The sequence below is a fragment of the Cyprinus carpio genome, chromosome A17 (genome assembly GCF_018340385.1).
Source record: "Cyprinus carpio isolate SPL01 chromosome A17, ASM1834038v1, whole genome shotgun sequence".
Taxonomy (NCBI): domain Eukaryota; kingdom Metazoa; phylum Chordata; class Actinopteri; order Cypriniformes; family Cyprinidae; genus Cyprinus; species Cyprinus carpio.
Genome location: NC_056588.1, coordinates 10074851 through 10219029, shown reverse-complemented (window position 1 = coordinate 10219029; position 144179 = coordinate 10074851). Strand labels below are relative to the sequence as shown.

The window sequence follows — 144179 nt, the reverse complement described above, 5'->3', positions numbered from 1 at the left end:
TTAAGCCTCACTTGAAAATGTGTCAAAAGTATTATCATTGTGTCGGCCTTTCCAACATTTTAACTTAATTTTATATAGCCTACATATATATTTTTCCAATTCCACCTCTCTGTCTGTGACCCAGTGATTTCTGAGATTCACTTAATAATGTTAGGATGGAGAGAAACTGTTCCAAACTGTATCCTCTCCCTCCGCTGGTACAGTATCAATCTACAGCACCGCGTAAACAAGAGCGCGAGTCCCCCGCCCCTTCTCTCTCTGCGCGAGCTGCTGCCAGTTCCGCGTCGGCCGCGAGTTTACCAGCCACGCACTGCCTGCACGCGCTCAATCCGCCGCCGGGCTGCACCGATGTGACTCTCTCTGGCTTTCAGAAGCCCCTTTTTTCAGTCTTCATTAACAACCCAGCACTGAGCGAGGCGAGGGGATTGTAACGGTGAGTGTATTTCGGATGGCCACGGAACGTGGGAATCTGCGTTACGTTAGCTGTTTGGGGGGCACCGAACGTGTGTAAAGTTTGGGGAGGGGAGAAATTGTGTCATGTGGTACGACAGAGGCTGCTTGCCCGTCAGTCCACTCTAGTGGAGCGGATAGATACATAATTACAGAATGCAAAAACGGCGTCGCGAGACAAGCTCAACTTGCCATGTGTTATAATTTCCATGAGGATGACGTCACGCAGTCCTTGACGCCCGTGCGCTCGGCTCGCGCTGATGAGATAACAGGACTGATATACTGAGCGTTTCCCATGCACACTAAAAGCTACACAGGAACAGGTCAGCGGTTTATAATGCGTTTTAAAGGGAAAGTCACAGTCCATTCTCGTTAGCTAGTAATTACGTAGCAGCCTGTGAGTTACTGTTTTTCTCTTTATACATGTATTACATAAACGGCAGAGAGCATCACAAGGACTACGTTGTCATGAGAATTCTTTTGACCGATGACGTTGTTTTTCTGAAATACTGTAACAGTGCATGCTCATATGTAAATCTGTTTAAAAGTTTAACCCTAAGAGACCCATTTATATAGATGATGTATGTTATCTTTTTCTCGTTGAAAGTGCTTTTAGAAAGCTATTAGTTTTAATAATCGTTATTTTGTTTTCTGGTTAATTTTGATATTGCAGAACTGTTGGGCTTTCACAACTGTTTACTGTGCAATTGGGGCCTGTTGTCACAAAAAGGTCAGAGTGTTTAAAGACATACATTCATGTCAGAGCAGATCCTGGGATGTTCGTACGCCTTGCTTACCCTCCGTCAAGTACCTGAAACTGCATATTTAGAGGCCTGTACTGATGTCCCAGAAAATTTGGAGTCATTTGTCTTTGATTTTCTATTTTTTTTTTTCAGTGGTTAAACAGAGAATTAAGGAAAGAATGCTTACTCGAAAATTGCCTAAATTTGTTCCAAAACTGTTATCAATTGTATTAGTAGGCAGTGACCATATTGTGTGGCTTTCAGCTGTGTGATATATATTTTTTCCACCTAAAACAGTTGCTGTGATACAGTTCAGAGGGTTAAATAAGTAGTTTTTACTCGTATTTACTAAAATAAATGTTGTTTATTAAACAAGTGCTGCAATTTACCTACTGTACAACACTTAAAATCAGCACTTCTAATAATCTCTAAATTATTAATATAATGCTAACCTAGAACATTTACTACTGACCCACTAAAAATATTGTTTGATATTCTACTTTTTGGGAGACTTTGGTCAGTTTTGAAATCAGGCTCTTAAATATTAAATACTTTGTTGTTGTGTGCATTTGATGCAAAAGGAGGGCCTCAATATCCTTGCTGAATCTGGTGATTATATTGTGGCCACACAAGTTATGACCTTAACATCAAGCCAATGAAAACTCAAAAGAACTCTTGAAATGACACACCCTTAGCTTTTCCCGTCTCTCCTGACAGGGACTTTCCTATGAGTTTTCAGACTGAAAGGAGTTCTGAACTCTGATACACTTTTGACTAATAAGGATCAGCTCAAGTCTGGTTTGAGTTGGATTGGTTTCAAAATAGACTTTGTGGTGTAATCAGTTTTGATTCTTTGCTTGTCATGTGGAGGCGTAAAGTATAACTGAAAAGTTACTAAAAGCAGGTAACAAGTAATCCTAAAATTAACCTTTATGTGCTTTTTAAACTATGTATACTCTCTCAACAGTAATGTCTTCAGATCGGAGTTACAGCAGCCTCTATACTGAGGCAATGACAAAATCACCGTGGCAACCCTGTGTTGGTGCACAGGCAGCACTGTGACTCCAACTTGTGATCTCCTGACCTCTGTGACCTGTGAGTCGAGATGGCGACCCACCGAAAGCACCTGGTCCGAGATTTCAACCGATATATCACCTGCTCTATTTGCCGTGGGTACCTGATAAAGCCCACCGCTGTCACAGAATGCCTGCACACTTGTAAGTCATCCATGAATACCACATTCTCTTTATGTCCCCTGCGCCATTTCTTTTTCTCTTTCTGAGAATAAAAACAAACAGAATATTTTGGAAATCCTCGCTATTAGAAATGTGTCAGGATAAACTGGCCTCTTTCTGGAATTGTTTTGTTTTATGTAATGAGTTTAAGACTTGTGTATGGATCAGATGTCTGCTGGCAAAAATGGCAACTGTATGTCACATAGACCTGTCCATACCTGCTTATCTGACCTGCCATATATCTTTACTGTCTCTAAAATCTGTTTGTTTCACACTTAACATGCTTAACATTCAAATTCTTTGTCTGACCGACCAGAGAATCTCCTAATGTTTGGTAGATACAGCGGTGAGTGTAAGCAGTGGTTGTTTGTCTGAGAGCAGATGGTCACTGAAAGTGACTTGATAACCTTTAAAAAAATCCAGTAGTGTAAGGGAGGGACTAACTAAAACTACAAATCCAGCGTTGTTATTGTTAGCTAAAACGAAAAACATTTGGATAATTGAAATAAAGCTGAAATAAAATATAAATATGTCATAAAAAAAGAAAGAAATTAGAAATGTTGCCTAAGTTGAAAATTTGAAACAATTGAAAACTGAAAATATTAAAAAGATATATAAAATTATAAATATGTTAATTGTATAAAAAGAGTACTAAAATGACACTTTACAAAACAAACCAAATAATTTTAGTAAATCAGACAGTTGGAGTGTAAATTATGTATTGGTGGCATTTAGTTGTATATTTATCTATTAAATGCCGTCATTTTAATTGGTACACTCATTGTTTTTGTTGATTTAAAAAAAGTCATCTGATAGCAATATGGTGGCTTAAAAAATATTGATTTTAATTATTTTAACTTTAATGACTTTTTTTGTGAATGAAAAGTGAATGAAAACGGTTTGATAGATTAAGAGTAATTTGACCTGATCCTCTCTTGTTTCTCTTCTGTTTTTCCTTCTATACTTATTCCACTCTCGTCTAGTTTGTAAGAGTTGTATCGTTCAGCACTTTGAGGAGAGTAATGAGTGTCCGGAATGTGGGATACAAGTCCATGAAACTAACCCTTTAGAGATGCTGAGGTACCCAAACTCACCCACACTCATTTCTCACATGCACAGATTAAGTACACACACAAATCCATATGGTATCTTGGCCTTTCTTCTTTCAGGCTAGATAAGACCCTGGAGGAGATCATCTTCAAGCTGGTGCCTGGGCTAAGAGAGAGTGAGTGTGTGCATATATATATATATATATATATATATATATTATATACATATATATATATATACTTTGCACACTCTACATGTTTATGTTTATTCTCTACAATGTGGTTGTTTATATGGTTGTGTTTTGGTTAGTACTGGTTTCTAAATCTGTAAACTGCTTCTTAATGTACTTTCTTTAAATGATTATGTTTATTTACTAGAGGAGGAACAACAGGAAAGTGAGTTTTGGAGAAAAAACAAGATCAAATCAAATGGAGAAGGTAATACTTAACTATTCCTTACACGAAACCCATAACCTCTCACGCACACAGTCACATATACACATAGAGAATATACCAATATATTTTAAGGTTAAAAGTCAGAATTCCTTTGTCTATCTTCTAGATGGCCCTAGGGCTAAGAAAGCTCGCCTGAGTGATGAAGAGGACCATGATGGGAAAGGTGGAGACTACCACAGGAGTGATCCTCAGATCGCTATTTGTCTGGACTGTCTACGAAACAATGGCCAATCAGGAGAAAGCATAGTTAAGGTACATATAGACAGTATAGTTCAAAATATGGTATGTATATATTGGGATGTAGGTTTGTGTGTGTGCATGTTTATAATTTGCACTCCTTGTCTCTGCAACAGGGTTTAATGAAGAAATTCATCCGTTGCTCCACTCGTGTTACAGTGGGAACCATTAAGAAGTTCCTCTGTGTAAAATTAAAGCTGCCAAGCTCTTATGAGGTAAAATACTGTTTTATTACTGTCTCACAGGGCTTTTAACACAGACAAATGCTTCTGTGTGTGTATTGAGAGTTAATAGAGTCAATACAGATATTAATAAATGAGCCCTTACCCATCAGTTGTGAAACCTGATAACCAATGAAAATGGTTTCTGAGGTTGTTCTTTCTGAGATGTTTCACTAAATGTGTATGTAACACAAAACATGCCATATTCTTTATTTGCCTATTATTTGATTTCATGAAACATAATTTGCTTGCTTTTGACTCTGTACCTGTTTCTTACAGCTCGATGTTTTGTGTAACGGAGAGATCATGGGCAAAGACCACACCCTGGAATTCATCTACCGCACTCGCTGGAGACTTCAGGGTGACAGTGTAAGTGCATATGTGTAGGGGTCAGGTTTTGTCAATATTGTTGGGAATGAATGTCTCTACAAGGATAGTAAAACCTAAACCCACCTATATTGTATGGACCAGCCCACAATCCCCAGGAGGAAAATGGATTTTTAAACATCCTTTATAATGACTCAAAAAAAATGTCAGGGTTCATGGATTACAAATATAATTAGCTCAGTTTTACAACAACAGAAGTTATTAGAAAGTTGCCACCATTATTTTTTGTCAATAATCCGTTTTACTTGGATGTACATCACAATATGGAAGAAAAGATCTGCTACTTCTGTTACATTGACTCTTTAACAGTTTCCTTTAGTACAGGGGTGTCAAAGTCAGTTCCTGGTGGGCCGGAGCACCTGCAGAGTTTAGTTCCAGCCATGCACCAGTACTCGTACCATGTAGTTTTCAAATAAGCCAGGTGTGTTTAATTAGGGTTAAATCTAAACTATGCAGGGCCCCGACCCTTCAGAAACTGAGTTTGACACCCTGCTTTAGTACAATGACAATATAAAGCTAATGATTTAATTCTGAATTCATGTTGTCTTAATAATATCACTATAACTACACAGTATAAAAAGGTGTTTATAAATAAAAGTCTATAGCCACCTTTATATTTTAGGAAGGGGAGCATCATAATTTGGTATCTTTGGCATCAAAAAGTTTGAAAACCCCTGCACTAGAACTTTGACCCATAAATTGTTGAAAAGTTAGTTTGACCCTGAATATGTGGGTGTGTTTGAATCTGTGTGTGAGTGTGTGTGCTCACGAGAAGTGTGAACAGCTGTCGCTGAGTTGGTGGTGATTGTGGGGGGCAGGAGCAAAAAAAACCTGCTCACAGCTACTGACAGATCTATGAGTCATATTTCTCAAGTTACAGACACACTAGAGGTTGACACAAAATCAGAGGACACATCGATGCCCCTAGATTTGTGTCCTTGCCTTTTACACCACAAGAGAGTAAGATAGAGGACTATGACGATATAATGAAAATGATACCCTACTTAAATCTGAATATTCAAAGTCATTCTTTACTTTCGTTTGCACCCCAGGCTTACCCCATGGTTCTCGAGTACCGTCCAAGGATCGACTTTGGTTAAACAGCACTTATGGCTTTGCGGAAATCTCATGCAGACTGATGTCAAGAGATGAACGAAAAGCAGAAAAACTGAATGATTGTGCCTCCGTTGAAAGACAACAACACAAAGCCCCATGACTGACAGGACTGCTCACTTCTTCCTGTGCGCTGCTTCAGCCTCTACTCCTCCATTCCTCCCTCTTTTAATTTCCTGTTCGACAGTTGTGGCTCCACCCACTGGCACTGTATCAAGTTTGTTGATTATATTCCTCCAAAAGCCTTTCTCTGCATGTTGTCTCTATGACAACTCCTTAGCATAGAGTGGCCTGTTGGGATTATCTGATAGCAATCTAGCACAGACAGTAAGCTAAAACTCATTGCAAAGATGCGTCCCGACCAGGTGACAAGAGTGAGATATTTTTAAGATGAAGTCTCACTAGATTTGAGATTTTTTTATTAGGCGATTTTATCCAAGAGTTTGCACTAGAGGCAAATCCAAATGTCTCGCTGTATTGTTGGTGTTCTGTGTTACCTTTACACTTTACTCTCTATTTCCTTTTGGTTACTTTACTCTCTCACCGCCCACATTGTCCCTCATATATTCAGTGACTCTTTTTCATGTCATCATTCTCTCTCCCTTTCGTTCGATCACACAAACTCACTCTCTCTTTCTCAGCCTCTTTCCATCTTCCCTTACACTCTCTCATTTTTCTCCAATGGTGTTTTTGGCTCTGGTCTGAAGTATTGATGGATCTCATTCAGATGGAATTGAATGAGAGCGCTGTAGATCCCCCAAAATAACAGCATTGAAAGGAACTCTGGGTAAGCGGTTTTCCTTCACATCGAGTTGAAGCCAAATCTTACTTTCACCCAAACTAGATCATTATCTTAATAGAATTGATATTACAATAACCGATGCCAGATATGCTTAATGCAGTAATTCACTGAGAAATCTCTCTTTAAAACAGCTGAATGGGGAATGACTGAAGTGTGCCAGCTGCATCTCTCTAAGAGCAGCTTTGTCTCACAGGCTGTTAGTTGTAAACATTCTGTTGTTTCCTGTTTTAATCAGACATATGTTTAAATGAGATAAAACAATCAAATCCACCTCAACAGACATTTGAATTTTAAAAACACCACCCGGATTGTTAATAATGCACGTTGATCTGTGTATTTTGAGTGTTGTGTAGCAAATTAAGGCCATGCATTTTATGCAGTTTGATGTCTGCAAAAACAACTGTGCAAGGGACATGCCAAAATTACATTTGGTTACTTCCACAAAGTGTAAGAAAATTCAATATCTGATATTTCTCAGTTTGCTTCTCTTCTACACAACAAGGACATGTTTGCGAGGAGAGAGTTTAAGATTCAATCATCATGTTTTAAATATTATAGTTAAGAGTGTTATTCTGGAGCATTAGTTCAGATAAGGTCATAGGTTAACTTTCTAAGTTTGTTTACATGACAATGTTAATCATTAATATATGTATTTGTAGTAACCTGTTTTATGAATATTCCATTTGAACTCATAATTACAAAAAAAAAAAAAAAAGACCAAACTGAAAAAGTTGCCAAACTGATTTTATGCAAATTCCCAGAATGCATTTTGAGAATTAAGAGTTCAAAACATGGAGCTTTTCCAATCCAGATTATATGATGGTACTCAACATAGAACAGAATTACATGATTTATTACGTGAACCATTGTTTTGGATAATCTCAGGGGATGACACCTGGTGAAAAGAGGGTTTGTTCAATGTTTTCCATTTTTAGTTTTGGAATCAAGGAATCATAACAATGGGTTTTAGACATTAGAAAGTCACTGCAGTGCTGGAAGCTGGAAGTCAATACAGTTAATCAAAAGATACATATAGAATAAAAATGAGACTGAATTTCTTGGCAACACCATTTTCAGTGGACTGTATCAATATGTACCAATAGTGGAAGTATATTTGTCCAAATGTTTCTTATGACAAGCTAAAACTTCATGTTATACCAACATGATCTGTTGTACTGAATTTTAAAAATCATCTGCACTCTCTGTCAGTTCAGTGGAATTCTTGATGTTGTTGTTTAGGACAAAGGCCACTGGCTGCTCTCCAAAATCCAATTTCCTCCCCTTAAAGAAAACATGCAAATCAAATATGAAGTGTCTTTGAGCTCTAATTATAAATACAATGTATTTTTGTATGTTGAAGCACTTATGTATATTTGAACCTATAATCAAAAGATTTTGTCAATGCTTGTCTTTTTCCTAATAGATGATGCTGCTTGGGGTAATTTATTCTTTTTTTATACGTCCCACCGCCTGCTATGTGTTCCCCTTGTAAATGTTCACACTGTACATGAAAAGCTTCCTAATGCTGTTCATGACCAATTGTTATTTAATTAATGTTATTTAATTAATAACATTAAAATATGAAAAAATTGTGGATATTTTTCTGTAATTTCTTTGACTATAATCCAGAAACATATTTCATTTAGCTGATAAAATTCTGAAGTCTATTATACTTGCATGACAGTTTATCTTGCCAATGGATCTAGTACACGTCTTAGATTGAACGAAATCTGCATTATTCATATTAATGTGGCCTTAAAGACTAAAACTTTTGAAGTTGTCCAAAGGCATTCTCTAAAAACACCATTTCATGTATGAAATGATATTAGTATGCGACTTTAAATCTGACAATGAAAACAAAGACAGGAATGTAGCTTCTTTTAGACTGTTTCTATGCACAGCCTCTTTCTCACTCACTTTTTTCTCCCCCACTTATGCACAAGGAAGTGGAATGTGACATGCATTCCTCTGTTAGTCTGTGCATCACTTGTTCAGCTGTCTGTTGGACTTGCTGTTCATCTTACAAAAGAGAAGGTCAAAAATACTTAATGTAGGACAAAGGCAACACATACTTAACCACAAATATGTCCACATGCCCAGCAACATTTATTGAAGTTACAAACTTCAGTGTTTAAAGTGTATGATTTAGGATTTTGGAAGAACAATGACAGCAATGTTTTTGGATGTTTGCATGTGTTTGCAGAATTGTGAAAGGAATCAGTTACCCAAAATAAATGTGACATCTACATAATATGTTAACATCAACAATAAAACACTCACGTTCATCACACATAAGTAAATAAACAAAGAAAGCCTGCCACTGTCTCTCCTTTTAGTCTTCTCTTTCATCATGGCATGTCGCAACAACTCTATTTTCAGTCAGGAGAATTCACAGCTCATTTGTTAAACTGAGAAAGTGAGTCTGAATGCCACCGCCCCCTGCTAACACTCCAACATTAAACCATTACTGAATAAAAGTGAAGCACATTATGAGCAAATGCTGGGAGTTTTCCTCTTATTTACAATGCATATATCACCAAACGAATATATCTAGTAGAGTTTAAAGCTTTAGTAAGTGATTTTTTGTTCTTCTAACAGGTAAATGTAATTGCTACAAAATTGTTGTTTCCAAACAGGTTAACACAGCCACGGTCCTAAGCTCACACCATTGGCTGATGTGGGTATAGGGCCGGCTCCAATCTAGAGACAGAATCAACATTATAACAACTTTAATTTCATGTGCTTTTTTCCCCATACACATTTTCATTCTTTGATGGTCACCATTAGATTTATGAGTGCAAACAAAAAAGGCCATCTAAAATGAAACGTTTAGAAACTAGACAAGGAGAGGGCAGGTAGATGCAAACTGGTGTTTGATCTTTTATTCTCTCCACTTATTGCTGCTTTGTTGCATCATACGGTTGCTGTGTTTTAACCTGTTAATATGTATAGGCTAATTACATAATTTGTGAAAGTCACAGTCATATTCCCTCGTGAATGCTTTCCAATGATTCACTGACTCAATTGTTCTTTTATAGACCTGTCACTGGCCAGATACTGGAGCTGATCGCTGATCGCTGGGTGTATTCTGGTATCACTGTGTTCATTTGGATCTTGTTAACATGGATGGTCTACTGTAATTGGAACCTCTCTAATCCAAGAGGCTGCTATCAATCATCTTCTTTCTCTACTTATCTCACCTTTTCCTCATATAAAGTCATTAGGTTAATGTCAGAGATCTCATGACATTCCATATTTAGACCTAAAGAACAAGTCACATGGCACCAATAAGATTATATATAGGAGTGACATCACCACAGAGCTTCTTCTTTGGGAATGACATCACAGTGTTGTGCTGAGTTACATCTCACTGATGATATCACCACTGTGCCAAGACTAGATCATCAAGACTAGAACATATTTCTAACCTCTCTAATCCAAGAGGCTGCTGTCAATCATCTTCTTTCTCTACTTATCTCACATTTTCCTCATATCAAGTCATTAGGTTAATGTCAGAGATCTCATGACATTCCATATTTAGACCTAAAGAACAAGTCACATGGCACCAATAAGATTATATGTAGGAGTGACATCACCACAGAGCTTCTTCTTTGGGAATGACATCTCTGTGTGGTGAGCTGAGTTACATGTACATCTCACTGATGATATCACCACTGTGCCAAGAGTAGATCATCAAGACTAGAACGTATTTCTATGGCAAAGCAGTGCATGTGCGCATACATATATATTTATGCTTGTGGGTTTTATCAGTTAACTATCTAAATTAACCGGTTTATATATTGTTACAAAATATTACTTTTTGAAATAAACACTGTTCTTTCGAAACTTGCTGTTCATCAAAGAATACTGGGTCCCACTTAATATTAAGTGGCCTTATAACTACTATGTACTTACATCAAAAAATAAGTACAGTGTATTTATTGTGTTCATACTGTACTGAAAAAAAAAAAACACTTTTGCTGCTATTGAGGTGGGATACGGGTACGGGGACAAGTTTGTTGGTCTGGGTAGGTTTAAGGGTGGGTTAAGGTGTCAGGGATGGGTCAACAGTGTATTTTTAAAATAGAAGTACAATGTAAAAACATGTATGTACTCAATAAGTGCATTGTACCAAATGATTAATTTAAATGTAAGTACATAGTAGTTAAGGCCACTTAATATAAAGTGGGACCTAATACTGAAAACAAATCATCATAGTTTCCACAACATTAATATGGTACTATAGTCAAATTATTTTAGTCAAGGCTTAAAATGCAACACCCAGTTTGATACAATGTAACGGGGATACCTTATCCACGTCTATATCCAACAAGAGGTCCTTGGCCTGAAAAGTGTTAGTGTTAATTCACCTGTCAAAGAGATGATTTGTATTAAATGTATGACACTTGTCCAGGTCATCTTACTTTAAAGTTCTTATAACTGAGCAGTGTTTTCAGAAAGAAGCAGTCTAATTTTACTGTAGGATGTCTCACCTGCTCGTGATTTTTCACCAGAGCTCATTCCCTGCCAGAACCAGCATCTGAATCCTGTTCAACTTCACAAAACTGCTAATAGATCACATCCTTCTTACCAACATTATCCAGCTCCACACCCCAGCCAGGACATTGCACACAGGTGCATTTCAGACACACTTTTCCAATCAGATTGCCTCTTTTACCCACATCCTAAAATCTCTCTGTTCTGGCTTGTTTGATCACTGAAAAGCTGTCATTTTATTAATATGGATGCTTTAGCCACTGACTTAGCAAACAGACTGTACATCATTTTTACTTTTAAAACATTTTTAAAAGATTTTACTGGAGTTGTACTGCACAGGGAATGTGTACACATTTGTAATGAAATTTGCATTGAAATGTGATTAAATTAATCTTTAAATTAGGAGCGACAGAGAAAGTGGAGTCTGTGGTGATTTGTGGCGCCCTCTGCTGTTTGAAATAGGACTTGTTCAACATTTTTTTATTTAAATATTCTTCCTAAATATAGGGAAAATTGCTCAGTCCGGAATGATAAATTCATTAATCAAAGAAAAACGTACACATAATCTTAGATTAAATAAACACAGAAATGACAATAAAGGACATTTCACCTGTAATTTAACAATCAACAACTGTAATAAACTTAACAAATGTGTGCATTCGTGTTAATTTCATTTAACAGAGTTGTTTCGGAGTGATGTCTTGTGTGCTCCTTGACAAATGTTGAACTGTCAATGCACATAGACCTGGTCGGTAAAGCACAAAAACTGATAAACACAATAGGCTGTTCCTTTGTGCACACGAGTAACTGAAGTCCAAGTACAGTAGACAATACAGTACGTTGGTGATTATTTTTCCACATATATTCTGACTTAATTTAATAAGTAAATGTAGATTTCGCTTGTCCACTCACTGAGGCTCGTTACCTTACCTCAATTGGTAAGCAGGGGGTGCTCATTCTGTAGTCTGCCTATACAAGAATGGTAACACTTTACAATAAGGTTATTTAACATTAGTAAACTACTTTAGTGAACACTAACTAAGCATGAACAACACTTTTACAGCATTTATTAATCTTAGCTAATGTTTATTTCAACATTTACAAATGCATTATTAAAATCAGGTTGTGCTTGTTAACATTAGTTAATTCACTGTGAATTAATATGAACTAACATATCAGTTAATTAAGTGCTTGTTCACTACATTAACTAACATTAACTAATGGAACCTTACTGTAAAGTTTTACCGCTAAAAGACACTTTCAGTGGGTGCTATAAACCCAAGGGTCTGCCTCAGAAAGACGGTATAGGTGTAGTCCTGGTGCAAAATAGTTCACACATATGAACTGACCGCATCACTAAAAATAGCCCCCTTCACCTTCTGTTACATCCCATGAGGGGGAGACAAAATCCAGCTTTTACCAGAGTTATTTCAGAAACCATAACAGACTTCAGTTTCCCTGGCTCATTTTTTGTCAGCCTCGATCTACCCTATTTTGTTCTGTTGCTAAACTGTATGTATAATATATATAAGGAGATGCAAAAGGTGCATCTCAATAAATTAGAATGTCGTGGAAAAGTTTATTAGGTGCATCTCAATAAATTAGAATGTCGTGGAAAAGTTCATTTATTTCAGTAATTCAACTCAAATTGTGAAACTCATGTATAAAATAAATTCAGTGCACACAGACTGAAGTAGTTTAAGTCTTTGGTTCTTTTAATTGTGATGATTTGGGCTCACATTTAACAAAACCCTATCAATTCACTATCTCAAAAAAATAATAAAAAATAAATAATAAATAATATATAATATATATAGATATATATAATATATAATATATATATATATATATATATATATATATATATATATATATATATATATATATATATATATTATATATATTATCCAAAGTCACTTACAGTGCAGGCTATCATTTTTTTTACCAGTATTTATACTAACCATATATTATGGTATATTATTTTATTATATTAGTATTCTTTACCATATATATATATATATATATATATATATATATATATATATATATATATCTACTTTGTCATGTATTTATTGAGGAAAGTGACCCAGTGTTACACATCTGTGAGTGTCAAAAGTGTGCGAATCTTTGCTTTCAGTAGCTGTTCTGACCCCCTTTTGCTGAAATAACTGCAGTTAAATGTTTCTTGTAACTGCTGATCAGTCCTGCACCACAGCTTAGAGTTCTGCTATGCACACAATGGTTGTTCAGTGTTCTCCTGATGGTGGACTCATAAACATTAGCATTAGCCAATGTGAGAAAGGCCTTTAGTTGCTTAGTTACCCTGCAGTCTTTTGCAACCTTTTGGACTATTACACGTCTTGCTTTGCAGTGATCTTTGTTGGTCGACCACTGCTGGGGAGGGTAACAATGGTCTTGAATTTCCTCCATTCATACACTCCCTTTATATAATACATCTGTCTGTGGATTTGTGGAGTCCAAACTCTTTAGAGATGGTTTTGTAACCTGTTCCAGCCTGATGAGCAATAGCAACTCTTTTTCTGAGGTCCTCAGAGATCTCCTTTGTTCGTGCCATGATACACTTCCACAAACACAATCAGACTTTGATAGATACCTGTTCTTTAAATAAAACAGGGCACGCACTGATAGTCATCCCTTTGATTAAAAAAAACCCCTTCAAATTAACTGCTAATCCTAGAGATTCACATACTTTTGCCACTCACAGATATGTAATATTGGATCATTTTACAGAAAAAAATTAATGACAAAGTTTATATTTTTGTCTCAGTTGTTTGATTCAAATTGACTTTCATGATTTGTGTGAAAATATGATGATCTTTGGGGTCATATTTATGTAGACATGTAGAAAATTCTAAAGGGTTCACAAACTTTCAAGCACCACTGTATATATTTATCAGAATCAGAAGAGCTTTATTACCAAGTATGTTTACACACACAAGGAATTTGACTTGACGACAGGAGCTTCCAGTGTTGAACAGGAGCTTCCAGTGTAGAGGAATTAAGGTGGGGTATTAATGACAACAGAATGTCAGGAGGTCAGTTTAATGCCTCACCTGAATAATGCTTCTTGTTACAGGGGCCAGTTTTAGCTTCATCAAAAGGTTGCTTCTTTTTACAGTCTGAAGTCTGCATCATTATACTAAGACTTTTGGACCCATAAAAGTCAGGCAAGTCAGGCCCCCTAGTGGTTGGAATTAAAATAGCACCAGGAGCAAGCTAGTTCCCTTTCGAAAGGGAACTCCACGCTGCATCCTCTAGAGGGCGCTATGGGAATGCTGTCAGCGTGTCCGGTGTCTGAAACATGAATGAAAAAACGACAATGAACTTGACATTGGCAGGCGGAAGCCTATGATGTAAGCAAATGAGCAGCTGCGGATATAAAAGGGCACCTGTAGAACACATCATCCTCTTTTTTGTCTTCAGGGTCGTTTGTTTCTGAAGTGTGAGTGGTAAGTACGAGAAAATGTCTAATGTTAGGCATTTTAGGAAGTGTGCAGATCCGTGTCCGTGCTATATGACACCGGATGACGCATAGGACCTATGTGTTATGTGTTTGGGTGAGGAGCACGTGTGCTCTGCTCTCGAGGGAACAGAGTACATTTGTTGTGAGCGTTTCTCGTTGAGAAAGCTCTGCTCCCATTTGTCCCTTTTCTCGAGGGAATTGGGACAATCATCTGCCCCCCGCGGTATCGGGTCCTGCTGCCGAAGCAGTGAGGAGACTGAGGTCATGGGGATCGCAGACGGAGCTCGCTGACGAGTTTGAGGGAGGTGTTAATCTCCCTTGCTCGCCACGGGCTGACGAGGGTGAACTGCTGGAAGAAGATGTGCGGTCTCTTACTTCTTCTGATCCAGCAGGAAGTGCTCTGTTGTCTCCTAGCCAAGGTGAGCAGGATTTGGTTGAGGAAGGTAAAGAGGATATTTCTGAGCCTTTTCAGTAATCCTACCCCACGTATGAGGAACTGCTGGGAGTTATGGAGCATTCTACTGCTAGGTTAGACCTGCAGTGGAAGCACGAGACAGAGGAAGTCGCTCACAGCAGGCTTGATGAGTGGTTTCTTTCTTGACATAACCCTCCAGCCCCTGTGAGCCTCCCATTCTTTCCTGATCTTCATAACGAGATCGAGAACGCATGTGAAAAACCATATTCAGCCCGCATCCATCGGTATCAGCATACTAGTTATGCTAACATCGAAGGGATGCGTAAGCGTGGATATGCGTCGATGCCCCCTATCAAAGAGACGCTTGCGAGCTATCTCTCAGTTGGGGTAACATCTAGCGGACATCGGGGTGTCATCACGGTGAACCCCCCCACCCCCCCACCCCCACCAGGAGCATTTAGGAAATGGACCCTGAGGCCTGACCAATGATGATGATCCAGTCTGAAGGTCGGGAACCAGGTTTCATTATAAGTGTATTTTGTTGGGTGAGTTGTGTGGCTTCCTCTTGTTAAGAGAGTCATTTTGCTGAAGCCTCCGATCTCCAGAGCTTTGCTTAGACAGTGTTTGGTGTGTAGGCTCCTTTTTTTTTTGGGAGCCTCGCTAACTTTCTTTAGCGCTGAGTGTTGTCAGGCCTCCTCTTGCTCTAGAGAGTTGTCATGCTGAGGCCTCCAATCTTAAGAGCTCAAACTAGGATTGAGTGTTGTAGGTTTCCTCTTATCTAGGAGAGTTATTCTGTTGAAGCCTATGCTCTCCAGAGCTCCGCTTAGACGGTACTAAAGAAAGTAGGCTCCTTTTTATGAGCCTCACTAGCTGTCTTTAGTGTCGAGTGTTGTCAGGCCTCCTCTCGTTTTACAGAGTCATTTTGCTGAAGCCTCCACTCTTAAGAGCTTAAACTAGGATTGAGTGTTGTTAGGTTTCCTCTTGTTTAAGAGAGTCATCCGGCTGAAGCCTCCGCTTTTAGAGCTCCATCTTTGGCGGTAACAGGAGTTTGTAGGCTCTTTCTTTTTGAGCCTCACTAACTGCCTTTGACGCTGAGTGTGGCTAGGTCTCCTCTCGGTTTAGAGTCGTTATGCTGAGGCCTCCACTCTTAAGAGCTCCCCTACCAGGGTCAAGCATCGTTAGGTTTCCTCTCATTTCAGAGAGTCATCCTGCTGAAGCCTCTGCTCCACAGAGCTTATTTGAGTTCACCTCTCCCGTTCGGTTCATTACATCTGGGTATCTGTGAATTGATGCTGGGGAAGCTTTAAGTACACACGCTAAGCATCTGTGTACTTTCTGAAATCCACAGGGTGGTAAGTGTGCACTTTGAACACTTTTCAAACTTTCTAAAATCCACATGAGTGGTCAGTGCACACGCAAGACACTGCGCACTTTCTGGAATCCTGTAAAGTAAGGGTTACGCGTATTAGCTTTGTTCCCTTTCTCTGAGTTGGTTAGACTCTAGTACCTTGGGCTCCACTCAACCAGTCTCTACTAACACACTTTGAAGCATCGCTCCCCTCAGCATTGAGGGTTATTGTGAGCAGGGTGCTTCTTTTCGGGTGCTCGAGTTCTCTCCCCTTCTGATGAATTGAATTCCTCGCCCTGTGGCTTATAGGGTTGAGTGTTGTTAGGCTTCCTCTCGTTTAAGAGGGTCATCCTACTGAAGCCTCGGCTCTTTAGAGCTCCGCTTAGGCAGTATTTTGGTATGTAGGCTCCTTTTTGTGAGACTCACTAACTCTCGGTTTAGAGAGTCGTTACGCTGAGACCTCCACTCTTAGAGCTCCAGACTCTGGCGGGTGAGTTAGTCTATGATGATTGGAGCTTGAGCCTGCCGTAAAGCCTATCGGTTTCGCTAGCAGGGATGCTGTTCCTTAAGTCTTGACTTGGGGAAACAGTTACCTGGGCACCCATCCCTCAGCATAGCGGCATGGGTATACCGTTCCCATAGCGCCCTCTGGAGGATGCAGCGTGGAGTTCCCTTTCGAAAGGGAACGTCTCAGGTTACGCATGTAACCATGGTTCCCTGAGAATAGGGAATGAGACGCTGCATCCTTGTGCCATGTTTCGGTATCATGCCTGTTTCTCCTCAGACAAAAAAGAGGATGATGTGTTCTACAGGTGCCCCTTTATAGCCGCAGCTGCTCAATTGCTTATGTCATAGGCTTCCGCCTGCCAATGTCAAGTTCATTGTCGTTTTTTCATTCATGCTTCAGACACCGGACACGCTGACAGCGTTCCCATAGCGCCCTCTAGAGGACGTAGCGTCTCGTTCCCTATTCTCAGGAAACCATGGTAACCATGCCTAACCTGAGACACAAAGGGTCTCCCACCAGTGTACTGACCAGGCTCTGGCCTGCTTAGTTTTAGTGAGGAACCAGACTCTGCCTACTGCATGAAACAGCTGCATTTGTACTATGCGCATTAATAAAGCTGCTCTAATAAAGGGGTAGCACATCCTGACAAGATCAATGCGGCCATCAGGATGCGCTACCACCTTAGACAATTAAGTCAAATTCATGATTAAGGAGGGGAGTTAATGACATCAAAATGTCAGGAGGCCAGTTTAACATATATTGTGTCTTGGCTGTGGGCTTGATGTTGATATGCTTAAGTTTGTGCAAATCTGACTGATCCACTAGAAGCAGCCAAAACCAACAAACTACTCACGTATTAAAGTTTGAACATCTCCAGACACAGAACCTATTTGACCAGAATTGGGATCATTTTTTTTTTTTTTTTTTGCATGTTATGTAATCTCCTTTTTGTGTTTGTTTATGTGTGTTTTTTGGCATTTTGGCAGTGGAAACCTGTTCTGTGGAGTGATGAAATAGACTTCTCTGTTTGACAGTCTGATGGGCAAGTCTGGGTTTGGTGGATGCCAGGAGTGTGGAAAAACTTGACTGGCCCACACAGAGCCCTTATCTCAACTCCGTCAAACACCTTTGGAATTAACTAGAATGGAAATTACGAGCCAGGCATTCTTGTCCAACATCTCTTCCTAACCTCACAAATGCAAAAATTCCCACAGGAACACTCCAAAATCTTTTGCAAAGCCTTTCCAGAAGACTAGAAGCTGTCAAATCAAGTCACCTTTATTTATATAGCGCTTTATACAATACAGATTGTGTCAAAGCAGCTTTACAGTGTTAAACAAGAAAAACGTGGGCTGATAATGCAAGAGCACAATAGATAACAATCAGTTTATCAGTTAAAGTCAGTTCATTGTTGATTCAGTGATATCATCATCCAGCTCAGCTCAGTTCTCTTCAAATAGTGTCAAGTCAACAGTGTTGCCAGAAATTGTGTCGCCAACTAAGCAAGCCAAATGCGACAGTGGCAAGGAACCAAAACTCCATCTGTGACAGAAATGGAGAAAAAAACCTTGTGAGAAACCAGGCTTAGTTGGGGGGCCAGTTCTCCTCTGGCCAAACAAAACCATCATGGTGTGGTTTAATTCCAGGTTGCAAAGCACATCAGATTGAGCAGAGGACTCGTTTGGTTCTCATGGTCTTGTACCGATGGTCAACGAGGTCTTCACAGGGGATCTGTCTCTAGGGTTTGTCTAGTTGACATGGTCTCCACTGACATACAGGGCTGTAGAGGTTATCTCTAGGTGCTAATCCACCATCTGGACTGGAAACAGTCTGGATCCAGATAACTGGAGTGACCATCTGATCTGGATATGGACTGGATCTGGGTGGCTACAGTGACCTCGGAATAAGAAAAAAAACAGGCTTATATTAGCGTAGATGCCATTCTTCTTACGGTGTAACAAGTACATCGAGTGTTATGGGAAGTGTTATGGGACGTGAAGGACTATAATGCGATAAGAGCTCACTCAAGTACTGAAGAGCTAAACCATTCAGGGCTTTATAAGTAATTAGCAAGATTTTAAAATGTATACGATGTTTAATACAGAGCCAATGCAATGTTGACAGAACTGGGTTAATACGGTCATACTTTCCGGTTGTAGTAAAAGCTCTAGCTGCTGCATTTTGGACAACCCAACAGAGCATTACAATATTCTAACCTTGAGGTCATGAAAACATGAATCAACATTTCTGCATTTGACATAGGTCGTAATATAGATATTTTTTTTAAGATGGAATAATTAGTTTTTTCAAATGCTAGAAAAATGACCTTCAAAGTAAAGCACACCTAAGTTCCTAACTGATAACGAAGAATTGACAGAGCAGCCATCAAGTGTTAGATAGTGTTCTAGGTTATTACATGTAGAGGTTTTGGTCCGATAATTAACACCTCTGTTTTTTTCAGAATTAAGCAGTAGGAAATAAATAGTCATCCAGTTTTTTTATATCAGCTATGCATTCTGTTAGTTCTGCGAATTGGTATATTTCGTTGGGCTGCAAAGAAATATAGAGCTGAGAATCATAATTTTTTTTTTTTTTTCAAAAAACCTGACGAGTCCTTCACTGAATGAACTCAACAAATCCTTCAAAATGGCTACTGAAACAGTCCATTAGGCTGCTCTTACCTGCTTTGTTACAGAAAGCAAAAAAATATTCTCCATGATTATCTCACAGTTATGAAAATGCTTCTTTTTATACCATAAGCCTTATGGTAATTCAATAATACTGAAAAGTAGCCTAATAACTACTATGAAGGGAAGAGATGAAAGAATTCCATTTTCTACATTATATTTCAAGTTTTTAGTGGATTTCGAGAAAAATTATACCATGTGGGTGCTTAGATAGAAAAGTGTGGTAACTTTTGATGATCATTGACGTTTGAGTGTGTACCAACCTAATACTTTTACAGCTAAAGTCACATGCTCACATGATAATCAAAGCTTAGTTGTGTGTCAATTTATAGAGTAGTTGATAGGGTTTTTCATTCCCTTACTTAACAACTGCCCTGCCTCTTATTGTGTGAACATGCACATTTTCAGAAAGAGGTGTTTGTATGCGTGTGCAGTGGATGGGGGGGGGGGGGTGGTCCTTTAATCACCGATGCCCTTTCGGTGCCCCCAGACCACAATTTCAACCGAGGGGGACACCCCAAAACCCCCCACACTCCCACCCCCGGACTGTGCCCCCGTAACGCCACTTCTCCCCTGCCCATCTGGGGGTCTGTGGATTCCACTGCGTTTGTGTGATTTGTTGCTCTGTGTGAGACTATTCAAGCATAGAACCCTTGAGTCTGTTAATGGTGGATAATGAATTGTTCATGCCTCAGTGGGCATCCATGACCCCACACTAAATGACCTGCTCTATCTGTGTAGCTTTATAAATAATGACCCAATTTATTCTGTCAAGCAATTAATTGATTAAAATTGGCAAATTATACAATGTGTTTTTTATTTTCATAAATAATTGCATGGTACAAGACCTGTGATAATGATTGTTGAGAGTGTGTGTTAAAGCCTTTATTCAGTAGCACAGCAGTACAGGTTCCATCACTTTTTTGGGGGTAAAGCGAGGGGGTAAAGATCGAGGAGTTTGGAGCTGGTTTGTTATGAGAGCAAAGTCTGTGTTAACATAAGACCTTTGTAGGTAAATTTGTAGGGGTTGTCTATTGGCTAATGGAGTGTATGTAGGTCATTTAACTGAGGGTAAGCCAAATGTTGTGGAAGCAGATTCTTCTTAGTCTAACAACACACCATTGACCTTTCCCTCTATACTGCCTCTATCACATAAACACTCTCTCTCTTGCTTGCTCTGTAATATATTTAATGTTTTATCCTTCACTCATCCCCTCACAAACACAAACACACAACAGAACCTTGACACATATGACACTTTCTGTCAATCTTACATAAGAGATGAGTGCTATATGCTGGGTCTGTGTCAGGTTTTGACTCAGAAATTGAGAATGTGAAGGACTGAGATTACATTACAGACATGTTAGAAATCATGTGGGTGTTGTCAGAAGTGTGGTTTAGTGGACTGGGTACATGCTTGGAGCACATAGGACCTCAAGGGGACTGGGTCATGTCCTGATTCTTGTCCTACTGTCTTTTCTACAATCAATTGAATAAAACGATAAATGAACAATGTGTGTGTTTCCTTTTTTTAGATTTAATTTCTAAAAATTCATCGAGACTGGACATTAAAGAGACTTTATAGGAAGTAAAGTGAGAGAGAGAGGTCGATGGGATCTGCAAAGGACCACGAGCCACAAATTGAACCAGGGCTCAAACAAGCTATGTAAAATAACATCAAATATTGGATCTTTCTTTATTTCACCTATTTGCCTTGCATTTCATTTAGTTTAACTTGATACTAAACTGAAATAACTAAAACTGAAATAAAAAAATTATACAAGTCACAAAAATTCACGAAAAAAATCTACAACTAAAATTTAAATTAAAACAATATAATAATAAAAACTAATTCAAAATAATAATAAAAACTATTAGTATCTCAATGATAAAAAATGTCAGAGCACTACCCATAAAGCTATTGGCTTCAACATATATGTGCCTTTGTTTAGACATACATCTTCTGATGCTACTTGGATACATCTTCGGTGGTGAACCCAGGGTCATGGGGTGATTCAGGTCTTTAATCATCATTAAAATTTAGAAAAGTTGCTTATAAAGCCAACACAACTGAACAGAGGAACATTAATTCTCAGATTAATATTACATTTACCAAAAAAAAAACGAGCAGAGTAGGAGTCTGCAATCATTGAGCAAAAACCTGTAAACAAACATTATGTGTACGTGACTTTAGTCTGCTAGGGTCATGACTGGAAAGCCTGTGTGTTCTTCTCAAATAAACTCAACATGAACATAAGATCACAGGTTCTTCTTTGGCCTACATATCATTACGGTGTGTTGTGGACCAAAGTGTTCTTGTAAAATATGTTCTGCTGACATTTGATGGCATTGCTGCTCATTTGCTGTATAGCTTTGAAGTTCTGCACTAAAACTGATGTGGGGGGTGTTTTACACTGAATGTACTTCCGCAGGAGTGTAGTGTCCTGCCAAAGTATGGTTTTCTATGAAATCTATTTCATGCTGGCCAACAGGTCTTAATCAATAATCTGTATTCCATAGTGTATGTTTTGAAGGGGTGGAAATGTTTTGTGTGTACCTGCTTCTGTAGGACATGAGTAACTGTACAAGCTATACATGTCAATGCGTAATTGACAACAACTACAGTAATCAATATGTAATATTCACCTTTTCAAACAAGAGTCTGTGAGTCTTTAAAGGGATGGTTCACCCAAAAATGAAAATGTCATAATTTACTCATGTTGTTCCAAACCTGTATAAATTAATTTATCCTAATAAATAACACCTAAAAATTATATTTACAAATAACAGCTAAAAAATAAATAAGATAAAAAATGATATAAAGCTATCGGCTCAAACAACACTTCTAAATGAATAACAGCTTTTTAATAACTAAGGAAATATGGTTTCAATAACTGTTTCACACCATTATGAATTATGGCTTAGATGCTAAAGCCATCATGCAGAAATGCACTTCAGTGGCCTGACAACTGAAAACAAGCCTCTACAAATGGAAACTTGATATAGATAGATTTAAGTGCTTGAATGTTAGCAAATATGATATCTAGTTTTGTCAGCCACTTGACAAGTCAAAAAATATAGTTGGAATGACAAGTTTTTTTTCCAGGCATCAATTGCTATAAAGGTCCATTTATGAAAAGTAAAGTCACATTTTAATTGAAAATTTTCAAATTTGTTTACTTGCTGGCTTTGTTTACTAGTTCTGTCCTTGCACTCATGCACAACACAGGTTCTCCCTGCACCTCTAGCTGTACTTTATCACTGAAACTCATGATGACTCAAAGTCCTGTACTACTATGAATACCGGTCAAAAGAACAGCATCTGCTCTATCAGTATCCATGTGGATTCTGTCCAGTTTCATAGGTTAATCCATAGTCATTGTGGAACAGTCATTCTCTTTTCACTGACACCCTGTTCACGTGTGTCTGTTTCATTGCTATCATATGGATCAGCAAATATTTGTATACTCACATGTGTGAACATTAATGACTGGTGTCTGTTATTTGATCTCTCATGAGACACATACAACAAACTGCTATTCTTTTACATAATGCAACATAAAGACCACCACAAGGAAAAAACCAAACAACCCCCTCAACACAGCCACAACGCTAAAATTACTCAACATGCAAATTATAACTAACAAATCACACAACCAGCCAAATACTACTCTACCTCAACAACTCGCCATTATTGGACACTTGCAAAGGAATCATGACTAACTGAATAGTGCATTTTTAAAGTGTCATTAGTAATTGAAATCAATAATTTTTGTATTATGTTATTCATACTGCTATGCATGTACGTTCAGTATGACTTATGTATCTGCCAAAAGCAACATAAACAAAAAATACAATATAAAAGTGCAGCTTTGAATATACAATAAAACAGTGATCAGTTGGTTGTTTGATCCAATACATGTAACAATATCAAAATTCTCATCAAATATCTTATTTAGGCATTTCCCAGGGAGCGACACACAGCCAACACAAATCTGTCACAACATGGCTATTTCTGTCTCCATGTGCAAGCCACCCAGTAATGCAATATTTGGTCACATGACCATGGCAGCCAGTGAACTTCTAGTGGTCACGGTGTTTAGTTGTGAAGAAAGGGTGGACAGAGACATGTCCTGGTTATGCGAGTGACACTGAGAAGATAATCCTGATTGGGCAGCTTGTTTATTTACTTCACAACCAGCTTTACAAAAGAAAATTAAAAAGTGGGAATAGTGAGATTTATACATACGTACAATGCAAACTCGCAGCTTCATAGTAGAATCATTTCTTAATTTTAATAATTGAAATAAATATAATACAGGCCATTTAAACATATTAAAATTATACATAAATGATGTAGGTATATGATATTTAGTAGTGAGCAGAAATAAAAGAACTGGTGTTTGAGTTTAATCATATTATTTATAGAGCTTTAGTAAGTTTAAATAGCATGTGCAAGTCTAGGGCTGATTGCATCATGATAGTTTGCAGTCTCTGTTTAGCTTCTGCAAGAGTGGAAGTTTGTGAGGGCAGATTTCATTAAGTTTGCTGAGACAAAATTAACTGAAAATGCCCTCAGATGAATAGGACAGCCAGAAAGAACAGCTTGTGGGGGCTTCTCCTTAAAGAAAAAAAATAAATAAAAATCATGATAATTGTATAAATTTAAAATGATTTATAGAAGAACATAATTAATATCTATTTTTAGGGTATTTTACGGTTAACTGTTTCCCCGTCAGCATTTTTGAAAGAAGTTGCCAGCCACCGCCAGCGATTTTGATGATTTTCACTAAAATGTGATGGCCTACAGTATATTTTGCTGTATGAATATTTGAATATGCAATACACCAAAATAAAGATCAAAGCCTCTACTTTTAAAGTTTTATTCTATCTTAAAGCATTCTTTTTTTATCAACACTTGAATATAGGTAGGTTCCATAATTTTTTTTTTAATTTTGAGAAAATCAATTTTTTTTTCAAAAACTACATCTGAATAATATTCAGTACGAGTATCAAGCATAAATCCAGTAAATATCTTCCATCAACACCTTCAAAGCTTGCACAGCCATATACCACTTCCTGGATCATCATTTTACACCATAACATTATGCAGTTTTCATTTATATGCTGTCTATTGCTGATGATAGCATTATTTATCATATGCATCTGTTTACATAAGAGATTGGTAGTTTTTCCATCCTGTTAACATGTGTTATTTGTTCCAGAGGTTTTGAACTTGTTCAGAAGATGTGTAATAGCCCCCCGAGTTTATAACAGTGAAAACACGAAAAGCCGCAAAAACTCGTCAATGGCAGGGAAGCGTTGTCTTCTAAATGTCGAGATAACTCATCAATTGCAGGAAAAGAGTTAAGGTTTGAACTTAGCATGACTTGGCTTGACATATACAACACTGGGTCAAACGTGACTGTTCAAGTCGGTTAAATATATCATCGGTATGTTAAGTTCACTGGGTTCATGTATATGGCTGTATGTAATGCAGTGAAAGATTGCAGGACACTGAAGGACTTGTGGGAGTGGAGCTGTGTGTGTGTGTGTGTGTGGTTGTGACTCTGAGATTGCACAGCTCTGAGATGCTTGAGGATAAGATTTGCTTCCATTTCAGTTGAATTCACTTTAGTCCTCAAAACAAAACATCAAAACAGCTTCAGTTCATAAAGAAAAACTCTTTAGACTCATGTTATACCTTTTACATTATGTCCATCAATGGTTCATGTTTTTATATAGTCAGTTCTCATTAATACAGATTTAATCCATTCCAGAAAGTTTCCAAAAGTCCTCTTTAGAAATATATTTCAAATCTAAATTTAACAGACTTTCAAAACTTTACCTGACAAAAACAGGTTTAGAGCAATTCTTGTGATGTCATAAGGCCTGTTCATATTAAGAATAATTAATAATGGTAACTAACGATAACCCACACCAATGGCCAATAACTGTTTTATGTGTGGTCCATATTTTCTACTCAAAAGTGAAGTTCTGAGTTATATTCATGTACTAACTTTGATTGGGAATTTCATCAAAAACTACTTATTTCAGCTAAATGGAACAAAATAAATAATATTTTCCAGAACCAGCACCAGAGACCAAACTCACAGTCTTCAAGCCATTTATGCAGCTGGATGACTTCATACCAGTCTCAAACAACGGCTCATTGACCAAATACTGGCAAAAGCAAACTGTAAACAGGGTGGTGTCCACTACAGAGCTAGAATAAATGAACGCTTTTTCATACAGTTTGACCAAATGCAGATTCAGAATCTGTTTTTGAAGGAGAGTATAGTCATCGGTTTCTATGGACTGGTGGCACGGGTGTCCAGTGGTGTCAACAGCTGCAGTATATACCTATTTAAAAATAGCAGAAGAATGATGCTCTACAAAAGTACTGTATCAGATATCACATTACGTAAACTGCTACTGTATGTCAGAATAGCAGGATAGCAATGAAACAATGAAGGACAACTTAAAAGGACATATGTTTACACAGACAAAAAACAAATCAAGCAAAACCGAGTGCATGCATCCTCAACCGCATGTTTGCAATTCGTCCACAGGAAATAACAAACCAAATGAAATCTTTGAGTTGGTAAAGCCAACACCTGGGGAAAAAACACATTTTCTGTGCCCTTTATGGTTACAGAATGCTTTGCAGAGCAGGAAATCACAGCTGCATTGACAAATCCACTCCATACTCCGCTCCAGTTCCCTCCTCACTCAGTAAGAGAGCCCTTGTTCTTGACTGATTGTGAATGCTGCACTGTTCTCCTGCCATCTTTGAGGCCTGTTTATGGCTCCTGCCCCAGACCAACTCTCTCTCTCTCAGTCCTCTAATGTTTGCATAATTTCAGTTTTAGAAAAATGAAAAATGGAGGCAAATGGCTCTGGCTGAAGGTTTGGGGACTAAAAAAGATCGCTGAGACAGGGTGAGGTATCTAGCAGTGAGATTCTAGATGCTGCTTAACTCACAATTAAGTTTATACATATGAAACATTAAATGAGTTTTTACAAAACTGGTGCACATACTACATTTTTTTTTTTTTACTCATACAGATCCATAAATCAAGAACGTTTTTGCTATGACAAACATTTCTGCTACAAAAAAACATGATCAATGTAAGCAACGGCAAACCTGTTATAAGAAAGTTGTAGGAAAGTTAAAGTTTCTGTTATAGGAAAGTAAAAAAAATTAAATTTAAAAAAAAAAAAAAACTTGCCAATTTTAGACTTGCACTCTTTTTATTTACTAACTGCTTATTAAAACAAACAAACAAACAAACTAATACTTTCTTCTCTAATCTTTTTGCATTCTATCTTTGTTTTCTGTTTATTTATTATACAATTAACACAAGCAAAAATGGCCTCTAACACTAGCTTTCTCTATTCTTTTTCTATTCTATCTTCGTTTTCTTTTTATTTATTATATGATTTTAAAAAAAACTTGTACGTGTGTTGCTATGTGTACTGAATTAAGTTATAACTGCGACTTGTTATAGAACTTGCATATCATTGCTCTTTTGTTGATTTTGATTGCTTCCATTGTCCTCATTTGTAAGTCGCTTTGGATAAAAGTGTCTGCTAAATATCTAAATGTAAATGTAAAGAGCTGAGTCATTTTCCCAACAGTATTTCACATAATTGAAATATCATCAGTCTGAGCCACTAAAGCCTATTTCTAAGGTCATGTTGGCCAACTGACAGAGACAAACACATAAAAATGATTACTGTGGGCCTATCTTTGGGTTTTGGGCACACAAGAACGAGGGAAGTGGCGCAAAATGCTTGCCAGCCACTTGCTATACAATTTGAGTGGATGTGTTTGTGCAAAGAGATGTGCATAAGCCTTATCCCACACATTTAAATGCCTGTGTGACTTTTTACCATCTTTCATGATGCACTTTGTTATGATCTTTCAAGATATAAAGAGGCTTGCTTCCAGAATTTCCTTTAAAATCAGCTGAATAGTTAATGGACACATTCCAAAATAATGATTTTTCCAAAATAATTAACAAAATTAAAATGGACCCTTTTCACAGACTGTGATTATGTAAATCCTGCAGTTTTAATTAAAACAACAACAACAACAACAAAAAACCTTACAACACTATACTTGATATTATATTATCTTTGCATCAAATTTGTTAAAGTTGCTGCTATTTCTAATACAGCAACTGTGGGAGTGACTGTAAATTTGACATTGCTTGTTATTCTGCTATTATCAATCGCTCTATTTTTTTCTTCCTCTTTTTGAAAGTTGTAAAAAGTTGTGGAGCTTTTCTTTAGCCCAATTCAGTTGCCCTGCAGAGGCATATCAAGTTACTTCTAACTTTCTTATCTCATACAGTGCTACTATATATATATATATATATATATATATATATATAATTTTTATATATATATATAATTTTTTATATTTATAACTGGCTGTTTAAGATTATGTACACAGTGTGTACTGCAACTGATATTGGAATAACCTGAAAGAACCTCTACTATCAACATGATGTTCTTCTGATGTTCGTCCAGCCAGAATAGGCTTGGCATGAGGGAAGGTATTTTTGAACTGTGTGTTCAGTACATGATCAGGCAGAGGGTGTTCATATCCAGGGTTATCAGAGGTCTTGTGTCTAAATCTCATTTCCACTAATGTGTTAAAAGAGTTGTTTCATAGATGTGAAAGCTTTTAAACATTTCAGAAAAGTGAGAAAGTCGAAAATGTAGCTCTCTACAGTCCTCACTGAGTGGAGAAGACCCTGAGCTAACAGTGAAACTGCTTTACGATTTTAAGACAGCTTTTTATGCAGATAAAAGCAGATTATAATTTATATTGATTTACATGGATATATTCATAAAGCCCAGGTGTCAGACTGCATCAACTTGACCAGTCTCTCCTCAGAAATCTGCTTTATTATTCTAATTTTTCAGGTGCTTAAATGTTTAACTTGAATACTTTAGTTAACTTAGCAGTCAGTTTGCTTATAACTCTACAAGAGCAAATGAACTCAAACTGTCACTTGTGCTTTGTCCCAAAACTTTTTATGATAACAGCTTAATTGCCACCAATACAATAATGTTGTCACTTTGGCAAGTTTTTTATGAAGTGGATAGATCAGACACATTCTTACTTAGTCTAACTGAAGTTATTGAGAAACAGAATCTGAAAATGTGAAATTTTATTTTAGAAAAATCACACCAAATACATCCATCCATTCTTTCTTTAATAAAATACAGCCATTCTTATCTTCACATCTGATTCAAACATGACATCACAACCAATTCCACTCATATTCACTGAATTGCACTTAAATCATAAAATTACCCAACAAAAGACACTACTTACTTTACAATGACATTTGCTGAGATCCTAAGGCACAGAAACCATTATCATGACATTTGTTTAGCTTATTGCATTCAGTTGCATTAAATTTCTAGCACATCTAACACAAACATGAATAAAAAAGAGACAGCTAAATGTATGTGCATCTTGCAGATAAAAAAGCTTGATAAACAAAATGATCAAAACCTAATTTATTTCAATGCTGATTTAAAGTACATATTAAATATGATAAATATATATATATATATATATTTTTTTACTTTTTTCCTTCTGAAAGTTTGTAACCAGTAAAGGTTACCCCTTCAATATGAAGGACAATCTCACTGGTTGCATACCAACTGTTCATCTCTTCCATAATAGAATCTTCAACCGGAAATCGGCTAAAAAATTGGCTAGTGAGACCTATGCTTTAGATACAAATATCCTCAAATATTTAGACTTGATTTTCACTTGGTATAATGTTTTATCGTGCACAGTCTGCAAATGTGGCACACAATGGCAGCGGTTTAACAAAAGATTTCTCTTAGCACACATAAGACACATTTTATACAATGAACCGGCAAATATGTTATATAGTGTTTACTCCAGACCCCCTAGTGGTCTTGTTTACAGATGTGTCTAGCTCTTTAGGAAAGAGGTCATGACACATGTTTTACTTAACAAACGAATAAAATATGCTGTATTGCACTGCAGCAACATGTTCCATCTAAAAGAAGAAAGATTCACTCTATGTGACCATTTCAACCATGCAACCTCTCTTCCCTCTTTAGTCCACTAATAGACAGCTTATCTAGGTCTACTTGTAAAGCAATCAGCAGGTATATCATATTAAGAGCTTTAAAGAGGACATTAATCTTCTTCTGTTGTCATACTGAGAGATTTACTGTTGCTAAAATCTTTCAGCACATTTGGATAGTTTGGACAGTGAACTCAAGTCACCAGTAGGGCCCATTGGTTGCAATGTGCCCCCAACTCTGCCAGTTTGGGAAAATGCTATTGGATTGGAGCCGACTTTTACATTTATAAACTTCCTTGTCTTGTGTTTTCCTGCCTAACTTTCTGGATTCATTCGGTTTCTTTCCCTGGTTTGTGGAATTCCATGTATTGTTTAGTTGCCAAGATGTTGAAACCAGTCCATAGTTTCTGCCATCGTTGTTGTCCCAGTAGGTCTTCTTTCCAGTACTGTAGCTAATGCAAAATTCGATCTTATTCTGAGGGGGCACATACCCAGGCAGTTCAATGTCAAATGAAAATGTGTCTGTATCCTGACTACCATACACATTATTCATAAATGTGCATTCCACATCCTGGAAGCTCTTCCAGGTGTCGAAGGTGATCCGCACATGAACCAACTTCTCGTAGGCCAGGTTATGCACTTTGATGGTGCCAGTTAGGGCCCGCTCCTGAAGGGTACAGTTCTCCAAACAAACAAAGTTTTTCAGCAACCGGCTACGGAAATCTAGGTAGTCTGCCGCTGGCTGTGGAAAGTCTAGAATTCTGCTCTGGGCAGAGTTTATATGAAGAGTGGCTGTGACGTCCTTTAGGTCTTCCAGGTCAAACTGTAGTTCGGACGCAGAAGCTTCTCTGTTATCAAAAGTTGAGAAGACATGCACCGCTGTTAATGACATACCCTTTGAGTCAGCAAACACAACCTTCTTTTTGGCTTTGGATTTTGGGGTCTGCCAGCCCAGACGAGGGGACTCCAGGTGGGTTCTGGAGCTCAAGCAGGGCCGCAGGGGTTTGTAGCAGGTGTTGACCAGGTTGCGCTTCCTGTAGTCTTCATAAGAGCTCAGGAAGCTGCGCAGTGGGGGAGAATGGGTGATGTACAGCTGCACAGCCACATCCACAGGCATAACTGGACCCGGCATTGGGGGACTGAGGAGATGAAGAACTCTAAACACATACAGACAAAAGACAACCCAGATGTGTGAGTACAATGCCTTTGAAATGGTTCATAAGATAGTCTGCAATAAAATTATACTCTTAATTTTGATTTGATGTAAATATATGTGCTAGGGTTTCAAACATTTCAGTACTAACCACAAAAGTTACAAATACAAGTTTTTAGAAAGATATGTGACAAAACATTTGTCATTATCACTTAAATCTGGATCTACATAAAAAAAAGATCAAATAAATCATAGAGATGTAAATTTCATTTTTAAAAATCTTTAATATAACTAGTCGACGTGTCGCTAACTGTAATAGAGGCATCAGAAAACCCTTTGCATTTTTAAAACTTTTTGGTTTAAATAACGTTCTTACCTTGTGGAACTCATGGAGAAAATGTTTCAGTTTAAATTGATCTCTTGAACAAAGCACATTATAGGAGATACAGGATTTGCAAGCAATTCCAGAGCGCTGTATTTTAATATAAAAATTTTTTTTTTTTTTTTTTTTTTAGCAGTTCACCCTCAGAAGAGTAGCCTACGTGTCGACACACCCGCTCCACGAGACTACTGCGAGTCCTTTAATAAAGCCTCTTGCCGCTTATTTGCATATACCACACCCCAGCCAATAACCGAGCCGCTCATTTTTGTGTCGACCAATCATCACTGGAAGAGATCTGTGTTTTTGTTACACTGACATCCTCGAGTGTAGTAATGGTTGTAGTTTATATTCTCTTTTACTTCAAGACTTGTAAATGTTGGGCTATCTTCATTAAGCTGGAGGTGATGAAGCAGGGTAATCTTTAATCTGTAAGCGTGGTTCTTTGCCCTGTGAATGCAGGTCATGGATTAAGTTCATCTTTATTTTCTGAAAGTTGTAATAAACCATGAATTTAAACTTATCGCTGACCCTAACAATTTATACAAATGTATATAACACAGCAATACATACTACCATTAAGACTCAACAGTGCCTGGTTGTGTTTACCATGGTACAAAGGTCCAAATGGCTCTTCTTTGGCACCATCCAACACATGACTGTTGCGCATGATAGAATTAACTCATTTTACAAGCACTCTAACTTCCGACCATCCAGTCCATTTCAAAGTCATTCAAGCAAGCTATTCTAATACATTTTTCGTAAGAAAATTCTCTATGTCAGTCAGTCTCTTCCCTATTTCTCTCATAGCTGCGTGATTTTATCACCTGGTGATTATTATTTGATTAACGATTAAGTGACGACATTCTGATTGATTGATGTGCATGACCAGATGTCCACCTCAGTGATCAATACCTTAGCACCTTCCTTATTGATGTGCAAATGGTGAAGCTGTTTCGATTGTAGGCCTATGTTTTGGTGATTAGAAGTTATCAGCCCACTGGGGCACGAACTAGCAAAGGGTCCAAACTTGTGCAAATTTAACCTACCTCTCTTTCTCTCTCGAAATGTAGCAACACCAAGACCATGGGTTTGATTCCCAAGGATCATGGTACAGGGCCGCTACAAATTTGAGATAGGAGGGGAAATTATATTCCAACGCTTTTGCGTTCTCTCGCTAAAGATTTGCGATCCCGTGAGAAACTTCGCGTTCGGTCGCAAAACTTTCGCAGTTTTGCTGGCAAACACAAGTTTCTCAGCTGAGGTTCAAAAGCTTTGGAATATATATACAGGGCTGGGGAGTAACGAAATACATTTAACGGCGTTACGTATTAAACATACAAAATATGAGTAACTGTATTTCGTTATAATTACATTTTAAATAAGGGGTAGGACTAATCAGATTACAGTTACATCCGAAAAGTATTTTAGATGACCAAAGTGATTAATTTCAATGTCATTCCTTAATTTAATACTTAAGTAAACAGTCTGGGCATTTTAACCAGTAGGCTACGGCAACTGATTCTCCGTTGAAACAAACAAACAAAAGTAAAACTAGATTTGTCTTTCGTCATCTCTGTGCGCTTTTAACGCAGTGTCAGATCCCGAAAGCGCCGTCAGTTTTTACTTTCACTTTCTAGTGAATACTGAGATTAAGAGGTTCACCGCATAATTCTTGTGCAAAGTTTGCACATTGCTTGTGTTGATATCCATTGTCTCGCCTTCCTGGTTTAAAACAAATATTTACAATATTGCGACATAACCAGCCCCCCTCCCGCCCCCACCCTTGAGTTCCCGGTCATGGGCAGCGGATTTGCGCCAAGTCACTGGACTCCGTCCCTTAGTTAGCCTGCCCGCTCACTTTTGCTCAGGCCTGCTCAAAAATAAAATTCTGGCTATGCCAGTGGTTTGGTGTTTCTGGATTCGTTTTGAAGCTTGGAATGCATTCATTGTATTCAAATCGAATTTCTATTGATTGGAAGATTTAAATGACATAACATTTTTTTGTTGTTCATAGAATTTCTGTGGAAAATTGTTGTTGTTAAAAATGAAATGCAAAGAAAACGCAAATCTTATCACTTTTATTTAGAGCTGGAAAGCATAAAAACAAGACATCCAGTTAATATGTTCCTTTATGTGTTTCATAACTTAAGTATTTCAAAGTATTCTAAAGTATTTAGATTAAGTTACTAAACCTGAGTAATCTAACGGAATACATTACTGTTTACTTTTAAAGCTATATATTTATCTGTAGTGATATACATTTATAACCTATATATATATATATACACACACACACACACACATATATATACATATATAAATATATATATATATAGGGATGGGCAGTATTTTAGATACATGTATTTAAAATACGTATTTGAAATACAAAATACTATTTTGTATTCTAAAGCCTTTGGTAAAAATCAAATGCAATTTGTATTTAAATACATTTGAGATTAGTATTTTTGTATTTTCAAAATACATAAAATACTTTGTGCCAGTCAACCTCTTTATCAGGGTGCTGATTTAGACACAACCTTTGTTTGGCCTTCCAAAACTGGACACGGCTAGAAATCAGTGGTTAAGTTGTATTTAAAACACTGTTCCAGAACAGTTTAACCCAAATTTTTAGATGCGTGCAACTCATTTTATGGAGGACTGTTTCCTGATCTGCCAGCTGTTCTGACTCACAGACTGTAAGTAGGTTTTTTATATTTAAAGAATTTGCCACTGATGATTCAAATGCAAATTTTGAGCAATGTAGAGTAGGCTGGTTGTTTGTCATTTCTCCAATCACAAATGCAGACAAGGTTTTATGTTTACACCGGTGTGGTGCGATGCAACGCAACGCAACGCGTAAAAAGACAGTAAAGTCATTATAATCAGTAATTATGTCCCACAGGATGCAACAAATGCTTAGTTTTTTTATGGTTTTTAATTGGTTTTGTCTCATCGTGCCAGAAGACTGCATCACATTATGGAAAGGGGCATAACATTTCTGTCACATGCTTGAGGTATTCGGCCAATCACAACGCACTGGATAGCTGTCCAGTCACAGCACACCTCGCTTTTCAGAACAATGAGCTTTGTAAAAATCAAGCGTTTCAGAAATGTGGGGCATAGAGGAGAAACAATAATGTACAGTATGTGGAAAATAATGTGTTTTTTTTTTTTACCTTAAACCACATAAACACATTTCATTACACTAAATACACAAAATAATGTTCTTTTTAGCAGCATCATATGACCCCTTTAAAGCACTACTGCATGTTAGGGCTGGGTAATATGATTATACATAACGTGGCGATAAAATAAAGTGTGAATCGGCTGAACTTTTTCTAAATTGTTTACATAGATACTGTAGGCCTGTTGGGGTAAGCAAATATATCCGTGCAGCTTTTAGTGAGCTGGAATTATTGGAACGTTGGAGTGTAAAAAGAAGCTTGGATGAATGAGTAATAGAATGTGATGTGATTGGTGCAATTGCACTTATTATAAGTGTATATGTGTATGTGTCCTCTATACTTTTATGGCTCTCAATAGATTCAGAGGTTGGAGTTGGGTTAAAACTCCTTGACAAGTTCTGTTGCTATACTTTCTGATTACATTTCTGTCCACATTTAAAAATACTGATCATTTAATAATTGTTGTAATGCTTAAATATTTGTTTTCAACTTCCAAATAGGTGTCCAATGATTGATAAAAAAATATTTGATTGCTGAATATTGTACCTTAATTAAAGTAGCAGTTTAGTAGGATCATGATTTTATTATTATATTTATGATTAACAATCAAATGATTAATTAGTTAAAAACTAATTGCTATGAATACAGGTGCCATCAGTTGTCATCTTATGAAAGACTTGTTTGTCATTGAGTCAGTGTTGCTGATGCAAAGTAGACCCTTCCTTACCAAACACCAAGTATCTAAATTAGGATACAATTATGAGTCATTCGCAAACTGTTAAACATTAAAATGTTGGTTACTTTAAAACTAACCTTCATCTGGGAGATCACAGGGATATGTAAATATTTGATCTGTTAACTGGTTGCATATGTCAGATTTATTTCATGACTCAGGCAGAGAAAAGATGTTGCTATCAAACATTGTTTACTTAATCAAGTCAGTGTATAGACTGAATGGATCAGATAGATCAAACAGGCCAATTGATGAAAGGTTTGCATAGAAATTTCATGCTCCCTTGTAAAAGTATTTTTTAGTATTTTTTAAAATACAAAAATACAGTAGTTTATTTTGATACTTGGTGTGGCTGCTGTATTTTCTAGTTTATTTTGATATAATGAAATATGATATAATATTTTGATGTGTCTTTGCCCATATATATATATATATATATATATATATATATAATATATATATATATATATATATATATACTGTATATATACTGTATATATTGTGATATATATATACCACCATTTTCCTTTAGTAATATGTAACATTGGGATAAAATCTGCTTAAAATGTACTAAATTAATTTACTAGCTTAATGCATGAATGTAGAAGTATTAGTGTGGTGGTCTGCTGATATCCTCATGCCATGTACCTTTAACACTAACTGATTACAAAATGCATTTAATTACACAGTTTAACTCAAACATTGACATTTTCGGGGCATTTGTGGTAGAGTAACATCCGCTAGGATTTAGACTGACCTCATCCATAAACATTGCTGCTTCTGTGGCATAAGGATATGCTATAACCTAGCAATTGCATAATAGGTCCTGTGTCATGCTGCCAAACCCCACTATGGCACACAACCTGAAATAAAATGAGCGCTTGGCTGTGTTAAAAAAATACAATGTCTTATTCGGTGGCAACTGGAATATGCAATGGTGGAGTGAGACATCTAGTGGACATTATAAAGAGAGTATTCATTTTAAATTTAGTCTTATATCTAATCGACAACTGCTTTCCACATTATTTGCTGGGCTGCCACGTCATGTCCAACAAAATACAATCTTATTTTAGAGACACTTTTAGATAGACAGACAGGCTGACAGTTGCCAGATACTCTCCTCACTACCTAGGTTTGGGTCAATGCACCATGCCAACCAACTACAGGTCCTTCTCAAAAAATTAGCATATTGTGATAAAAGTTCATTATTTTCCATAATGTAATGATAAAAATTTAACTTTCATATATTTTAGATTCATTGCACACCAACTGAAATATTTCAGGTCTTTTATTGTTTTAATACTGATGATCTAAAAAAATTAGCATATCATGAAAAGGTTCTCTAAACGAGCTATTAACCTAATCATCTGAATCAACTATTAACTCTAAACACCTGCAAAAGATTCCTGAGGGTTTTAAAAACTCCCAGCCTGGTTCATTACTCAAAACCCGCAATCATGGGTAAGACTGCTGACCTGACTGCTGTCCAGAAGGCCATCATTGACACCCTCAAGCGAGAGGGTAAGACACAGAAAGAAATTTCTGAACGAATAGGCTGTTCCCAGAGTGCTGTATCAAGGCACCTCAGTGGGAAGTCTGTGGGAAGGAAAAAGTGTGGCAAAAAACGCTGCACAACGAGAAGAGGTGACTGGACCCTGAGGAAGATTGTGGAGAAGGACCTATTCCAGACCTTGGGGGACCTGCGGAAGCAGTGGACTAAGTCTGGAGTAGAAACCATCCAGAGCCACCGTGCACAGGCGTGTGCTTTTGAACCAGAAACAGCGGCAGAAGCGCCTGACCTGGGCCACAGAGAAGCAGCACTGGACTGTTGCTCAGTGGTCCAAAGTACTTTTTTCGGATGAAAGCAAATTTTGCATGTCATTCGGAAATCAAGGTGCCAGAGTCTGGAGGAAGACTGGGGAGAAGGAAATGCCAAAATGCCTGAAGTCCAGTGTCAAGTACCCACAGTCAGTGATGGTCTGGGGTGCCATGTCCGCTGCTGGTGTTGGGTCCACTGTGTTTTTATCAAGGGCAGGGTCAATGCAGCTAGCTATCAGGAGATTTTGGAGCACTTCATGCTTCCATATGCTGAAAAGCTTTATGGAGATGGAGATGAAGATTTCGTTTTTCAGCACGACCTGGCACCTGCTCACAGTGCCAAAACCACTGGTAAATGGTTTACTGACCATGGTATTACTGTGCTCAATTGGCCTGCCAACTCTCCTGACCTGAACCCCCATAGAGAATCTGTGGGATATTGTGAAGAGAAAGTTGAGAGAGACGCAAGACCCAACACTCTGGATGAGCTAAAGGCCGCTATCGAAGCATCCTGGGCCTCCATAACACCTCAGCAGTGCCACAGGCTGATTGCCTTCATGCCAACGCCGCATTGAAGCATGAGTCATTTCTGCAAAAGGATTCCCGACCAAGTATTGAGTGCATAACTGAACATAATTATTTGAAGGTTGACTTTTTTTGTATTAAAAACACTTTTCTTTTATTGGTCGGATGAAATATGCTAATTTTTTGAGATAGGAATTTTGGGTTTTCATGAGCTGTATGCCAAAATCATCAGTATTAAAACAATAAGAGACCTGAAATATTTCAGTTGGTGTGCAATGAATCTAAAATATATTGAAAGTTTAATTTTTATCATTACATTATGGAAAATAATGAACTTTTATCACAATATGCTATTTTTTTTGAGAAGGACCTGTATCTAAAAAGAAGAGAAAAAAACTGGCATAGAGGGTTATTTTAACATGTTGCAACTACAAAAACTTTTAGAAAGAGACAAATGCAAATCATGACGTAGACCACTGAACAATAGTTCAGCAGTGATTATGTTGTACCGATGTAAATGTCTCATTTTTGGTTTGGAGGTCAGAAGTCAAAGGTTTTTACAGAACAGTTGAATGGCCCAGAACATAAGCTGACCCAAACCCATAGAAAATTATCCTCAATTATATGTATATACAATATCATAAACAGAATAAAAACAATGAATTGTTAAATACTTATTATTTTATAATATTTGTATGTTTTTCTTATTTTTCTTCATGTTTAGTATAATAATTTATGTATTTAATGTAATTTAATTGATTATTTAATTAATAAATTAAATAATTACAATATAGATAAAAATGCTTTGTTTTTCAATAAATTAAGTGATGACATATCAACTTTAAAATTTTGTTAACTTGTAACAGCTAGCCAATAGGTCGACTGTCCCAGTAACAGCACTACAGGTCTCAGGCTTTTGAGATCTGCATTAATATCTCTAATCCAGCAGAGGGCGCTGTTGTTCTGATCAGAGTTCACACGCATTCACACTTAATGACCAGTCCTTCTATACAAATGTCTGAGTTGCGTTTGTTAGTGTGTACAGGTTTTCAATATATTACTGCTTCCACTAATGAAGCAGTTTGGTGACGTGTGCCAAGATGCCACTGACACAAGATGCTGAGCGTGTAAAAGAAACTTGTGTGTTTTGATCTTTGTAAAGTTTTTTTTTTCTCTGCTTTTTTAAAGCTGAACTCCATGAGGCAGCAGAAATTCTGATACCATGAACAAATTAACACTTCACAAACAGTCACTGGTGTCTTATTATTTTCTTTTTGGCCAAATTACCCATGAGCCATGTGTTTCCAAAACTAATTCTGTGTGTCTTGTGTCAGTTTTTCATTGGATCGGTGGGTGAATGTGGCATAAGGCCAGGATGGAGAATAACATTGCAAGGGTATCTGAATGGGTCACTTCTCCACTTTGTACAAAACTGTTCTAATGTGGGAAGTGTCTAAAGCCCCTTTGTTTGAGGGGATTTTGGGTTTTGTGGAGGCTGGCGTTGTTTCCCTGTAGATCGGAATGGGAAAGGGGGCCTTAAATGGGGCATCTGAATGCCTGTTTTAAACACTTGATTTATGTGCACAGACTAAGAGCCAGTCTGTTTAGTAAGTGATGTGTCTGTGTAAGAAAGCCAGTGTGAGTGTTTGAGTGTGTATTTGTTTGATAGAGTGGGCTGAAGATGTGCAACTCATTGAGATTCTGTCTCCAAACACAGTGTGTAATAGACAATAGTTCAGTGTCTGTAAAAGACACATAGCCTACAACCACTTTAATATCTGGTAAGAATTCGAAAACATTGTAATTTTAAGCATTTCAGATCTATTAAATATAAATTTTAGTGAACTGGATAAAGTGCTGAGAGCATAATTTATGTAATTTTCTTAGAAATATTAGGAAATTCAAACAATAAATCAGTATAAATTTTATGTATTTTCTCATTTTGAAGTAAAGGGTCTGGTTTCTGAGATGATGGGCATAAAACCACCAGGCTTATTGTTTTATTGTGTTTAATTCTGTTGACACTTGCTTTCAGGGACATTTGCTCTCAGTAAGTAAATTAACAATTTTCAATCCTTTTTAATTGTCCTTGTTGAACGAAAAAAACAACAACTGAATGTGTCTCTCCTTCCAACTCACTTAAAATACAACAAAAACATAATTTTCAGATATGAATTTCTACATAGCCTACATAAATTCGAATCAGTGATTTTTTTTATCTAACACACATAAACAAAATATTTTCGCAATCGTGTGTTTGTTGTATTCATGTTTAATCAGTCAAACATTTCTTTTTATTCAGTTTGGCTTCAGCAGAGATTGTTTTGGCTACAGTGATAGCTGGATGCCTTTTTCCATATTAGGGATTTCCTGCACATCATAAGTTATTCCTTCTAAAAAAAAAAAAAAAAAGATTAATTCTATGAGTCTGTTTTGGACTTTCTGTGTGAGAGCGGCGCACCCTCTGGCATATTCACATGCGGTTGGAATAGCTACTCATGTGCTGAACTGTCATGATTTGGCTAATGCAAGACACTACTGAAAGATGTGCATTAAAGGGGGTTTAGAAGTGGGTATACAAAATTCTGACTAATAAAGAAGTGGGTATACGCCGTATACCGGCATATTCCCTGCATTAAACCACTGATTATAGATGTTAAAGCTCTTGACTCAAGCATCCCTCTCACATACTTAATGTTTGTTCACAGCTGAAGACTCAAAGCTGATTAATATTGTGGAATTTTAAGTTATTTACCATTCACACATGAGATCAGCCAATAGTTGTTTACCAATAGTCGTCCATCTCCAATACATTTGTCCAAACCCTCTGCAGAAGCAAAGACACAAACACACAACTACATCATCTGCAGCACCCCGCCAAATATTTAGCACTTTTCCATGGATAAGATAAAAGGGTGATTAGTTCTTTAAAAGAAATATTAGTTATTTTTTCTCTTGGTGAGACAGCAATTTGTGCAGTGAGAAAAGAGAATAGCTGAGAAGTCTTTCTGTAAACATGCCTATTATGTTGGCCTTGGCCTTGAAATTCACTTCATTGCAGCTATCAGAGCACAATTCATGATTCATAGGTTTTGAGTCAAATTCAGAACCATTCGATCCAGTTAAAAATAAGATTTTATCAAATTATTTTCAAATTATTGATTAATGACTCAATTCAGTTTTTTTAAGGTGCATTGTTAAAACAATGTCACACTTTGGATTTTTCAATAATTTTATTTGTGTGTGTGTGTGTGTGTGTGTGTGTGTGTGTGTGTGTGTGTGTGTGTGTGTGTGTGTGTGTGTGTGTGTTTTATACTATTGAATGATAGCTACTTCATTGAATCGCAGTTCATCTGATTTTTATTTTATTTCAAATTGATTCTTGAACAAAACAAACAAATTATAATTAAAAAAATTAACATTTCAAGACTTTTAATCGATGCATTGTGACTATATATTAAGCATCATCCAGTTAGTGTGGTCATGACAGCATGAAAAGTCACATGATATTTGGCAGCTGTCTCAAAAAGTGATTGGTCCCAAGAGCAAAGATGGAAATTTTCAAATTGTGTTCTGGGTGATCAGATCATGTATTACAGACCTTGTTAATGCCCGATACCAGTTTGGCACATGCAAAAGTCACTTTTACAGGTGAATTGAATTTAAAAAGGCAAAGTAGGAGTCCATTCTTTATATACAAAAGATCTGCACTCCAGAGGGCTTTAGACATCTATGTAATATCGTTCTTGCAACATTGAGGTGAAAAAATGAATCTGCTGAATTAACCCTGCCACTGAGTCTATTGACAAAATCCATTTGTGACTATGAGCATAATATTATAATCTATCTCTGCTTGCTTGGCTGACTCAGAATGTCTATAGGCAGCGAGTTAAGCTTTCAACAGATGACTCTGAATCTAGCCTCTTTGTCCTACTATTTAGCTGCACAGCTTGCTTACTAAATGTGTCGCTGTAGGCAGTTGTAAAACTACAGAAAAGTCTAAACAAAAGAGCCATTTTCTCCCCTCAATATTTTCCTCTTCTTCTCCAATTGGCTCATCGGGGGAAGGTGAAAGCCACTTAAATGGCACATTTCATCGATTTAAACATCGATTCGATTTTTTTTTTTGTGACAGTCATTTTAGACCACTGATATGCCAAGCTGACTACTGATGCTGAGTGCACAATGGAGAAAGCCACTTCTGTCTGAATACAACATACTCACTGACAAACATCTAAAAAACACGTGTATATAAACATGAATACACAATATAAATAGTTAATGAAAGTGCGAGGTTCATTTATTCATCTTTTGTGAGATCTGAAGGATTTTAAATGTGTTAAGCATTTAAATCTATAAGTAATGAATGATGAAATTATTTTTCTGTCATCTAACAATTTTCCTTTTAAAAATATATGCATTTTTAATTCATTAAATTCATTTTTATTGAACTGAATATTATTTGCAATAATCATACACAACAGTTTTCTTTATGAGTAAGATCATGTTATACAATTATTCATATCTACAAAAAGTTTAATCAGGTTTAGTTACAATATACACAAGTAATTCATTGTGTTTAAGATTGTAATTAATGTTATTAGTGTGACTGTTAAATATTATATAACAATTACTTTCTGTATGTCTATTTGTCTTCCTTTTCACGACAGGATTTTTTATCCATGATGTTTTTAGGGTGCAGACTAGATGGTGAACTTCCGCTAAGACACCCGACAACATGTTCATTCCGTCTTTTTTTACATGCAACAACATTCTTATCCTCCACTGGGTCCGAAAAAGCAATGATAGCAGATATTTCTCTTTTTTTTTAACCATCAAAAAACTTGACAAAGAAGTTGCAGACAGAATGCAGTCTGTCTCTGCAGTAGCTCACAGCGGGCTCCATGTCTGAGAATCCATCATTCACTACTTCTCCGAACCCCTCATCCTCTTCCTTCTTCACCTCCTCCTCCTTCTCTTTCTATACTTCTTTTACGTTCTTTGTGGGTGCCTCCGTTTTTCGTTTGCTCTCTTCTGGCATTCCCTTGCTCATGTGCGTGGTCGTCTCTTCTCTGCTTCTCTCCGTGAGTTTCATGTGAGATGCGCTGGGTGCTTTCTTACACAGTCGTGTTTTCAGGACTTTCTCGCCCTCGCAAGCATTCTTTCGCTTCTTCAGTTTGCTCACCACCTGTTTCCAGTACTGGGAGGACTGGGTGCTGTAGACGGAGCATTCCTGAGGTTTTCCAGCAAACTGGCACGTGTAGTGAGGTCCGAGCCCATCCTCACTTGGGTTGGTGCAGCTCACCTGGAGCAGGACGTTAGCTCCTCTCACTAGCGTCTCCCAGGTGCAGCGGTGCCCATCCTTAGTGCTCAGTTGACCTGACCCCAGCAAGGGATTTACCACCGTGCTGTCTGTTCCAGTCACTGTATCTGATGGCTGCTTGGACTTCTTTTTTGCCTCAGAGAATGACAGGACAAGGAAGAGGAGGGAAAAGATGAAGGGTAGACTCCGCCCTCGCATGGCTGTGTGAATGCAGGCTAAAGAATGGAAGAAATCCCTGGTTCAGGGTACTCACAGCACCCTCAGAATGGAGACAAAATCACAGCACCTGCAGAACAGGGAGGGAAAAAAAACACTATGATGCAGGGTTATTATAACCAAAACTAAAACCATGAAAATGTGTTACTTGAATTGAAATAAAGTAATCTTAACTACAGTAAAAGAACTAAAATGTTAAAAAAAAAAAAAAAAAAAAAAAAAAAAAAAAAAAAAAAATCAGATAGTAGCCCAGATAACATTTCTCATTTTCATTTAGTTTAACTGTCCTAAAATAACTGAAATAAAAATTTATTAAATTTAGCAAAATAAATTAAATAACTAAAATAAAATAAATATATATATATATATATATATATATATATAGATATATATATATATATATATATATATATATATATACAAACACATTAAAACAAAAAAAAAAAATAAAATATCAAAATAAAAAAAAAAAAACATGATGCAAAACAAACTCAAAATTAAAAAAATAAAACTAACATTAATAATACTACATTACTAAAATAACACTGACATGATGCAGACTACATTTAAAATTAAAATGATGAAATGAATCGTTATAATTTGTTATTTAGATAATTATCATTTTGTTCTCTTTAAATTTGAATAGATCTGCATGAGTATGTCTACAGTACATCAATATAATTTCACAACAGCCTGATATTGCACTAAATCACATCCTACCATTGTCATCTTCATAAATAAAACTAGCACATATATAATGTGTTTGCCCTCCTTTAATGCCCCTAACCACCTGCATTCTAAAAAACAGCTATAAAGTTTCTCTCAGTACATTTTTACTTACCGAGCTGAGTGTTCCTTCAGGACTGAGAGTAAAAGAGGCTTGTGGAAGGATAAGAAAGCAGAGGGGAGAAATAAAGGATAGAATCGAGGGATAAAGAAAAAAATGGGGGAAAGGGGGGCTGGATGGTGAATGCTTTTTGGGGGCATCAATAGAGTATCCAAACCTCCCAGAATCTGGCACCTCCCTCCTCGTCTGATGACAAATGGACACCCCCCACCCCATCCCTTCTCACAACTTCTTTGTCTCTTTTCACACAGTCTCTGAGTTTCTCTCTCACCTATCCTGAATTCCTGAGCACTTGGTGTCTTACGACATGAATGAATAGAAAAATTGTTTATTTTTTTGTTTTGAATAAATAATTAAATAGAATTGGAAACATTTAGGGAGACAGATCTTAAAAACATCAAACAACATTTCCTTGTTGTTTGGGTATATTTCTTTTTAAATTTACTTATCTTTGGATCAGCAAGCACCCTAAATTTCCCTAAGGGGAACTCCTTTTTTTTCTCCAGTTGAAAGCAATACTGTAGACTTGAAAAACTCTTCTGTGTGTGCCTGTGATTTTGTGTTCATAGACTGATTTGTGAGTTTATGTGTGTGTGTGTGTGTGTGTGTGTGTGTGTGTGTGTGTGTGTGTGTGTGTGTGTGTGTGTGTGTGTGTGTGTGTGTGTTTTTTTTTTTTTTTTTTTTTTTGCATTTGCATCCATGCTTGTGTATATATGCCAACACTTTCTAATCCATCCCTGTGGCCCCCTGGCTTCTACTCACTGCATCAAAGTCACAAGCTTTTTGCTGTTCTTGTTATCTTTAAAATTTTCTGGGATGAATAAACCACAGTGCACTTTTTTTGCGGGACAAAGGGTTAATTACTTTATTTATTTAATACATTTTTAGGTTTATCTAGTGACTCAAGCATTGACCAATGAGTGCCACTGAGAAAAACAACAAAAATATGGATATTAACTATGGCCCTGAGATGCTCTGCATAGTTCTTCATTTTGAAGATTATTGAAATGATTATTTGAACTGAATATAAGAAGAATGTGTGGCATGTGTGTGGGTTTTCAGCTCAAAGAATGTGTTCTTGTTAAGATTCAGAAAGAATCTCAGCAGTGGATTCTCAGCAGTCTGTTGGGATCACAGCAGCAACATCTCCCTCTGCTGGTGTTGGTGATGTGCTTGGATTTAGGTTTCTATATGAGTTATCTACCTTATTTTGCAACACGGATGGAAGTTATTTTCTTTGAATGTGCAAGACTTTTAATTTATTAACTGCTATAGGTAAATGATTAGAAGAATACTATTTATTTCAAGAATCCTTGTAACATTCACATATATTTTGAGACCAAATACTTATGAATTTGAGGATCATGGGATTAATTCAGTTGTTCTTGAATGAATAAGTGAAAGAACACTTTTTAGGGGTAAAAAGCTTCCTGTAAAAAAAGCCACTTTGCACTGCTACAACAAAAGCACTACTTAGGGTCAAATCAGAAATATGATGTTCTATTAACAATTGAAAAGTACAACAGCTGGATTCATGTAGAGGTCAGCATGCAGAGTGTAAGATGAGTGAAGTGCTCCCAGCACCTGTCAACAGACACATCACTCGCACAAAGTCGCAATCTAGGCACTCTGCCTTTTTCATTTGAATGACATTCAGACAGTTTTCTCCTCTCTCGCGTAATGCCGAAGTCCTTGTGTCTGTTATTCTCCCCTAACAACTGATGATATGTGAGATAATCTTCTTCAACGAGCTGCTGATGACACTACACGAGTCCTTGATGAGGAACGCCGTTTCTTCAGCACCCAGTCCCGGTTATCTGCTGAGCAGTTCTGCAATCAGCGTGCACAGTGGCCATCCAGCCTCATTGATGGTGATTACAGAGCAGGCAAGATGCACCCTGTGTCGACCTTGCAGGCTGCTAATGATGGGGGAGAATCTAATTGTGAATCATATGGAGGCCAAGGCTCTCTAAACAACTGCAGGCCCATCAAATGGGATCTGAATGCATGGACTTCAGATTTCTTCAACCATCCTATGTAAATGAACAAACGATCGGCATTTGAGTGTGGTCACCATGACAACACCCCACTTACGGCCACTTCACTTGGAAGTGAGAGACGGAGATGTGTGGAGTCAGCTTAGGTGCTTCAGGCCATCACCTAGTCAAGATACAGTAGAGATTATTGTTTTGTGTAGAACAGGCAATGCTCAGCTCACCCCTTTCACCCCAAAAAGCATTCAGCACCTCTGGCAAATATTGTTGCATTCCCCTTCTGACCTCTGATGGATCTCTAATTGATTTCTGTTGACTGGCTGTTTGGAATTCTTCAAGCAGATGTTTGATATAAAGAGAGGGTTAAATTATTACTCAAAGTAAAATGTTTTAAGATGTTATAAGTGGCATAATTTTAGATTTACAAACGAAAAACATATAGTCTTATATGTTGTTTCAAACCCATATGAAATGTCATTTTTCCTTTGGAAAAAAGCTGAAATTTCTAAACATAAAGAATCTTTATGTTTCTTTTTCTCAACAGCAGTTCAGTGATTCTGTGACCATGTCTGTCATGCTGCTAAAAGGACAAGAAAAAAAAAAAAAACGTCTTCTGTATGAAACATTCTAGGTCTTCTGAATGCATGTGATCACCTTTGGTGAAAAACACTCTGAAATTTACAGTTATTTAGTTATTTACTGAAAAGTCCCTGCGTAGCGTAAACATTCATTTCAAGTTTGCTTTAGGATGCAATAATTCTAAATGGCATCACTGACACTAAACATGTCATTTTGAATATGCAGAACAGAGACTGAAGGAGGGAGGGGAAGATTTCCAGGAAATAATCTATATTTGGTCTGTCTATCACACAAAGCTTTTATATGATTCAAAGAAATTGAATACAGTACTGGCAATTATGATCTAATGAGAGATTCACGAGTTCAGCTTACATATAATCAGTATATAAGTATATAGTGTTCCTGTGGTTCATTTTCAAAAAAAAAAAAATATATATATATTAGCTTGAATGCATTGAAAGTCGCTTTGGATAAAAGCGTCTGCTAAATGCATAAATGTAAAGTATGTTACCATAATGGTAAAGCAAAAAACTGTTTTTTAACATACTTGCAAATTTATTAAAAATAAACTAAAGTGATTCCATTGCATAAGTATTCATACCCTTATCTCGGACAGTTAAAATTTTGCGCAGGAGCAATCATATTGCTTATAGATGTTACACTTCAAGTGAAGTTAACCTGTGGCAAATTCAATTGTATGGGCATGATTTTGAAAGGCACAAATGTCTTAATAAAAGGTCTAAAAGCTGATAATGCATATCAGAGCAGAAATCGAGCACTGAGGTCAAAAGAACTGCCTGTACAGCTCAGAAACAGGTTTGTGTTAAGCCACACGTCGGGGGAAGAGTTCAGGAAAAAATTCTGCTTCATTTAAGGGTCACAGAAGCATGTAGTCTCTGTTACCCTTAATGGAAGAAGTTTGAAACAACAAAAAAGCACCTAAAGGACCCCCAGACTGTGAGAAACAAGATTCTCCGGTCTGATGAACCTCAGTTCTAAGCATCATGTTTGAAGGGAACCAGCTCTGCTCATCACCTGCAGAGTACCATCCCAGAAGTAAAGTGTGCTGGTAGCAGCCTCATGCTGTGGGGTGTTTTTCAGTGTCAGGGACTGAGGGACTCTTCAGAGTAGAAGGAACGCTCAGTGCAGCAAAATATAGAGCCTTAATGAAAACCCAGTCCAGAGCATTCAGAAGCTCAGAGTGGGCAGAGGGTTTACCTTCCAACAGGACAATGACCCTAAACACACAGCAAGAGTAGTTTATAGACAACTCTGTGAATGTCCTTGAGTGGCCCAGCCACAGCCTGGAACTGAGCCCAGTCAATATTCCTAGAGAAATCTGAAAATGTGCATCTGCCCCCATCCAACCTGACAAAGCATGAGATGTGAAGAGATGAAGAGAAGGATGGCAAAGCTTGTCGCATCATACCCCAAAAGACTTGAGGCTGTTAAGGTTCTTCAGCTAAATATTTAGTAAATGGTATAAATACTTATGCAATGTACTTATTTCATTTTTTTTTTATATACATTTATGAAGTTGTGACAATTCTGTTTTTGCTTTGTCATTATGGTGTATGGAGTGTAGATTGATGTGGGGAAAAAAAGTAATTTAAAGCAGTTTAACATAAGGTTGCTTCATAACAAAATGTGAAAAAAAATGAAGGGGTATGAATACTATCGCAAGGCACTGTAGAATCAATATTTTGTGCTGCCCTCTTTTTGTCATCTTGTGCCCTTTTTTACTTTGTGTCTATGTGAATGTGTAAATATTTTGCATTTTCAGCTTTACGCAAAAGAAATGTCTATAACAACACATTGACAGAATAGACATGAAATGTTCTACATTCTCTGAGAAGATTTATTGAGTTCTGCACATCCATCGTTCTCACACTGCACTAGAGTGCATTCATCTCCTTGAACTTCTTTGATTTTATTCTGGCCATCTTTCTGACTCAGAGGTAAACAAGGTCCTTTATCACTTCTGCGAAAAAAAAAAAAAAACCTTTTTCCTTTTACTTTCCACAAACTAACAGAGAAGACTTCCTATCTTCTCACATTAGGAGACTGAAGATTTTATGATTAAATTAAAAACAACAGCAAAGACTGACAACTCCAAGTGATCAACATAGGAAAAACCTCAGTGCTAATGTGCTGTGAGTGTGTACTCTTATAACTGCTATTTTCTAATGAATGATTTGTAACACTTCATAACTCTCTTTAAGGAGATATTAACACATCTATACACAGGTATGTACATATATCCACATATTAATATGAAAATATATTTAGTTTAATGGGATTTCAGTAATATTACATCTGTTGAGCATTATATAATGCAAATATTGTTAATGAAGGTTATTTTAAGTTGTTACCATATATTGTAACAGATAAATAAAAAAATAACCATATTATTTTTTTAAATAACTGTAGATTTTAGAACGTAATATTCCGTTTCTTTTATGGATTGTAATGGAAATTACCTCAGAGGATTTTGGTATTAATATTACTGTAATAGTGTATTTTTCTTCTTGTTGCTTGGCTGATTGTTTTTTGTATATTTAAATGCACTGTGCAAAAATTTACTAGTAATTTTCTGCCTGGATATTATCCATTCATTTTATGGACATTTCTGTTAACCTTAAAACAACGCAATAAAGTGCAAAATTCAAAATACAGGTAAATCCCCTGTGAAAAATAAATAAGGAAAATTCCTTCAGTTTAATACCGTACATTGTGCCCCATTATTACTTTTTTTTTTTGCTGTTTTTTTTATTTATTTTTATAGTGTGAACTAATTTTTCCTTAGCACAGTGGTTCTCAATTCCAGTCCTCGCGTTCCACCGCTCTGCATATTTTGCATGTCTCTCTTATTTAACACGCCTGATTCAGATAACCAGCTCATTAGAAGAGAGCTCCATGCCTGAAATGTGTTCCAATTGACAGGGTCCCTGAACAGTGTTCTTTGCTCCCTATACTCCCTGAGCACAGGAAATATGTTGAAGTTTACTTCACTACGGAACATTCATTCATGGATTTGCGCTACACCACTGCCTGCAGCGTCTTCACAGACAGACGAAAGTTACTAGAGAAGTGTAAAGTGTGACCTCTGTAAATAAACAGAATTTAAATTCACGCCTCGCACACTTTAATGCCCTTTGAATGGAACATATACGCTCCCTTCGAACTGGAATCATGGTGGAATATCCTGTTATGTCCACTTCGCAGGGCACTTACAAACAAAAATAAAATTAATAAACAACCACTTACAAAGAAAGTAAAATGATTGAATCATTTTAGCTCAAGTCAGTATTCAATTAACAAAAAACCCATAATAAAATCAAAATAAAGTACAATCATCTCATTAATCATTATTTTGTGATAAAGGTTACTCCTAAATGTAGGCCTACTCTTGAATTTGAAACAGGCATCATTTTACACACAGTATTATTCACATAAGTACACAGTTAAATATGAAATGTGTGTTTTTTAGGTGAGAGATTTTAAGGGAATAATGGCCTTAGGCCTAATAAGTGCCAGCTTAGTTTAGCGGTTGATAGAACTCAACTGTCATCAGCCTCTTGAATGCCAGATCGATACTGGGAGTAAATATTGACTGGCTCAGTTGAAAGAATTGATTTGCTTCCAGACACTTGCCTCTGACACCACATTTTCTAGAAGATAGATTGTTTTAAAAAATCACCATAAACAAAGTTTTGAAAACATACACAGTAAGTTCTGAAAGAGAACTTCTGCAACAGAATAGATAAGAAACCATTCTTGTTCAGAAGAGCAAAGCTACATCTTCTGCAGTCTTCTGATGCTTATAGGAAATATTTATTATAAGATTTTCAAATCAGAGAACCAAAGTAGTTACTTTTTAATTTAGGGCAAGACACTACTGGCAAAACTGTAGTTGTTTTTCCATGCACTGGTCAATTTTGAGATTTGAGGTTTGGTGTCTTGCATTAATATGCTTAGTTGTTAGAGAAATACCAAGTTTCAAGTACAAACTATATTAATACACAAGCTGGCCAGAAGTGAAATGCAGAAAAGTAGCAGTTGTCAAACTGAACATTTTTAAATGCAAATAAAGCAATTCTTAACATAATTTCCCAAGTGGTTGTTTGACTTTTGCACAGCACTGTAAATTAAACCCACATTAACCCAAAAGTCTGATGAGGTTAAGAATGTTTGTCTGCAGATGTCTTCTCTATGCCACACCTGAAGAAACTTGACTGCCAAGCTGATGACTAATTAAAGCGCAAATAGAATGAGCACAAGAGTGCTGCTAAGAAAAGTCAAATGGTGATAATTACTCACCCCCATACACACACACAGACACACACGCACAAGCATGACTCAATTTATTACGCCAACAACAGTCCTCTGGGAGCAACGCTGCCGTTGTCATGGCTACACAGCTAATTAGTGAATAAAGCTGTAGGTGCTTAGTGTTGCTTGCTGGAGAGTAGTTGTATGACTACATGCCAGCAAGTGTATGTGTATATAACAGCTTTTATTATGTGTGCAGGTTGACTAACCATGCTAACACTCATCATCCAAAAACAATCATGCTTTCGGTTACATGGTTGTTGTGCCATGTCAATCATTTGTGGATATGAGAGGGCAGCTAGATTGACTTTTTGATAGAGCCACCCTTTAGCTTGTTGTGACTGAGTGATTGAGTTATTTGTTCTCTCAGACAGCCACATAATGATGTGTCTCAACAGAGAGAGGGTCATTAGGGTTCTTGAAATGACCTAGTATTAACACAGAGTGACACGCCTGTGGTTCTAGTGCATGTGTGTCCCAAGGATGTTTAAAAAGTCTCAGCATGACACACTGCAATATCAAGTTTAGTTTCAGGGCAAAAAGCTTGTTTTTCAGAGCAAAACCTGGTTTGCAGGCAAAATCACGATCACACACAGTGTTTAGAATATTATAGACTACCATTTAAAATGTAAGAAATTAGAAATTATAGAGAATTTCTCCTTACAAACAGAGAATGTAAGGAATAACCTTGAGTGGATTCTTTATTAATCACTTGGGAAATATTGCTCTGACTGAGGTGTAAACACTCTTCAAGTGAAAAAAAAGAGCTGTAGTCCTTCTATAAGATATATAAAATAGTAGAGAAGAATAATACTTGAAATAACAATAAAAAAAAAACAGATTTTGTATTTTACAAAATACGGTTCAAGCCTATTTATTATGCAATGAAAAGCTTACCATATCTCATCACTTGACAGATATTTCTGTTCTTGTTCTTTTAACCAGCCTACTGCTTTTACTTCCTTTCCACTTCATAATAATATTAACATTAAAAATAGCAAAGAAGCGGTTTACCTGTTTTGTTTATTCTGTATAATAGAAAAATAGGTACAGTTTTCAATGCTGTTTTTGATTAGACCGGACTCCGCGCATTTAATTGCAGGATGAATTGACTTTCAAGTCTGGCTTTCATCATGTTTCTTGAGAGTTTGGACCTTGAACTGTCAGTTTGATTTGACCCCATGGCAGGTTGATTCAATGTGGAAAATGATTAAATGTCCTTATAATCAAACAAACTGTAGATCCAGTTTTGCTGAAACACTTACAGCAGTGTAATAAGTTAAAATTGCATGTGGAACACAATCACTTTTCGGTAACACTTTACAAAAAGCGGTCACATGTCAACATTAGTTCTGTCATGAGTACTCTCAGACGATTTTAGCATGGTAATGGATATGACAATGTTAATGTATTTGGTCTTGGCGGAATAGATCTTCCACGCTGCTGCTGCTAAATTGCTGCTGCTGTTGGTTATTGCTGTATTTGTAGATTATTGCTGCTGCAGCTGCTGCTGCTGCAAGCAAGTACAGGAACTTGCTACTGGCAGTACATATGCTGATAATGGTGCTGTGAGTATTTAAGACTGCTGCTGCACAAATAGCATATAAAATAACCTGTAGCAGATCTATACAGGTGGAGCTGGGGAAGGTGGAGGGTTTCAGAGGAACTCTGAAAGCACACTGCAATGCTCAAGCAAATGCTAATCAGCCATTTGAATGTAAAGCAGCAAGCTCATTGGCTACGTATGCAACATGAATCAATCAGATTGTAACAAGTTATTTAATGCTAAGAATATATTCAGGTTACATTAAGGATCCATCAGCCTGTACCATCTAGAGTTTCATGACAGAACTTGGTATTTAATGTATTAACTAACATGCACTAACAAAGAACAATACATTTGTTACAGAATTTGTTCATCTTTATTAATGTTAATTAATGAAAATGAACCTTGTTGTAAAGTGTTACCCACTTTTCTTATAGTGTTCAGATAATAACAACTCTACTGGCCAGTTGGCTAGGTTTTCCCCTGTGCAGGGCAGAATGCAGACACCCCTCAAATTTTCATAACAGGCATTATCCTGAAAGTGTAGGAAACTTGAAGTGACTGCCAATAATTTCAGGTGCGAGAACTGAGAAGCAGTTTCTCAATTAGTAGAACATAGACTTCAAACCGAGCCAGTTGATTTAGTCAATCACATTTTAGCTTTAGCTACAACCTTCAAATTCACACTCTGTTTAGCATATTCAAGTGATTTTGCTGTGATTACACAGATCAGAAGCAAGTGTGTGAGGCTGTCTTTGTAACCAGATTCATTGCATGCAAATTACTTGTAAGGTCTGCGCTATGTCTATTTTTCTGCACTAAACGCATTGAAAATAATACACTATACACATGTTTGTTAACATGATCTCAGAGTATGTTTTACTAAACTTTTCAAGCAGTGAATTATTCATCCACTGCTGTAAAGCCGATGTATTGGTTTGATTCAATGTAAACACACAATGGCAGGATGCACAAACACTTTCAGTTTAGAAGATTTTACTGAAAACAGGTGATTAAATGAAACTTGAGTAAATTAGACTGTTCATTTATTCATAAAAATAACTATTTTAAATGTATTAAAATATAATATGAGTTGGAAATATAGGCGAGATATGCCTATGAAACACACACACACACACACACGTTTCCGGGTGACAGGAGAGATGGGGTAGCAGTGACACATAAAAAAAGACAAATTTTCCTCGAAAGGTCTGATTTACACGCTAACGAAAAGACAGAGTCTGCTGGGTGATTGCAATTTTGATGAGGCTCTTGAGGAGAGCAGTCCCAGAGGACTGAAAGCCTCTGGCTATCTGAAGCCTGGCTCCACAACCTTTCTTTCTCCCTTTTACACATATCAGTAACTTAACCCTAATGTACCTGGCTTGAATTGCCATCTTGAACTCAACAGAATTTTAAGACATTTAAGTATTAAAATGCTGTTGTAATTGATTTTATTGATTTTAGACAAGACAACTTGTCTTTATTTCACAAGCATAAAGTTTATTTTTTTTTATGAATTCTTAATGTTAAAATGTTTTGTCTGGTAAACCAAAATATGTGCATCATGTAGAAATATCTAAAATAAATTATTTTATTCTATTCAGAAATATTGTTTAACGTGAATATGAATTAGGTTACCCCAAGAAAAATTTTAATTTGACTGCACTTTTTACAGTATACAAATCACATTATTATACTACTAAAAATGCTACAAATATTTTAGACACATTTTCTTGCAGTATTATAATATACACTCACCTAAAGGATTATTAGGAACACCATACTAATACTGTGTTTGACCCCCTTTTGCCTTCAGAACTGCCTTAATTCTACGTGGCATTGATTCAACAAGCTGCTGAAAGCATTCTTTAGCAATATTGGCCCAATATTGATAGGATAGCATCTTGCAGTTGATGGAGATTTGTGGGATGCACATCCAGGGCACAAAGCTCCCATTCCACCACATCCCAAAGATGCTCTATTGGGTTGAGATCTGGGGACTGTGGGGGCCATTTTAGTACAGTGAACTCATTGTCATGTTCAAGAAACCAATTTGAAATGATTCGAGCTTTGTGACATGGTGCATTATCCTGCTGGAAGTAGCTATCAGAGGATGGGTACATGGTGGTCATAAAGGGATGGACATGCTCAGAAACAATGCTCAGGTAGGCCGTGGCATTTAAACGTTGCCCAATTGGCACTAAGGGGCCCAAAGTGTGCCAAGAAAACATCCCCCACACCATTACACCACCACCACCAGCCTGCACAGTGGTAACAAGGCATGATGGATCCATGTTCTCATTCTGTTTAAATGCCAAATTCTGACTCTACCATCTGAATGTCTCAACAGAAATCGAGACTCATCAGACCAGGCAACATTTTTCCAGTCTTCAACTGTCCATTTTGGTGAGCTTGTGCAAATTGTAGCCTCTTTTTCCTATTTGTAGTGGAGATGAGTGGTACCCGGTGGGGTCTTCTGCTGTTGTAGCCCATCTGCCTCAAGGTTGTGTGTGTTGTGGCTTCACAAATGCTTTGCTGCATACCTCGGTTGTAACGAGTGGTTATTTCAGTCAAAGTTGCTCTTCTATCAGCTTGAATCAGTCAGCCCATTCTCCTCTGACCTCTAGCTTCAACAAGGCATTTTCGCCCACACAGGACTGCCGCATACTGGATGTTTTTTCCCTTTTCACACCATTCTTTGTAAACCCTAGAAATGGTTTGTGCGTGAAAATCCCAGTAACTGAGCAGACTGTGAAATACTCAGACCCGCCCGTCTGGCACCAACAACCATGCCACGCCTCAAAATTGCTTAAATCACCTTTCTTTCCCATTCTGACATTCAGTTTGGAGTTCAGGAGATTGTCTTGACCAGGACCACACCCCTAAATGCATTGAAGCAACTGCCATGTAATTGGTTGATTAGATTATTGCATTAATGAGAAATTGAACAGGTGTTCCTAATAATCCTTAAGGTGAGTGTATTAACTAAACAGTGTTAATCTCATGAAATAATTCTGGGATAGCTCTGCATAAGATTGCACATGCCATCTGTTCATTGCTGTACTGAGTCCAATGCAGTTTGCTATTTTATTTTCAGACATTTATGTATTTTCCATTTTTAGAAAAACCATTTGCTACACTGAATGAGATTTCTTTCTTCTGTGTTTTAAAGGCACTTTTTAACGTGTTGCTCTGAGAACACAGTTTTTATGTGATGCAGCAGCAATATCATGCTGCTTCCTGAAGCACACTGACCCTATGCAGACATTCTCCACATTGCAACCCTTCAAAAACTACAGATGCATTGCTTGTATTCTCAACAAACACTGCAGAATTCATAGAAAATGGGGCACCAAACACAAATGTGTCTCAGGACTGGAATTGTTTGACAACTTGATTAAAAAATTCCTTGAGACAATAACATGAGGTTTACTTTGCTCAATCATACATAAGCTCTCTGGGAAAAGGTGGTTTGAGGTCTTGTGGTTTGTTTGTTTGTGCACAATGCATTTTGAGTTAAATGAAAGGCAAGGTTGTGTGTCTTTACCACTGGGAAAAGAGTGAGTTGATCATTACAGTCATTGTCTTCACACATGTAAGGAGGCTTTTCACACAGCCTGGAGCAGGAATATGGCCGCTTTGTTGCAGAATGATGATTACAATATAAATTATTTCAATGTTTGCGTCTTTTTCATACTCACTTGAGGAAAGAATCTCTCCATCTCGCTCTTTTAATTCTCTGTTGGTCTTAATGATCTGCTGCAGATGTTGAATGTAGTGGCCTCTTGCAAAACTGACTGAAATGGGGCATTATATTGAATTTCAAATCAAACTCTTCTATTTGCAGCATAAACACAGTGGGTGGTTTGACTATTTGTGCCCAGAGCCAATCCTCCCTATACGCAAAATACGCAAGCTGCGTAGGGCCCTCTGAAACACCCTTGCTCTCAAAGATGTTTTAATTTTAGTTTCGTTTTTGAATTTGGCCAAAGGTTATGAAAATGTGCATGTTAATTTCTTTTAATGCAGTGACCCTTTCTACGTAAAAATCAGTCAAATCATGTAATGTGAACGTTGTACAGTCTTGCTCGAGACTAAAAAACGGGGCCCCAAAAAAGGGCCCCCAGAAGTCTAGGATCGGCACTGTTTGGGCCACTCGTCTCTCATTCATAAAGTCACATTCAGTATTAATCACAAAGGTAAAATACTCATCCACAGCATGTTGATCTTAATCTATTTCAGAACAGTTCAGGTCAATAAGCCATGACTTAGGCTGTGGGAATGTGTCAGAGATTGTTTCACATTACTTCACTGGCTGCATAAATACATTATTTATATTTTTATAGGTCAGGTATTTTTATAGGTATATTGTTTTAGTGACCCTGGATTTCCCCTTTACAACCCCAAGACTCCCTTAGAATGCAACACTTCACCTTTTATTTTTACAGATTTCCTATAAGCTTGTTCAAATATTGATATGTGACATATATATTTCTCAGGAATTGACAAAAGCTGTTTAAAATGAATTGACTTTAAATAAAAATCCTTGATGAGTGTGGCCATCATCATTTGGCAGATTTCTTCTCTGTCTCTGTTTTCAGAAGAGTCTCTCACATGACATTGCTATTGCAGAGTCTGGCTTTTTCTTCTTTTTCTTGATTTGAAACCACATCTTCATTTGTGGTTTGGTACTACAGCTGTAGAAATAAATTATATTGCCACCATTATATATATATATATATATATATATATATATATATATATATATATATATATATATATATATATATAGTGACATTTATCATATTTATTTGTATGTTTTGTGAAGGAACGTGACAAGCAAATCACATTTAATGAAAGTATATTAGGATTCTGTCTCTGTCTCTCGCATTATTTCCTTTCTCCATCCTGGGACCATACCTTTATGAGCTTGCCTATGATTCATGTGGCATTTTAACTTCTCATTATTCACCTGCCTTTTCTTCACTTATGCATTTCATCTGCTGTTCCTGAATGTGTGAGAGGTCTGTACATGTGAGCTGGAGATACAAGCTAATTGGAAGCACTACTACAGACTGCGGTGCACTGCTCCACTAATGACAGATCAGAATTTAAATATAATCTTTGTGTCATTAAGACCATAACATTTAGATTAGAATTGGTGTTTGTTTTGTTGCATCAAAAGCAGGTGTTTGCCAGTTCTTATGTGGCTTAATTTACAACCTTGGCACAGTTACACACACACACACACACACACACACACACACACACACACACACACACACAACAAATTTACTTAGCTATGTAAATATGAGCATTCCATAGATATCTACTGTTTTTATATACAGGTACTTTAACATAACCCTCACTTTTCTTTTCCGGATTTTTCTTTCTTTTTTTTTCTTCTTTTCTTTTTTTTGTACAAATGAGGGCATCTCCTCAGAAACACTTCTCTCATTCTCAAACGCACTGAAAAAAATTAGTTGTTGCGAAAGGTCGATTATTACATTATTATTTTTTATAAAATGCTTACACAGTTTTTGAAACTAAGGCTCCATTTCTCACTCACAAACTCAAAACACACACAAAACACACACACAACATGCAAAATGTCACATATCTTTCAAAAGCAAACACTTCATTTAAAACTATTTTAATGTATTATTGAACTATTTAAATGTAAAACACTACTCTCATGTGTCTTTTGCTTGTTCAGAGTGCATTGGACAGGAGTTTTACGTTATTCAAACTGAACTGAATCAATATTGAACAGATTTGATTTGTATAATGACACTATTGACTTGTTAGAGCTATTGTGAAGCTGATCGAATTGAAACAATCTATATTGTATAGCGTTTTAGAAATAAAGTTGATATTCTGACTTGGCTAGTATGCATATTCTGTGTGTGTGTATATATATGTGTGTGTGTGTGTGTGTGTGAGTGAGTGTGTGTGTGTGTGTGTGTGTGTGTGTGTGTGTGTGTGTGTGAGTGTGTGTGTGTGTGTGTGTGTGTGTGTGTGTGTGTGTGTGTGTGTGTGTGTGTGTGTGTGTGTGTGAGTGAGTGAGTGTACAGTACACATAGTATATAATCATATTTATATACACTGTAAACAGAAATACAAGGGGGTAAAAATTATTTCTTTCAAAAAAAACTGAAATGATTACACAAATGATTGCTTTATATGTGTTTTCACACATGGTCATTGGGTGTAGGTCATCAGTAAATGATCATGCCATTTAAATTACAGTGTTTCCAAATTAAACAAAAGAGCTGTTAGTTTTAAATGATGTGTGTAATGTAGAGAACTGTTTAGGATTTTGCAAAAAGTTTGTTATAGGAAATAGCAAACTGAGTTTAAAGCATGTAATGTGGTAGTAATCTTGTAGTTTTGCAGTCTAAAGATTAGATATATGGCTGTTTCAATATGAGTGGGCCTCAAGTACCACTTTTAGTGTCTAAGCAATAAAAAAAAACTGCAATAATTATAATTATTAAAAATTATACACTACTACTACTAATTAATAGTCCTCAGCAAATGTTTTGTTTATGCTATTTAATTGAATTTGTTTGGTCATTAAATGATAAATGTGTTATTTAACTAATAAATTCTTATCAAATCAACTAAAGACATTTTGTTCAGATATTCAACAATTTTTTCATTTACATATAGCCTAGCTGTCAATTTGGTTTCTGAAGTAGAAAGTATCTTTTAAATCAAAGATATCTTGTGCGATAATTTTATGAAATGTCACAGCATTATTAAAGTTAGCAAATAACGAAAATAATCCTGAAGCAGTAACTGCTGAGTAATTTACTTGTGATGCAATGCATGCTGGAAGCTTTTTACAAATTAGCAACATTCAATATGAAATAGTTTTTCAGACAGCTCTGTTAGGCTAGTTTGGGAGTAGATGGTTGGTCTGATATATTTCGATGAAGATTCTATGTAATTCAAAGATGAATTTAGTATCTGTGAAAAGCATTAAGCTGGATAAAATGTAATTGCTTATATTTACAGCGCACTGTCATGTTACTACACACAGCTGTGTGTTCTGACCAGTTGGTAGGGCCATTGTTTTTTTTATTTAAGGGTCTCGGTTGGTCAGGCCAGATTGAGGTTGCAGTGCGACTCAAAGCCTTTGTTCTGAGAAGATGAAACACTTCCTGAGCCAGGTGACGCTCAGAGCAGCATCTTTTTATCAATATTTTTTTTTCTCTCTTTTCAATTTGTTTTGAAGAGCTTTTGAATACTCTCACAAGGCTGAAGAATTTCTGAGTGAAAGCAGGATGACAGTGAAAAGCAAGGGTTCACTCTCTCACTCCGACATAGAAAAAATAAGTTGCTGGAAAATTGCTTAAAATTAGTGTCATAGGTATTATCATGAGTCTGATAGCTGCCTTTAGTTCTCTGCATCATGTGAGTGGCCATGTACAACCTTTTCACTCTGTAATGAAAAACTAAAGTCATGTTGTATAATATTTCTGAGTCAAGGAAAAAAAGAAACAGCACATCCTCTTAAGATATTTAATTTTTCTTACAAATTCGCAAATGTCTATAAGAAAACATGTTACTGACCATACTGATAAGAGACAGACAGTGCCCAAAATATATTAAATTAAAATAATTTCCAAGCTGCCTGCACAGTACATGTATAATCATATTCTTGTTGTTTCCTTGTTTGTTCAAGGATGCTGTGCTGCAGTATTCTATTCATGAATAGACCAGCAAAAAATATAAACTTAATATCTCCATGCAATTAATCTACAACATGATCAGTTTTACACAACAGGATCTAAGGATGAGATTTCAGCTGCTACCGTCTTAATGCCCAAATTCCTGTTTGTGGTACTCTGCATTTTACCATGAGAAACCCTGTGCCTATTCATGACGTAATGCAATCTGGTTATGAAGTAGGTTAGAAACAGGGAGGAGATGAGACATAAATCACTCTACCTATGGTAGGAATGACCTGGTTGTCTGTTTAACAATTACATTCAACCAGTATAAAATATCTTATTACATAACCTCAGAATACATCACCTCTAAATGTAGGCCTGCTTTGTGAAGACAAATGATTAAAATTATATTTATGAGAAAATCCAAAGGTGTTTTGCACACTTTTATAGTCAGAATCAGTAACCTTAACCTGGATTTGTCAACTCGGAAAAGTATTTCACAAATTTAGGATATATGAATCTAATATCTAATGATTTGTGTGTGATCTTTAACCCTAGAGTGCATACAGAGGATTAGTCAATTGACTAAAATAATGTTTCTTTTGGTTTCTAATGCTTGAAATTAGTTTTGTGTTTAAATATGAATTAAGCATATGGACTGGAGGGTGAAGGAAAAGCAGACAAGAAGTGTCTAACGTGGATCCCAATTCAATAGGCTGCTATTAAAAGCATCCCAGGTGGCACCTAATGAGAGAATGCCAATATGTGCAGAGCTGTGATCCAAGGAAGCTTGGCTACTTTGACAAATCTAGAGAGTTTTTTGTGTAACAAGCCGTGGACAGAAAGGTGCAAAGATAATGTGCTTATCCTGTCTGCAAGGATTATAGCGACATCATCTGCAAAAGTAGCCAGCAAATTGACATTTCTCACATTAAAACACATATAATATATAGGCCGGACATAACATACAAATACTTACACTGAATTTAATATTTTACTGTACATGTACATGGTGAACAAAATATCAAACAAAGGATGAAACAAATTAAGTTATTTAATTATGCTTAAAATGACGATAAAAATAGAATGCATTTTGTTTTAAAAAAAACGTAAAAGTTTATTATTCCTCCAGCGTCGATCAAACAGTGAACAAATTCGCTTTAGAAATCTTTAGTGTGCTTACTGTGACTTTCAGGTGTATAATTTGTAGGGCTCTTTGGCGCAAATCCTCGTTTTACGTTTGTAAAAAAAAAAAAAAATTATGAAGTGATAAAACAGTATTTATGTTTTGCCGATGTAACGATTAATACTGTAAGCGCTCGAGCGACGTTCTGTTGCTATGGTTACCACCTTAGCAAACTATCCGTAAACGTCTTTTTTTTTTTCTTTGTGGAAGGCAAAAATGCGTTACTTTTTGGTTACTAAAAAGTTGTTTGATTTCCTTTCTGATATGTGGAATTAAACCTGTTCCGCGTACTTTGTAATACCACTAATTTTGGCTTCATGTGAGGAGGTAACGTTAAAGCCTTGGTTAAAAAAAACAACAACAACCCCCCTAAATCATTCATTAATAATTTGGCCTGGTATTCCCTCGCACTCCATGAGTCCCGTGGAGGTGAATGGTGTGATAGTGTCCAGGGAAATCTCCCCGTCGCACTCAAACTGTCCGATGTTGGGTAAGAGCATGTTTTTGTGGTTGCGGGACACGTTTGAGGTAACCGAATCCTTATCGAACGGCAGACTGCGCTCCTCTCTTGGGTTCGGCATCTGAGCGGCCAGCGGTTGCGCTTCCTTCTGAAGCGTCGTGTCATGATGATACGACACCAGCTCGTTACTGAAATTCACCGCCTCCACTGTGGTGCTGGGGAAAATTTTATTGCAACCCAAAATCGAGGAGAACGCTTTCCTGAAGTCTGCGTTAAACGCATAGATAACGGGATTGAGGGAGGAATTGGCCCAGCCGAACCACACGAAGATGGTGAAGGTAGTGTCACTCACGCACTGGCAGAAGGGCACCATGCAGTTCAGCACGAAAAACGGCAGCCAACAGAACACAAAGACCCCCATAATGATCGAGAGTGTTTTTAAAACTTTGGTCTCTTTCTTGAAAGTGGTTTTAAGCGAGTTCTCGTTGGAGCAGTCGTTGGACTGGTGGTGGTTTTGCGCGTGCTCCGCTGCCCTCTCCAAAGAGGAGATCCTGCGGATCTGTGTTTGCGCAATACGGAATATCCTCGTGTACGTGGCGATCATGATGATCACGGGGATGTAGAAACTTATCAGCGAAGACGAGATGGCATACGTCCGGTTCAGGTTGGCTTTGCAGTTGTCGCTGTAATCGGTGCCGTTACCCGCTGCGCCCTCCTCATCTTCCTCAGCCATGTGCCAGTTGAGCTGGACCGGGATAAAAGAGATGAGGATGGACAGGGTCCACGCCACTCCGATCATCATGAAAGCCACCCGGTGGGTCATCTTGCGCTCGTATCGGAACGGGCTCGCTATGGCCCAGTAGCGGTCCACACTGATGATGCACAAGTTGAGGATGGACGCAGTGGAGCACATGATGTCAAAGGCGATCCAGATGCCGCAAAAGCGACCGAAGAGCCAAGTGCCCGCCACCGCGGATATCGCCTCCCATGGCATCACAAGGACGGCTACGAAGAGATCAGAAACGGCCAGAGAAATTACGAAAAAGTTGGTCACTTTGGAGCGGAGGTGCCTGAATTTGACCACGGCGGCACAAACGAGCGTATTCCCTAGCAACGTGGAGACGATGAGAAGGAAGAGCACGAAACCCAGCAGAGCGCGCACGCTGTTCTGTCCGTCTCCATCCTCTTGCTCCTGCGCTCCGTGCGCGCGGTCCTGCGTGTGGTTTGTGCCGTTTTCCATCTCTAAAAACATATCTTAATATCGCATCTGACCAAATCGCTTCATAATGGCCAGTTACCTTGTTTTAGGATAGGCTTTATGAGTGACCGGTCCGATATCCAGTTCTGTCCCATGTTGGCAAGTTGGGAAAACTGCGTCCGTTCCCGGTGCTGAGCGCGTGGAATGACCCACATTCATGCGCTGGTGCGTCTCGCTCGAGAACTTCTCGCTTTGTGATTGGTTTATGTCCACACCGCTGAGTCTGTGTGATACACACCAACATTCATTCCCTCCGAATGACTATATATATAGTTGCCAATTAACCTGAAATCTCATTTCACAGGGTCTGCAGAAATTACATACAGAAAACATTGTCTACAATAACATTTTACAAACGATATGTAAACACAGCCATTTTGACAAATGGTAACAACTGACAGTGCAAACAGATATCGCAACAACAACAACAATATTATGTAACATTTACACATTTAATAAAAATAATAATTTATGTTTAAGTTGCAAAGTTCTGCATGCTGTTGAATCCAAATGACCACAGAAGGATTCAGTAACATTAAGAATTCAACTACATTTGTAATGAAATTAATTATTTTTACATAAAACTTATAGTGCAACATGATTGGCAGTAGTATAATTAAGACTTTATAGGTCTTGTTTCTGTCATAGAGAAACAGTGTTTGTGAATGGCAGCTGCATACGTGTCAAGCTGCATTTTCTTCTGGTTTTGGTTTTAGGTTTCCCAGTCTATTCACTGAGAAACTCCTCTTTATTCAACTGTCAAACGTGTTACTGGATACTACATTTTTTCTGCAGTAATGGTATATTGCACTGAAATTGAATGATTGTTCAAAGTATTCAAAAAGTACCCACATAACCCAGTGAGCACATCATTTGTTTTATATGTATTTGAAGAGTATGGTTAATAATGAACTTTTCCCCCAAATGTGTTCCTTTACATCACTAGAAATTGAGAGAACTGAACTCATTAATGTTAATGCAATGGCTAAGAATAATGCATCTTAATAAATAAAATCCAGCTTTAATGTTATACTCAGGAAATAACACAGCAGACATCTTTAATTTATGAATGCTAAGCCAGAAGTATACATTCTCTAAATATATGAATTTAATGTGAAATACATCCTTTTTGAACAAAAGAAAGCTTACACAAGAAGGTCTCTTATGGATTTTAAATAACAATGCACCATAGACTTGTGTAAATTTAGGGGAACTCCAGCAAAATAAATAAAAAAAAATTATATAGCACCTTTAAAAATTGCTTCCTCAAGGCGCTTTACATGAAAGCTTACATAAAGGAAAACAATACAATATACTATAAATTAAAAAAATAAAATAAAAAAAAATTCACAAAACAATACAATAAAATCAGTTTTAGAGCTATTCAGACAGAAACTTTTTAGACATCCACAACTTAATCTCAGAAAAACAGTTTTATCCACAAATTGACGAGGTTGAGAATTTATATAAATCTGAGTATCATCAGCATAGAAGTGGTAGCTGAGGTTAAGGGATCTTAAAAGCTAACCAAGAAGATACATATAAATGCTAAAAAGCAGGGGACCAAGAACTGAACCCTGTGGGACACCAGTACAAACAGGATCCACATCAGATCTGAAACCATCCATAAAAACAAATTGACTGCAACCCATTAAATATGACCTAACCAATCTAAGACAGTCCCAGATACACTAAAGACAGTTTCCAGTTGATTAAGTAAAAGCATGTGGTCAACAGTGTCGAAGGCTGAACTAAGATTAAGATGAGAATAGAGAGAGCGCCAGAATCAGAAGCTAACAGTAAGTCATTAACAACTTTAAAAAAAGCTTCATCACTGCTCAGCATCCTAAAAAAACAATAAAGAAGCTCAAAAAAAATATTAAATGGTTGTGTAATTGAGACGAAACAACACCCTCTAAAATGTAAAAAATAAATGGAAAATGAGAAATTGGACGAAAGTTACTCAGATTGTTCGAATCACTATTTTGCTTTTTTTTTTAATATGGGAGTGACAGCAGCAGTTTTAAGTGCTGCTGGCACAACAATGGTGGCCAATGAGTCATTTATTATTGTAAGAACAACAGGGCACAAGTAACCAAAACAGAAATTTGAATGAACTAGAAGACAGGGGATCAAGTATGCAAGTGGAAGCTTTCATACGAGATACCTGTGCACAAAGACACTCAGAGGTGACTAAGGAAATATAAGAGAAAGGTGTACCGGAAAACTTGATAGTTTAACTGTAGAAACATGAGGCCTAAAAGAACTAAGAATATCTTTGCGAATGTTATCAATTTTTAAGATGAAGAATTTAAGAAAATCTTTGCATGTCTGAACTGAGACAGTTAGAGTATTCGCACCATTTACTTTCAATGGACTGTTAATAATATCAAAAAACCGACAAGAATAATGTCGAAAATAATCAAAAAAAAAATAAAAAAACTAACACCTTCCATTTCCCATTTATACTTTACAAAACACCAAACACATGCTTGAATCTTGATAAAAAAAAAATGACAAACCAGAACCATGCCATTTACGCTCCAGTTTGTGACATTCCACCTTCTTTGAACGCAAATTATCGTTACACCAGGGAGCTGTATGTATGAAAGAGACATTGCGTGTTTTAATAGGTGCAAACATGGCCAAATTGACAGCAAAAGCATAATTAAGTCAAATAATTTTATGCTCAGAAGGGACAGAAGACAAATCATTCAGGCATGCATTGATCGAATTAGCAAAAGCCACAGGGTCAATCGATTGTCATTTACGGAAAGAGACAGTATGTGCAACAGGCACACAGAATATGGTTCCTAGAAATGAAAAAGGATGACTGAAGGATCAGAGAGTCCAACATCTACAGTAGATAGATTTGACACAAAAGCATAATTTGCCATAACTAAATCTAGTGTATGACAATGTGCAGGAACATTTACAAATTGTGTAAAGTTAGAACAGTCCAGCAGAGAAAAAAAGTCCTTGGCCAGACCACAGTCTTTCTGATCAACATGTAGCCTATGTTAAGATCACCAAGAATCAGAATTTTTGGTAAAAGGGAAGTCACAGAGTCCAAAACCTACTGGAGTATAAGTTGGTTAAAAAGCATCGTTTGTCCACGATGATATCCGACAAAAGTGAAGCCTTATTGTTCTCAGAACAAGCATTAAATAATGCAGCGTTTAGAGGGTTTGATCATGGTCCCGCAGCACACTCCAGACAGGGCAGTGTTATTAAGTTACCAAGGTCTACACCAGTATGATATAGTCTTGGGATCTATTGTGATGATATAGTCTTTTTTTTTTAAGTATATGTGGATACTAGGAACTTCAGATTAGTGAAATTCCAAACATACATAAAGCGTTTAACAATTGTAAAACCTAATAGCTACTGCAGATGTTTAGCTTTGAAATTGATTGATTTATTCTTGTTACAGAGCCCTAAACCCATAAGGCTTGAGTAATGCCGCCCTCTAGTGGTCATTTTGACTTTTGATAGCTAGATAGATGTTTATTTCGTTGTCTATTTTTGTCAATTTTATTATTAATTATCAATTTTGCATTTCAGTTTTAATTATTTTAGTACATCAAATTAAACTAAAGTTAAATTCCATAAAAATGTGAAATGTTGCTCTGGCAACTAACTAAAATAAAATTATTGTTTAATATTTTATTTCATGTAACTTTTTATGGTTTGATCTAAACGTTATAGAAATAAAAATCACATAATGGAATACGAATAATTGGCATAGATAATTATAATTTTTTTTAATTTATTCTTTTTATGTTGACTTAATATAAAACTCCAGTTTCGGTTCACGAAATTATTGACTGTTTGGGTGCTGCTATGTGAATGTAGAGTGTCCTGCAGTTGCTCCAACTGTCCGGTGGATGTCGCGATAACTCCTGGAAATCCCATTTCCAATCTTTTGCTTGGAAGAGACACGCCGACACCACATTCAAAATGGCCTCTATTAGCGACTGCGCTGGACGTGGATCAAAATGTGCATAAACAACACCGAACCGCTGCTTTACTCTCCATCCTTAACGCTACAGGCTTCGGAAGTGCGATTTCATGAATGTACTGGACTGGCAGAATCGGCGGGGTACATAAGATGAGAGCTTGTTTTGCAGACAGCCCAGTCGAACCGGGGCGCCGCCGCTGCAGCAAGGCTTCATCTGCCTTTCTGAACCACCGAAATGGAAAGAGCAGAGGATGCTGCTGATGAGCCGGGACTCGCACCGCCCGTCGATGTCAACGACAACCGGGAGGAGTACAAAGCACGCGTTTGCGGTTCAGACCCCGAAAGAACACGGGAGGGTTCTGTTTACAGTTCGGCATATGCGAATCCGGACGGTGCTGGACTGCCCTCTCTCTCCCCGGTGGTGGTGGGGTACAGGGCCGGAGTATTAAACGGGTTTCCCGGAAAGCTGGAGGTGGATATGGTGTGTGCGAATGGAGAAGGAGGAGAGGGGGCAACCCGGCCTCGCCCGGATCGGGTTATAGGGACTTCCGAAGTCGAGTGCTGGAATAAATCCGACAGAAACTATTTAAATTCACAACTGAAGTCTGCCGTGTCATTTATGGGTATAAACTCGCCGGATATGAAGATGCCTAATGGAGATGTTACCCATGAGCACATGGATCTTGAGCAGACTCATTTAAGGTGTTTGGATTATGCAGAAGGATTCAACAGGAAGGTGCCTGCTTTAGACAAAGGTGTGAAAGTGGGTAATGGGGGGTTGTTGATTGTAAACAGTTATGACACCCTGTCTCAAGTCCCCTTTAGAGCAGTGGGTGGCCTTCCTGCTCCAGAAAGCCGTGTCTTTGTTCATCGAAGCAACAGTGTCCTCTCCACGGGGAGGTCATGTGAAAGGATCAGTCGTGCCAGTGCTGAGAACTCAGAGGAGGCCCAGCCCTGTGACCCGGATCCCGCGAACACCCTGTCAGACCTCAGTGCCAAGCTGTCCTTTTCTCCCCTGGCAGAAAACACCAGCGATTACACAGAGACAGACCCGAGCCCAGAGGAGGATTTCAGTGAATCGGGCCCTCCTCCCCTCAGGCCCCAGAACCTCCGGACTAACTCTGGTCACACAGTCTCCCTCAGCTGTGATGCCACTCCTCTGAGCCCCGGGGATGATGGGTATTTTGGAGCAGAGGGCGGTGTGGATGAATGTCTCAGCTCTGTGAAAGCATTCGAGGGCGGCCGGCGGAAGAGCGCTCCAGACCGGGTCGCTGCTGACTCTGATGCCTCATATGACCAGACGCTTGGCACTAAGAGACACGGCATTGCTGAGTTCCTGACCAGGTAGAGAAAGTTGTGTGCAAGTCTCTTGAGTTGCAGTGAACCTCATTTTGATATTTCAACCCTCTACGCACAACTTGGCAATATAATCACCATTGGCTAGTAAAAAATTTTTGTTTACCCACCAGACTGATACACACACACACATACATATATATACGATTCCACCAAATCAGTTTATGATAATTATGATAATTTAGCACTATTTATAACAGGTGCTTTGACTGCGACTCACTTGTGGCTTCTTTCTTCATACACATGCTTCACAGAAGGTCTGAAGTGTGCTGTTTACTTTGAACACACTCTTTGTGTTATGTTTTCAGATGTTGGATGAAGAGAAGCTGCTTTGCTTTATCAAAGTCAAATACAGTTTAAAATAACGTTTTGTCATCTCAGTCTTACATGGAGACAAAATTTAGCATCAGAACCAAACCACATGGTATCAGACTGACTACATATCTGATTTATTTCCATTATGTTTGGGTTTAAATCGCCTTATTGCACCAGTAATGCAATACCAGAGTTCAGAGGTAGTCCTCTTCCCAGGAGCTTTGGTGTCTACAAAGACCATCATAGACTTTTAGCCTGGAAAAAACTCACTCACTCACTCACCCACCCACACACGCACACACACAGAGGAATTTTAATGTCAGCTTTTATGAGTTGGGCTTCATGGTGTTCTGCTGCTGAGACTTTGTTTCTGCTCACCCTGTATCTTCAGTTCCTTTTTTTTTACAGGAACAAACTTCTCCTTTCCAGCTGTACTATAACATATCTTCCTTTGTCACACTTTCTTTTTGTCTGTCTCCCTCACTATTGTGTCTGTCATCCTATCCGTCTCTCTCAGGACAGAATTGACCTGCCTCACTGTCTTTATTGTGTAATTAAGACTGCATTATATTGATTGTCCCATCAGAAAGCATGTTCAGAGATTTAATGAGCTTATCTCCACAGCAAGGTCTGCTCATTATCTGTGTGTTTTTGTAAAGGGCATCTGTGACTGTGACTTCAGGCTTTATTTGCAGGATGCTGGTGCTGCTGTATCACCACAAGCACTATGAAATCCCTGTATTAAGCGCATTAAATCCTAAGACCTGAGCTGTCCATGATCTTAATTCCCTATGGTCATAGTCTGAACTTAAGTTTAGTGGTTGTCATATTTTGGCCTCTTAATTCACAGGCTATGAGGACTTAATTAACTCTTTGGGAATCTCTCTCTTTTATTCTTATAAAATTATGTGGCATGTGTTTTTGAATAGTCACTCTTTGGGTCTCTCTTCCTGTCTTTTCTGTTTTTAAAGGAGTTTGTTTTCCTGGAAGCCCAAAGAGTCAAAGGCCGCAGCATCTCACAGTGCTCCAGGATGGAAGCTGTTTGGGAAAATTCCACTGCGGGACAACCCTCTGAAAAACTCTACAACCATACAACAGGTAAGGTTTAAAGGAATGACATTTCCCAAATTTTGCATTATTTTTATTTACTCACTCTCATGTTTCAAATCTGTCTGATTTGCTTTTCTGTGGAACATGAAGTATATTAGCCTTTTTAAAAAGTATCAGTCAGTATGGGATATTTTTAATTTTTCATGCTTATTTACATCATAACATTATGATGTTGTGATGCCTAAATTGACATTTTAGAAGTAGAGTAAAATCAAATAAAAACAGTTATATTGTGAAATATTAGTAAAATTTAAAACAACTGTTTTCTGTTTTAATCTATTTTAAAAAAAAAACATTTTCAGAAATCATACTAATATGCTCAAAAACATTTCTTATTATTATGAATGTTGAAAGTAGTTTAATATTTTACTTCTACTTAATATTTTTGTGGAAACCATAATATATTTGTTTTCAGGATTCTTTGTTCCATAGAGAGTTCAAAAGAACAGAATATATTTGAAATACATTTTTCTGTACCATTATGAATGTCTTAACGGACACTTTACTGTGTTGATCATTATACTGCATTCTTGATAAATTATTTATTTGGCCCCAATCCTAAATATATTTATTGCACACACACACACACACACACACACACACACACACATATATATATATAAATATATATCAATAAATAATAAAATTGGAAAAAATATATATATATATATATATATATATATATATATATATATATATATATATATATATGTATGTATGTATATATATATATATGTATGTATGTATGTATGTATGTATATATATAAAAATGGACATACTTTTCCTATTTGGGTGAATATATTTTTAAAGAGTATATAACCCAAGAAACAGTAGTGTTGTTTCCATGACCAGAAACACGGAAGTTCATACCCTTATTTGTGCAGAGAAAAGATAGCAAAGCATTATTTGCTGAAGAGGGCTAGGGAGAGAGCGAGAAAGCAAAGAGAAAGAGGAGGAAGAAAAACCAAGAGAGACAGAGTCTGTGAAATAAAGAAGGATTGAGATTACTGCTGGAAACTCTGCGTAATTTTGTGTCAGCCAGGAGAGACAAGTGTGTGTGTGGGGCAAGCGTGGGCATTGTGTGTGTGTGTGTGTGTGTGTGTGTGTGTGTGTGTGTGTGTGTGTGTGTGCGCAGCTGTCTTTACTCCTTCAGTAAGGGATGACTGAGCCGGAGTTGTTTTCAGCTCTGGATTTGTGCTTAATTCCCCCTCCACACTCTGCAGGTGTCTCTCTGTATTCCAGTGAGAGAGAGACCTCTGATAAACTTGCACACGGAGGCTTCAGATCCTCCTCTTCTTAAAGAAATGTTGTTTCTTAACTTAAGTGTATCAAAAGTACATATAACATCTAAACATTGAGTTAACAGAATTCTTACTGACCTTGTCTGTGTATTTATGTCCTTTAACCTTTTAACATCATGGCCATGTAATGTCTTTCAACAGCATGGTTAACTAAAGCTAGTAATACTTCACATAAAGTGTGCAAGGATGCCCTTTTTTGTTTTTGTTTTGCAAAGTCTGACTAACAGACCTAAATAATGAGTTTGTGGCTTTGTCCAGTATGTATACACATAAATTGAACCACAGCCTTGGTGTTTGTGCCATTACTCTGTGAATGTAAATGTTTTATTTCTCTGGTTGACCTGTATTGGAGTCATGCTGTTTGTGGTGCAGCTATAATATGGGTTAACATCAAGGCCATTGCCTTTGGGTCTTTCACTCATAGCATGTGGGAATCTCATGACAGAATTCATCCTCCCTTCATGGATATGTGTGGCAGCTGAGAAACTGTAGACACAGATCTGCTGGTATCTCATAATGACTATTGTGACTATAATGACTTTTTAATAATGATTATAATGACTTTTTTTTGAAGGAGTATGAGTCAGGACCATCCCCTCACCCTCAGCCAATGAGACGCAAGAATCTGGAGTTTGAGCCTTTGTCCACCACTGCCCTCATTCTGGAAGACAGACCTCCGTAAGTGTGAAACATGAACTACAGGTCCCATAATGCACTGCTTCAAGTGCTGCAAGCTTCCATTTAATCAAATATTACCCAAATTCCCTGGGCACTGCTGGTGAAACACAAGCCGTCATGCCAAATGTGTGCATATAAACCTGAAGAGCAGGTTTTGTGACAAAATTCTCACAATTTGTAGCAGAACAGTATGTTCTTTGCTTAGTTGTTAATTGAAAACTGGCTTTTTGTATAGTTAGTGTTGGACTCTAGTGGTAGATTTCACACATGAATGAGATTGGTTGTAATTTTGGAGTTTGTGGATTGAAACTAGCTAAAAAGTAGTGACTTTGCATTCCGGATGATATGCTCACATAGCGGGAATGATTCTGATGTACCACATATTCAGGATTGAGGAGCCAAATGTAATAATTTAAGAATTAACAATTGAAGCTCAGGGGAGCTTCAAAGTTTTCTACTTAAAACGTTAACAAGCGTTTTGAGTAATGTATCAAAGACATATCTGTTTATACCTTGAAAGCAATGTTAATCAGAATGCACTCAAAACTCCAGTTCCGAGTTACGCAAGCTAATGAATCCTCTCATTATTACAAAGTGTAGACGGGGTGTAAATAAGAGATTCATTGTGCAGTGTAGAGAGCTTCATTGATTAAAATGGAATTTTCTGACAGCTTTTAATGATTAAGGGAGTTTGCAAATGTGATATTGATTTAATACAACAGTTCAATAAACAAGAAGTCAATATTAATTCACTTTCATTGTCTGACTATAACACTGTTGCCTTTTTATTGCTCTTATTTCGTCAACGAAATGTTTCGTTTATGAAGGAACTGCATTTTTAAATGAATATAGTGAGTCAATGATTCAGCTACCCATTCATAAAGAGAGTCATGTGCTTCATTCCTGAATGAATCAGCCATTTGAACAATTCTATTGATGATTTGGAGATAAAAGCAGTGACTTGTCGCCACCTACTGGCAGTTTTAATTTCATCTTTAAAATAATTGATCATTATTCATTGTTAATTATAGTTATCATTTCAGTTATTTAAATCATTTAATATTTCTATATTCCAAAATTTTATATTTAAAACATTAATCTTAACATGAATTTCTGAAATTAATTGCGCTCATGCCATCTCTGAGCCTCATTAATCATCTGTAAATATACCTACATGCCACGTTTGTGGTGTTCTGTGCCACATCTGTAGTGCAAATAAATTTTGTTAATACTGATTTGATTTAATTTTATCTGTAAGTTACTCTTCTTATTCTATTGTTTTAATTAGAAATTAAAAAATATAATATAATTTTTTGAATTGGACATAAAATATGGCATACTTTTAATAAAGTTAGAAAAATGCTCCTGTAAATCACTTTAAGGAGTCAAATATCACCTTGTAATGGGAAGGCAAATTTTTTTTATATTGATCAGAACATGCTCCTGAATTTTTTGACTGTGCTTCTAAATTTTTTAAAGTAGGAACACAAGTGCTCCTAAAAAGAAAAGTAAGCATAGAGCCCTGACCATACACTTTTCTTATAATCCATGTCTGTTTTATTCTTTGTATCATTCCTCTGACTTAAGGATTTGGCCTAAATTTAAAACCCAAAAACAACTGACTGGAGTTGTACCAATGAAAACATGGACAAATCCTTTCGTGAAATCTTGAACGTGTTGCAGAAAGTTCTAGTTATTTATAACAGATGGTCAGGTTTTATGTGTAAAGCAGAGATTGTCCCTTGTCTCCTGTTTTTAGCTTCATGCAGCAGATTTGGTTTTGTGATTTCAATTTTCAATAAAATTAAAATTCTATTAAATTTTTTTGATAAAGTTTCACAATATTTTTATTGTATTTTTGATCAAATAAAAGCAGCCTTGGTCAGCAGTAGAGACTTCTTGGTTTTTTGTGTTTATGTTGGTTGAAAGACTTCTTGTATTTTTAGGAACCTGCCAGCTAAATCAGAAGAGGAATCTCAGAGACACCGGCAGGAATACAGTGAGATGGTTGCAGGGGCCAAGAGAAGGGGTGAGGAACATGTGTCTCTTTGTGAAGACATTTATTAGACTGTATTTGCAATGGTAATGACATTTGACACTTGATCTGTTGGCCTCACACAGCTGCCCCTCTCACTCAAACACAAATTGTTGTTGCATTAATGTTGCTGCCTATCCACACACACACACACACACACACACACAAACACTTGGTCTTCTTTTGCTTAGAGATGAAAGAGGCACAGAAGAAAAAACGTCAAATGAAGGAGCGGTACCGACAGGAGGAGAACATCGCCAATTCCATGGTGATCTGGAACACGGAAATCCTGCCTAATTGGGAAAGCATGTAAGTGTCCCATCCATATATCTGTCCATTTTGCACAAAAAGTGGATTTATTCATGCCTTTTAATGTAATGATGTGCTCTGTTGCTATGACAAAGGCGTAACACACGGCGTGTACGAGACCTTTGGTGGCAGGGTGTCCCGCCCAGCATCCGCGGGAAGGTCTGGAGCCTCGCCATCGGGAATGAGCTCAACATCACCCCAGGTAACTATGGCAACTGCTGCACTCCTCACATTTGGTTAGTCTTGATCATCTGTGGCCCTCTGGCTGTGTGTGTCATCAGTCTGACACAAACAAACACAGATGAAGTCCAGATGGAAGTTTGTTGACAAGGAAGCAGCTGTTGCGTTTGTCACAGCAATTGTGTGTGTGTGTGTGTGTTTGTGTGTGTGTGTGTGTGTGTGTGTTTTAGAGCTGTATGAGATCTTCCTGTCCAGAGCCAAAGAGAAGTGGAAAAGCTTCAGTGAGACGAGTTCAGTCAATGAAAATGAAGGTCTGTTTGTTCTTTTTTGCTTTTCACTAACCTGTCTGCAAACTAAACTACATCACAGAATGAAATAACTAAACAGTCCTATCTTTGAAAGTGAAAGTGAAGCCAGACTGAGGTGAATAAGAGTGTGTTTACATTGCCAGTGTATGCTGGTGTCAGGTGCATGGTTTTCATTAAAAGCTGCCTGAATTGCATCACATGATATCAATAAACCAGACACTATCTTTGCTTATCTACTCTGACATGTGATTGGATGATGCCAAGAATATTTACAACATATCCATGATAATTCTGCTCTAAACAAAGTGAATACCATAAAGAATTTAATATGCTCTTTAAGAGCCATTAAAGAAGTATTGCATCCTGTCTTGTCTCATGATTTGCAAGTATCAACTACAAGAGCATTAAGACAATTTTGTTTTAATAACATCTCTGATTTAATAATTTAGTAACAAACATAGAGTTGGTGAGAATTTCTTTAAACCAGTTTAAACGGTTAAGTAAACCAGTCAAAAGTTAATTTGCATCATCATGAATTCTGAAGAATTGTGTGACACCGAAGACCGCTGCAAGAATAAATTACATTTTAAACTATATTAAAATAGAAAAAGATATTTTAAATTGTAAAAATATTTCACTAGGTTTTTTATTGTATCAAACAAATGCAGGCTTGGTGAGAATAAGAGAATTCTTAGAGAATAAGAGGGTGAAAAATATAGATTTTTTTTTTTTAGCTCTGTCAACCAGCTATAGCCTGACTGATGACTTCATCTGGTTTTAATTGATTAGAATGTGGAGTGTCACTGGCAGACAGAGAGTCGAGTCTGGATTTAATCAAGCTGGATATTTCCAGAACTTTCCCCTCTCTCTACATATTCCAGAAGGTAAAAACAAGTGTTTTGGGGCTGAAATTATTATTATTATTGTCTGTATTTATTTTGTTTCCATCATGACTAATTTTTTCCCCTCTCTTTTTCCATCAGGGTGGACCGTATCATGATTTATTGCACAGTGTGTTGGGGGCGTATACCTGTTACAGACCAGATGTCGGCTATGTAAGTACCATTGTGGATGACATGAATGAATCATCCCGGTTCAGGGATGTCCTTCATTGAGTATTTGACATGTATGTGGCATGTTTTAGGTTCAGGGGATGTCCTTCATTGCTGCTGTTCTAATTCTGAATTTGGAGGAAGCCGATGCCTTCATTGCCTTTGCCAACCTCCTTAACAAACCATGCCAGATGGCCTTCTTCAGAGTGGACCATGACCTGGTACACACATCAAACATATTTGTAGTAGACCTGCTACAGCACCTACATTTGCTCTTAATATAGATGGAGTGTTGTGTCTGCGTTTGCAGTCAGCATTTGTTCCAACCATCTGTTGACCCACTTTTAGAGATTTCATTTGCCAGACAGAGTAAAAAAACTCTGAACCAAGAACTCCCAAAAGTCACAATCTGCTGACGAACATTCCTTTTATTTTACACACTCGATGTTGTGCTTTTGATCATGCTTGAGTTGTGCTCTATACTTAAGTGATACTTTTGTTTTTCTCCCAAGATGCTGAAGTATTTTGCAGCATTTGAGGTGTTTTTTGAGGAGAACCTTCCCAAACTATTCCAGCACTTTCAGAACAACAGCTTGACGCCTGATTTTTACCTCATAGACTGGTAAATCTGCTCTTAAAATCTCTCTTCCTGTTGTTTGTTCGTTCCTCTCCTCTCTGTATTTCTTTTCCTTTTTTTGAAATCAGAAAGGAGAGATACACACGTAGTTTTCCTGCAGTAGCTCTTTATTGCCCCCTAGGGCTGCTTTCATGCCCTCTCCTGTGAGGGGAAATTCATTCATAGTTCTCTTAAATAAAGGAAACTTTAGGCACGTTTAGTGTGGCTGAATCTAATTTATAGTGTTGGGAAACAAGAACTGGATCCGTTTAATAATTTTAATACTGGAAACAACCAGACAAGTGCAGTCTGATTCCCAAACGAATGACTCTGATGCCACATGATTCTTTATAAAGCATTTTAATATGCGAGATACTATCCTTCTGAATTTATCGAAATGTTTTGATGCTTAATATTTTTATGGAAATGGTGATACTTTTTTTTTTTTTCAGGATTCTTTGATGAATAGAAATTTCAAAAGAATCTTTTGAGACAAAAATCTTTTGATCAATATAATGTGCCCTTTCTAAAAGTATAGATTCTCTTTCAAACAATTTTGAACTGTGGTTTACTAGATTACATGTTTGCTGCCTCTAAAAAGACTTTATTCATTTTCATGTGAATTTCCTTTTTCAAAATTTAATATCTTATTAATAGATATTTTCATATTTTATTTTTCAATACTGAGAATGGAATTGTTAATGGAACCTTTTAATAATTGTTAAATTCCTTACAGTTCCCATCTGCAAAAACACAGAGCATCTGAGCATTTGTACCACTTCAAGCAGAATTCTCTCTTACCACTTTTATCTGTCCTGCTCTCAGGATCTTCACTCTGTACAGCAAGTCGTTACCGCTGGATGTGGCATGTCGTGTTTGGGATGTGTTTTGCCGAGATGGAGAGGAGGCGTTATTCCGAACAGGACTGGGAATTCTGAGACTGTACCAGGATGTTCTACTGCAGATGGATTTCATTCACAGTGCACAGTTCCTTTCCCGGCTGCCTGAAAACACTCCTGCACACGCTCTTTTCTCCTGCATCGCAAACACACAGATGATCAGTAACAACCGCCGGTGGAACCAGGTGAGAAATACTTACATTTACATTTTTATTAGTGGCAATGAAAGTGGAAATGATGTAATAGACGGTTTATTTTTAATTCTTAAATATAAATATTGAGATTTATTTCCCTTTTAATTTTAAGCATTGTAATTCATATATATTTATATATATATATATGATGGTTTGGTCAATCATAAACCAATAAAATCAATTGATAAAGGCATGTTAAAAAGTATCCAAGCCAGTTTTAATGTGATCTTTGTACAACAAAAAGAAAATGCCTGATTTAATCAAAATGAAAGACATATATAAAACAGTATAAAGTTACAGAAACTTCAATGGGCTTCTTCTCTTTTTTTTCCTCCTGCAGGTCTTTTCTGCTTTGATGAAAGATGGACTCAAAGAAACTGACAAAAGCAGCAGCAGCAGCAACAACAGTCCTGCCTTAAGAAGCTAACAGCTGAATCTCTCCCAGAGGAAGTGATGATGTTTCTGAGACTCTGAAGAGATGCCAGTCATCACTCAGCACTTTGACCCGAACGTCTGCGGGACAGCTCTGGCTCAGCCCTGATGTGCTGAATGTCCTGTTTGAAGTATCTCCTAATGAACCTGTGTCCTGTTGAAGGGATATTACTTCACTTGCACTCGCAAGCCCGTTTATGCGTGTGTTTGTGTAAGAATGAGCCTGAGAATAAGAGAAATGTGAGTCAGGTGACTATATAATGTGCCAACTTTGTCAATGTTACTTTTGTAATGTTGTGACTATAAGCGTTTACACACACATATACACGTATACATATACATACATACATATATACATACAGAGGTCAATGCCACATTATTTGAACACTCCTTTGGTTGATGTGAACCAGATGAAGGCCCTCTGTTATATGCACGCACACACACTATAACCTGCAGTAGCCTTTCATTAGCACATACCAAATCTGTCGTTAATGTGTTTGTTACACTATGTCTGTCCATTTATCTGAATTCAACCTGTTTGCTAAAATATTTGCCTCTGACAGCAAGCATAGAGCCATTCAACTCTGCAACCATCCTCAGTATGTCCCAAAAACACACAGATGTAGAGCCAAAGTTAATAGAATAGCATATAACAATCTTTATAAACAGGTGCTGTCGGATATTAGCACTTCAGATTTTGTGCTTCACTTCACAAAATAATTGACTATATTAATTTAAATAATAGGTTTGAACACACTTATATAACAGATGTACACGCATTAACCAACCAGCAGCAAACAAGAGCTCAGCTTTTAGTTTGTGCACCTTCTACTACACTCCAAACGAATGGACCTTCATATTTCCAGATTTTTTTCAGTTATTTAATGTCTGTTTTTATTATTATTATTATTATTTAAGGATTATTTCTCTTGCTTTTTTCCTTTTTTAATCTTCACTGTTTCTTATGTAAGTTAATGTACATTCCTGGTGTGAGGGCTCTAGTGTAGATGTGGAAAAATCCCAGTATTGGAGACCTGCTGTAAAATTGAATGTTGCTTAGAAGTTTATCAGAAAGTACAAACCAGACATGGGGTCAGCATGCCTTTGAAGAGTGCCAATTGCAGATCATTGGAAAATGTATTTTAAAATGTACTGCTTGATGAGTGGTTTCCACTCTGCCCCAAGTCATTGTTTTTAAACATTAAATGTAATGAAATACTGCTTAAGAAAAAGGCAAATTCTCTTATTAGCTCTTTACAGAATTAGGGTCTGTTCCCACAGAAGGCATTTTTGCATTCCACTGCACTGCTTTCTCATTGTCATTCACTGTAAACTTGTACTAGACAAATGTCTTTTCATGTTTTGCATCTTTTGCTTTTAACGAATGAGACAGCATTTTCAAAGTGTTAAAGGAATAGTTCACCCAAAAATGAAGAAATTTTTGCCTTCACTTAGGCCATTCAAGATGCAGATGAGTTTGTTTCCTCATTGGAAGAGCTTTACATCACTTGCTCACCGATGGCTCCTCTGCAGTAATGGATGCCATCAAAATGAGTCAAAACAGCTGATAAAAACATTACAATAATCCACAAGTCAATAAGTCCATTAACAAGCTGTGTTTGTAAGAAGCAAATCCATCAAGGTCTTCACAAGAGGTTAATTGATGGACTGGAGTCATGTGGAGTACTTGTGGATACTCACTGTGTGATTGGTCCTTTAAAGAGAACTAAACACAGCATTTATTTATTGCAACTATGCTGTTATAAATGCATTCCAATGTTAGAGAACAAAGGTGATTTTCATTTGTCTGGAGTGTGATAGTGACACTGAAAGACCCCGTGCTTGGCAAATGCATTTTTATTTTTTATCCCTTTTATAAAGTTAGCCTTTAGTTAAAGCCACCGCCATGGGCTGTGATTTGTTATTTGCTGTTATTAGTAAGTGGTATTAAGGGAAGGGTAGGTTTTTCTAGATAACATTTTGTAAGACAGATGATGGTATAGAGAGTCAAAAAACTAATTTAAATGGATGTATCAGCTAAAAAATTTTTTTTTTAACAGCTTGGAGCACAGTAGCTTATAGTTAGTCATAAAGACACAAAAACTACACGGAGACAATTAACCATGAAAATATAATAAACAGACAAAAGGTCTAATTTATTTAACCAACCAGGCATTAACATGAGGGTTATAAAGCAAACGGAAACCACTGACCACCAATCTCTAATCCAAAAACCTTTTATTACTGCATAAACCTTTTCAATCCTACTATGAATGTTTGAATTTTTCAGAGCAAGAACGCTGCAACATGTTTGGTTTGTGAAATACTGTTCAAAGGGCAAGGACAAATGGGACAAACTTCAGGTTAGGCTGGATATACGACCAGAATGTCTGCACAATTCTCATTTCCGGAGTTTTATGTTTTAAATCTCTGGTTGATCACATTTAAATGTAACATGCTAAAAGTGTCTCTATATAAGTGAAGAGTCCCTGTACTACACTGTATGCGACTGGAGTGTCATCTACAGGATGCATAATAACATTTACATCATGTTTAGGCCTTCAACCAGAGAAGACTCACCAGTGGCTGCTGATTGAAATGTAGTGCAGCTACAAAAGCCCAAACACAGCTGATGCTTTTAGAAGTAGACTGACTAAGGTGAATCCTTATCACCCTCTGCTTTTTTCTTGTCCTTTTTTTTCTTCTTTTCTTTTTTCTTTATTTTCTTCTCCTTCTTCTTTTTCTTTTTCTCTTTCTCACTCTTTGTTGATTCTGCATCATCATCGTCATCGTTTTTTTCCTTTTCCTCTTTGTATTTGTCTTTAGTCTCATCCTTACTGTCTTTGCCCTCTGGCTCATTTTTGAGTTTGATATCTGTAGAATGAGGGCTTCTTTCGTCTCTGGTGCGCTTGCTGTCAGGACTGCGTTCCCTGTGGTCCTGGTAGACCCGTGAGGACGTCGACCTCTCAGGCCTACTGTGTGCGCTGTCTCGTCTGTGAGATGATGAGTGATGCTGCTCTTCATGTCTCTTAGCATCCCTGTGCTGCTCCTGTGACCCTGTTGTCTGCAAAGACAAGAGAGAAAGCTGATGTTTCTTTCCCACAATTCAGTATTCTGTATTACAGATTAGAGTAAGTGATCCATGGAAAATGGCATTTATCGTGTCACCTTGTTCTTGTCCTTGCGGCTGTGACTTTCTACATGTCTCTCAGCACTATTCAGATCACTGAAGAACTCCTCACAGCGCTGGCAGAAGAAACCCATCACCGGGATCAAATCACCCCCACCTACAATCAAGATACATGTTGATACATAAATACATATTTGCAACAAAACTGTTCAATAATTATTTACATATTTAATGAAATAAAATCAATAAATATTCGTATTGAAAAAAAAACATGGTTCAAGTGAATAAAAAAACTGATGAATTGAACCCAGACAAAACAATATATGGCTAGAATAAATATTTGCATTGAACAAATAACAAAAACAATATCGTTATTGTGGATTATGGTTCAAGTAAAAAATAAATAGCTGAAGTCAACCCAAATAAAAACAAATTAACAGGTTTCATGGTTCAAAGAAGTACAAAATTAATTATTGAACAAATAAAAATGTAATTGATATATGACTCAAGGTTGAAATTAATATTTTTATTGTAAAAAACAAAAAAAACATTTTATGGTTCATGGATGAAAAAGCTGAATGGAACCACAAGATAAACAAGGCTTAAACAGAAACTATACTATTATATGGTTCATAGTTCAAATAATTAGGAAATAAGTAAAGTTGAATTAAACCAAAATAAAATTATCATTACATGATTTAAAAGCATTCTGGGATATTTTAAAGATGTGGATCGTGATAATTACTAATTTTATAATTCATACATAAAATGTAAATATTCTCATTCAGCACTTGCTTTCTAGCGAGGCAGCTGAACTCACTAATAGCATCTTTAAGTAACTTCTTTAGATATGCTGCTCAAGTTGAAGGGCTCATTTAATACCTTCCTGTTTCAGCAGACCCTCCAGTTCCTTCACCAGGTACTCTTTCCTTTTCTTTTGAATCTGTTTCTCTCGTGTGTCTTGCTCCCTCTCACCCATCTTCTAAAAGAGTCAAGGGTGTTCACAGTTAGCATGACATAATACTGAGCTAATAGAGTTGTGATGCCAGACAGATTTCCAGACTCCTCATACCTTCTCCTCACGCTTGGACTCTTGATAAGAATGGCTGCTTCCAGAGCGATTACTCCTACTGTCATCGGTTTTGGATGCTGAAAACAGACACTAAAAGTTGAATGCATTACAAGCACAAGGTTCTTGTGAAGTCTTCTAGGTCTTTTTATCATTTCTTCAAATAGCTGACAAACATCAAGAACAAAACAACAGCTATGATGTAATGCAGGCTCTTAAAATACACTTTCAAGAATCTACTGACACAATTCTGCACCTTAAAAGACCAGTTCATTCAATTTCAACCAATTTGAGATGCTAATTACAGATCATTTCAGCCCGTTTAGCTTTATGCATACTTTATCATTTTTTAAATTTCTGAACTTTTTTGAAAAGACTTTTAAAAAACCTCCCACCGATATGAACAGAATGTTCAATCCTCAAAACTCTGCTAAAGATATTGTAATATTTTCATAATGAATAGTGCTTGGTCTTTATCAAACTTTCAAGTTTCACTTTAGATCAAAGTGACGACTAAAAAGCATAAAGCATGCTGGTTCTGACCTCTGGACAGTGCTTGCAACGCCTCCAGGGCTGGTTTGAGCATCGAGAGCGAGGCTGGAACTCCTTGTTCTTCCTTTTTTTTCTTTAGTCTGGCAGCCATTTTACAGACGTCAGCCATGCCTGGATTCAGGCCGATGGTCCTCAGGAGGGTTCTCACCTTCTCGCATTCCTCTGAAGAGACTTTTGTCGTGCCAGAAGCAGCGGGCTGCTCGCTAGCAGGCACGGCATGCGCTTTGGGTTCCTGGAGACTGAGAGTCTGGTGTTCTTTACTGAGATGATGAACCGGAGACCTCGCAGATCTTGTCTGGGCCAACGGAACCGTCACAGCCTGAGGTTTGGATCGCTCCTCTTCCTCTCCATATAGGAATTTCTCCTCATCTTCTACACTCTGGAATGCAGGCTTGGTTTCAGGCTGCTGGTTGGGTGTGTTCCAGGATAAGATGTTGGAAAAGCTGCCGCTGTCTCCGCCAGCCCTCTCGTGAGGAAGCAGGGAACCGTAGCAGAGTTCAGCAGAGATTTCAGGTTCTGGGTTGTGGAAGCCTCTAACTGCAGACTGATTTGCCAGAAACATTCCCCTTGTGTCATCAGTATTCTGTTTAGAAGACAAGGGAAGAAAATTCACATTACATGTAGAGAAAATGATGGGAGTTTAAATGGTCTGGAAGTCAACGAGACAAAATAAACGGCAATCATAAGAATCGACAACAAAGAAGAAAAAGTCTGTTAAAAATCTAGTATTGTGCTAAGCTCCTAGGTGTACTCTTTGCATTCAAGTTGGTTTAAAGTTCAAATTTACTGACTGTAAAAGTGTCAAGTAAAAGGTATGAATATATTTCACATTGAACACATCTTAATCATTATTTAAAAAACATGTTTAAATATATTTTTGATAGTAAAATGTATTTATTTTACAAATATGAATTTTAAATCACTAATAAGTGTTTTTTTTTTTTAACATTAATAAAGGGTTATGTCAAACCATTCAAGCGATTCAAGAATTTTCAAAAGATCCAAAAATATACATTTTTAGTAAATATTTACTTTATTTTAATTAAAAACCATGCTCAGATTAGATGAATTGCATGTTTATGTTTTTCATTTTTAGCTACATAACACTGAAGTTTTTTATACTTTTTGTTTTTACGATTGGTCATTCCCCAGAGGTTTTCCATTTTGAATGATTTATGGTCAAGATTTCTTGTTTATGCTACCCACAGCCTAAGCTATTTTTCTGTGTATGGAAATTACTTGAAAGCATGGGGGAATGACGTCTGTATGCAATTTCCCGGAAAAAAACATTGTAACAACTACAAAATATTTGTATTATATTATATTGTATTGTTTTACTTTAATATTATTACAGGTTTATCAAAGTGGATTTGTGTAAAAATGGTTTGGAAGGTGGCTTTTTTGGACGGTCTCATTAATAACATTGTTTTCTTTTAAAAAAATAAAAAAATAAATAGCTTTAATAAGCATCATGTCATTGACCATAAACCAAAAAATATAGAAACTCAAACTCAAAACATAACAGGATAGTGTTATGCACCTGGTTTCTAAGGAGGGCATTCTTGACCAAAGGCAGGTGTTTGTCTAGATCTTTGTTCTGTAGGATCTGTCTTAGTCCATGAAATAGATCAGGCATGGCACTACCACCAAGACTTATTCCACTGCTGGTGCTGCTAGAGCCTTCAGCAGTCCCTCTGGAAGACTGTTTTGTCTGGCTGGGACTCGCGCGTGACTGACTCTTACTGTGCGTTCCGCTCTTCCCGTGACTACGACTGCGGCTACGGCTCCTCGCACGACTTTTGCCCCTTGTGCGGCTTTTACCTCGGCTGCGACTACGGCTGCGTGTTCTGCTGCGAGCACGACTCTTTCCACGGCTCCGAGCTTGACTATGACCCCGGCTCCTTCCACGGCTGCGTGGGCGGCTCCTCCCTCTGCTCCGACTCCGCGTTCGGCTTGGATGCTTGTCTCCTGTGCCACTGTCATTTTTATCTCCTGGCAGCTCAATCCGGTCGCTTGCTTCCAGAATTCTGAGAAACTCTTCTGCCTTTTTCCTTTATTGAAACAGAAATGGATTTAGGGTTAATTAACAGTTTTATATGCACACACAAACATACCCACATACAATATTGGTAATAATAATAATAAAGGTTACTTGAGCATTGAATATGCATATCAGAATGATTTCTGAAGGATCATGTGACACTAAAGCCTAGAGTAATAGCTGCTAAAAATTCAGCTTTGCTGTCACAGGAATAAATTACTTAAAAATGATATATATTATAATAGAAGTCGGTTATTTTAATTGATATAATAATTCATGATATTACTGTTTTTACTGTATTTTTAATTAAATAAATACAACCTTGGTGAACCTAAGAGACTTCTTTTAAAAACATTTTAAAAATCTTTATGCATCTCCTTGTTCAGCTCCTGATACCTGACTTCTTGGTTTTGATCATCTAGACTTTGGGTTGACCAGTTTTGTGAAGAGTGACCAAGCTGATGCTGATTTGAAGGTGTGAGCAAAGAGCTGATCAGCGTGGATCCACTTTGGTCCGCCGTGGGGCTGGTGAAGGGTCGGTTCTGCAGGAGAGTACAAGTACAAAAGTCTGAGATCACAATGAAAATCTTCATCGAGATTTCTGTGATTTAAAACCTAGAAAGAATAGTCCTTAAACCCTACATTTTTAAGCAAAGTAGGACAAAGTATTCAAATATTTGCAGGCCACTAATCAATCAAACAAATTAGTGCCATTGTAAATGCATGCTTTATGTAGTTTTAAATGAAGCCAGACATGTCACACTGCTTGAAATTGCCTTTCAATTACCAACAAGCAATACTAGTTTACTATACTTTCATGTATTGCACTGAAAATTCATTTCTTACAATGAATCCAAAGATACTGGATATATACAATACATTAAATGTATCAATATGGCATTTTTATCAGTTGGATGTAGCCAATGCTGCTACAAGAAAATGCTGATTGTGTTTATGACTGGACCGAAAACACGAACCTCGTAAAACGATTCTCTGTTGTAGTTTTCGTTCCCTGTTCCGTACGGACGTCCCGGAGGAGGACCGGGCGGTGGAGCACAGTATCGAGGCCCCGGAGGAACCCCAAAAGGAGGGCAGAACGGCGGAGGTCCAAAAGATGCTGCAGGGTGTCCGAACCCTGACGGGGGTAGCGGCGGCCGGTGATAGTCCGGGTTTGACGTACCTCGGTACATTTTTGTGCGTATATATCTGATCAATATATGTGTACATGCAACGGGTTTATTTTTTCATTCACTCTCTGAGCTCATGTGCGTCAACATGAGTCTGTGCGCAGCCACAGCGCCGCCTGCAGGACTGGAGCCACAGCGCAGTTCACAGAAACGGCTGACCAACCAATGCCAGTTCAAAACTGTTTCTCTAATGTTATTTACGCCAACGCGTAAAGACAAACATATAAATACACAATATTGATGTAACCGTTGAACCGTTTTCTCTATTGTAATTTGGTTCACCTCTTATGGATTGAGGCACACATAGCTGCACAACATGGCTCAGTGAACTAACAGACAATAATTACAACTGCATAAACAAAAGTGTATAATTTCCTTTTTTTTTTTAGAGAGAGAGAGAACAATACAATTATGTATATAGTACGTGATAAAATAAAGGGTGAATTAAAAATACGAAAAAACAAAATGCAAATTAATAACAGAATTTAGTATGTTAAATAAAGGCTTTGTACGGCTTTTTTTTTTTTTAAATATATAGATCCAGTATTCTCATTTATTCATAGCAAATAATAAATTAATACATGAAAACAATATATATAACAATTATGAAAATATTATAAATTAGTTATTAAATAAAACAAATGATTCGCTTTATAATTTAATTCGTAATTATTTGAAATATATTGTATATTTTCTTTAAGATAATTTGTGAAGCCAAAAAAAAAAAAAAAAAAAAAAAAAAAAAAAAAAAAAAGTGAACGCAAGAACGGATAAAATGTTTCCGGCATGTTTCTGGTCGCCTACAGGAATTGCGAGGACCCCCAGTATCCTTCTACTCCATTATGCCAACCTAACGTTGCAGTCTTTACAGCTGCCAGAGAAAGTGCTTTACAATGGAGCTTACTGAAACTCTTGATTCTTTGGAGGACCTTGGGTAGGTGAATCATACCTCTCGTTGTTGTTATTTGTTTTGTTGTTGTTGCATTATTAGCCGTTTTTATTTTCGGTTTAACGGCATAAATCTGAGCTCGTGCACGCATGTTTTGGAACGCCGGTGTTCTGCGTGATCTGAGAAACAGAACCGCTTTCCCTGCTCTGAATTCATTTTTAATTCCCCGTGATTTGTTGTCTGTCATATTATATCAGAGCTGGGGATGTTGGCACACGTATTTGAGAGCATAGTCAATGAAGTGATTGGGCCGTGCAGCGTCAGCAGTGCTCAAAAATCTCAAATATCTCCTCCGCCATAAATAGCCTGAATCATTATGGCCTAAATGAGCACACCTCTGTCACCATATTCCCAGCTCCCGATGTGTCAGACGAGTTACACGATCATTAAACTCGTGGAGTGTTCTAGAATCAGTGAAGGACTGGTAGGGATGGGTCGTATTCGTGTGAGAATAAAGATCTTTAGATGTAATTGGTAAATTATTGGTAATGGTAATGCTATTTGAGGACCAGAACTAACTGTTGTATAATGTCGTATTTTCTTAATTGAAAGCGTTTAGATTTTAAATACATACCAGAGGTATGCTTAGATATTGCACTGTTGCAACATCAATGTGTCCCTTCACATCCACCTAAATAGCAGTGCAGGATGACCCAGAACCATATCGAAATGCAAGCATAAGCAAATAAACTGCTCAGAAAAGTGTGTTTGTGTGTGTTTGCAGATACCAGGGTCCTCTGCTCGAGAACAGAGCTCTTGAGACAGCTGTGACTGGTGGCGCTGCATCTCCAGAGTTCACTAAACTCTGTGCCTGGCTTGTGTCTGAGCTGAAGCTGTACTGCAGACTAGAGGAGAATGTGCAGGCGACCAACTGTGAGTGTGATCCTGCATATAAAATGTGACCTACGGGACCAAGGAAGTGTCAGTGAGAGAGTGAACTCTGGGTCTTGTCTGCGGTTTGTTTGGGTGTGGCTTGTGCAGGTCCGAGTGAGGCTGAGGGGTTTCAGCTGGAGATGAGTGGTCTTTTAGCTGAGCTGTGCTGTCCGTATCCTGCTCTCGTCACCGGAGAGGTCACCAAACGTCTGCTGAATGCAAACAACTCCCTTTTACTGCTAAGTATGTAAACAGAATCATGGAGTGTTGGTGAATTTCTAAACAAAGTTAACTAAAATAAATAAAAATATTAATTTCAACTTTTTTAGGCTAGATGCCAACGCAGCAGTTCTCGTTTTCTTTTCTTTTAACTTGATTTACTAAAACAAGTATAAATGACTTTAAAAATTAATATGAACTATATAGACACGAAAAAATGACTATAACAATGATTAAAAACTATTATAGTGTTTCAGTGGTAAAGTATCATTGTTTCAAGATCCTTTGACATCATTAATATTTTTCATACTCATACCATTCTTCCAGGCTTCTTGATCTCCGAGCTTGAGGCGTCTAGGATGATTCTGATAAACCAGCCCCAGAAGAAGGTGCAGGAGACAGGCGGCAGTGAAGTCTTCATGGAGCTGAAGAGCATCTGTATGGCTCTGGGCATGTCCAAACCTCCTGCCAACATCACCATGTTCCAGTTTTTCAGTGGTATTGAGAAAAAAGTGAGGTTTATGAACAGGCAGTTTATGTTAATGTAATAAATGTGTGCACACACATTGGATCACTAATGGATTTGTGCAGAAAACCACTGTGCTTTCACACCGGTGTTATTTTAGTATTATTCATATAATAATATAGTATTTATTAATATGTTGAATTAACTTTTACATTTAATGTTTTAGTTTTCATTTTAATTTGAGTTTTTGTCATTTTTAGTAGTTTACAAAAAAAAAATATATATTTATTTAGCTTTATCTTTAAACTTAATACATCATCTTAAACCTATTTTAAGTTAGTAAGGAAATGTGATTTTTGTTTGCATTTGTTTTTTATCTAATTTAATTGATTTCAGCTTTATTTCAATTAATGAAAACATTTTCACACTTCCAAGTCATGATTTTTTTATGTTTTTATGTATGATCATATTTAGATCCAATTCTAATTATTAACTGCTGTTACACATTCCATTTAGAAGAATCTAGATTAATCAGCATTAGAATGATGCACCTGTTGTGAAGCTTATGTAATATTGCATTAAAATCTTTTCTGTTCATGAGAATGCATGTGCATGTTTATTGGTGAATGAGAGTTGTTGATTGTTTGTACAGTAAGCTAGTAGGTTCTAATCAATTTTTTTCCACAGCTGAAGGAAGCTTTGTCCAAGGTCCCTCGCTCTCATATAGGAGAACCTCTACTGAAGAAACCACTGGGTCCTGTACATTGGGTAAGCTCTGGTTTTGATTTTAATCTTCTGAAAGCACTAAACTAAGCATTTTAAATTTGAACAGAGTTAAATTGCACATTTTAATTGGAAGTGTGTGTCGTTTTTTACCCCCAGGAGAAAATTGAAGCAATAAATCAAGCACTTGTGAATGAGTATGAAGTCAGAAGAAAGATGTTGCTAAAACGTCTGGATGTGACGGTGCAGTCTTTTGGCTGGTCAGAAAGAGCCAAGGTACTCGTTTTACTTCACGTATAACATAAAACAAAAAGTTTACACTGATTAAACTAAAAGACTGAATAAAAATGTGACATGGATTAAATTTTAAATCACTTTGACTTTGTAATTCTATGCAGACACATGTTGATAGACTTTCGAAAGTGTACCAGCCTCGTCGTGTGGTGCTGGCCACTAAATCCAAAGTGTCTGTGGCTCACCTGTTTGCTGCTAGAGAAGATTTATCAAAGATCTTGAGAACCAGCAGTGGTCACATCAGGGAGAAAACAGCCTGTGCCATTAACAAGGTGGGTTCATTTTGAATGTATTTTCACATTCTTTTAAACTTTATGTAATTTTTAATTGTAGCTGCACTATTTCAGAAGTTAGAAGTTGGTCTGATTTTCAGACGTTTTTGAAGGAAATCTCTTATGCTCACTAAGGCTGCATTTATATAAAAATACAGTAAAAACAGTAATATTGAGAAATATTATGATTGTAAATAACTGCTTTATTTTAATGTAATTTTCAGCAGTTTCACATGATGATAATATGCTGATTTAGTGTTTAAAAAAAAACAACAACTCCATTATCAATGTTTTGCAGCTTAATATTTTTGTGGAAACTGTGATGCATGTTGTTTTAGGGTTCTTTTGAAGAATAGAAAGTCCAAAAGAACAGCATTTATTTGAAATACTGTCACATTTAATCAGTTTATTTAGAGGTGTGCTATTATGCTTTTTCACTTTTTCAACTTTAGTTAGTCTGTAATGTAGATGTTTGAGCATAAAAAAAGGTCTTGAAGTTACAAAGCTCAAACTCCAATTCAAAACGACTCGTTTGGACTACAACGAATATTTTCTGGGATTTGTGATATCACACACGAATGGGATGAGACCTAGTTGAACTGCACTAGAGAAGGCAATGAGTGTTATCACTATGTCGGGGACGCGCTAGCTCTCCCAAGGTAGACGAACTTACAGTGGTTACAATCATCCGGGTTTAAATACCGCTCAAATTGATTTGATTTTGACACAATATTTACACTGAAGCTCGCAGCAGGCAGCTATGGTAAGAGGCATGACATTTCCCGACAAGGCGCCCGAGTGCTGCCAGTCACAACACACATTGGCCCAGCTAACCAATCACAGCACATTTCATATTTCAGAAGGCGGGCCTTCATTTGATACAGGAACTATTCAAGCCGTTCATGCCAGACTGGGGGGAGAGAGGTGTTGTAATATTGTACAGGTACATCTAAAGTTAGAATATCATGGAAATGTTCTTTATTTTTTGTAATTTAATTCAAAAAGGCAAACTTTCTTAAATTCTAGATTCATTGCACACAAACTGAAATATTTCAGTTTTTTGTTTTGTTTTAATTCTGTTGGTTACAATTATGGGAAAGACTACTGACTTGACAGTTGTCCAGAAGAGGATCATCGACACCCTCCACAAGGAGGGTAAGTCACAGAAGGTTATTGCTGAAAGGGCTTGCTGTTCACAGAGTGCTGTATTGAAATATATATTTATAGAAAGTTGACTGGATGGAAAAAGTGTGGTAGGAAAAGGTGCACAAGCAACAGGGATGACCAAAGCCTTGGGAAGATTGTCAGAAAAAGCCGATTCAAGAACTTGGGGGAGCTTCACAAGGAGTGGACTGAAGCCAGAGTCAGCGCATCAAGAGTCACCTCGCTCAGACATCTTCAGGAAATGGGCTACAGCTGTCACATTCCTAGAACCAAGCCACTCCTGAACCAGAAAAAAAAAACATAAAAAGCATCTCACCTGGGGTAAGGAGAAAAAGAACTGGACTGTTGCTCAGCGGTCCACAGTCCTTTTTTCAGATGAAAGTAAATTTTGCATTTCATTTGGAAATCAAGGTCTGGAGCCTGGAGGAAGACTGGAGAGGCACAGAATCCAGAGTTCATTGCAGAGTTTGTGTGCAATGAATCTAGAATATAAGAAAGTTTGCTTTTTTTGAATTAAATTACAAAAATTACTTTTCCATGATATTAAATTTTTTTTATATGTTCCTATAAAGTATGTGAAAAATTTGTTTTTCTAATAACATAGTATTAGAGCCTGTTGTAGTACAACCCCCAAAACAAAATCAAGACTTTGTAAAAGAGCATAATAGGACCCCTTTAAAAAAACGTAGTAATGTACATACCAGTGAATTAATTATTCTTGTGTTTATTAGGTCCGGATGGGTCGTGTTCCTGATCGAGGAGGGAGACCCAATGAGATTGAAGCCCCACCTCCAGAGATGCCCACTTGGCAGAAACGGCAAGATGGTCCACAAGGGGGCAGTGGAGGACAGTACTACTCTGGTGGTGGTGGTGGAGGAGGAGGAAGAGGTGGTGGAAGAGGTGGCTATGATCAGCAAGGAGGCCGTGGAGGTCATGAGAGAGGAGGAGGAGGTACCGGCAGAGGTGGGAGAGGAGACCACCGTGGAGGTAAAGCGCAGGGGAACTGGCAGGATAGCTCTGGTGGAGGTGGAGGTGGATACCAGGGCCATTACCAGGACAGTGGATATCGAGGAGGAGGCTACCAAGGAGGCCAGCAAGGACCAGGCTACCCAGGAGGAGGATATCAGGGTGGAGGTGGGAGTTACCAGCACGAAGGCTACTATCAAGATGGAGGACGAAACCAGGAGAGAGGAGGAAGGGGCGGGCGTGGGGGTAGAGGACGAGGAAGAGGAAGTGGGCAGGGAGGAGGATGGGGTGGAAGAGGTGGGCAAAATTTTAACCAAGGTGGGCAATTTGAGCAGTTCTTTCAGCAAGGTGGGCACCAGTATAACCAGGCCGGCTTTGGCCAGGGAAGACAGTTTACTAGCTGAAAAGAGACGGTTACTGCGATCTATAGCTTCAAAGAGGAGCTACAGTTCTCTGATGGTAGGAGACTGAGAGAGACACAGGCCTCTGAATGAGCGGATAGGTATAACATCTCATCATTCACATGGTGCCTGTGGAGTCTGCTTTACAGAGATCTCCTCTGAATGAACAATGTACTTCTGCATGTCTACGGTTGGTTTAAATTGTTCTGCTTCAGAGATACCATTTAAACTACTTCAGTTATTTGGAAGTGCGTGCTTGGGTTGCCAAAAAACTAGGATGAACTTTGTGTTGCTGGGTTTTTCTTCTTCCTTCCTCATTGATGATTGACATCGGTCCAGTCTACTGCCTGATCGCGCTGCCCCGACAATCTGACGAAGCCTTATACTAGGAAGTTATCAAACTTTTGTTATTCTATTTTTACTTAGGGAAATGTTACTTTAACATCATTAATTCTCAATGTCCATCCTATCAATTCATTGATCAGCACATGAAAATGTTTTTCTTCTTTTTCTTATCTCTCTCAGTGGGATTTTGTTAACATATGAGTAAAGGTCATGCTCATATGTGAATGTTCATTTGACTGTGTGGAAACCCTGAGATTGACTGACTGACATGATTGGAGCTTTTTGCTGTTTTGGGAAAGAATGGTTACAGTTCACCTTTACAGTGTGTGAAGGTTTATGAATGATTAAATACACCATAAAGAAAAGAGCTCACTGTCTTGGTGTATTTTATTTTATTAACAATTTTTAATCACAGAAAACTGATTATTTTCAAATTATGACAATTTCTTTCATTTTCTTGCATTACTTTACTGGCAATAAAATATCAGCAATTACAGTGACAAAAAGAACTAAATTAAATACAAGAATTCTACAGAAATTATGCAGATTCCTATGATGCAGTGTGATCGTGACATGCTTAGAAATACAGTGGCCACATGAGGGCGATAGACAGCAACTTATTTTTGTTTTCTATTGTAAAATGTGGCAAATCCTAAACATTTCTTAACATTCAACGTCACTTAATCACAGTTTTAAACCAGTCATCAACACAAACTAGAATTTTTTAAAGCCAAAAAAAGTTTGGATTAGTCTGTTATAAGGTAGTGTTATTGATGGTTTCCATGAACAAGTGAATTATAAGAGTGCAATGAAGGAATCATAAAACATTTCTACATATGTATTCAATTAATACGCTGCTTCTAGTTAAAACAGTTCATATCTATTTCCAGATATTTTGTCTTCAAAAATACACTATAAATACTTTTAATATAATACTTTTATGTGTTTTCAAGCTAAAGTTACATAAATGGTCTACAAATATTCCAGTCCAAGATGGTAAAAGTCCCTTGTTGTTTAATAATCGGTTTTATGGGTCAAGCTTATTTTCACTGGCAACCCTGAGATGCTGAGATGACCTGCTCACTGCACACAACCTTATTTCAGCATTGGAAAATCCTAACAATAATTAGAATGCTCTATTTTTTTTATATAGTGAAGCTCAGAAATTTTGTTAGGAAAAAAATGTGCAGTGAAAACCTTGGAAATAAGACATGTATGTTGATGTTCAAAATGTAGTAAATGTACACCTTTTCCTCATGTAGACCTGGCATCAACCAGAAACATTCATAAGACTATAATCAATACAGCAATGACAAGGTTGATCATTTTACAGCATTAATTATTGGCCATATCAACCGATGGCCCAGAAGTGGCAAGAGTCATCAGTTTTTCAATATACATCTCTTGATTTCGCAAACCTTATATTACGTAAAGATGTTTGCACAAGAAAATGTGTTAATATGGCAGCTGCTGCTCATAAGTCAAATAACGTGCGCTTGAATGATCATAACAACGCTTTTGCAGTAATTCTCACTTATCAATAAGTGAAAGACAACAGATGTATTAGAAATATCCAACAGGAGGTTCGGCTACTTTAAGGCTCTGAAAGTCATGCTTAAATGTTTAACTTTAAAGGGATAGTTAAGCCAAAAATCTGATTTAGAAAAAAGCAAATAATAAAAAAAAAGTAATAGATTATATTTTGAAGGATGTTGGCATCCAAACAGTCTTGGTATCCATTGACTTTCATTGTATGAAAAAAGAAAAAAAAAATTCTCAAAATGTTGCTGTAAGGTGATTAAACAATGACAGAATCATATTTTTTGGGTGAACTATCTCTTTCAGTAGTATGCTTGATATGCTGCATCAAAGCAAAATATTAAATTTAGCATATGCCTTTAACACCTCTCTTCTGATCTCTGACAATTTGAATGCTAACTAGCACTACAGATACACATGCCTCCTTTAATCAGCCATAAACAGATGAGAGCAGAATCATTAGCACAGCATTAGAATAATAATCTGATTCTGGCAACAGGTAAGTGCTTTCAGCACTACACATCAAGGCTTCAGATGACAGATATGGTTCTCAACTGCTTCAGGATATCATTAACATGAGCCACTGGCATCTAACATTAATTCTGTAATCATTTAATTCCTAGCATGTTGTTTCAAATCATATGACTTTCTTTTGTGAAGACTTCTTTTAAGATGCTTTCTTCCATACAATGAAAGTGAATGGGAACCAACAACAAGACAAATTTTTTTGTCAAAGCCGTCTTCATAAGCCTTCACTAGATTTTTTTGAGAGTAATAAATTAAAATTTAAACTGATATTCACTGAAAATCTTGCCTAACAGACATGGTCACCATTCACTTTCATTGTATGAAAATCCTTTTGTTTTCCACAATAAATACAACAAATAAACTCATTTTAGCTACGAAAGCCATGAGTAAATAATGACAGAATGTTCATTCTTTGGGCAACTGTCTCTTTAAATCTGCAATTGTGGTGCCAGAAGAGCATCTAATCCTATAGGCTCAAAGACCCACCATAATCACTGTTTGTCTTAGATGATCTGTTGATCCACCTGTGTGGTTTCTCTCTCTCTCTCTCACACACACACACACTCACTCACAAACACACACACACACACACAGTCTGCAAAAATGATCGTATGAGGCTTGTCCCATCTGAGCCTGTTGGGCTCTAACTGAGCGGAGATGTTTGGGTGTCCAACTTATTTCAGAACATACAGTATGGTGCTGGAGGACACTGTGTTGTCTTGGCGACAGACTATCGATGGACTCATCTGGTGCTTAGCAACAGAGGCCATATAAACACCTGGTCGATGGCACACCTGGGTCGGCAGAATTGAAGTCTTTGAATTCATATATATATATATATATATATATATATATATATATATATATATATATATATATATATAAAGATAATTTTGATCTTACATAGCTATCAATGTTGCTAAGCACTGTTGATGTAATGATGCATAAGGTCAGATGTTTCTTCATGGACTCTTGTCTGTCTTTTCTCAAGCACAGGAGACACAACTACGGTGCAAAACATGTGAGAAATAATCTTTGAAAGAGTGTAGGTGGTTTTTATAATTATATTTGGGGTAAAGGGTTTTAAAACTCGAAGTACCTTCCACTTATTCCACTTATTCCACAATTATAATGTGTTGCTGGGTAACACATAAATGAAGTTAGTGTTTTAATGTTCTATCATACATGCGTTCATATTAATCTTTCCCTCCGTTACATGTGCCAGTTCCACTTACGACTTCAGACAGCCTGAATATAACCTTCACATCCAGTGTGTCCTTTCTGAGTAGTGTTTTTAAAGAACGAAAATCAGAGTGTGCGTCGAAAACACGTCAACAGCATACCTTGAATACTCTTGCTCACACATCTATTATCACGCTGATGTATCCGTCTTGTCAGCTTCCAGTGATTCTTTTAGGTTTCCAACCTGTCTGTTACAGGACAGCACAGTGCAGTCACTCTCTGCTTAGTCCAAGACCTTTCCTTTGATGCAACCCTTCCCCCAGTTCAGTCAGCGGGTTGCCTGCTGCACCTCTTTTACTGTGGCTGTAGAAATAGTGGCCCTATTCCTGATCCACTGGAGGCATGAGACACCCCAGCATGCCCCCAAGAGCGGACAGCCCTCTGGGCCGTGGTCCTGACAGGCTCCAGGGTGTCCTGCATGGGCCCACAGAGCAGTCAAGTCAGCTGATCTGAAAACACACAGTGGAAGATAATGAGGACACATGACAGAGAACAATTTCAGTATGCTTTTGGGATTTTGGAGGGGGAAGTAATCAAACTCTGAACACTCTAGTAACAGGATAGCAACATGAAAAAAAATGTTTTTTTTTTTCAATCACCAGAAAATGAACTTTAAAAAAAAAAAAAATCTTAGATTTTTTTTTTGTTTGTTTTTTAGTTATTTAATTTTATTTTATGTTATATGTTTTATATTTTATATATCTGGCAATATGTCCATCAGTGTACACTACAATTAAAAAGTCTGAGGATAAAAAAAAAAAAAAAAAAAAAAAAACATTTTATTCAGCAAGGATGCATTAAATTGATCAAAAGTAAGACAGTAAAGAAATTAATAATATCACATTTTTATTTACAAAATCATTACTGTTCTTTTGAAATTATATTTATTAAACATTCTTGACACAAAATATGTCATGGTTTCCACAATAATATTAAACAGCACAAGTGTTTTCAACATTGATAAAATTCAGCTTTGCCATAAGAATGAATTACATTTTAAAATATATTATCATGTAAATATTTATATTTATTTATACATTTATATTTATTATATATTTATAAGAATCCACATCTGGAACATAAAAATAAATGATTATAATTATTACAATAATTATTATTATAAAAATAGTTTATATGAAGTATTGTGGTTTTATACGTCCACCTAAAAAGATTAAAAATGTTTAAGTAACTTAAACATGAATATTCATGAGCTAATCACCTAAAAAAAAAAAAAAAGGAATTCTGCACTGTAACGCTGACAGGTGCAACAACGGTTAAATCCCTGTGTCAAGTGACCCTGCTTTTTTAAAGCTTGTTCTACAAATGACATAGAGATCTGAATTTAACAAACACAGCAACACAATCCTGGTTTGACATATGCCTTTAATTTTAGCCCAAAACAAAGTGTCTGCCAGGTCCTAAAATAACAGCCTACTCAGGTTAGTGCTACTCCATAATTAGGCCCATCAGCATGAGTGCTGTGGTGCTCAGGGCTCTGCGGCCTCTGAAAAAGATTATCTCTAGAGTGACGAGAGAAGGGGCCAGACGGTGGAACCTTGGCGTTTCCATGGCAATGGTTGAGCAAAGTTTCATGAAAAGATGTTTCAGGGCCATGAGAGAGGCAGGAATTAAAAGACAGTGAAACAAGGGGGTGGTTTGTGGGATACACAAGGTCGTCTTGTTCAAACAAATCTGAGGACAACACACTGACTGCAGCTTTAAAAATAGTTACAGGATCATTTCTTCAGAATTCAAATGAGATGCTTTTCGCTCAATCGTACCTCAGAGGTCCTAGATTTGTTCATATGTTGTTCTGCGAGTCCATTCTGCTGTGAATCTTCACTGTGTTCATGTGAGCTCCTGCTGTTCCTCATCGCTGCCGAACTCTGTGTGTCGTTCTCCCAGCGAGCAAAGCCTTTGCTCTTGGATGCTTTGCGGTGTGGCCTGTACCTCATCTTGGGGAAGGTGTGTGACCCGCTGTCTGCAATGGCCACCCAGCCATTTTCGGACCACAGGGGTTCTGTCTGCGTGGCCTGACTGGTGGTGGCTCTCTGGAGCCGCACTGAGATGCGCTGAGCTGAACCGGTCATCAGGGTGATGGATTTTCCTTCCAGGTCAGAGCCTGACGATGGCGACACAGCAGGGAACGTAAACACCTCATCATCATCATCTGTGCAATAACAGGACAAGAGAATACAAGCAAAGGGAATTGGGAACTTGTTTGCAAAGAATATATCTTGATTTATGTTTAATCAATGACTGGCAAATAGTTGTTTTTTCAGTGAAACCATATGGTGATACTAACTTTCACATTAAATTATTATATATATATTTTTAATGGATGTAGAAAAGACGATATAGCAATTTCCAATGTTAAGTGCATGTTTGTGTGTGCTTGAGAGAGAGAGAGAGAGAGAGAGAGAGAGAGAGAGAGAGAGAGAGATCACACTCATCTATGCATTTTACTCTGTTTTACTCTGAGATAAGCAGATGGTGATGTACTGTACAGGTGTATTTTCACCTTTACAGGTGGGCAGATTGGGGCTGCTGGGTAAAGAGCTGTGTGTGAGCACTCCAGGAGACACATTGCCCAGTGATGTGGACCGAGGGAGACGTCGACACGCCAAAACCAGTAGCTCTCGACACTGTTTATGGCAGTTCACACCACAGTCTGAAAACAAGCAACAGAAAGTGTGCATTTACCTGGATATATAAATGACAATTGTACACAATAAAATAATTAAAATATATATATATATATATATATTTATCAAAATATTATGCACACATCCATGGGACCAATTTCTATTATTTTTTTAAATGTAATAAATACAATATATAAAGCCACTAATATCAACTAAATAAAAAGAGAAAAGAAACTAGTAATGATTTTACAAGATTAGTGCACTGCTCAATCATCAACATCTACTGTGATTTGCTCTATTTATTTATGTTTTACCTTTGCACTTGTATCCTTGTTTAATAATTCCCCAGAGCTGAAAACATGGACCACGGGGTGAAAAGGAAGGGCATGAAGACAACAAAATGGAGAGAGAGAAGCATGTAAGTAAATATGAATTGGGGAAAGAAGCAGCAGGTTCATGCTGTTTGAATTTATGGTTTTCTGTACACAGACCCATGAGTAATAAACAGGATACTTCCTCACATTGCACTCTTCCTGTGCAATACAGTGTGACAAGGTAGATCTCTCTCTCTCTGTGTGTGTATGTGTGTGTGTGTGTGTGTCTGAAAGTCTGTTTCAAAGAATGTGCGTGTTAACTCAGCGGATTCCTGTCTAACCATCTGTGTAAATACAGAACAATTTGAGCAGCAGTGACTATGACTGAACACTCACTGTAGTGTATACACTCACTCTATAGTTCATCAGCACAGAATGTTTAGTTCAGTGGCAACAGGAAAAGTGCTGCATTTACTAGGAAAGACATAATTTTGTACTTCTGTTTTATATATATAAAAAAAAATCCAGTGGTTTTATGTTTTGTTAAATAATCCAAAAACATCCTTCATTTATTCTTGTTGAAAAGTTTGGGGTCGGTAATACTTTTAATTTTTAATGTTTTAGATTAGACAGAAGTCTCTTATGCTCATCAAGGCATTTTTAAAGCATTCTCGCTAAACAAAAGTATAACATTTCTTTAAGAAAAATAAAAATGTGACTGACCCCAAACGTATTAATGGTGGTGCATTTCATTTTTTTTTAACGGTCAGCCACTTGGCCTGTAATGAGAATAGCAATACAATTTTTAACTTAACTAGCCAGAAATCTTGGGAGTGAGAAACAGCTAGACACCGTGGTTTTAAGGTTGGATTTAACCTTTAAACATCATCTGCATCGGTTATGTGATGTTGTGGTAAACTCAGGTCTTGCTAGGTATTCTTGTTTGCACACACATACACACGCAGTGCTGAAGCCCTCAGAAGATTTCTACTGAACTTCAGTGCCAGAGAGTATCTCTGCATAAATCTCTCAAACTACATTACCAGTTGTGCTGGTGTGAATGGAAATAAGTAAATTTAGTAGTTCTTTATGTGCCAAATAAAATCAGCTCTTACAAATCCAGCGCAGTGTTCACAAAATGTTGGCTTTAGGTAAGTCATCTCCTGGAAGTTGTGAATAAATCCAGGTCCCATCTTACACTGAAGCAGCGGGTTGGCACGCAGGAAATACGCCATCATCTCATCCTTACTGATCAATCCATCCCTGCACAAAAAGAGAGAGATCATCATGATATCCTCCAGCTCATAAAGCAGTATTTCTTTGCTTCCCGTGTCAAAACAGGTACGATATTTGAATAGAACCGTTAGTGTGAGTGCAAAAGGGGGGCAGCTGTGGCCTAATGGTTAGCGAATTGGACTTGTAACCAGAAGTCTCTGTGCTGGCAAGAGTTGTAGGTGGGTCGGGAGTGAATGAACAGCGCTCTCTTCCACCCTCAATGCCCACTGCTCTGGGTATGTGTTCACTTCTCACTGCTGTGTGTGTGCACTTGGATGGGTTAAATGCAGAGCACCAATTCCAAGTATGGGTTACCATACTTGGCAAATGTCACGACTTTCACTTTTTTCACTTTCAAGAGCTCAGGAGAAATGCATGCAGTCACATGCCAATAATGCGGTTTGAGCACTGAACAGCTAAGATGAACCACAGAGGACGCCTGGGGAATTTCTGAGTGTGTGAGAGAGTCTGTGTATGCCTGATGCTGTGCATCCTTCCCCGAGAGATGTGACCTTCAGCCTTTTGACAGTGCAGCAGGTAACCCACACTGAGCAGCTGCATGGCCTGAAGTGACTAATGACGCATTATACATGATGCATTTTTTCTAAAATAAAAATAAAAATAAAAATAAATACATAAATAAACTTTTGTGCATTCATCCAGTGGTACAGAAAGCATCAGGCTTAAAAAATTGCCGTATTTTCCCAAAACTAAAAAAAAAACACTGCACTTTAATGCTGTTTAAAAATTTATTATTTTTTGTTTAAATATTACATCATGGGTGTTGTTTTGTCGGCATGCCATGCTCTGCTCCATTTACAGCGATTAAACATGCTTACGAGTTTAGCATGGTTGAGAAGAACTCTTTGTGGAATTTCCAGACACACTAAATTGACCCTGTCAGAAATGAGATGAGTCCCTTCCAATATCATCGAGCACTTCTGAATCTCTGCCCAGGCTTACAAAGGATCAACAACACAGACTATGAGCTACTCTCACCAACAAACAGCATTAGCAGTTTGGCACTGCAGGGGCCTGTTACAAGAATCACACATTTCGCACGCTTTTTCTACTTACTGGTCTTTATCAAGCACGCAGAAGGAATCGAGGAAAGGGAAATTTGCAGCGATGCTCTCAAAGTCTTCCTGAGATATGTATCCGTCATGGTCATGGTCATAGTTACGAAAGACAGACTTCACATGCAATGAAAAACAGGAATACATACGTTTAATGAATGGGTTGCAATAAGCAAAAGCTAAATACACACATCTGTTAAATGTGCATTGATATAATCTACCATATAATCAAATTCATCTGATTAAACCATTCAGGAAATTAGAAATAGGCTTGACATAATCATAATATTCTGGTTTTATCAATATCATAAATGTCTGTGAGTATTGATGTTGACAACATCTTACATCCACAACTTTCCTGATGTGTTTGTTGACCACTGAGGGATCTGGTTTGGTGGTGACCCCAGAGGCCCAGTCAAGTGGAGCCAGAGGTTTGTTGGGTGTTGTGGGTGACGTGGGCTGCAGAAAAAACATGGATGTTATGAAATTAATTCTGTTCTGCGCTGATTTTTACAAGAGAAACCCTTTCCAGCAGAAATTCCTTAAGAGAGAGGAAGAAATCATATGTTACGATTACAGTTGTGAACACAATATCAAATGGGTTACTATATAAGAAAGGATCATCTTATGAAAATTTTCAATTAAATGACCAAAACGTTGAATTAGAGGCTATGAGTCATAACACTGCAATTCAAAGGATTTTAAAAAATAAGCAATTATTTTTCAATGCAAATCATTTTATAAATGTCATTTTATAAATGACATTATAAATGTCTTTACTGTCACTTTTTTTCTGACCAATTTAATGCATCCTTGCTAAATAAAAATATTAAATTAATAAAAAAAATAAAAATAAAAAAATTAGTATAAATTTCTGAACAGTAGTGAATGAGCAGAGCACGCATGGGCCGTATTTTCATCTTACCTGAGATTTAGGGTTACGGGGTTCTCTAAGCAGGGACAGCTCATATATTTCATCCTCTGTGTAGTACAGATCCAAGGACAGTTCACACAAAAAGACATAAAATCAAATTAAAGCCAATAATTTCCCTAAGTGGACGAAACCACTGTGATTCAGTGCTGTGGTGAGACTTTGATTGTGGAGATTTATGACTAGAGACGTGTGAGTAGAACTCACAGTGAGCAGGTAGATCAGGTCCATGTTGGGCTCCACCTGAGCCACAGCGCTCTGCAGGGACACCAGCTCATTAAAGGTAAGATACAGCTGCTGCATCTTCACAATGTTCACTTTCCCATCCTCCACCAAGTCCGGGAAGACCACGTGCACGGCGATCAGGTCCTTCAGGTGAACACCTAGGATTGGGATCTTAAACCCTTCGCTTTCACTGAATGCTTTGCGGTAAGCACAGTAATTGCCTTTTGACGAAACCAGCTCTGTCATTTCATTCCAGATCTGTCAATAGCATAGAAAATGACAGTTACTGAAATTAATCACCTCTTTCTGTTATATGTTCGAGATATCACACGTCTGACCACTCGCTTTTTTTTTTTCTTTTTAATTCATTTCTCATATACAGGGGCCTGAAATTACACTTAAATTAAAACTAAAATGTATTCACTAGCTAGGACCACACCACAAACAAGCTATGAAACAGTTAGTTGAACAGAGTGTTTGGGAAGAGTAGAAAGAGGATAAATGGGTAGAGGGAATGGGATGATGGTCAGGTTGATCAGGGCATCTAGAATTGATGGCTCAGAGAGACTCAGGGTGGGGGTACCGTCTCTATCATATATTTAGGCCAGACAATTAGGACCCCCCGATACAACCTGAAAGAAAGAAAATGTGTGATAAGGTTGGCTGAATGGATGAGAAAGGGAAGGAAGGGTGGGTTCGAGAGAAAGAAACAAACAGTACGGTATGAGGTGGCCCGATATATGGAGGTTTTGGGAAGTCAGGTGATCGTTTGGGGCGTGGCCCTGCTCCTGAACATCTGTTAACCAGCTAACTACATTTCATTTGCATTATATGACAAAACATCAAACCAAGTGACATCTGCATTGTGCAAAACCTTTGTACAACAATCTATACTTTTCTGAGCCATTTTTGACATACAGTACTTCTCTGGGGCCACTGTAAGATTATGTCTTATAAAATGTTTCCAACATCACATGAACTCCTTCAGCACTGGGAGCTGGCTTTCAATGACAGTTTGACTTTAGGGACAAGGGAGAGAGTAGTTTCTTAATCATTCTTAGAAAAAACTAAACAGCTGTTTTTGCAATGACTGTTGCACCTTGGTGACCTCTGGGCTGAGGTGAGAATGAGTTTCCTTCAACCGGGAAATAGAGCTATGACTCAGACCCCCGACCACAGCCATCAGTGTATTAAAGTTCTGCAGGTGGAGCAGTTTCTGAAAGAGACAGAAGATATATATAAACTGTCAGATAGATAGATAGATAGATAGATAGATAGATAGATAGATAGATAGATAGATAGATAGATAGATAGATTTGATCCATTAGTTCACATATAATCTAGGGCTTTTCATTTGCAGCATAATTACACAAGTGCTGGCTGATCTCATAAAAGCACAGCTCTCCTTTATTACTGGAGCTCCAGCAACTCAACAGCTCCACACTTAACATCTATTAGCTGACATGGATCATGCCCAGCAGGCCTTAAAACAGAGACTAAAAGCACAGGCTTCGTACTGAATGGATGCCTGGGTGCTCTTCACAATAGAGGCATTTCATACACCCCTGGCGGCGTGAGAGCAGGCAGGAGGCTCCCTCACAATCTTTCGCTGGCAGACATTTACATATCAAAGGGGCTGGAAATGTCATCTAGCTGCTTTCAGAATGCACTGACAGAAACTGGTTTGCTGGGTAAAGGGTCTCGCATTAGCGTAATCAACGGTACAGTCAGACAGCTTGTCACTTTAGTGTGTTACCCAGAATGCATGTTTATTTTCAAGATTACTGGCCTTTTACCATACTTAGTCTTTCGTAATGAGTAATTAAATCATTTTATGGGTTTCATCGCCTTGAAGTTGCATTTCCTGTAATTTGATTTTCTTTCAATTGATGTTTTATTTCTTACCCCTGTTTTATTACATATTATATTAATTCTTTAGGAATATTCCTACTTCTATAGGCAAGCTGAAGATACATGTATGTTCTTACCTGTGCGACATGGATGTATTTGTTGATGACCTCTGCTCTGTGCTGAGGGGTGAGTTTACTGAGAACCATCAGTTGAACCCACTGGGAGATCCCATTAAACAGTGCAATAGAGCGCTCTAATGTGGGGTTATCCACTAGACAGCCATGAATTACGTAACTCTGGTAATCTGTGAACTGAGAACATAAACATAAAGACACATTCATACTAGTTTTAGAGAGAAACAAAGTAAAAGCAGCGCTGCTACCAACAACAAAGTCAATCCTCTTTTGCAACCAGTGAATAAACGTGCTTAATTAAATGGTCAGTCTGATGTATTGTTGGAAGTGAATCAGTTTCATTCTAGTTAATCGGCTCGTCTTAAACAGTCTTGGGTTGGAAAGTTCGATTTTAGTGAATCGATTAGTCCTGAATAATCCCCTCTTTGTCTCTTATGCATTTAGCATTACATCACTTGCTCACCAATAGATCCTTTAGAATGTGAGCCCTTACTACTACTACTGCGGGGGAGTATATTTGCATGAAATTAAATTTTTTTGCTGAACTTTTCGTTTAAATGTCATGGTTTTCCAGAGCTTCTATCACATTATTTTTTCCAAAGTTAAGTACTGATTTAGAAGGGAGGAATGGATAAAGGAACAATGTTTGCTAACTAAAAAATACTTGAGTGTTGGCTGCTAAGAATAACAATGCAGGCCAATGGAAAAAATCATCAGAGCTGATAAGTGAACCAAAGTGTGTTCTCATATGCATAGACTTTTTTTCTTTCTATATCACAAAAACACACACACGCATTATCTTCACTGACGTAAGTCCCCTACAGCTGCCAGCCTTCCCAGGAGAAGGAAACACTCTATTTTTCCATTTCTGCTGTGCACACTAACCGATATCCTCCTGATGGACTTGTACTCTAAGAAGGTGAGGTGTTCGGCCAACTCAATGGGTTCCAGATGATCAAACAGCAGTGACGCTTTACCCTTCTTCACCTGTTTCTTTCGCTGAGTCAGTTTACGCATCCAGTCATATGAGGGGCTGAAGAGAAAAACACATTTTCACTGTTTTATGTTCATTCATAGTCTATTACTAAACAATACATAAAAAAAAAATCCAACCTTTCAGTATATATTCAGTAATATTCTCCAACAATATAACAGTATTAATTCAACATAATATTTAGAAAATGGATCTTCCTTTATATGTCACACTGTTGTCTCAGTAATGTCACAGCACAAACAATAATTTAGTTTAGGGTCACTAACCAAATATGACAAGACATTTGCCATAATCTCATAATATTATCATGAAATGATCTCATGAATTCTAATGTGTGAAATGTAAGATGCCTTTCAGTGTTAATTAGTGACAAAGTCTAAGCGACAGGTGGATAATGCTCTATGCAAACATTTCCACATAACCTGAATCAGTGATTAAAACACATGCTCATTAGTGTCAAGTTATGCCATAAAAGGCAACATTTGAATTTGTAACAAAGTATTTTCATCTCGACTAAACCGATGTGCATGATTAAAGCCAAACAGGTCAATAGTACTGACGCAGTCAATGATTGGCACACTGTGAGCAGATACACAACCATCAGAACCTGTGTGAGTGTTTGTGTGTTGTAACAACACTCACATTGTAGAAATGTCAAGTAGTTTAATGTGCTCGTCACCACCCAGCTGAGCGGCTGCATCTCGAAATTCTTCTGTAAGACGGATCAAACCCAGATCCAGATCAAACTCTGCAGGGAATTCAGCTATCCAGTACCTACACACACACACACACACACAACACAGGTTTGAAAGTTATAAATTACATTGAACTTTCATTGCTGTAGCTAAACACAAAGTGTTTACCAAAGTGTACAAATGGCTCTCTGTATTTCAGAGAAAGTTTTTTTTTCCTGCCCCAGCATTTACATTTCAACGAAATGATAGAAACCTAATTGTTGTAACTGCAGGCTGATGAATTGCTTGTCCAAACACATTGAATATATCAGTTTCCTCACAGTGCAGCTCCAGCTGCCATTCTTAATGCTGTTTGTTGTCAGGTGACAGCCTTGAGAAAATCTTCAAACCCATCATCACTGTACTTACTTGTGGGGAACTGTAACCTTTGAAGCAGAGTCTGTTTAGACCACAAAGGCAAAAGATAGAAACAGTTCACAACTCTGCAAACATTTGTTTTGTTGGTTTGCTGTTTGTGCTAATTAAACTCATCGTACACTTACAGTAAAGTATTGTGGCGGCACCATGGTACAGTGATGGTACAAGATAATACTTTGAAGCAACAATGACCATATTTATATGCAGTAACGTGTTTAGATGGAATTTCATGGTATTTTAAAGCTGTGTTCCTTAACTGGTATGTTGTAACCCAAAAATGGTTTGCAGGTCTATTTTGGGTTACACACAACAAGGAAAAAAAACAATAAATAAATGCAAATATAAAATAATAATAAAAATACATAACCGTGTAATCCTGCAAATGTAGGATTTATTTTAAATAACTACCAATTAAAAGGGAAAAGAAAACTCTTCCTGCTGTTTATTTTAAAGGGGTCATATGACGCATTTTTAAAGAACATTATTTTTTGTATTTGGTGTAACAGAATATGTTGACATCCTTTAATGTTCAAGAAACACATTATTTTTCAAATACTGTAAATTATTGTAGGTCTTCTATGCCCCGCCTCTCTCAAACGCATCCTTTCAGAAGTCCCTCCTTCTGACAAGCGCAGTCTGCTCTGATTGGCCAACTGACCCAGTGCATTGTGATTGGCCGAACATCGCAAGCACTCGTCGGAAATGTAACACCCCTTTCCATAATCGCGAGCTTCAACTTTCAAAATAAAAGTAAAGACGGTTAATAATGTCCTTAGTTTTACCATCAGTTCAAGCCCGAATGGGGAACAGAGTTGCGTGACAGACACAGCGATGAAGCTCATATGTGTTTGCAGTACACAAGCTATGGATGGTTAAGACAGCTGACTCCACTGTGTGACCCTGTGTCTCTCACACATGCGCGCGCACACACCCACACATACACTAAGCGCAAAAATTCCACATTTGAATAGTCAACAGCAAATACTTAAACTAATAACAAAACATACTTACAGTAGCTGATTCAGAAGCGCCAGATTGTCGTAGCAAAGTCTGAATTACCTCCTCTCCTAGTTTCACAAAACAGTCGTTCATGGTGCGGTAATCTTAAAGATTCCTAAATGCATCTACTTTAGGAAGGCCAAATAAAGTGCTTTTTTACACACAGCATCTCCCTGACATGGCTGCTTCAACACTAACTGCGAATACTGAAACCAGACCTTCTTTCTTTGCGTGAACATTTGGGCGGCATTACGCAAATATTTCCACATAGTGACGTAGATGTGTGTTTGAACAAGCCGTTTTAGGGGGGCGTGGCATGAAACTTAACTTTGATAAAGAATATCTCTTTGGATTTGTGACTTTAGTCTTTGCAACTTTACAGATCTTCTTTATGCACCAAGAGCTTGTAACACTCCAAAGAGAAAGAAAAATTGAAATCGCATCATATGACCCCTTTAAAGGCTGTGCATCTAATGGACTACAATATTTCGGCAAAATAGGCCAATATTGTCAAATTGTGCAACATTCTCAAAACAAAATCTTAATGTTTCTTGAGCATTAAATCAGCATATTAGAATAATTTCTGCATGATCATGTGACACAGAAGACTGGAGTAATGGCTGCTGTAAATTCACAACAGAAATAAATTACATTATAAAATGTATTCAAATATAAAACATTTTAAATTGTAATAATATTTCAAAATATTACTGTTTATACTGTACATATCAAATAAATACAGCCCCAGTAAGCATAGCAAACTTCTTCTGAAAACATAAAAAAAAACCCATGGTATTACAATAATACTTTGTACGTATAGCTCTAGCAGACATGGAGAGCTGTTTTCCTGCGGACCCCCTGAAAAACAGCAACAAATCTAGCCTGACTGGATATATCCAGTAAATATCAAAGCTAGATTTTAAATCAAGCAAGGTTACTTTTCCCCCAACAGGATTCAGTTCTGCAAAATACTGACCTCCTTCATTTTGTGACGTTTTTGTTTTGGTGACTCTCACCAAGTCCCTGGAGAAAGGAATGGATGAAGCGTATTTATGTCAGATGCATGCCCTTTATCATTAATTATGTAGACGTTTTTGACTGCCGGACTCACTAAGGCCACTGAGACACAAAGACACATTCTTTTCTGGCTTTTCTGTTTTTTTGAGACATAAACATCAGCTGGAATGTGTGCCCAGCATGAGTCAGAGTGACATCATGCAGTTAGGAAGCAACAACCCAAGGGTGTTTGTATTGTGTAACTGTGCATATTAGTGAGACCAATGAGAGCAGGAGTCAAAAGGTCATCAGACAACTTTTACACAACACCTCAATTTACACTGATAACTGATAAATTACACTAACCACAGGTGTGGCCGTCTTTGTGTGTGTGAAACTGTGTGTGTCTTCTTTAATATCAAATTGGGAAAATGTATTTCACATTTTTTAAACTTAATATGATTTAAATTGCTAATTACATTGCATATTAAATGTATTATATATTAACATGACATTTGATAGTCAAAACTGAAAATTTAAACTGATAAATTAACATGCATTGTTTTAGTATTTGTTTTTCCCCTTTTGCTTAAATGACAAGCTGCATAAACGCCATAAGTTTGTGCAAAACCCAATGATTATGTTCTCTAGCATGATCCAGAGAGAATTTTGTGCTCTGAAGAAAGGAAGAAAATCTAATTGTCTCTACAAGACTTTGCATGGTCATGGTCAGATTTACTAGATTAGTCATCTAGAAATAGGGCAGAAATCTTAGATATCCTTATTAATTTTACATTTCATTGTCAGTTTTTTTGTTTTATTATTCTTAAATGCTGTTTATTTCCCTTTATTTGTTTTTAACCCTTTACCGTAATAATCACTTGTGGCGTTCCAAGTCAAAAATGACCAACCTACAAAAAAAAATCACTTACAAATTTCTTGTAATGCTACATTATTACCAAATCTTAAAATCAATCTTTTTGTCAATTTGTTTTCTTTTTATGGGTGCAGGTGTTGTGTTTCTGTTTGGAACTGACTGATCGTAGGCCTCACTGATCTGAGCTTATTCACCTTGGTTGGTCATTTTTGCCCGGGATCTTTTGTGAGCAAAGTCAGATAACAATAACAAGCATTTTTGGGAAAAAGAAAATCCTCTCAAATTCAAAATGACTGGAACACAACATAAGTGTTAAATTAGATTTTGATTCCCAGATTATTATGTAGCCTTGTATTTATTCTCAAAACAAATCCTGAAATCCTGAATAAAAGCCTGTGGTTTTGATGGAGTGATAGATCTGAAACTGGCAGGCAGATGTGAATAGAGAAGAAAGGAAAGGTTGCCTGAGGATATATGCTTTGTGAATAATAGATGGATGAATCGCTGAATCATTCTTTGCTGTTCACTAAAACAAACGTCAACAAACGTCAGTCTGAAGGAGCGATGCCTGTCCTTGTGACATCATCACTCCTCATTCTGAGCGCAGGCAACAGTCACGCAGCCCCCGGAGAAAAAGAGGAAGAACAGAAGGGGAATAAAAAAAAAATGATCACACTATATAATAGCCTCCTCACGATGTTCTGTTGTTGCCTAGCAATGCAAATAAACACCTTAAATCATTCAGAAGAGGAAACCTATGGGGAATAAATGGGTTGTTTATCTGTTAAATGGAAGCTGTTTTTATTTACCTCATTAAATAGCAGATCTTCAGTCGTGTCTGCTGGCAGTCATCTCCCCGACAGTCACGATACGTGATAGAGAGTCAAGGAGCATTAAACGTGCTTGAGAATGAATGGATGTATATGCACATACTGTACAATATGCAATGAATGAATGCCATTGCATTACACAACATATTAATTCAAGTGGCATTTATTTAGAAGAAAGATAGCAGAAACTCACTTTCAAGAAAAACATTTCACAAAACTAAGTTTGTTAGGGTTAAAGTAATTGCATTAATGGCTAACAAACCTAAAGTGAATTCTGAGAAAAGCTTGAACTAGCATAAATTTCTTGGAGATGCCACTTGGTATCCACTGAGATCTAACATCAAACACTTTTATAAACGGATATCTACTGAAACATCACACACAAACCACACATGCTCATACTGGCACAGGATATATAATCAGAAGCTTCCCAGCAAGCTCGGTGGAGGACACATACCAGCGATGCATCAGCAGAAGGGTTCGGGGAAGCTGATTTTCATGCAGCTCTCCATCATCATCTTTAACAAAAGAGAGACGGTCACAGAAAAAGTTAATAGATATAACAGATATAATATAGTATAACCACAATATAATCATAATGAAAAACAATAATATAAGAAAAAATGAGTTATAGAGAAAGGGAGGATTATAAATTTTTATTTTGCAGATTTATGAATAGAAGTTCAAAAACATAGATATGATATGACATACAGTGATACATATATGAGAAAAATTAGACAATGACCTGATGGAGGATATCAGTAAACAATCAATAACATGGATCAATAACATAGATCAGTAATTATACTGATCAATAAGACCAGTAATTAATATAAACAATATGACCAGCATTTTAAGTATATGAACATTTATAGTTGCTAGCAACTATGATTAAGCGTAACACAGGTCATTAATCAAATACAATCACAGCAATCAATAATGGGATCAACCATGACCAATGACAGTGGTCAATTACGGTGATTATTATAATCAATTAATGAATTAATCTAGCAGCCGAGCTAGTCTGAGATTGGTGTGTGAATCTGTTAGAATCCTATAACATATGGATAGCGGCCAAAATGATAATTGTCATTTTTGTGTTCACTCACCAAACGCACGAATGCATGCTTCCAGCAGTAGCTCCAGAGAAGCAGCTTTCCCCAGCGTAAATGACCCCATGACCTTCCGTCCAACCTGACCTCACTGGGACATCCAGCTCTCTGCCATTAGGCAGGCCACCCTCTCTTTCTCTTCTTTTCTCCTCTCTTCCACTTCTCTTCTCCTTTAAATGTGGTCAGTGTGCTCAGCAAAACAATGGTTGACTCTGTGCCTCACTGCAGAAACAAGCAAAACACTGTCAATTATTAAAAAAAGTTACAGAAATATTTTATGAAGCCTTTCACATGCTTGCACCAAGGGGCTTTATAGTGAATGAACCAATGAGGCTTTATAGTGAATGATTGGATGCTGTTCAGTAATCACCTCTTGCTATAGAGTTTGTCAGCCGATCTTCGTCTTTTTCACACTTTTGATGAATGCAGCACAAAATAGGACCCGAATCTCTTTTTTTAAAATCTTTTTTAACAAATAGTCAGTGATCGGAAGTGCTTAACCTTCAAAAAATGTTCATCATCAACCTCAGGTGTTCAAACTAAATAAGCTATTTAATTTTCCATTAAAGAGATACTCTACCCCAAAATGAAAATTTTGTCATTAATCACTTTGTTGTTCCAAACCCATAAAAGCTCTGTTCGTCTTCGGAACACAATTAAAGAAAACCTGGATGAAAACCACTATCCCTGTGACCATCCCATAGACTGCCAAGTAAATAACAGTGTCAAGGTCCATAAAACGTATGAAAGTCCAATCCAGATTACACCATCTGCCATCAGACGTTCAATCTGGGTTATATGAAGCGACGGGAACACTTTTTGTAAGCGAAGAAAACAAAAATAACAACTTTATTCAACAATTCCTTTGTCAACTGACCATACGCAGCATATGGTGATATGGAGAGACACAGAGGAGACCGTTGACTAAGGAATTGTTGAATAAAGTCATTATTTTTGATTTCTCCGCTTAAAAAAAAAAATGTTCCCGTTGCTTCATATAACCCAGATTGCACGTCTGATGGCAGATGGAGCATTCTGACGACGACTTTCATACCTTTTATGGACCTTGACCTTGACATCTTAAATTGTGTTCTGAAGATAAACAAAGCTTTTACAGGTTTGGAACGACATGGGAGTAAGTGATTAATGACAAAATTTTCATTTTGGGGTGGAGAATCCCTTTAATTTCATAAGAAGTTAGTCATTTTTGCTGAATGTCCAAAACAATGGTTTAAAATTAAAAAAAAAAAAAGACTATGCCATACCTTTGTATAGAATAAGCTATCACCTAGTAAGCTCTGGCTAGTCTGGGCTTGTTGTTATTGATAAACTTTCCATAAATTAAATATTTAATAAATAATAATGTATTAACATAACTTGGATAAAAGGGCTGAATACTCAAGCTTGATGAATGCAGTCAAATTAAGCAAATAAAAAAATGCAGTCATTAAAAATTATCAAAATGGATTTAAAATATGAAAATGGATAGATTGTCATTGTCTTATTGTTCCCAAAATGTTTTGTTTTTGTGCTTTTTGCATTAAAAATGTTGTGCATAAAAATTGTTAAATATAACGGCATTTAGTAAAAAAAATAAGTTACATTTTTGGGAAAAGATGAAATGGTTTTAACGAAAATCATTTGCATATCAATTCAACAGATTATGCCTAAATTGTCTTTAAAACTAGCTATTATTTATGCTAGGTTAAGTTCATGTTTAAAAATAGCTGATCTAACATTAATAGATCTCACAAAAAGCAAACAAACAAAAGAACATTGGATTTGTGCTTTAAAAAAATAATAAATGGTACCTATAAAGTACCTGTTGTATTTTTTTCCTTTCACCCTAACCACTGCCCGGTCTCCAAACTACATCAGCAGACAGACCTGCGTTAAGGTAAATTGTTTGACTGCTTTATTCTTCTATGAACTCCCTATGGCAGCTATCAATATTTCATGTCTCTTGCAGGAGTTCTGTTTGCATGATGCTACATCACACATCACGATTCCACACAGATGGCATGACATCATTCTGGCCCACTGAGCTGGACGTACACTGCCTGATTACAGCATACATAACATAATAGTGTCTTAACTAATTAATTCTTATGAACGTGTGCGTGTCCACATGTAAAGGATAACTAGCCCTTCATATTGCCACTAAATCTTCCTGCTCTTGTGTTGTTTAGTTGCTGTGATGTGTACATCGGTTTTCCGGATGACATGAGTTTTTTCCTGAATCTTTTATCTATGTAATCAAAACAGGCAGGGTAAGTGTGAGTTCCTGTGCACAAATAGCTAACAGATTAATTTTAGATTTGGGTTTATTTTTAATGTGGTGAAGATCAGAAAAGGTGCAATCTGAAGGATCAACAATAAATTATCCTTCAAAATACAAACAATGGAAATCAACTCTAGCCATAACAACAACAACAAATGTACAAAGAGGTTAAGCAGCTGCTTGTGACGGGAGAAGGCTCAGATGAATCTTGTGGGAGCTTCAGTCAGGATCCTGATCTTTGAAGTGAAACAGTCCCTGTGTCAAGTCATGTGTGAGATACAAGGGCAAATGAGGTACCTGCACTATTGTCAATAACTGTGGAATTCATAAGCGTTGTCTTGGAGACAGACACCCTCCCATGATGTCATACATGACCCCAGTGAGTGAGGGGGTGATGGGAAGTGCATATGACTTCAGATGATGGAATCTACATGGAACATGCAAAATCATCAGACATTTCCATCCTGATCCACATGAAATGCATTTTAAAGTACACCTGCACCAAAAACAGATCCCTGACCACAGAGATGAAGGGACCAGAGCTTTGGTTATAAATATCTTGGTCTAATTTTCACACCCCTCACATCTGAGATTTTGTGCCCACACCGAGAGCTCTACACTGAAAAAAAAAAAGTCCCCCCCATCATTTTTTATTTTTTTTTAGTCCAGGCGGCCCCCCACCACTTCAATATATATGTATATATACACACACACACTATACCAGTTAAAAGTTTTTGAACAGTAAGATTTTTTTATGTTTTTTAAAGAATTCTCTTCTGCTCACCAAGCCTGCATTTTTTGATACAAAATACAGCAAAAGCAGTAATATTGTGAAATATTTTTACTATTTAAAAGAACTGTTTTCTATTTTAATATATTTTAAAATGTAGCCTAATTTATTCCTGCGATTTCAAAGCTGATTTTTTAGCGTCATTACTCCAGTCACATGATACTTCAGAAATCATTCAAATATTCTGATTTGCTGCCCAAAAAACTTGTATTATTATGTTGAAAACAGCTTAGTAGAATTTTTTCAGGTTTCTTTGATGAATAGAAAGTTCTGAAGAACAGCATTAATCTGAAATAGATTTTTTTTGTAACATTATAAATGTCTTTATCGTCACTTTTGATCAATTTAAAGCATCCTTGCTAAATAAAAGTATTAATCCCCCCCCCAAATAAATAAATAAATAAATACTGACTCCAAGCTTTTGAATGGTATATGTATAATGTTACAAAAGCTTTTATTTCAGATAAATGCTGATCTATGGATCATTCTATTGGCTCTTTTTTACTGTTCAAAAAATTTTGACTGGTAGTGTATTTATGTAGCCTATCAATCACACTCATATCACATCTTGTTTTGGATAAGAATAAAACGTCAGGTCCGACAATATCGTTTCTTTTTTTTATTTAAATCTAGCTTTATTTGCATTGGGCCATGGAAACCTCTATGAACACACTTGCCTTGACTTGACTCCAACAAATCTATCAAGCACTTTACCGATTCAACTATTCTCCTTTTCTCCCCCTGGCTCTTTGGCCCGCATCACTCACTGCAGAGCAAGTCTGTTCTTGATAAAGCTGCTGTGAAAACGTGGGAAAAGCTGTTGAGGAAGAAGTTAGGGTGAAGCGATCTTTATATTGGCAGAGCAAATACTTCATCCCTCCGTTTAGTGCATTGTGATTGGATGTTTACGCTGTCAGTGCAGAAGACGACCTTTTGAACCAATGGGCCACCTGCTGCTCGCTGTCCCTGCGTGATGGTCCTCGACAAAAAAAAAAAAAAAAAAAAAAAACTTCTGTCATCCCCTTAAGGGCGTCGGCCCACTGGGGAAATGCCCGGTATGCCCGATTACCAATCCAGGCCTACTGACGGCTGGAACCTGTCTTGACTCGCCTCATCCAGACCAGCACACACAGAGACATCAGTTACTCATCCATCACATGAAGCCAAATATATTAGATGTTTATGACTCAAGCTCTATAAAATCATGCACGATCTAAAATGCAATGTGATAATAGGGATTTAACATTAATCTCAATTAAACAATGTCAGCAAAATTTAGTTCCTACATACTATGCACCAGTTCCTAAATTTCCTAAATTAAAAAAATTACACACTCAAATTTCAGACTATCTGCATCACTGTGTTCCGTGAGAACATGCATGTCAAATCTTTCTCATACCCTTCTTCAGCTTCCAACCTGACTCATATTTTAAAAGACTTTTCCATTGTCCAAAAGTTATGCTCATTTTTTTATTTATTTTTTATTATTAATTAAAGAAATTAATACATTTATTCAGCAAGGAGACATTAAATTGATCAAAAGTGACATTTAGGATATTTATTCCACAAAAACCTTAAGCAGCATGATTGCTTTTAACAGTGAATAATAAAAATAAGAAGATATTATTAATAATAATAATTGTAAGAAGAAGAAGAAATGTTTCTTGAGCACTAAATCAGCATATTAGAATGATTTCGTAAGGACTGGAGTAATAGGTGCTAAAAAATTCAGCTTTGCCATCACAGGAATAATTTACATTTTAATACACTGAAAAGGAAATAGGAACTTCACAATATCATGGTTTTTACTGTAATTTTTTTTCTTTGGTCAAATGCAGTTTGCAATATTACTGAACCAAAACATTTAGGGAAAGTGCATATGCTAGCACACTTCTAAAAATCACATATAAATGCTTGAAAAGGTACAGTCTTTTACTTTCTAGAAAATGGAGCAAAAGTATTGATGACTCATCCTGCACTACATAGATTGTTATCCAATCAAATATTCTCTAAAGTGAGAATGCCCCGCCCCCCAATACCGCCTGCTTCTTACTAGCTTGTAACAAATTATTCTCATATGCTCATAACCATGGCTGAACTAAAGCATACACACCCTATATGCCTCACCCAAACTTCTAATTTCAAAAGGAAACACATCAACACAGGAAAGAATGCTGCACTCATCAAGCTATTTTATACTGTCTTTAAATGTAAGTTTAGAACAGCAGGAGTGCTACTTTTGATAGCGCAAAACTGGAATAAACTGCCTCAGACAAGACCTAAATACCATTTAATATTCTCATAAATGCAAGACCACTGAAGAAGCTCTCGAAAATCAGAGCAAAACAGAGAGCGAGAGAATTACTCATTGAGAAATCGCAAGGACTCAGAACTTGAATGTGATAAATATGATGATATCAATAGCATAAAGAGTGAGCACAGATCGAAGATGCTTTTCAGAAATCTCACGTAAGAGCCAAAGACTTATGTTTCCCTCATTCACTTACCCTAAATCTTCACATTAAGGACAGCAGTGTAATTCTGAAGGGTCAAGTGTAACTTCCAAAGCATCTGTGGTTTAAGGACAGGAGAACTTCTTTCTAGCAGAACAGACTGTGATCAGCTGACTGACACTATCCCACTGTCCTCCACGCCTGTTTGTAAACACCAACGCACATCAGAGGGCCATATGACAGATCATCACAGCCAATCAGAGTGACAGAAGGGCTCAGAACACGAACAGGGGACACGATGAATACAAATGGGACAGAAAGAGTGAGAAAGAGATAATGAGAAAGAGAGTGAAGATGACATGTGAGAATTAAGCTAGAAGAGACATAAAATGAATAATAATAAAGTGAAAAAGAGACCAAGAAAATTGAAAAAAAAAAAGATGCAGTCAGTACTTTCGTATTACAGCGCTGGGACAAGTTGTAAATTTCGTATTGACACTACACTATAGACAACAGCACCTCAAGCAAGAAAAATAATAAATGTGATACGAAATAAGGCTGGACAAGAAGGACAGAATGTCTGGGTGAAAGGCAGATGTGGCAGATGTCTGTGTCTCTGGCAGCGAGAGAGAAACATCTGCCCTACACACAACATCTGTGTGTGTGTGTGTAGTGAGATGAAATCATTGGGTTCTCAGTGAACCGGACTGCAGCTGTTCAAAACCCAGACTCCTCCCGCTGACCCTCAAGAGAGGTCACAGAAGTCAAGCATTTCAACATTTCTACATGCCTTAAGACTGATGGGGGCCATTTCACCTGCAGTTAGTTCACTGCAGGTTTCTCTTTCACAAACAGCATAATTATTTTTTTTTTTGGTCGCTTATGGAAATATGACAAGTAATCAAAGGGAGAAAGTGCCAAAACTTCATCGTAAATTTTCAAGTTGGCAACCATACCATGTTTTAAAATGAATAAAGCCTAAATAGTATATTAATCACAAATTTCAAAAAGACACACAAAGGATCATTAAAAACAGATGCAGTGATAGATCACAACAAAGATTATCTCATTTGAATATTAACAATTGCTGGCTGAGTTACAGTAAGCGAACTTGGCGATTAGACCAAATGAAATCTTTGAGATGATTTATTGTTTCCTGTGATTGTGATTCCTGTTGAAACACATTTTTGCCTTTGAAATGCACCTTTTAGTGGCATAATGCTGCTCTGTGTTGCAGTTTTGTGTGGAGAAAAATGCAGTCGACAAAATCAGTAAGAGTTTTTATGTGTTAAGAGAAGTCTTTTTGGCTCACCAAGGCTGCTTTTATTTAATTAATAATACAGAGAAAACAGAAATGTGAAACTGTGTAAATTAAATGTTAATACAATGCTACCTAATTTAATATATTTTAAAATGTAATTTCTTTCTGTTATGGCAAAGCTGGATTTAAAGAAGCCATTACTCCAGACTTCAGTGTTACGAGATCCTTCAGAAATTTTTCTAATATGCTGATTTGTTGCTTGAGTAACATTTCTTATTTTCTTCAAATTTTTGAATTTGTTATTTGGTGAGCACTGATTTAAAGAAAAAAAAATGGAGCTGAACTCAAAACCACAGCCATGTGACCTCCTCCTCAGTCTGGATATTTACTCCACATTATTGTGGTAATTACATTTTGAACTGCTTTAAAACATAAAAGTTTTGAACTACCTTTTTGTGGGCTGATTGTCAAGTACAGAGCGCCCTTACAAAACATTTAGTGACCTGACCAACACAGAACTACGGTAAGAATATGACTGTGTCACAATATTCACACATTTTGGTGCTTTCTCAGAGTTTCCACCGCGATCACAAACCAGAACAAATGAACATGCATTGATGCCCACACACAAGAACATTCACACACACAGACAGTAAAGCTCTCATGCACATAAACACAAAGACGCAAACCCATCTTGCTCCAATGAACCATTCACACAACGCCAGAGGCCTGCAATCAGTAAATGAGTTACCTCCCTGCAACCTCATTATCAAACAGTCATCTAAAGCTTCAGCCTACAGAGACAACAGCCGATTATCTCTGACAGTCTCTCTATAAAGCCTGATTTACTACAGATGAACCCAGCAAACCCAAAACACAACACCACCAGCAGTTCTAAATCATATCAGGGCCCCAACCTGTGTACTTTTGAGATTGTCATCTTTCAGTCAAATGATGAACCATAAATCATCCTGTCAGTACATCAATTATAGGCTTTTGTCTAGATAAAGGGAAAAAGGCAGCAACGTTTGCAAAGCTACTTTGAAACTTCCTTCACAAACTACAAGCTACTCATAATGCAAAGTAGTTAAATGGATCATTCACCCAAAAATGATAATTTTGTCATAATTTATTCATCTCCATGTCATTCTAAACCTGTATGACTTTCTTTTTTCTGTGGAAAACAAAATAAGATATCTACTGATGGATAAGATAGATAAGATTCCACTGATGTACAAAAAAAATAAAAAAATAAAATTATTTAGATTCCACAGAAGAAATTAAGTCAAACAGGGCTGGAACAACATGAGGGTATGTAGATGGTGACAGAAAGTGCCTTTTTGGGTGAACTATCCCTTTAAACAACAGTCAAAGTAGCCTTTTAGCTACACTCCAAACAAAATGTTTTTTAAGGATGCAATATTAAGTCATTTATTTTTACAACCACGGCAGTATTTATCTGGCAGAAACTGTGTGGATTTAAAGCTATTTATATAACTGTATGTCAAAAACAAAAACCATTTCACAAAATAATTTGCTACACAAAAGACGTAGCATGCTGCACAAGGACTTCCTGTTCAGGGAAATTAACCAGTGAATCATTTAAAGTCGTACCTTTTACAACTGTTTGAACAAACTACAATTAACTGGACTTTTCAGAGCGGTACACAACAAATATAAGATATAGCGTGCTTGATTATTGCATCAGCTTAATCAGACATTAAAACAGTGATGCAGTATAACCATGTGCATGCTCCAGTGGCACTTGGAAAAAGTAGATTGTTACTGAAAAATCTAGACATTTATTGTATTGACATTGCATGGTATAATTAATTTGAAGCCAAACATAACCATGTCCTTGGTGTTGCTAGTTCAGTACTGTTTGAGCTACAGGAACGCTACAACTAGAATATTTGGGAACCAGTGTATCCACTTTCATGCAACTGAAAAAGGTAGTATCACTGCTGCATTTAGTCAGGTCTCCAACACTGAAGGGTACAGCATCTGTGCAACTGAAAAAGGAACAAGACTAGCAACCTTTTGACAACTTTGGGTTAAGTTTCTTTGTGAAACAGAGCTGCTAACATCCTGCCACACACTGCAAAGGGACCGAGCAGGAACTAGAGTCAGTCTGTAATTGCCATATAGAAAAGCCTAAAACAAAGTAAATTATCCAGAGGAACAAAAGATGTGTATAATTCATAAAGCAGTGGCTGTCGCTTGTTCCTCACACTGAGCTGAAACTTCCCCAACACCATGCATTTTTAAAGAGTCGTGCTAATGCTAAACCACTTAAAAGTTACATTTTAATTAGACTGGTCTGTTGTTCATTTTGACATCTAGACCAAGAGCTGAAACTAGGCGATGATCTGACTTGAAGAGGAACTCAACCAGCTCAGATATTTCATGAAACATTTGAAAAGAGCAAAAAGTATAACTCAGTCTAAAGTCTGGGATGCTTCTGACCTGAGAGTAACTGCTTCACCTCACGATCAGAAATCTGTTACTGAATATACAGCTTTTAACTATTGCAGCACATAACAGATGGGTTATTGAAAAATAAAAATTGTATCAGTATCTACTCACTGAAAATCTTAGAGATGCATCAATTATGGCAAACACCATTTCTTTTTTTTGGGCCTGATAACCTGGGCTTTAGAAACTGGGGTCTAGGGACCCCACTGAGGTTGGCAATGGATAATTTGAAAGGAAACAAATACAGGTTTTAAAATGTATTTTTAGAGTTCTCAAAGTTTACTGTTAAACAGCTTTGGAACAATGGTTATTATTTAAAAACACTACAAAACTATATTTGAATTGAACTGAAAGTGTTTCTCTGTAGTTTATACACGTAACATTATAGTGTGTTGATAAAAGACACCCTTAATACGAAAACAATATTTTCCAGTGAATATTTTAATAATTTATTTTGGCTTCAAATACACAAACAATATAAAATCCAATAAATTATAATATCATGCTTTTTTGATTTTTTCTTTTAATGGTTTACAATTAAACTTTTTAACATTATATATGCAGAGAGAAAGGGGAAGTGAATGGTTTCAGTAATAATGAGAGTGAATATCCTGAGTTAGATCTCTGGACCCCAACATTGTGAAATTTAGCAAGAAGGTCTGCGAACACCATGTGGCACTAGTGAATGTGAGAAATATTCATTCTCGTTCTCTCTCTCTCTCCCACAGTTCACTGATGCAGATGAAGGGATTGTTTGTCTAAAAGGCAAATGGACTTCCTTCTATTCTGGCCTTTTTCCTGTCTGTGTAGCAGGCGTCCCTGTGCCAGGCTAAAAATACTCCAAAACACACCGTAAACTGAAGCACGGCACACAGGAAACACGTCACAATGCACTCACGGGAGGGGTGGTGGTGACCACCAATCTGTCCTTTTGTGTGTGCAAAAGGGGGTGTGATCATGAGCGAAAGACAATAGTCAGGAGTGTTATCATTACTGTCTTTTTCTTTCTCCTCAACACTGTGGGTTAAATAAAGGCAGGTTGTTTTTTTCCAGTCAGTGGCTTTTGAACAGGATGTCATAGATACACAGTGGATCTGCGTCACGTGGTTTCCGCCTCCCCCAAAATAATCAAGCCAGAGTAACTATAGCTTCAATAAACAGCATGACCTTGATCTGATCTCTAATGAGAGCGATGAAACAATTGCAAATATATCAAACTCTCAGCCTGGACAACAGCGAGGGACATTAACGGTATGTTCAAACAATGGACAACCTCAATTCTCAACTCTCTCTTTTGTTTCAAAGGCCCTCTGTTCAAATGAGTGCCAGATATATTTAATATGACTACCATGTACAAACATTCAGAGCCTATTTTTCCAGCTTCCATTCTTTGAGGGGATGAGCCCTCTGGTTACCATAGTGAGGAGAAATTTATTCAGAGACAACAGGACATCCCACCCAGCAGGGTGTCGCTCAATTTCCGATATTTACAGGCAAGAATTACTCACAATTAGTATCACCCACCCTCAAGCCACCAAAGGATGCCCTGTGAAAGCTTGCATTTTCCCATCTATCTGTTTGGCCTGTTTTGTGGGTCTGGGTGAGATACAAGCTCTTCGATCTGTCTGTGGTTTGTATACGCAAGAGTACAGGGGTGAAGACAGGTTTCAGAACGGAAGAGCTTTGCACAAGTAATGGCTTGGTAACACTAAACATGCAACAGCTGAATTCAACTCCAGTTTCAGGTGAGTCTCGCAGAATCACTGGATGATCAATGCTATTACCTCAAAACTGAAATACAGCAAGATATATTTATATTTCTCACCTGTTCAGGACAAGGGTGGGTCATTAAAAAATGACGTTTTGGTGAAACAGTTTAAGAACTCCTGCTCATCTGATGCACAAATACTATTTCACAACTTGCAATCCATTATAGAAGTATTATAGAATTATTATATACCATATTCATGTACCAGGTTATTTATATGGCACTTCAAAGAATATGTCCAACACAAATTGCTTCCATTGTCCTCATTTGTAAGTTGCTTTGGATAAAAGCGTCTGCTAAATGACTAAATGTAAATTACAATAGTTAACTAGTGACTGTCTTTAATATCTTAACTGTTTCTCACAAGCATCAAAGAGATCAAAGAAAGCAAACTGAGTATCTTCTCAAATTACTGGAAGTTTACTGCACTCAGACTTGCTCAAATTTGCAATCAAAAGTCAAAGATTTTGATATGAACCCACACATATCTCAACAAACTCTTTGAAAACCACAAGATTTGAGCTTTGATATCATAAACCACTTGCAATTTAGCACTCAAACCCTTTACCGTATATCAACAAATTTATTTCTGTTTTTAACATAAAGGGTATTTTAGTTGAAACATTTGAGACAAAGTTGACATTTATGAATCATACCTGATAACTTGATAACTTGTTGGTACATTTTGTTAGTAATCAGTTTAATCTGTGAGCATTTTTAAACTGACTGTATTCCAGCATGAATTCCAATATTTTGGCAGAACACAACACTGATTTCAAATTATAAAACATGGACAGTTCAGTGAATCATCACTATATGACGTTGTAGGCCATAGAAGCATTGAAGGATCCTTGTCCTTCCTGTCTTTTCTCTAAGTGTGTATGTGTATTCTGTGTGTGAGTGTGACACTAGCAGCTGTTTTTCTGTCCTCCTTCCTGTTCATTCAAAGGGGATGCAGACCATCTTGTTTCGTCTCATCGAGTCTAAAAAAGAGGCAGCTAAACACAAACAATGAGCACATATCCTGCTCCACCAACACAGTTTGTTTCACACTCTCACAGTTTGATTTAAACAGCTATGGAACATTAGCACTGGGCTATTGCTACTGATGTGTGCGGTGCCAGTAGACAAAAACAAAACGTATGAAACCTCTTCATAAAGTACTGAAATTCCGTCACCCTTCTGAAAAAGCCGTTTCAGAATAATACATGTGGAAAGACTGATTTATATTTATATATAAGTGTGCTGCCTCTTTCACTGATAGTTATGCGGCTGAGGTTTGTGTCACATGAAAAGCTGAGGAAGATTTGAGGTCATATCTTTGATGTAACCATGACTCCCTTGTCTAAGAATTCCATTTACCAAACACTTACTTGGATTTCGCAGAAATATTCTTAGAAATTCCTTGAAAAGTCTAAATGAAATGTTGAACTGCTCAGCGCCAGATTGTTTTGTTCTGTAATCATGACTTACACATTTATCCAGGCTTCTCACTTACAAAACACCTCTATTTAACTTTTCTCCAATGCTATGAAAGTCTTGGGTAATATTACGCATTGTAAAACTTTACTTGTGTCTTTTCACGGAGGTAGATTGTGTTTAGGCTGTGTGACATTTTCATGAACGCTGTAGCTAATGTGTGACTGAGTGACTTCATGCATGCTGTTTGAATATGAGGAAATGTTACAGGTGTACTTCACACCAATATAACACTGCATTACTGAATGACACAGGTAGTAATTTTGACTGAATCGAAGACAGCTGAAACAGAGAACAGGTCATAGGAGCTACTGAAAGATTTAGGATAATGTATTCAAAATGTTTTCTAATGTGAGGTCAGCAGGACAGGAAAGACTTCTGATAAGAGTTATGTGCTTTTTGCGGAAATTCACTGCCATCTGGTTCAATTTTAGAAAGTGTGTGAATTTCTGTACCTGATTTCTAGTTAGAAAGAGGAAGACTAGAGTGGAAGATTGAGGAAATTGACACTATTTCCTCATATTGTGAACAATTCAAAGGTGCATGTCGTTCCAAAGAAAAAACAGTTTGTCTTCACCATTTTTAATCAAAATATAATAACTTCCTTCAGTGAAACAATTTTCCTTTTTCTGCTGACATCACGTAGGTTGTGTGGCTACTGGATAATTTTAACCAATAGCCAAATTGGTCCGTTTTAGCAAACTTGAATACGGTCTGGCTTCAATCCACTTTTATCTATCGTATAAATTCCTTATGGATAAAATCAAGTCATTACATTTCATTCTTGCGGAAAAGAAGAAATATGTTAAATTACTGAAATAAAATGGGATGCAAATGGCAATTCACACAGACTTTAAAGGAATGGTTCACCTAAAAATGGAACAGATTTGGAGAAATTTAGCATGCATTACATCACTTGCTCACCAATGGATCCTCTGCAGTGAAGGGGTGCCGTCAGAATGAGAGTCCAAACAGCTGATAATAGCACCAATCCTAGTCCTAAATTAACATCTTGTAAAGTGGAAAGCTGCGTGTTTATATTAAACAAATCCATCAATAAGATTTGAACTTCAAACCATTGCTTTCTGCTAAAATACAAGTCCTCTAGTCAAAATATTGCTATCTTGTCTGAATCAGGAGAGAAATATGCACAGATCAAGCACTTTTTAAACGTGAAAACATATAAACAAATATAATTTCAGCAATTTATTTTTTGGTCAACCATTCCTTTAATCAATAAAGATTTTTTTTTTTTTAATTCATCTCTAAAGGGACTAAAATGTAATCAACAGTAAACTAGAAATGTATTCAGCTGTCACATTTAGTCCTTAGAGGAGAAAACAAGTACAGCCAAGTCACTCTGAGCTCACTTAACAACGCATGTATTGGCCAGATCAGCAAAGAAAAACTCTGTGAATATACTTTTGCAAAGCTAGTTATAGAATCACTCCGATATGGACAGAAGATAGACATGCAAACATATACGCAGCAGGGCAAAAAACACATTGACACTCTTGCTCTTTAAATAGCTTTCCATTTTACTGACTCACAACTGTACTGCAAATACCACTGATAAGAGAAAGATGGTTTAGAAATAGAAACAGCAGGTAAAAAGGCACTATGAAAAAAATCTAATGAGTGGAGTGAGACAGTTAGGAAGAACCATCCATGTTAGACACCTGCCTACACTTTCCGTCATAGATTCTGTGTAACTGCAGAAACAACAACTCTGTGAATGAGTGTGTGTGTTCAGCAAATACATGAGCGCTAGTGTGTTAACAGAGCTTAAATATTACTATCCGCTGATCCGACTCAGAGATTCTCAGCACACTGAGCAAAGAGATGAAAAAAAAGACCAAGTTACCAAGTTATCTAAATGCTGACAAAATGGAAACTTCTGTTGTTTTTATAGAAAGTTAATAACTGTATGTTAATTATAATCATAAAAGTACATTATTTACTATATTTAACAAAATATTAAAAATAAGGATGTGCTTCATCATTTAGACCTTTGAGTCCCTGAATGTCAGATTCAGCTAACACAAAATTTTTTGCATCATTCATTCAAAGAGAGAAGCTATTGTACAACAGTAATTCAACATCCTGTAGTTCAAATTTAGATGTTCACGTGTGCATATATGACAAATTACTGCACAGGAATACATACAGGAGTTATTTAAAGATGCTTATTTAGAGATGTCACCAACACCAGAGAGGGTCCTTACAAGCCACATGTTAATGTCGTGATATAAGTGACCTCTTCTCAGCCAATTGCTTTATGGAAAACTTGAAGAAATGATGATGAATTTTTCCATTAATGCATTTACGTGAAACACGGACATGGTTAATAAAACCAGTGAGATTGAGCTACTGAGATAAACTGATAGAGAGAAAGCATGTGTTGGAAAGAAAGAGTCAGCGTGTGCTTATGTATGTGAGTGGGATTCAGAGAGAGCGTAGATGTCCTTGGGCCACGACTGTCCCTGTGACTTATGAACAAAAGTTGAAATTACAACAACATTTGCAATACAACACCCGAGCAGACATCAGAAATCAGCATTCTGTTACCCTAGTGCTATGCTGGAAATTGTGTATATTTTACACATCATACACATCAATGAATTTAAATAAATCTGTGTTGAGGAGCTACACTGTTACAGACGTTAATATAAACTAATTATAATTACTGCAGACTAACCCAAACTGTAACCCTAAAAGAAATGACTTTGCTTAAAAATAAATAAATAAATATAAATAAATACTATATATATATATATATATATATTATATATTAAATATATATATATATATATATATATATTTAAAGAATAACCTCATCACCAAAACTTTTGTCCCAAACATATTGCTAACTTCATACAAACTAATTTAAAAGAATGCATGCACAAAATCAAACCTGCATACAAAACACACACTCTCTGCATGACATGATGGTCAGACTGACCTACTGTCTACTAACAGACACTGACCAAGAGCCCTGTGATCATCAGGGCTGACAAATGAATATCTGTGTTTCCCTCACTGGCTCCGATTATCACACGACACAGCACAACAGACAACAAAACATGATACACCACCAGAAAAGTTCTTGACCTTGGAATCTCTCTGTCAAATCTCTCTGGCTGCAACATATTTGCATTGAGAGTATAAAGTGGCCTTCTGTACTCTTCAGATAATCACAGATACACCATTTGACTATAGACCACACACATTTTGATTGTTCAGAGTATGTGAACTGCAAAATCAAACCAAACTAATGTACAACACGTCACTGTTTAGCATTAGTTTGTGTAGAACCACTAGCTTTAAAAAGGAGTGACAGTCTGTTATGTGATCAAATGAAAGCGATCTTACCTGTCTGTGCAGAACACTGGCGCTCTTTTGACTCAGCATAGTTGTGAATCATGCAGCATATCTCTCTACAAGTTCATGCCTCCCTTAACAAGAAAGAAAGAATGAAAGAAAGTACACAATGCATGTCAGATGCACCCAGATCAAAGCGCACACAATCAGCAACAGTGTGGTGTGCAAGAGCCAAGCATGTGATACTGACCCCACACAGATGCATGCTGCCTCTCTCCTCCCCTTGCTTTCTCTGGCCCTCCCCCTTCACTTCCACTCCTCTTTGACTCAGTCCCACCCCTCACTTCCCTTCACTGTTTTTTTTTTCGCTCCATCAGTCAATCATTCTGTACCTTTCTTCCCCCTTCACATCCCTCTTTCTCTCTCACACACACACACACGTACAGTTCCAGTAGCCTACATACATTTGACAATAACAAGTAGAGAGAAAAGGCATCTTTGCTGGATTGTCCTTGAGCTTATGACAAACAATCATGAGTGAAATGTACTGTACAGTGATGGTATTTGATTATGATAGCATGGTAGTTTGCTAAATATAATATATACTATACTCATATTCCATGGTATTATGCACAAAATTAATAAATGGTTTATCAGAGCTCACCTGTTTTGTTAGATGCTTTCTAATTGCCCTCTCAGGTCAGTTCACTGCATTGGTTTTGTGTGCTTTGAGAAAATATTTACAGACAAATTAAGTAAAGAAATGATAATAAAGCTTACAAATCTTTTACAAAAATATTTTAAGACATGTAAATAGATCCTTGGACATTAAATATTGATTTCATGATCCATTACAATGTCCAAAACAATCTGCATAGAAACAAAACCAATATGGCAACAATATTAAGGTAATATAAAAATAGAAGAAAAAAAACTTTTTTGCATTCTTTTTGCAGATTAATATGGATTGACAACTATAAGCAAGGCATTCTTAAGTTAACTTTCCCGAAAACTGTAAAAATGTCTCTTCTGCTGTGACATAATATTTACTTGACCAGTGGCGTGGGTTATGGGCGTGGTTATGTTTGTTCGACCAATGGCTGACGAGGCCTGTTTGTGGAAATTGTTTATATTTTCAGTTCCGTACGTTGGCAAGAATCGAACAGAAAACAAGTACTTCAGCTTTAGAAATCCCCTTGAGTAATTTTACTACAATCCAATGTGATACGAGGCAAATGAAAGTAACGTTGCTTTCACTTACCCGGATGAGGGTCCTCTAAACAGCCCAACCATCGACTGCGAGGAATATTAAGAAATAATAGCAGACCTCTGGATGGCGCGATTTACCAACCTGGAATACAGTATTCCAGAGAGCCGTACAATTAAAATTCATTACAGCCCTTTTGATATGAAAGCCATAAGTTAAGTTTGGGCCATTGGCTTCTCTTTGAAAACAATTGATGTGACTCATAAATCACCTGACTTCTCACACAAGATTATGGCTCGAGATAAACAGGTGAGACAAAGGCCGGGCTTTCTATGAAACTATTGTGGGGACAGAACAATGTAGTGTACATCTACTGTATTTGTTATTTCAAACTATTATTTTCTATTATTTAAGGTGATGTAATGTTATTCTGTGGTGTGTCATCAGTTGTATTAAACATTGTTTTTTCTTTTCGGTCTGTGACGGACAACCCATTTTTGGTCAAGACCCAGCTGAGAAGCACCGATACTTAAATGTGGACAGTACAGATAAATGTGTATAAACATCACCATCTCTGATTTATTTAAAGACTTTAAATACATTATATGGGTATTCAGAAGGTATTTATTAATGTACAAATTACAAATACATAGTTTTAATCAATTCTTCAGTTTAAATGTAAACAAAACAAAAAAAAAAAAAAAAAACAAAACAAAAAAAAGGAAACAGGAAGAGTGAAGGGAAAATTTAAAAAAAAAATCCCACGGCTGTTAAATAGCAGCTTTGCAACATGGCAAGACATTTCGCCAAATCTATCAAATGCAGTAAAAGATTTCTGATAAAAAAACATCTGAAAAAAACAAAAACAAAACAATAACACATAAAGGCACTTCATTTTTATTATTTTCTTTTCAAAGAAACATAATATTAGTAATTTCTAAAAGAAAGGTGAGATTAAAGGTCATGCCTGCTCCACAGGGCAGACATCTGCAGTGGACTAATGTCCCAGAGACAGAGAATTAGCTGGTGTATGTAATTAATACAAAGACACAGAATAAAATAAAAATAAGGAGAGAGTCTGGCTTTTGCATTAGTAAAATATCCACACGCTCGATGTCTCTGACTGGGTAAAATAAAGCAGTCCCCCAGCTTAAGGTCATAGGGTTTGTCAGTTTGCTGAAATATCACCTCTGCTATGTTCACACCTAAAAAGTATTTCTGCTTCATAATACAGTCAAAATAATAAACTTGCGTAGACCAAAAAAACAAATATTTTATACAATTCTCTCATAGACACCATAAGATAGCACATTAAACTCTTCATCTCAAGTAGGATTTTTTTTCTAGGTTTGTTTTTGAGTGTTTGTCCTATACAGTGCATAGTATATGGGCCTTGATTAAATAAGAGTGTTTTTAGTATATCTTCTGCCCCCTGCTGGTCACTTCGTGCTCGTGCTGGTTGCATTCTGTCTTTGGGGCACACAGTAGTTGTGCTGGGCGGAGTGGACAAACCCTGGCAGACACACACACTTATACGAGCCTTCCGTGTTGATGCACTTGCCGTTCTTGCAAAGAGACATCTTTGTGTTCAGCTCTGAGCATTCATTGATATCTGGAACACAAAACAAACAGTGTCAGAAAGTAGATAGTTTCGTTACATGCGTGTTGTTTGGGACACAGCTTTACCCTTAACAATTTGAATAATGATTATTTTACCAGATACAGTAATTTCTTTGCTAAAGCACAATGTGCACTCTTTTTATTGACTTATTAGTGTCTTTTTAGGCATAAGTGCAACCCAATAATTGGAATTAAACAACGACACTAAAACAAAAATGTGGTAACATTTCATTCATTCATTTTTATAAAATACTACTCGACAAACTCTTTACAGGTTGTCATATAAACCAGTCTGAAAATACTGTACACTGATATAAGCATTATGGTTTTTGTTTCACAAAAAAAAAAAAAAAAAAAAAAAGATGAGTCATTAATTTGGGAATCAGATAACACTGGTTACACAATGTTTTTGATTCACTAAAAAGAACCATCCAAAAGAGTTATTAGTTTGACAATTGGAATTCACTGGTCGAATGTTTTTGATTGACTAAAAGTAACCAACTTGTAGAGTCACTCATTTGGGAACGGGAATTTACACTAGCTTTAAAAAAAAAAACATGACTCATAAATTCAACTGCTTAGGCTGCACAGTTTGTTTAGATTGACAAAAAAATCAAAGTGATTTGTTCGAGAATTGGACTACACTGGTCTCAAGTGTCTGTTTCACGCTGTTGATTCTGTAACAGTGTTGCGGTGTCACTGAATAAGCCTACTGCTAAGAACTCTGTCAAACTATTTTAGTATAGTATGTTGGTGGACAAATCCATGTGTAAGAACCGTTAACATGACCAAATGTCATTTGCTTCTATTATAAAAAGAAAAATTGATACTGGTTCTGAATAAGAACCATTTCTCGTTTCAAACCCTAATAGCCACTCTGTGCCTGGGCGTATATCGTCTGCTCAGTCATGCCTCATTTCAGGAGATTAGTCATGATAATCACAATCCGTGGCAAAGTAAAAAAAAAAACACACCCAGAATTTTGAAGTTAAATTACAGACAAGGTTTTGAATCACTTCCTACCTTTAGAGGTTTTATGCCCTAATAACATACGCAAAATAAATCAAATCACATATAAAATAGCTCTATATACTAATTATGATTTTTTTCTTTTAACTCATTTTTATTTGATTTATCCTGAAGCTCAGATACTTGTTGATTTATGGATATTTGCACTCAACAGCACTTAATTATTAAATAAAAAGAATTCTTTAGAGTTGAAACAAACTGAAATGTAAACCTGAGCTAATCCCACCCAGGCTGATCCCTTCATGTGATACTCTGTTGCTCACCCACGCAGGCCATGCGGGACATGTCGAGTGTGTAACCATCGAAGCAGTCGCAGGTGTATCCCTCCTGCACCCGCACACACCGTCCATTCTCACATCCGTTCAGCACACCGCATTCCTCTGCTCGCAGTCCTTCAAATGCATCATATGGATCTGAGAAAGAGAGGTTTTGAAAACATGAATACGAGTAATAAACAATAATAATTTCAACTATTTCTTTAAGGTGTAAATTTGTACTCACTTCTTGGTTCTTCGTAATCTTCATAGAGGGGTAGCGTACCGTCAGGGTTCATAGATCGAGAGTCATATTCAGGGCCGTATTCAATAACTGGGCCAGCGACCAATGCATCCTGACCATACGGCTGACGGGGACCACCAATCTGACGAATATTACACATAGTGGCATAGGCATCTGGATGAGAATAAAAAAAAGTGTTTTGTTTTGATCTTTTTTGTTTGTTTTTGTGTTTGCAGGTTCTTTGTGTCTCACAAATTGTGCAAGTATATAATTACAGGGCAGCCAGATCTGTGCGGTAGGTCTAGAATATTTTAAGAAAGAACAGGCATGTCTTGAGGTATTATATATACAAATTAACTTTGGAGATAAAACTGTATCCCTAAAAACTACTTGCAATACCAAACAGATTATGTTTCCATAAGGAGAGAAAGAAGGTTTCTTTAAAAGCTGATATGTTGCTCCAGATTTTTCTTTATGTTTTGATGTGTAGTTGTGTATTTATACCTGTGTTTTTCTGGGGGCAGAGAGCACAATCCATGCCCCAGGCCTCTCCGTATAAACAGCAGCACTCTGTGAATGTGGTCTGTAGGTTGGCAATGGGCTTTGTGCAGGTCAGCCTTTCCGTCACAGTATCCCAGCAAATACCAGAGTACACATCAGTTTCTCTTTGTTCTGTAAAAACACAAACACAGTAAATGAACATTTCAAGTGGTGAGTAAGTGTCAACTAAATGAAAATGACAGAATACTGAAATATGCTAGTTAAGAAAAAAAATCAGTATCAAAACTTCCATGTGTAGAACTGCTTGTTCTGTCCACCCTCTAGATGGCAGTATGACACTATTTGGAACTGACAAGCAGTATAGGTCAGAGATGATCAAATAATGATCAAGGTAGATTATAGCGTATTGAGGGGTGTAACATTTAGTCTGTAATGTTTTAAATGTAAAACACAGGGTTTTAGAGGAGAGAATGTAGGTTTAAGAGAATGTAGGGTTTAGATTAAAAGATTTAGAGCATTGTTTCTCAACCCAGCTCCTTGAGGAACCCCAACAATGCAGATTTTAGGTGTGTTACTAATCTGACACACTTGATTCAGTTCATGGAGAACTTGAGCAATGATCTTATGAGATGAATAAGGTGTTCTAGGTAAAGGAGACATCCAAAATTTGAAGTGCTGAGGGCCTCCAGGATTGGGAAACACTGATTTAGACAATGGGATTTAGAGTTTAGGGTGTGAGTTTTAAAGTGTTTTTTTAGTGGGTTTTTGGAGTGAAGTGCTTTAAAGAACAGGGATCTGGCAATGAGGTGTAGGGCTTTCAGGTACATAGTACTTAGGTACTGCTGTAATACTTTACCTGCCATGGTGGGCAAAATGCAGTGTGCGCTGTCAGGTGCGAGAACCATGGGCGGAGTGCAGAAACACTGATATGACCCATATGTGTTCATACATTTACCATCTATACAGTTCGATTCATCCACACATTCATCAGTGTCTGCAGAGTACAGAGACAGAGAGAGAAACAGAAAATAAACAGACTCAATGAGCAAGTTCAAGTTGCCAAAAGAACAACAGTTTCACCAGCATTCACCATTCAGCAATTTGCAATATAAAAAAAAATTCTTTAGAAACATAATTTTTTCGATTTTCAGTTTTTATTTTAATTTTAGTTTACATTTGAGTAATTTTGTTATGTGCTTTTGCATTTTTATTAGTTATTAGATTTAGTTTTAGTTATATTAGTACTTCAGCTTATTTCAGTTAGTTGGTGATATTTGTAATTTTCATTTAAGCTTCTCATCTAATATTTATATTTTATGTTATTTTAGCTTTACTTCAATTACAAAACTGATTTTAATAGTTTGATTTTCATTTTAGTTTTAGTTAACGAAAACCAAACTGATAAGGAGACCGCAACCAGACCTAAAGTGGCAAATTTTGCAAATTAACAATGGCTTTAGTCCAACTAAATTGAATTTAAACGTACTTAGTGTGTGTTTGTTTACATAAAATCAGATCAGCCCACAGTGTGTCAGCCCACAGTGTGTATGTAAAGTTTGCGGCTGACACATGTAGAAACCAGAGAGACATATTTGTAAATGTGTGTGTGTGTGTGTGTGTTTGTGTGAAAATGCATAATTGAGTTTGGAGAGTGAATGGGTGTTCATATGTGTGTGTGTCAGTGTGGGTGTAGGAAGTCAAATGATTGTGGCTACACTGAATATATGTGTGTGTGTGTGAGTGAGGCAGTCGGGTGTGGCAGCTTTTAAGGCAGTGTGGCCGGGCGAGACTCCATTGCCGTGGGTCTGTGGTTTGTGTGAGTGTGTGTTTAGGCAGGCAGACAGCCTGCGGTGCACCATGGAGCTGCGGCCTGGATCATAACGGCTGTGCCGCCCTGACTGGTTGCAAGATGTAGCCCTTTGACCCAAGCTTACACACATATACCCTGCTATCACGCGGCATGCATAATATGTCCGCAAGCCACGAGCCACCAGCTGCAGGAGGTTTAAAACTTAAATTTAAATCCAATTTAAATGTGTTGGCGTTACGGTGAACCCAACTAGGCCAACACTTACACACACACACTATCTATTCGGCCTGTAAACTCGCATGCACCCACACAAAAACACACACAAGCCCGTCATTCCAAACCGACAAAAGAACACAGTGACAATTCAAGGCCAAACATCACAAGCAATAAATGGCTAAGACAGGATGTTATAAATAACAACCCCTTCTAAGATTACTTTCTAACCTTTCTAAGAATATTTAGACTAAAATAAAACCCTTTCATGTAACTTTTTATGTTTCTGAATACTGCCTTCTAAAATATTTCATTAAACTGCATCAAGCTACTTTAATCTGTGTATATCTGAGAATAGAGCAGTGATACGCACATATAGTACACAATGAGAAACATTAGAATATAATATTCAAATATAATTTACATTTTGTGTATTTCAGTGTATTATTTGTGCATATGTGTAAACACCTTGGTAAAACAGGTAGCAAAAACCTGTTTTACCAAGGTAGTCCAAAAAAATCCAAAACACCTTTTACATGGTTTGAAATCCCATGAAAAATAGATTTTTTTCGTTAATGTGTTTTACTCTGAATGATTCGTTCAGTCATGTGACAGGATGCTAAATGAATAGTTCATCATTTACTCACCCTCATGTTGTTTCAAAACTGTATGACTTTCTTTCCTTTGTGGAACATAAAAGAAGATATTTATAAGAATATTGGTAACCAAACTGTTTTACATTTTATGAACACTGACTTACAGTATATTCTATGAAAAAAAAAATACTGAGGCATTTCTCAATTTTTCTTATTTAATGTTCCACAGAAGAAAGTAAGTCATACAGAATTTGAAAAGACTGCATAGTGAACCATAATGAATCAAGTTTACCTTGTTACTATAACAATAAATGTGGGCACGAAATAGACTGAAAAAAAAAACTGATCTGATCACATATAACTTCATCAGTCTAAAAACCTTTTTCATCATTATGTTACTCTAAACATGTTAGACTTTCTTTCTTTTGTGAAACACAAAATAAGTTATTTAAAAATCCACAGATGGTTAGAAATTACAAACTTCTTTTGTGCCCTGCAGAAGACTTTGGAACAACATGAGGTTAATTGTCATGAACTATCCCTTTAAGAAAAAAAGACATGATACATAGAAATCCACAGTTGTTTGGAGATTGCATGCAAATTGTGATTTGGGACCTTACCAACACACTGCAGTTTGCTCTCATCATAGTAGAGTCCGGCCTTGCAGTAACACTCATACCCACCATGGGTATTGAGACAAAAGCCGTCTTTGCAGATCTCATTTTCAAAAAGTTTGCATTCATCTGCGTCTGCAAATCACATACACCAACACATTTTCATTATTTCATCATTGAACAAACAGACTGGTCAATATAAATCTGAAACCCTGGACAACACCTAAAGTACAGATCAGCATGCATCTGGATGCGTTGTTCTGGTTAGTGTTCTTATTTGGGGATCTGATACATGCAGAAATGTCATTTGACTGGAGTCTGACAGGGAGGAAATATCTTTACCATCCATAAGCATTCCATTCAAATGTATGCCGACACACACACATCCCAACCACATCGCATTCACTCGTGCTGCCACCAGCCAGAGAGAAACCACACTCTCGCTGCATTCATAAATTAAATCAGTGCATCAGACTGGCCCTGTGACTGAGGTTTCCCCACACTGGGAAGCAGGCTGCTGAGTGTGTGTGTGTGTGTGTTTCAGCATATGTAGGTCAGATGCTAAGCGATGTCTGCGGATGCCTCCACACATTAAAAAGTCAAAAATATGTATAAAACAGGGGGGTAAAAGTGCAAGGAACATTAATGCTCAAACATATAAGCACAAAAATGCACAAAAGCACACGTAAACAACCTGACATTAAAGGGACAGTTCATCTAAAAATTAAATCAATGTCATAATTTTTTTGTCCGTACAATGAATGTCATTGGGGTCCTGTGTTGTTTTGGACCCCACTGACTTTCATTGCATGGACAAAAACCTTCTTTGTGTTCCACAGAGGTCAGTCAGTCATTCAGGTTTTTGGAACAACATGCAAATGATGAAATATCCCTATAAAAGTACACAGGCACACTGATACCTTTGAAACTTTCTGCTAAGCTGGTTGTAGGAATCATAGGATCTCCAGGAGGAATGTAACCCCGGCCTGCTGGACACATCTGTGAGAACTGATCTGCATAAAACAGTGTCAGTAGTTAATACAGGAAACCGTCTGCTGTATTTATTTTAAGAATGGTGATTATTAGAAATATGGAAAGTTACAGATAGATTTGTAGTTATGGCTTGGTAAAGCAAAATAAATATGAGAGTCACTGTTTATCATTTATATAAGGTCCAGACATGCTCTACTAATGAAATTTGTTTGTCTGTGCAGATTCCCAGTCATTAAGATCATTATAGAACAGACAAGCTTCCACATGTATTGAACACCTTTCGTCAGGCATCGTTTGCAGGAAGGTGGATATTGTTTCGCATTGAACCTTTCCACAATCTACAGTCCTATTTGATCTGCCTGTCTGAAATTAAGAAATGAGCAGAGACAGATTCATAAGAATTAACGTGCAATACAACATGGACTTCCCTTCAGGACACGTCCTCTTCAACCATTTTGTAGGGAGATTTGAAGGTAAAAATGTCATAGGAATCATTAAAGTTTTAAATTATAATAGGTTTAAATCTTTTCGGTGTCTCTTTACTTACTTTTTCCTACTTTGAGATGCATTTCTCTAATTAGGGCCCGAGCACCGCGGTGCGAGGACCTTACTGGAATTGCTCCCTTTCTTCTTCTTCTCCTTCAAAATAAATCACATTTTTGAGGGCCTAAACATGCTCGAAAACTCAGGAAATTTTGCACACGTGCCAGAAGTGGCAAAAATGTTCGTTTGATATGGGTTTCAGAAGTGGGTGTGGCAAAATGGCTAGACAGTGCCACCTATACACATTCAACTAAGTGCCCCTCGAACTACGTTTCAAGTACATGTATGAAATTTGGTTTAAACATGTAACACACCAATACTTACAAAAACGTCTCTTGGAGCAAAATCTGAAACCCAACAGGAAGTCAGTTATTTTGCATTTTCTCAGAAAATTTTGTGCCATTTTTGCCATTTTCAGGCATTGTATTTTAACAAAGTCCTCCTAGGGATTTAATCAGATCAATACCAAATTTGGTCAGTCTAATCTAAAGCCCTTTGTGATGTTAAGTTTTAGCGCTTATTAGGCTATGTAGGCAATAAAAGTCTAATTATTATAATTTAAATGGTTTATTAATAAACGTAACATTAGTAGACTAATGCTTCAAATGAACGACTACTAGTCGACCAGAAAAATCCTTAGACAAGGACAGCCCTACCTCCTAGGGATTAAAAGACATCAACATTGTATTTGGTCAGTCGAATCTAAAGGCCTTTGTTATGTTAAATAGCGAAGATCTTGAGTTTTCATTAAAGGGCGTGTCCGTGGCGGCCTGACAAAGTTCGATGTTTCAGCATGGAAAAGGAAGCTGTTGCAAATCAGCCATACAATGTCCGACCTTCCCCAAATGTTCACTCATTTGATAAGTCTCCTGGCCTGAACATATCTTAAGGCCAATATTGATTGATAATCATAGCATCACCTCCTGGCAACAGGAAATTACTTGTTTACACTAACTTAAACATGTAATGTCCGATCTGCACATGTTTGGTAAGAGCCCTGGCCTGAAGACATCTAAAGGCCAATATTCAGTTCTAATTATAGTGCCACCTTTTGGTAAAAGGAAATGTCATGTTTTACACCAACTCAAATATACATACATGGAGGTGGCTCCATGTGCGAGGGCCCTTTCAATGGTGCTTGCAGCTTTAATTTGGGCTTATCCTTTTAAGTTCCCCAACATAAGAGTGGTAAAACAAGAAAAACTATGTTCAACTTCCAGTTTAAAATTAATAGTTTACCTAAAATGAACCAGGTAAATTGATTTGCTGCAAATAATCACTTTAAAAGAATGAATAATTCCTCAAGTTCAACTCACTAACTCGATGCATGTTGCCTAAATAGTTCCTACTTTCAGTTGAAAATTTGAGCCTATCTTTTTGATTTCACCACCACCACTTTGTTTTTTCAAGTGTTAAAATGGGGAAAATTCTATTCTGTTTGAAGTTTAAAAGTAATAGTTTACCTAAAATGAACCTGGTCAACTGATTCACTGCAAAGAATCATCTCAAAAGAATGATTCATTCACTATCCTCAAGTTCAACACTCTGACTGAATGATCCATGTTGTCTTAATCGCTATACAAAAGTGTTCTTCTAGTTCTTTGTACTGTACTTTTTAGATTGCTGTTGTGTGTAATGTAACTGAGTACCTGTTCCCGGCATGGGGCAGGGATGGACCTCACAGTTGTCCCCCCAGCCGGCTCCTAGTGTACAGCAGCACTCCTCTTTAGTCATGCTGCTGGCCAGCACATTATCACACAGGTTCTCATCATTCAAGTTGAAGTAACACTCTTTCCTCTCCACAGGTGTGACTGTGGAGTACAACAACAACACAACACAGATAAGTCAGACTGGTTATTTCGTCCTTTTAAAGTATTCCGATATGAACGTTCAATCATGTTTTGTCACAAAGCAACAACACAAACAGAAAAACAAAGGACTGGGAGGGAAAAAAAAAATCAATGAATAAATGAAACTTTTCACTGCAATACAGTAACCCACAGAACAGAACACCTAAAAAACCAAGATCAGGAACACAGCAGAAACTGTGCATGACATCAGAGAGCAGTTTTACAGTTCAGCCTTGGCTTTTCAGTTACTGAGAGCTCCTTTTTATTATTTCCATATAAGTCATAGTCCAAACTATTGTGATTCTAGTTTTATGGTGCTCTACTACTGTTCTTATATGTAAAAAGCATGATTTACAGCTCTGGTAAGAGATACCAGGGTTCTTCTTGTAAAAACAAAAAATAATGTTTAAACTCAGAAGACAGTGTGGTTTTATGAGGGGAGGAGGATTAGGTGGGTGAATCTGGACAAAAGTTCTTAACTAAAAGCATTGGCTAAGATCTAAGAAAATGCTTCCTGTTACTTGATCTTCCAGGCACAGCTGGTGTGTAGCCAACCGCTCGGTACACAAACATATCCAATCATCAATATTTTATTTCCCAGTTCCACCATGTTCTTCAACACTAGAGGAACAAATTGATTCCAAACATTGCCAGTGCAATCCCTTAAACCTTTAGCTATTTTCAATTTTGTACATCTACTACGTCTGATCTTCTTAAGTGGTAAACAAAACCTGTCCCAGATCACTTAACTTTTGAAAAAAAATGCAAGACCTGGAATTGGAGCATGTAAATTGTATTTGGTGCTTTTTTTTTTTTTTCTTCCTGATTGGCATAGTTCATTTAGTAAATATGTTGCTAACACATCATTGGCCATATGCAAATAAATGCTAAGAGCGGACAGAATAAAGTAGAGTAAACTGTATATTTTGACAGTTTACTTCAGACTAACTATACAGTAAGTAACTATGCAACTACATGACAACTTCCAGTAATTAGTAGACTGTCTGCTTAATATCTGATAATGCTTTATTCTGATGAACCCCAACACACATTCTTCTGACTGAAGTAATAATAAGAATGTCAACTTATTATATTTACCTTAACAGTCTACTAATACTCTAATGAGAGTATATATATATATAGTATAATGTCTAAAGTGGACTATTGAAACCTAGCAATAAAACTAAATATCACAATTCCATTCAGGAAATCTTTAAAAGTTGTCTAGACTTTCAAAAGCAATTATCTCATTCTGAAAGGTCTTCTTTTATATCTCTCTGTATTGTTTTTTTTTTTTTTATCTTAGCGTGGGAGCTTTGGGGCCCATGGTGCTCTGGTCCCTCTGTAATCCTCAGACTGAATCTCATTTCTCTCCTGCCAGATCGTTTACAACCCCCATTCATCATGCCTTGCCTCCCTCTGTTCTACTCAGAGCTGGACCCTGATGACATGAAGTTACTGTCCTGTTGCACTAAAGGATCTCCATGGCTGAGATTAAAATGTGAAGAGCTTCAGAATCGTTTCGTAAGAGGAGGACAGGGGTCATCTGTCCAGATAAAAGGTAATCTGTGGCATAATGGTCTTGTAGGTTTGGGTTAGGGCACTGTTTGTGGGATTTCTGTAGGATAATAAATTGGTCGATCACATTGTGTGGTTTACAGTAGGCTACAACTTTACCTGGTGGTGTAGAGAAGCATTTGCCAGACATCGGATCAAATTCTTGCATCTCGTCAGGACACAAACACAGGAAGGTGCCTTCACGATTCTCACAGGTGGCCTCACCACACACATTAACGAGCAGCTCACACTCGTTCACATCTGCAGGCAAGAAAACGTGTTTTATTATTGAACTGAAGATACAATATGAACTGCAGAAGTTTATTTTGTGTCAGGTTTTGTCACATTTGTCAAGTCAAGTCACCTTTATCTATATAGCGCCTTATATAACACAGATTGTTTCAAAGCAGCTTTACAGTTTAGCTAAGGTCAGTTCATTGTTAAATCAGTTCAGTTTATCATTTATCATAGTAGTTCAGTTTATAAAAAAAAAAAAACAAGAGTCATTGTTTAGCTTTTGTAACAGTCATATAAAAAAAAAAATACAAACAAAATTTAAAAAACAAGAAAAAATACAAAAACACAATTCATAACACACATAGAAAAAAAACTTGCCAACAAACATAGAATAAAAACAGAAACACAACAATATCAAATACAGAAGATGACATACAGCCAAGTATGGTGACCCATAAGTGATGACATACAGCCAAGTATGGTGACCCATACTCAAATTTTAATCCAAAGTGCACTACACACCGGCACACACCCAGAGCAGTACCACTGTATCGGGGACAGTTGGGGGGTTCGGAGCCTTGCTCAAGGGGACCTCGTGGTATTGCCGGCCCGAACTCGAACCCACAACCTTAGGGTTATTAGTCAACTCTCAACCACTAGGCACGACTTCCCCTTTAAAGTTGTTCCGATCACAACATCAGAAATGTGTGCCTTGTTGTTAGGAGATGTGTGACAAATGAAAACAACATGAGTTCTAAAATTGGCTCAAAATATCAAACATGTTGATAGTCTATGACTGGAGGAATCATAGTCTGAAGCTAAAAAATTGGAGTCTGTGACCATCATACACTACACAAATTTCTATGAAATCTGTCAACTCTAATCTGCAAACTGGCTCTGAGTTTCAGCAACTAGTGTCAACTTCTCCAGACAGTAAATAATTGGAAAATCATGGCAAAAGTTGTGTAGTGTATTGTAGAATCAGTTCAATAGTATTGCTGAATACCACAAGCTACTAGTTTAAAAGGAATAATTCACTCAAACAAAATACCACACAAACATGAACAATATTAATTAAAAATAACACAAGCTAAAAATAAAAAACCAACAATTCACTCAAACATGAACCGAGTTTAACTGCTTCATGATCCATTCACTTTTCTTGAGTTCAATTCACTCCCTCAGTTCAGAGGCAAAAGATCACTGAGAAAAAACCTCATATCAGGTTCCTAACAAAAATGAATAACATTTCATCTTAAACACACAAAAAATATATCACAAAAGTTATAAAAACTATAACAAAAATTTTCTACAAGTATGATACTTATTAAATATATTAATAACAATAATTTTAAAAGAACAAAAATTGCTTGTAATCACAAAAAGAAAGAAAGACTACAGAAACATGAAGGACACCGTTTCACCAGATTTCTGACCAGACTTTTTACAACCACAAACTTATGTGAACTCATGCACTCTAAAGCTTGTGAAACATTGGTCACTATCTAGTCATAGTTTATCATTTCTATAGCTTTGTCCTGATTGGCTCAGAGCCTTCTGCAGAGTTTTCATTAATTTTCCTTATCAAAACGGTGGCTTTTGGGAACCTCATAGAGCAATGACAAACTGTGTGCACAGCTGACTTCAGTAAATAAAACAGCCCCATTTTTCTGCCAACTGTCTCTGACAGCTTGAATTTATGACGACCAAAATAGCACTATAATGCAAGTGTCTACTTCCTGCAACAAGGCTCTCTCCTCCTTTCTATATGTTCTTTCCCTTTTCTTCAGTGCTTCACACATCTGTGACTCTCATTCTCTTGCTTTTATCAATCATCTCAGAGCACCACATACAAAAGGATGCAATAAATCAACTTGTATGGAGAGCATTTATGTGCAATAGACTCTGAATTCTCTAATGGAGCCATCCTGCCAGACACACACGTACACACTCCAGACCCTCTCAGTGATGGTGGCCCAGCTTGTCAATGAGCCTGTAAGTGTTAAACGGTCATCTGGAGTCAGCAGCAGTGTGGGTGCTGCACCACTAGGGAATGATAAAAAGTTGAAAATGGACGTCAGTGCCAGATGAAAAATGTAAAAGACAGATACAACCTCATAAGAACTTATATATACTAGTGGTTTTTCCATGCACTCCAGATTAGAGTAGGGTTTGACGGGAACATTTTCTACACCTGAAAGTGTTCTTTTTTTTATGAAGGTGCTTACTGCAGCGCTGCTTAATATACAGCATCACAACAAAATAAGTTATACTCTAACTGTGAGTTTGGAGTTTGAATTAAATGTGATCAGATCATCTATTTTTGTTCATCTTTCTTTTACATAGTCACTGATGGCTAAACTCAGAAGCAAAACATACATAGAGTGTATTTTTGATTCACAATCAAATGGCTCTTATGAGCTGGATCTTTAAATGATTCACTCAGAAAGACTCACAAACACAGAGATCACCTGTTTAAATCAGTCTGACAAATTCTTCACTGACTGTCAGAGCGGCTAAAGAATCAACATGTGACACACTAACTGAACGGTAATCCTTAACTACTCGGCAAAATGAATCAGTTTCATGTACTTAAGGTTCATGAACTTTGAAACATGGTCTTGAGCTCCTGTAGCTTATAGTGCTTCAATCTAAGCATCAATCCCCAGGGAACGTATGAACTGATTCATACGTTAATATTAAACATGAACTGGTTTAATTATTCAAAATAATAAAAGTAAATTTACTTATACATGTTTGTGTGTGGGGAGAGGAAAAAACACTCTTTGTTACGTTTATAAAGAATTCTGGCAACAAAGCGAGAAGTAATTTACTTTTTGTAAGTAACAAATGGAACCAAGAAATTGATTCAGAATAAGTTTTCCATAATGCTTTAATGCTTTTGTTTTTTTCCAAGTACACAGGGAGTTAAGATGTTCAGTCTCTGGAAAGGGATTAGATGTTATCCTTTTGTTTCATTAAAACATAGTTCAAGACACACAGAGTAGCTGGATTGAACAGATAGGCTAAAACTGATCTTTAGAAATGTCTACAGGACATATAACTTTTGATCTGTGATTTGTTTTTGTTTACTGTGTAGGGCAAGGAAAGCTGACCTAGAGCAGTGGTTCTCAATTCCAATCCTTGTGTACCTCTGCATATTTTGCATGTCTCTCTTTTTTAACACCCCTGATTCAGATAACCAGCTCATTAGAAGACAGTGCCATGCATGAACTGAGTTCAAATTGACAGGGTCCCTGAACAGTGTTCTTTGCTCCCTATACTCCCTGAGTACAGGAAATATGTTGAAGTTTACTTCACTACGGAACATTCATTCATGGATTTGCACTACACCACTGCCTGCAGCATCTTTACAGATAGATGAAAGTTACTAGAGAAGTGTGAAGTGTGACATAATATACCTCTGTAAATAAATAGAATTTAAATTCACGTCTCACACACTTTAATGCCCTTTGAATGGAACATATACGCTTCGATACCATTTGAACTAGAATCATGGCGGAACATCCTGTGAAGTTCACTTCGCAGGGTACTTACGGTCAAATAGAGCAAACGTCTGAAGTGATAAGAGATTCATACAAAATGTGCAGAGTGGGGGGTCGTGAGGACTGGAATTGAAAACCACTAACCTAGAGGATGTACAAGTTACAGACACATTAAACTTAAGTGCTCACATGGATGATGCAGGTTTGAATCTAGCTTGTTTCTCAACTATTTCTGTCACTAATGGTACATGAAAAAAAAAAAAACTTTTGTTGTGTTGCAATTTTTTTTTCCCTTTCACTATATAAAGAAACATTTATTGTAGATGGAATCTTGTCGTGCAGCATTCCATTATGCCTGAGATCTTTGTCTTTCTAGGTAATTGGAGTACAAAGGGATAGGAGAGGAAAAGAAAGAGCAAGGGATGTGGTAAGAACAGAAACTGAGGAGGGAGATGGAAGAATAGATAAGGGTAGAAAGAGAAACAGAGAGAAGTGGAAAGAAAACAGGAATGCATGGTCTGCGTGTTTTAGCGTTTGTGTGTATTTGTGTGCATTATTACTTTG

At 37.2% G+C, this 144179-nt stretch overlaps 9 protein-coding genes across 14 annotated transcripts in view; 3 read left to right on the top strand and 6 right to left on the bottom strand.

Annotated features, from left to right (window-relative positions):
- Window positions 1–257: 257 nt before the first annotated feature.
- On the top strand, window positions 258–8289 carry LOC109073745 (polycomb group RING finger protein 5-A-like). Of its 2 annotated transcripts, none has more exons than XM_042773971.1 (9): window positions 258–433; window positions 2161–2410; window positions 3412–3508; window positions 3598–3653; window positions 3856–3915; window positions 4040–4185; window positions 4287–4385; window positions 4671–4760; window positions 5831–8289. In XM_042773971.1, exons 2-9 carry the CDS (start codon window positions 2299–2301, stop codon window positions 5876–5878), a joined length of 708 nt encoding a protein of 235 aa, XP_042629905.1. In that variant the 5' UTR covers window positions 258–433; window positions 2161–2298; the 3' UTR covers window positions 5879–8289. The 2 variants fall into 2 exon arrangements, with proteins under 2 accessions (XP_042629905.1, XP_042629906.1); XM_042773972.1 differs by lacking the exon at window positions 258–433 and adding an exon at window positions 530–773.
- Window positions 8290–28800: 20511 nt separating this feature from the next.
- Window positions 28801–32000, bottom strand: LOC109074111 (protein phosphatase 1 regulatory subunit 3C-B-like). The gene is made up of 3 exons (XM_019090160.2): window positions 31859–32000; window positions 31247–31699; window positions 28801–30874 (listed from the first exon to the last, which is right to left on the bottom strand). The coding sequence occupies exons 2-3, from the start codon at window positions 31258–31260 to the stop codon at window positions 29917–29919; spliced, it is 972 nt and encodes a 323-aa protein (XP_018945705.2). The 5' UTR covers window positions 31261–31699; window positions 31859–32000; the 3' UTR covers window positions 28801–29916.
- An 8855-nt stretch (window positions 32001–40855) lies between these two features.
- Window positions 40856–44049, bottom strand: LOC109109032 (fibroblast growth factor-binding protein 3-like). The gene is given in 2 exon segments (XM_042773970.1): window positions 40856–43122; window positions 43894–44049. A coding segment is annotated over 1 exon segment (693 nt). The 5' UTR covers window positions 43035–43122; window positions 43894–44049; the 3' UTR covers window positions 40856–42341.
- Window positions 44050–59994: 15945 nt separating this feature from the next.
- LOC109109038 (D(1C) dopamine receptor) lies at window positions 59995–63349 on the bottom strand. The gene has a single exon (XM_042773969.1). The coding sequence runs from the start codon at window positions 62928–62930 to the stop codon at window positions 61593–61595; it is 1338 nt and encodes a 445-aa protein (XP_042629903.1). The 5' UTR covers window positions 62931–63349; the 3' UTR covers window positions 59995–61592.
- A 3505-nt stretch (window positions 63350–66854) lies between these two features.
- On the top strand, window positions 66855–78908 carry LOC109053001 (TBC1 domain family member 12-like). 2 transcript variants are annotated; one of them, XM_042773966.1, is made up of 14 exons: window positions 66855–68241; window positions 69540–69666; window positions 71554–71657; window positions 73604–73686; window positions 73884–74001; window positions 74097–74203; window positions 74412–74492; window positions 75279–75373; window positions 75473–75544; window positions 75634–75762; window positions 76054–76163; window positions 76983–77241; window positions 77591–77704; window positions 77736–78908. In XM_042773966.1, the coding sequence occupies exons 1-13, from the start codon at window positions 67133–67135 to the stop codon at window positions 77675–77677; spliced, it is 2481 nt and encodes an 826-aa protein (XP_042629900.1). In that variant the 5' UTR covers window positions 66855–67132; the 3' UTR covers window positions 77678–77704; window positions 77736–78908. The 2 variants fall into 2 exon arrangements, with proteins under 2 accessions (XP_042629900.1, XP_042629899.1); XM_042773965.1 differs by having other exon boundaries at window positions 77591–78908.
- Window positions 78909–79799: 891 nt separating this feature from the next.
- LOC109071999 (E3 ubiquitin-protein ligase RBBP6-like) lies at window positions 79800–85790 on the bottom strand. Of its 2 annotated transcripts, none has more exons than XM_042773968.1 (8): window positions 85452–85790; window positions 84871–85016; window positions 83974–84484; window positions 82425–83016; window positions 81885–81961; window positions 81695–81791; window positions 80851–80969; window positions 79800–80746 (listed from the first exon to the last, which is right to left on the bottom strand). In XM_042773968.1, the coding sequence occupies exons 1-8, from the start codon at window positions 85662–85664 to the stop codon at window positions 80336–80338; spliced, it is 2166 nt and encodes a 721-aa protein (XP_042629902.1). In that variant the 5' UTR covers window positions 85665–85790; the 3' UTR covers window positions 79800–80335. The 2 variants fall into 2 exon arrangements, with proteins under 2 accessions (XP_042629902.1, XP_018943836.1); XM_019088291.2 differs by having other exon boundaries at window positions 81695–81794; window positions 85452–85788.
- A 674-nt stretch (window positions 85791–86464) lies between these two features.
- LOC109072002 (protein FAM98A-like) lies at window positions 86465–92700 on the top strand. The gene is made up of 8 exons (XM_042773964.1): window positions 86465–86595; window positions 87335–87483; window positions 87592–87726; window positions 88030–88214; window positions 88856–88936; window positions 89051–89167; window positions 89290–89457; window positions 91353–92700. Exons 1-8 carry the CDS (start codon window positions 86555–86557, stop codon window positions 91989–91991), a joined length of 1515 nt encoding a protein of 504 aa, XP_042629898.1. The 5' UTR covers window positions 86465–86554; the 3' UTR covers window positions 91992–92700.
- Window positions 92698–127127, bottom strand: LOC109070463 (ras guanyl-releasing protein 3-like). 3 transcript variants are annotated; one of them, XM_042773962.1, is made up of 18 exons: window positions 127092–127127; window positions 126893–126975; window positions 111011–111235; window positions 110317–110419; window positions 109881–109943; window positions 105730–105861; window positions 104979–105126; window positions 104097–104270; window positions 103208–103324; window positions 102091–102366; window positions 101878–101958; window positions 101298–101411; window positions 100954–101069; window positions 99717–99864; window positions 98602–98638; window positions 98164–98313; window positions 97424–97812; window positions 92698–96091 (listed from the first exon to the last, which is right to left on the bottom strand). In XM_042773962.1, exons 3-18 carry the CDS (start codon window positions 111078–111080, stop codon window positions 96083–96085), a joined length of 2127 nt encoding a protein of 708 aa, XP_042629896.1. In that variant the 5' UTR covers window positions 111081–111235; window positions 126893–126975; window positions 127092–127127; the 3' UTR covers window positions 92698–96082. The 3 variants fall into 3 exon arrangements, with proteins under 3 accessions (XP_042629896.1, XP_042629895.1, XP_042629897.1); XM_042773961.1 differs by lacking the exon at window positions 127092–127127 and having other exon boundaries at window positions 126893–127081; XM_042773963.1 differs by lacking the exons at window positions 126893–126975; window positions 127092–127127 and adding an exon at window positions 116592–117493.
- Window positions 127128–129426: 2299 nt separating this feature from the next.
- The window catches only part of LOC109070464 (latent-transforming growth factor beta-binding protein 1), a 72627-nt gene continuing 57874 nt past the window's right edge, over window positions 129427–144179 (bottom strand). The window contains 9 exon segments of the mRNA XM_042773960.1: window positions 129427–129660; window positions 130961–131110; window positions 131199–131369; window positions 131700–131867; window positions 132553–132690; window positions 134936–135064; window positions 135850–135942; window positions 138115–138276; window positions 139993–140133. Of these exon segments, the coding sequence (XP_042629894.1) occupies window positions 129488–129660; window positions 130961–131110; window positions 131199–131369; window positions 131700–131867; window positions 132553–132690; window positions 134936–135064; window positions 135850–135942; window positions 138115–138276; window positions 139993–140133 (1325 nt within the window). The 3' untranslated portion in view covers window positions 129427–129487.

What these genes read in the sequence shown, in the direction of transcription:
- LOC109071999 (XM_019088291.2), bottom strand. Translation starts at nt 85,664, where the DNA reads ATGTACCGAGGTACGTCAAACCCGGACTATCACCGGCCGCCGCTACCC. An exon ending in GTTGCAAGCACTGTCCAGAG is followed by an intron (nt 81,962 to 82,424) that starts GTCAGAACCAGC and finishes GTCTGTTTTCAG; the next exon opens with CATCCAAAACCGATGACAGT. An exon ending in GGGTCTGCTGAAACAGGAAG is followed by an intron (nt 80,970 to 81,694) that starts GTATTAAATGAG and finishes TCTTGATTGTAG; the next exon opens with GTGGGGGTGATTTGATCCCG.
- LOC109053001 (XM_042773966.1), top strand. Translation starts at nt 67,133, where the DNA reads ATGGAAAGAGCAGAGGATGCTGCTGATGAGCCGGGACTCGCACCGCCC. An exon ending in TGCAGGGGCCAAGAGAAGGG is followed by an intron (nt 73,687 to 73,883) that starts GTGAGGAACATG and finishes TCTTTTGCTTAG; the next exon opens with AGATGAAAGAGGCACAGAAG. An exon ending in GATTTTTACCTCATAGACTG is followed by an intron (nt 76,164 to 76,982) that starts GTAAATCTGCTC and finishes TCCTGCTCTCAG; the next exon opens with GATCTTCACTCTGTACAGCA.
- LOC109072002 (XM_042773964.1), top strand. Translation starts at nt 86,555, where the DNA reads ATGGAGCTTACTGAAACTCTTGATTCTTTGGAGGACCTTGG. An exon ending in GAATGTGCAGGCGACCAACT is followed by an intron (nt 87,484 to 87,591) that starts GTGAGTGTGATC and finishes TGGCTTGTGCAG; the next exon opens with GTCCGAGTGAGGCTGAGGGG. An exon ending in GCTGGTCAGAAAGAGCCAAG is followed by an intron (nt 89,168 to 89,289) that starts GTACTCGTTTTA and finishes AATTCTATGCAG; the next exon opens with ACACATGTTGATAGACTTTC.
- LOC109109038 (XM_042773969.1), bottom strand. Translation starts at nt 62,930, where the DNA reads ATGTTTTTAGAGATGGAAAACGGCACAAACCACACGCAGGACCGCGCG.
- LOC109070463 (XM_042773962.1), bottom strand. Translation starts at nt 111,080, where the DNA reads ATGGGGTCATTTACGCTGGGGAAAGCTGCTTCTCTGGAGCTACTGCTG. An exon ending in AGTCCATCAGGAGGATATCG is followed by an intron (nt 104,271 to 104,978) that starts GTTAGTGTGCAC and finishes TTATGTTCTCAG; the next exon opens with TTCACAGATTACCAGAGTTA. An exon ending in ACATCAGGAAAGTTGTGGAT is followed by an intron (nt 101,070 to 101,297) that starts GTAAGATGTTGT and finishes TTGCATGTGAAG; the next exon opens with TCTGTCTTTCGTAACTATGA.
- LOC109073745 (XM_042773971.1), top strand. Translation starts at nt 2,299, where the DNA reads ATGGCGACCCACCGAAAGCACCTGGTCCGAGATTTCAACCGATATATC. An exon ending in GGTGCCTGGGCTAAGAGAGA is followed by an intron (nt 3,654 to 3,855) that starts GTGAGTGTGTGC and finishes TTTATTTACTAG; the next exon opens with AGGAGGAACAACAGGAAAGT. An exon ending in GGAGACTTCAGGGTGACAGT is followed by an intron (nt 4,761 to 5,830) that starts GTAAGTGCATAT and finishes TTTGCACCCCAG; the next exon opens with GCTTACCCCATGGTTCTCGA.